Consider the following 137694-nt stretch of genomic DNA (forward strand, 5'->3'; position numbering starts at 1 on the left):
GCACCCATGCAGACTCCATCGCTGCCTGCTCAACCTTTTGTAAATTGGAATTTCATCCCAATGTCAAGTTGTTCCAAATCAATATGCACAGAGCAGACACCTCGGTAGACACAGATAACTGCTGCTCGCAGGCTGTATCTCCAGGCTTTAGAGACTGTCACCCTGTCATAATCTGATCAATAAGCAGAATATGCCCTGGCTCACTCTGTTATAACACACGGGGGCTTGGCTCCCCCCACCCCACCCCCAGCAGCAGGGGAAAGACTGCCCAGCAACTCCCCAAGGTGGAGATGTTACATATGAACTGGCTGTCAAAATGATTTTGTCATTTTCTCTTCTTCCCAGTGTTTAAAGATGCTGACACACTGTGTTTTGGGTACCAATGTCTTGTTCAAACTGATGGAGGCTTTTAGCTTTTTTTAGACTCCTTTCATCCATTTAAGTGTTCGCTCAAGTGTTACAATTTCTATGTCACCTGCCACAGATGTCTCCTGGCACTTCCTGTCCACTCGCTGCTTCCTGTCAGACCATCTGATCCGCAATATTCTTGTACTTCCTTTTCTGCTAGGTCAATAAACAGTAGATATTTATTTGGTGAGTTTGATAAATGAATAAACCTACATTCTCCTCAGGCTGACTCGGCGTATTCTCTGTGTTCATCTAGATGGCATTAATTGAGTTTGTAGACAGTTCAGACGGAAGGTAAAATCCAGAGTAAAGGAGGCCAGATCAGATTCAGCTTGAGCTCATTAAAGTTTCAAAGGATGCCAGAGGGAGAATAGAGGAGTCACTGCACTGCCAGGATCCATTTCCTTTCACTGTGGCTTTGTCATTTTTGATCAATCCAATCAGACACAGGCCTGTTGTTGACTGGCTTGTCTTTAATGGAGTGATTGGCAACTTATTGGAACTTGATATGAAGAAGAGAAACTGGGCTGGCTTGATGCTTTCATCTGAACGGACCTGGACTCCACTGCAGAATCATGGTTAATGACATTAAAATTAATGTGTGATTTGAATTGAAAACTTTCCTATATTAAATAATAAAAATAATATTATTAATAATAATAATAATAATCCTGCTACCCTGAAAGGATAAGCGGATATAATATCAGTAGTAGTAGGAGTATGATTATTGTTGTTAATTGTTAGTTTTGCTAATAGTAGTATTGGAAATGAAATATTGTTATATTTTTGCAATAGACGATAAAAATAAGGAGAGTTGAAGTAAGTAATAAAATATGATTTAATATAAAGATAAAAATAGGCCATTACAAAATGTACTCGCACTCGTACTCGTCGTCTTCCGCTTTATCCGGGACCGGGTTGCGGGGGCAGCAGACTCAGCAGAGACACCCAGACGTCTCTCTCTCCAGACACCTCCTCCAGCTCCTCCAGGGGGAGCCCAAGGCGTTCCCAGGCCAGCCGAGAGACATAGTCCCTCCAGCCTCATTTCAGCCACTTTATATCTGGGATCTCGTTCTTTCGGTCATGACCCAAAGTTCATGGCCATAGGTGAGGGTAGGAACGTAGACCGACCGGTAAATCGAGAGCTTCGCTTTTGGCTCAGCTCTCTCTTCACCACAACGGACCGGCACAGTGCCCCCATTACTGTGGGAGCCGCACCGATCCGTCTGTCGATCTCTCGCTCCAATCTTCCCTCACTCGTGAACAAGACCCCGAGATACTTAAACTCCTCCACTTGAGGCAGGAACTCCCCTCCAACCTGAAGCCTCCCTTTTCCGGTCGAGAACCATGGCCTCGGACTTGGAGGAGCTGATCTTCATCCCAGCCGCTTCACACTCGGCTGCGAACCGCCACAGCGCATGTTGTAGGTCTTGGATAGAGGGGGCCAGCAGGACCACATCATCCGCAAAAAGAAGAGACGAAATCCACTGGTCCCCAAACCAGACCCCCTCCGGCCCTTGGCTGCACCTAGAAATCCTGTCCCTAAAAGTTATGAACAGAACCAGTGACAAAGGGCAGCCCTGCCAGAGTCCAACATGCACTGGGAACAGGTCCGACTTAGTGCCGGCAATGTGGACCAAACTCCTGCTCCGCTCGTACAGGGACCGGATGGCCCCTAATAAAGGGTTCCCGATTCCATACTCCTGGAGTACCCCCCACAGGGCATCACGAGGGACACAGTCGAATGCCTTCTCCAGGTCCACAAAACACATGTGAACCGGTTGGGCAAACTCCCATGAACCCTCGAGTACCCTGTAGAGGGTATAGAGCTGGTCCAGTGTTCCACGGCCGGGAGGAAAACCACACTGTTCCTCCTGAAGCTGAGGTTCGACTATCGGCCGGACTCTCCTCTCCAATACCCTGGCATAGACTTACCAGGGAGGCTGAGGAGTGTGATCCCCCTGTAGTTGGAACACACCCTCCGGTCACCCTTACAAAATGTATTATTAAATAATTAGAATAAAAATATTAATAGTAATCACTCCAGATAAAAAATGTCCCTCTTGAGTTGGAAAAGGGATCAATGCTTTGAATGTCCCTATATATGTCGACACAGTTACACTATAACTATTGGATTAATAGAATTATAAATTATTATTATTATTTCTAGTGAGATTTTGTAACTTTCACTAAAAAGTGAAAGTGTACGTGCTGTTATTAAAGACATTCCTAATGTCCATTATTGTCACATTTGTTTCTCTTGTGTCCTTTTTTATTTGCTTGTTCTGTTAGCAGCCTGAATCATATGGTGAATGATTTCTTTACTTTTGTACATGAATCTGTCTATAGAGGTTGTTCCTTTAGCTGCAGAGCAACATGAAATAAATTCCCTTCACTCACAATCTAAAAGATAATCTCCTTAATGCTGTTTTATAGTTTGTTTTCTGTTTTATATTTGTAATCTCATGCACATTGCTCTAGATAATGATCATAAGAATAATGGACATTCCCAACATACATGAGATTTTTGAAGTCCTGTAATCTCACTTTTTCTCCAGTCATAGTCCAGTGCAGACCTCTGGGGCTGCAGAGGTACTTACCGTCCACTCCTCTGTGCTCTGATCCCCGCAGTGCTTTGATCCTGCTGCAGTTTGACACATGACCACATAGAGCCCTGGATGGGCATTAGAGCAGGCTTCAGCACATCCAACATCTGTGCCTCCCAGCACTGCTACTGCTCAAATCATTCATTAAAATCAGAACACAAAAAGTAACTTTACTTGAATGCCTCAGCATAAATATTTGATCAAGGCTGAGAATAAATCTTTGCCGTTTTGTAGCTTTTTCCCGGCTGCGGGCTCCTCTTGTAGACCTTCCTCGCCCGTTTTTCTCTCTCTGCTGTTTAGATACAGACATATGCTTGGCTTGGTCATTTGTGAAATGGATCTTATGAATTTTTTAGAAAGATTCATAGCTACAATCAGACCTGGTTAGGTCACAGAGTTATATCTCACAATGCTGTACTCACAAATCTTTGGTCCATTTTGCATAGATAATATGGGCAGAAAGAGGTTTTTTGTGTTATTTTGACGGAAACATTAAACCTTACAGTATCATAACACATGTTCCTACATAGCTGACATTTTGGCTACACAATACTGGCTCATTGTTTCTGAACTGAGTCTAATATAGTCTAATATTGTTCTGTTTTTGACATGGGTCCACTTAAAAATCAGGTTAGGGTCAGTACCTTAGTGTGGGCCATGATAGCACCAAGATGTCATGAAGTTCTTGTTTAACTGGCTTATTAACAATATCTCTGTATTTCTGTCAGTTCTAGCTGGCGGCACAAACTTTTGCCGCGATTATTTAGCAAGTCAGAAGTGGAAAGGTGTGGGAAACTTCAGTCTGGCAGGTGTCAGACGAAATGTCGCACATACTGCACATGAACATGTGGACACGTTTTACTGTTAGATTGTGAAGAGCTGAATGCTGTAAAGGATCCCAGCGTGATCACTTCAAGGTACTGATTTCTTTTAATCGCTTCTTATTTAAAGAATATTGCGTGCAGAAGAAACCAATGTCCAGACTAAAATAATTTCAATTAAATTAAAAAATTAATCCGTCATTCCTACATAAAGGATTCATCATCATTAATTAGATCATCATCCAAAGCTGATATATTTTTGTAATTCAAATAAAAAGTAATACTAAATTGAAGGGTTGAACAAAAAAAAGAAAAAGCCTGAAAATTCCAGTATAACATAAAACCAATAAAAAAATGAATAGAGAGATTTTATCTCCACATTGTGGCCTAGACAATCATGTGGAGGACTGCTGGCTTGACAGCAGACAGTCACTGACATCCTCCACAAGGAGGAAAAGGAGCCCAGTAAAGAGTTTGGGGGGAGTTTCAGATTGCAGCTCGAGTCAGAGCCTCAGAAGCCTCCACACCAAGATGTTTTTACGACATGGGCTACAACTTAATACACCTTTCCTTTCGTTTAGCCACTCCTGATCCATAGACATAAAGAGTCTCACCCAGGCTAAGGACGAAAGAGACTAGACTGTTGCTCAGCTCCTCTTTTCAGATAAAACTAAATTTTGCTTTTCATTTAGACATCCAGCTGCTTGAAGTCCAGTGTGAAGTTGCCATGATCAGTGATGGTTTGTGTAGCCATGTCACCTGCTGTTATTGGTCTGCTGTGTTTCAATAAGTTCAAAATCAGCGCAGCCATCTACTAGTAAATCCTTAGAGCAATCTTTGCTTCCCTCTGCCAACAAGCTTCATGGAGATGCTGATTATATTCTTCAGCAGGACTTGGTTCTTGTCCATATGGCCAGAAGTACCAACACCTTCTCTAAAGACCATGGTATTACTGTACATTATTGGGTAGGAAACTGGCCTGACCTGAACGCCATAGTGCATCAATGGAGTAGACCCAACAATGGCAATGAGCCTAAAGGTCGATATCAAACCAACCTGGGCTTTGATTACACTTCAGCTGAACCAGAAGTTGATCACCTCCATGCCACGCCACACTTATGCAGTAATTCATGCAAACATTGTTCAGTGGACCCACATTTCTGTCTTAAAAATCCTTTACTTTACTGTTCTGGGGAAATATTAAAATTTTCTGAAAAACTGAATCTTGTGTTTTATATCATCTGTTACCTGCAATTATTAAAATTAATTCAATTCAATTCAGTTTTATTTATATAGTGCCAATTCACAACACATGTCGTCTCAAGGCACTTCACAAAGGGTTTGGAATGGTATAGGGTTGTTGGGGAGGTTAGATTAAACTACTGAGTGTTAGTTTGGCCATTTTAGAATGGGCTATGTGTAGGGGTACTAAGTAAAATAATACACTGATAAAGTTTGTCCATCTAAAGCCCACTGATCGCCATTGTTATACTAAAAACCACAAGGATCGGGATACCTCTCTCTGTCAGACTGATTATAACCATTGGAAAAGAGAAAGGGTCATACAGTTAGCAGCTCAACCATAACTGAGCCGGTTTAGGCTAAACCTGACTCCCCCTTACTCCATCCAACAGGGAGGGAGGAAGCCAGAGGTAAAAATACTGGGAGAGTGTTGTTTCCTGCTGCATTGTGTGAAAGGTGGGTAACTTTAAAATGGGCTATGTCAATTCACTCGAATCATATAGATTTAAAAAAAATTAACAGCATTGCATCACAACAATAATATGAAATATATAGTAAAATAAAATCTGTTCAATGAGGGAGCTAATTTCCATCCCTTTCACACCTCAACATCTTTATGGATCCTGTCAAAAAGAGCTTTCTAAACTCAAACAGTAACAAGTTTGTCTAGAACCAAAGGTTGGTACAGTCCATGAAGATACTAAAGCAAAACCTCCTCTATTGTGTGACAACTCTTGCCATTTTAATAGTATTACAATTTAATTTTTCTTTCTCATTTAGCACCCAGTTATCATATTATTGAATGATAGCTAGATATTCATGGTATCTAAGTACAAATATTTTTAAAAATACTTTTGATTTTGAGATGAGCCACACTTGAACAGTGAAAAAGCAAGCATTTCTTGGTTTGCTTTTTGACTGTAAGCTTTGGTGGCTGTTTTCACAGTGAAGATGGCCTGCATTAGAAACACACTGTCATACCAAGTCACCTTCTTGCATTCTGTTCCTTTCCTCATCTCAAACTCTCATCAGTCTCTGAGTGAACAAGACCATCTTCAGCTTGCTAAAAGGCTGCACAGCTTTTATATTTGTCACTTTCATCTGCAGGATTTCCTGTCTCCGTGACCAAAAAAAAAAAAAAATGATTCAAGAACCTCTTGTAATGGAGCCTTTAACCTGAAGAACCTTTTAATGCCACCTACAGGAATCATATGCTATTAGACTTGCTCAGATAGAAGACAAAACCCGGCCAGCGAAGTAAAAGCAGCTGAAGTCTGAGAAGCGAGGACATGTTTCTGTGCAGAAGGTGGAATCAGCTCTGAGAGGGGAGGGGGTGGGGAGGGGTTCCGTAACAGTACTACAGTAGTGCAATAATATTTTTGGTTCCTGAGTGACAGCTCACATCCAAATAGTGAAGTGATATGTGATGCTAAATGAAGCGGCTAAACATGTCTTTAAATTAGCGGACAGCCTTGTGGACCCTTCTGCCCTTTCCTCAAACCTGTATGCCCCCTCTCCAGCCCACCCCTTCCAGTCCCCCCTGAGTGAACACACGCTGTTCAGGGCCTTCGGACCCTCAAAACAGGGCCCAGCTAATGGAAAGCTTTCAAGGAAAACCGCTAGAGAAAGATGTCAGCTCTCGTTTGGCCCCCGCCACACAAAAACCTTGAGACATGTCACCCTAACGAGGGCAAGAAACTGAAAATAACACCGTCCACACCCTCTACGCACCCTCCCACTGGTCGCTGTGTATCTGCGGTGGCATCCTCATACCAAAATCTTTTGGTAAAGATTTTTATGACTATAAAACCGGTAGTGAAAATAATACTTGTGGTAATAATCAAAGCAAAAGTGGGCAGAATAAGGAGACACTTCATTTTTGAATAACAGACAATGAATGTGTTTTAAGGTTTCATGTGTTTCTACCTTTATCTGTAATATCAATGAATGAATGAATAGTCTTTATTTCAGATACACAAATACACCTCTGGACAAATACACCTCTGAGGAATAGACGCTTTACAAGTCGCTTTACAATCAGTATCTGAAAATGGAATAGGCTGAAGCACCCGGCTTGTTAATGTCCATCCCATAAAAACCAAGAGGAACCAACAATATCATTACTAAAAGAAAAAATAAATATCACAATTATTTAAATAACTTATAATCCTTAATAATGTTACATTTAATTGATTATCAAAGAACTGATTAGTTGGGTCCTTATATCCAGCATTATTAATTATTCTTATGGTTCTTTTCTGATGTTTGACTATTGGGTCAGAATTAGTTTTATATGTTCATTCTTTCATTTATTCATTCATCTTCTATACCACTTATTACATAGTGGGTCATGGGGGAGTTGGTGCCTATCTCTAGCAGTCTACGGGCAATTTGAAAAATAGGGGGTTTTATTTTAACCCAAATAGGTATATGTGAAAAAATGAATACTGAGTTCATAAAAGAGGTCAAAGAAACAAAACTTACCTCATGCAAAAAAAGTATATCTAACCCAACAAAGAAATGACACACAAGGGCATACACACATGGACAAAATTGTTGGTACCCCTCAGTTAATGAAAGAAAAACCCACCATGGTCACAGAAATAAATGGAATCTGACAATGGTAATAATGAATAAAAATTCTATGAAAATGAACAAACAAAAGTCAGACATTGCTTTTCAAACATACTTCAACAGAATTATTTAAATAAATAAACTCATGAAACAGGCTTGTACAAAAATGATGGTACCCCTGAAAATAATGTGACCAGAGGGACGTGTTAAATCAAGGTGTGTCCATTAATTAGCATCACAGGTGTCTACATTCTTATAATCAGTCAGTGGGCCTATATATAGGGCTACAGGTAGTCACTGTGCTGTTTGGTGACATGGTACCACACTCAACATGGACCAGAGGAAGCGAAGAAAAGAGTTGTCTCAGGAGATTAGAAAGAAAATTATAGACAAGCATGTTAAAGGTAAAGGTTATAAGACCATCTCCAAGAAGCTTCATGTTCCTGTGACTACAGTTGCACATATTATTCAGAAATTTAAGATCCATGGGGCTGTATCTAACCTCCCTGGACGTGGCTGCAGGAGGAAAATTGATGACAAAACAAAGAGACGGATAATACGAACGGTAACAAAAGAGCCCAGAAAAACTTCTAAAGAGATTAAAGGTGAACTTCAACCTCAAGGAACATCAGTGTCAGATCGTACCATCCGATGTTGTTTGAGGCAAAGTGGACTTAATGGGAGACGACCCAGAACCAGAACCAAACATGGAGAAGCCGCTTTTAGTTCTTATGCTCCACTAATCTGGAATAAACTCCCAGAAAACTGTAAAAGTGCCGAAACCCTAAGTTGCTTTAAATCAAGATTAAAAACTTATTTGTTTAGAGTGGCCTTTGACTATGCTATCTAAACATTATTAGTTACGTTTTCAGTCCAATTTTCTTTTCATTTTCTTATCCATCATTCTATTCTCTCTTTTTTTTAAATTACCTCTATTGTTTGATTTTCTGTATCATTGTAATGTTTTTCCTTATGTACAGCGCCTTCAGTGCCTTGTTGCTGAAAAGCGCTTTATAAATAAACTTGACTTGACTTGACTTGACCAAGGAGACCATTGTTGAAAACAAATCATAAAAAAGCCAGACTTGAGTTTGCCAAACTACATGTTGAAAAGCCACAAAGCTTCTAGGAGAATGTTCTTTGGACAGATGAGACAAAAATGGAACTTTTTGGCAAGGCACATCAGCTCTATGCTTGCAGACGTAAAAATGAAGCATATGAAGAAAAGAACACTGTTCCTGCTGTGAAACATGGAGGAGGCTCTGTTATGTTCTGGGGCTGCTTTGCTGCATCTGGCACAGGGTGTCTTAAATCTGTGCAGGGTATAATGAAATCTCAAGACTATCAAGGGATTCTAGAGAGAATTGTGCTGCCCAGTGTCAGAAAGCTTGGTGTCAGTCGCAGGTCATGGGTCTTACAACAGGATAATGACCCAAAACACACAGCTAAAAACACCCAAGAATGCCTAAGAGGAAAACATTGGACTATTCTGAAGTAGCCTTCTATGAGCCCTGACCTAAATCCTATTAAGCATCTTTGGAAGGAGCTGAAACATGCCATCTGGAAAAGGCACCCTTCAAACCTGAGACAACTGGAGCAGTTTGCTCATGAGGAGTGGTCCAGAATACCTGCTGAGAGGTGCAGAAGTCTCATTGACACTTATAAGAATCGTTTGATTGCAGTGATTGCCTCAAAAGGTTATGCAACAAAATATTAACTTAAGGGTACCACCATTTTTGTCCAGGCCTGTTTCATGAGTTTATGTTTTTTTATAATTCTGTTGAAGCATGTTTGAAAAGCAATGTCTGACTTTCATTTGTTCACTTTCATAGAATTTTTATTCATTATTACCTTTGTCAGATTCAAGTTATTTCTGTGACCATTTTGGGTTCTTCTTTCATTAACCGAGGGGTACCAACAATTTTGTCCACGTGTGAATATAATGGCTGATCAACACATTGAGGGAACTAAGCAATACAATCACCAACTACAAGAAACAACACAGTACAGTTAAGTTTGTTGATAAATTAATTACAAAGGAATCAAAAATATTAAACTTTAAATATAGATCTTTAGTTAAATACAAAAAGCTACTTGAACTGAAGGAAATACAAATCCCACCTCTCCAGTAGGAGCTGATGGTGCAGTCCTATTATCTCCTCCATGTATTTAGGTCCTCTGAGCCCTGGCCACCATCTTTTTTCTGGACCAACTCGCAGGGATCATTGAAGGTAAGAGACCGGTAACAGAAACAAGAATTAGTAATAATCACAAACCAAAGGTGAGGCATGAGTTGATAAAAGTACATAAGTGTACATATGTGTGTGTTTACAAAAAGAACCAATGTATCTAAACCAATCAATACACTAAAGTGAGTTTGGATGAATGAAGAATAAATGAAGGTCCATGGGAGTTTCTGTCTTTACTGGAGTGAAACCATGAGTTTGGCAGTCACAACCAACAACATGTCTAGTATAACTGTGAAGTGAAAGAAAAAGGTTAATATGATGCCTTAAAATTAGACCGTTGCTACAACCCCCATTCCGCTGTCTCGAGTCATTCACAACCTCTTAACGTTTCTTCCTGGATTGTCCTTACTTTGCTCCCATCATCTTATCCTCCCATCTAGTCAGACCAGCTAGTCAGATTTGTGGTCTGCATGACTAATTGTTTCTCCTACCTGAGCTCTTGGCATCTTGCCTGATTAATGATGCCGTTGCAGGAGGACTGCCATGTCTCAATAAGTATGCAGATGATGGATTGAACAGTGCTCTTGTTTATTAACCTGACCTTGCATTAAACTTTTCCACAACTTCTTCCCTGACCTTCCTGCTGTGTTTCTTGGTCTTTATGATGGTGTTTGTTCTCTAATGTTCTCTAACAAACATTAGAGAACAACAAAACAAACAGACTAAAGGGGTCTGAAAACAAATACATACCACACTTTTAAGACTTAAATGTGTTAAACATGTGGTCCATGTGTTTTCCTTCCACTTCACAATATTGTTCTTCTTTATGTCGATGTGTCACATAAAACCCCGATAAAATACATTAAAGTTTGTGGTTGTAGTTTAATGAAATGGGAAAAGGTTTGATGAAAATGGATGGCTCTCTTTTAGGTTTGATGCCATCTTGTTGCAGAGTCAGAATTCTTGGGGAAGAACCATTTTTCCCGATTTTCTGGTGGAATGATTTCATTTTATGTGTTACTTTGAATTGTAACATAAAATATGTTTTAAAGCCTTAATGGTCTCCAGGAAGAACACTTCTCAGCCCAGAGAGGTGGACTGTTCTCTCTCCCGTGTTCAGCCTGTCAGTTGCTTCGCTCACGTCTCTTGTTATTATTTTCCTCTCTCTCATCCTGCTGCCGTGTCTTTGCTGCATCATGAATAATTTGTGTCTGCGCCTTGTTGCTTGATGACAGCTGTGCAGTTGGTTTGCAGTCTGTTTTTCAGATCAGGTGAATAATGAATAAGGCCATGCAACAAAAGAGCTGTGTCCTATATGAGCCCTGGCTTCTCGCAGCTCGGTTGTCGTGTCAACCAACCAACCTGCGGGGGGAGGAATGGGGTGTGGGGGGTCTATGGGCAGGCGAGCAGAAAAGTCTGTTTGATGCAGCAACTTTTTCCAGATAGAAAACATAAACAGAGGGTGTGAAAACAGTCTACTTGTCCATCTGCTGCCTCATCTTTGCTTGCTGTTATTAATCAGTGCTTCTGCTCTAAAGCCTGCTGTCAGTAATCCTGCATCTCTATCAGGTTATCTCATTCTGGAGCCTGTCAGACCTGTGTGAAATCTGCTGAACAGAGCGTGAGAGTAAATACCGCGTTATTATTACAGTACACACAGCGGGTGAGCTCACCCTCAGGGGAAATAATCACATTATCTCTCTCTGTCTCCTCTCACACAAACTACAACATCAATCACTAAGTATTTTCTAGATATCAGCACACACATTAACGATGCCTGGGAGGAATCTTGATCTTCATTTTTTAAATCAAAGAGATATGTGGCAATCATCTTTTCTGCTTCACTGTGTGAATTACAGATGCAGATCTGCTAAAAGCAGTTTTTTTTACCTGCCAAGAGGTTTAATATTTTTTGTTTAAGGTATTATTTTAAACTTTTCATGAACAAATACATACTGAGAAAACACAGTTGGGTTTTCAGGGGAGTGAAGTTTTTAAAAAGTGCACCGAATAATTTTTTTCATTCTGCCTTGTTTGATTGATGACATCACAAGAGGCAAAAGAATCAAGTTGTAACAGTAAACTTTATAATGGATGAGCAACTTCTGACAGATTTTAGCATAAATTCAGAAGCTTTTAACATGCTTTCAAATAGCATGAGGTTTAACCTTAGGTCACATGAGAACTACTGTCTTGAATGTTGTAGCTGAAGCAAATGCTGGTGAGGAATTTGATCATCTTCAGGACTTCACTTGGTATGAATCTGTTTAAATCCTAGTTTCTGTGCAGATTCACCTTTTGTAAAATGATTATTATACATGCAGCGTTCTGATTGTATCACTTTAAATAGCAATGTGATTTGCCAGCACGGTGATACTGCACGTAGTCTGAACTGCTCCTCTGGTTCTGACTGTCGAATTATGAAATTTATCTCTTATCGTAGCCTAGAACCGAACCAAGACTGTGTGTGGCCCATTTCCATCTCCCACCCCGCAGCAAGACAATCTGAAAATGCTAAATATATACCAGACCAGCTTAATTGCAGGTTTTTTTATTTATTTATTTATTTATTTATTAATGCACATGTCATTTATTTGCTTCTCACAGCTAATTTTGAATATCCACTCCCCTAAATATGACAGAGCCTAACAAAACTGTTGAAATGATGCCATGGCTTTTAGTTTCAGTGCACCCTCGAGGTCCAGTTTTTCAATACAGACTTGACCGAGTTGGGAAGTAATAATTAATAAATAATTAACGTAGAGACCAATTAAGGCATTAATTGGTCTCTACATTAATTAGACTAAAGTCATGCAGATAAAGAGGGGTTAAAAAATAACAGAAATACGTACAAATAGATAAACTCAAAAAAGCTCTAATCAGCTGCCCTATGTGATGTCACCAGAGGCAAGTGGTGCAGAGCTTGCTATTGTAGGCCAAATTTTATCTTGATTAAACCTATCGAATTTAAAACAAAAAAGCAAAATTGATGGAAAATTGGACCAGGAGATGTTGCTCTGTATGTAACAAATTATATCTAAAGTGAGTTTATAAAAAAATTGATTTTATAAAAAGGGTCTTAAGAATTATTTTTCCTTTATTTTTTGTGTCACATGGTCTCACCAAAATGATAAAGAAAAAGGTCCCTTTAAATAAGTTATTTTCAACTTCTTTCAATGACAGAAAAAAATCCAACAACAAAAAGGTTCTCTAAAAATCTCTCTTTTATCATTCATGTTTAATTCCAGGTTAATAATAGATCACCCAAAACCACCCACACCCTGACCTTGATCTTTCTAATTGCACAAATATGTCTGTCAGAAGAAATTAAACCATTCATACCTCTCCATGTACAGCAGCCTATGCGTGTGTGATTGTGTGCGTGGATGAAGCGACGCCGTGCATGCACTTATGGGCCTGCACATGCAGGCCTCGTTGTCAACCCTCAGACTGCACTGTTCTGATTACTCGGCCTCTCCGATCAATCCAGCCGTTTTCTATTCATATTTGATATGCCTCGGGGCAGCGGAGGGGGGTGCTTTAAAGGAAAGAAAACCCACCTGTGCCCTTGGAGGAAATCTGGTCAGCCTAATGGCTTGTTTGAAGAATTTTTCTTGAAGCGGGTTCTCTCTGAAATTTCACTGGAGGATCTCCATCCTCAGAAGCAGAAGACAGAAAAAACTGGCTTTGCAAATAACAACACTGGTCAGCATAGTTAAACAGAGTAATGAGAGGAGTTCTATGCCACAGCTGAAGGCAACCAGCTCTGCTTGGCAGTAAAACGTCAGGCTTACTTATTTCATAGCCTTGTGGTCAACCAGCGGCTCAATGCGGCCTCAGAGCGCAAAAAGCACCTAATGACAAAACTAAAAATTCCCCTTCAGAACGTCGTTGAGTCTGTTCACCTTGTTCATTCTTTTTTTTAGCTCAAACACAGAACTGAAAGCTCCTTGTTATTTAAAGATAATCAATAATGATGTGGCTAGCACTGGTACCTCAAGCTCCAGTAAATCAAGCTCCAAATCAAAAGGACTTTTTTTGTCCTCCTTCGGTCGGCTCGGCTCGGGCTTTAAAATATTCAGTATGTTCGCAGGCCTGGATCTTGTATGATGCGGGGAGGAAGTGAAGCATTAAAAAAAGAAATCCTTGTGAGTCACTGATTTCAATCAATGTTGAGTAAGAAAGACGTTGCCTCTCTTGGTTTTTCTTTGTTTTAGTCTTCTGAGGTGTTCATCAGCTTATCAACAGCATGACTGTTATATCAATTAGGAGCTTTTAATGCGCCATGCAGTAGATCCTTTGTTTTTCCAGGGTGAAATAATGATGCAGCTTCAATGAATTTCAAAAACAAGACCTGGGAAGACAGGTTTGAATGCATCTCTGATTTTCTCTCAACAAAACGGGTTCGGAAATATACATACATAACTGCCTTTTGTAACCATCTGCTGGCATAATTCTGGCTGGATATTTGGCCACTGTTTCTATCAGAAATGGCAGACCTCATTTAAACGCGTAGGTCCCATGCTGAAGAACGCTACTTTTAAGCATAGAACAGTTCATGACATTCTGAAAGCTTCATGTTAGCCCGCTTCATCCCTTACAAACCGGATGTGAGAGGTATTTGGGATAATCTGTTGTGTCAAAGTTTCAAAAGTTAACGAATTTGGACATGCCGTTATTTCTTCATTATTTCATCAACTTTTGCAAATGCAAGTAAAAATGATACAAAGGAGTCCCTCAGCATGATGCAGCCACCACCATGCTTCACAGTTGGTAGGCTGTATTTAGTGAAAGCCTCACCTTGACTCGTCTAAGTCTTATTTTTCTTATTGTGGCTAAACATTTCAATCTTTGCCTCATCTGACCATAAACCCTTTCTCCAGGAGCCCTTTGGCTTGTTCAAGCAGAAAGCTGCATGTTTCAGTTGAGCTAGACGTTGTCTATGTGTTTCTTTCCTGGTCGACACCATCTCAGTTCTGGGTTGTTCCTAAACATCCAGCCCGATTTCCTTTAGTCTTAGGGTGACAGTTTGGTTCGGATGTTTGAAACTTTGACAGAGACTGTTTTCCCACAGAACGACAATCCTAAACATACAAGAATGGTACGATCGTATTATTAAAAGCTCCAGATCAATACTACATTTGCACCAATGTGTGTGTAACCCTGTAAATGGGACTGTAATCAGTCAGCCATGCAGAATGTTACCACTTTTTGTTAAGTATTTTATCTTAAACAGATGCACCAGGAATCATCTGTTTTGTTCTGAGTTTTTCAGTTTTGACAGATAAAATCCAGAGTGTGCTTTGTGAAAACAATCCCATCCCAGTGCCCCCCAAGGAAGAAAAAGAAAACGGTAATGAGGGCAAAGGGTATTTGGTTAACAGTTAGATCTGTTCAGACTGTTGAAGGTGCAAACACACGGCTACAGTGGTCAAAACAAACAGGAGCCTCTGGGCAATCACAGCAGCAGGGTGGTGCAACGTTAAGTGCCTCCGCCCCACCTGCCCCCCTCTGTACATTAATTAAATCAGTTAAAACTAAATGATAATAATAATAATAAAAATAATCATAATAATACTTTTGTGTAAAATGGCTTTTAATGTTCTGCAGTTTTAAATTTAAAAGAGAATAAAATAAACCAAAACCTTATACCTTCTTTAACAAAATTTTATTTAAGGTCATTTTAGCATTGAAGGCACATTTATTGACAGCAGGATGTGATTTATAAGGAGCTGGTCCCTGCAGCTGGGGCAGTGAGGCAGTTAAATCACACAGACAGACAGACAGACAGACAGACAGACAGACAGACAGACAGACAGACAGAGAAACAGCAGCTTGTTTTGCCCACATCACCGCCAGCTGAAAACAACACCAGCCTCTGCAGAAAGCGCAGATTTTTATCAGGTGCCTTTATTGTCCGTTTTACATAGTTATTAAAATCATGCTTTCTCTGAACACATCTGCGACTTTTCTTTCTATTTTCCCTCCACAGACCACAGCTTATTTCTGGCTTTTGTAACTTTTTTTTTTTTTTTCAATAAAATGCGCGGAAGGATGCTGTCATTAGTGTTCCTCGTGTCTTTTCACGGCAGCCATAAATAATACAAATTCTAATAATAAAAGAAAATTCGTCAACGGGGCTTAAACGGTCTTTCTGGTTATTTTTAAGAGTTAAAACAATTGAACAAAGTGTATCTTGATCCAAACATATGTATATTTGTTTTCCTCCTCTGTTATGGTCCAGATCGGCCTCCTTCGTTTCCAGAATGAAGATCGGTGATTCAGAAAGCTGCTTCCAGTGCCTGCAGCTGTTTTCTGTCTCATTTCAGTCCGTGCAGCATCTCTGTGTGTCTCCTCAGGTCCACCTTCCTCTGGAAGCCTTTCCCGCACAGGTCGCAGCCGAACGGTTTATATCCGGTGTGCTTCCTGCTATGCGTGATCAGGTTGGAGCTCTGGCTGAACGCCTTCCCGCAAACCTGGCATTTGTGTGGCTTCTCGCCTAGAGAGTGAGAAAAAAAAAAAAACAGTTGATTTGTTAATTTCAGTTAAAACTGCTTTGGATGGGCGTCTAGATAAATTCTTGCCAGGGGTTGGAAAGATGGGGGCCACTGATTATCTTGGGACTGAGTTTTGCTATCCTGCTGCCGTGGAGTGGTGTAGATGATAGTTTTAAAAATTACACGCTATGAAAAAAAGACAAAGGGAATAAAGAAATAAATGAATATTGGGACTCTTAGAAGCTAAACCCTTTAGACTGTCCTGTCAGAGGGCCTGAACAAGTTGAAACTGGTGGCCATTGCCGCCCAGTAGAGGCGCTACTGGATGTTTGACGCGCTTTGGGTTTACTCGCCTGTGTGGATGAAGGTGTGTTTCTTCATGTCGGACTTCTGGTGGAACCTCTTCCCGCAGTACTGGCACGGGTAGGGCCGAGTATCCGAGTGGATGAGCAGATGCGTGGATAGCGTGGAGGAGCGCTTAAAACTTTTGCCGCAAATTTTGCAGTCGAAGCTTCTCTCCTGAAAAGTGCGCAAAAATAAATGGAGATTTAGGCGTATTTGTCCCCACTGTGTGCATCCATCCTGACAGAAAGAGGAGATGCTGCAGGATGTGGTTTCAGTGAGGTTATACCTGAGAGTGCACGGCTTTGTGTTGCTCCAGACTCACGGCGTGGCCGAACGTTTTGCCGCAAATTTCGCACGCGAAAGGCCTCGTGCCGCTGTGCGATCTGCGGACGTGGACCTCCAACCCGTGCGGGGTTGAAAAAACCTGATCAGCAGAAATGAAAATGAGAAGACAATAAAGGAGATGATGTGCAACGTCTTGCAGAAAGGCCACTAATCGTTCAGAACTGCAGGTTTTATTGGTAAAATAATTTAACCTAAAAGGTGATTCCAAATTATTTATGATTTACCCTAAATGTTATATAGCATTTCTGACTGCACTGTGCGATTCTTACCTTACCGCACTTGATACACTTGTAAGCCCCGTTGAGTATGAGGCTGGGACAGAGCAGGTCAGGCCGGGCCTTCCCATCCGGCGTCTTCCGGTGTAGGCCCGCCTCTGGGAAGAGCAAAGCGGCAGCGTGCCTCTTGTAGTCTCCGTAAGGTTTCCCTGCTAGAGCCCGCTCTGCAAACACTGCCGGCTGGCCGCTTCTGTCCGCGTAGAGCGCCATCATTGCCGGGCTTGTGTCCACCTCTAGGCCGCGATGGAGGCTCTGCTGCGCCAGGGGCCTCTGCAGCTCCAGCTCCGGCACCGGGTAGCCGCTCCAGGCATACGGCCGGAAAGGAACGGTGAAGGGCTGCGATTCATCCACCAAAGGAGACAGCAACTCCTCAGAGTCAACTGGAGGGCAACAGAAGACATTTTATTAATGGCTGGATGGGAGCCCTACCTGAGAGCTCCAGTAATAAGAGGAGTGAAGAGAATTCACCTGCTGAGGATTGTTGTGAAACCAGAAATCACTTGGAAATCAAATGTGCTTCATGGTCAATCAAGGAAAATGTTCCTTCATTTTCATTTTTCCATAAAATGTGATAGGTTTACTCTCAATGTTTTGATCGGATAAAAAAAACATCATGAGTATGTTTGACTGTAATAGAAGATGAGCAATTTCTAAAGAAAGAAATTCAGAAAAAAAATTCAGTAGCCGCATATGACAGCCGGCGTGCTAGATCATAATGAGCTGTGTGTAATAGTGGAGACTGCAGATTACTTTGTTTTCACTAATGAGTCAGATGCATTAAACAGCAGCTGCGCGCGCGTGCGCGCGCGTGTGTGTGTGTGTGTGTGTGTGTGTGTGTGTTGAGGTGGTGGCTGTACCAGGCGACGCAGATGGGGACGGAGGCCGCCAGAAGTCATCGTAGTCCGGGGAGCGAGGGCACAAACTGTCGGCGCTGCTCAGCGGAGAGCTGGGGGAGAAGTCAGCAGCGTCGCCCGGGTGGGAGTCCGGAGAGAGGCCGTACCTGTCCGCCGATAGGTCGACCTCCTCTTCCGGGAGCTTATCCGTATCTGATGGGGGCACAGAGGAAGGACAGACAGCATCTTAACGAGGGACCACTTATGTAAGGCAATTTTTAGCATAAAAATCACTTATAGTAAAGATAAATATTAAAGGTAAAAAGAAGGATTCAACAGTCTTAGTAGGAATAATTTCGAATAGATTTCAGCTCATAATGAAAATATAATTTTTCTTCCAATAACATTAATTACAGTTGATTATACAGTATTTTTTAAAATTTGATTTCCCCTTAACTAAAATGCAAATATTCTTAAATCGTTGCTTAGTTAAGCTCTGTTTTTTTTTTTATTATTATTATTTATCCTTTTTTTCCAATTCAGAATGAACTTTTTTTTTATTGCACTGCTTTTTTTTTTTTTTTTTTTTTTTAATTAGGGGCGCGTTTTCCGATAATTCAGCTCCTAATTAGATTCCATTGTTTACATAGGCCCAGTTCACAGCAAAGCCAAAATACTTAATACAAAATACAGAGGTCCAACTAGTATCCAATTGTGTGAATATAATGAAATCAAGCAATACAACCATTTTATACAGATCCGCGTTTAAGACATAAAGTCCACTTGAACTATGATTACAAACTGATCCAATGAGCTGTAGTTTTCATTAAAGTCATACCTGAGCATATGTGCGCCAGTATAGTGTCCAACTTGCTGTAATCATCTTCTAAAGTCCGTGGCTGGTGGTAGCTGTGCGCCTTCTTACTCTTCACCAGGAAGGAGCGAGGCATCTTTGGGGGGCAGAGCGCACAGGTTGAGGACAGGGTTCCAGCTGCTGAGGAGAAGGAGGAGACCTGGTCGGTACTGTCCTGTCTACAGATTTGATCTCAAACAGTGACATCCCGAGCGCTTTAAGAATTTTCCACACGACAACAGAGCATGCGCGCAGAGTCCATCACGTCTACCAGGTGTCGCTCGGACAGGTGTCACCGAGGCTGCAGGGAGCAGCTGCCCTATCCGCCCGCTGGGCGGCGGCAGGTAAAAAGCAGACAACCGCAGCGGGGGCAGCTTCTTGTCACGACGCTCTTTTTCTCCACTTTACTCGGCAACATGACGGAATGTTTCACCTCTGCCCCGCTTTGATGATGAGAAACAGTCTTGAATAAGCCGCTGATGACTGGATTTAAAAGTTCAAACTCTCTTTTCTCCTTTCAGTGGTCTATCCAAGTCCCGGAGCTGCGGATTCCCTATGGATCAGTTCATTAGTGAAGATGGGGCGATACAATCTTTATCAACCTCTCAATCAGTGAAGGGGAGGAGGGCGGGGGCAGAGGAAACGCGGAGGCGCGCCCCAGGCTGCACAGAGCTTCAATTAGAACATACTGATAGACCTAAGAGGTGGGGGGAAATCTCAAAGGACTGCTTTTTCTCTATCATAACTGATGTAAATTACAGTGTTTGTAGGACAGTTTCAGAAAGTTTAGTCATGATGTGAGGATAGACATAGGTGCACATCATGGACCTGAAACTGCGCTGAAGAGGGCCACAGGGCCGCTCTGCTGATCATCTGTCTGTTAGCGCGCAGCGGCGCCCCTGTTGCCTTCTGTTTGCCCCGGACACAGATCAGAGCACCGCCACAGCGTCATGACGCACAGAGGAACAAATGACGGCTGGGTCAGGCTGTAAGGCGCAGGGCTATTTAAGGGAAAGTTGGAAAAAGCATTCTGCTTTTAGGAAGATCGGATGGAATTAAAGATAATAAACAATCCCACTCCTTAATATTTTCATTCTCTTCTAGTATACATTTTCAAGGAAAGAAAGAGTAAAAACGTTCATTCATCTTGTCCGATCTGAGCTGCAGTCAAATCTTTACCGACAAAATGAGGGACAGGAAATCAAATTGCAACGATTAGAGCAACCCGGACAGTGTCAGTGTAGATATGAAGCGCTTAAAGATGGAGCAATAGCAGCAGCAGGGCCCCGCAGGCAGCTGACGCCTGGTGGGAGGACGGCAGAAACTTAAGGGGTGACAAGATAGGGGCAGCTAATAATCTCTGGATGGCACCAAAACAGAAGGTCAGGAGTTGCACTTAGGTCAGAGGCGGTTCAAGAATAAATGGCACCCGATTCTGCGCCAGATAACGTCATTCTCTCACGAACAGAATAAAGTTTCCATAAAGCAAAAGCAGGGTTTAAAACAATCTGTGATCAGTGTAGTGTATTTCCATCCAGGTTTGAGCTGCATATATGGTCCGGTTTTCATGTTTGCAAAATACACAAAAACGGAACACTCTTTTTAGGTGTTTTAACAAATATAATAAAGATTTAATAACTATTAAAGAATCTATGGTCTGTAAATAATCCACTTCTGTATTCTGACTTTCCACTTTATATTCTGGACCAGTCCAGATTATTGTTATTTTTTTTTATCATTTATTTATTTATACAGGAACTTTATTTCCAGGATCACAGGAAACGACCTGTTACATACATTGAAATTGTAAAATAGTATTTACATTTTCAGCAATCTACAAACCAGATCGCAACTTCCGCTATGGTAGCCTTCAGTGGTTTGAGGCCATAGGTAACCAATAGAAAACGTGCTGGGGAAACAATTGGTCAGTTTTTTTCCTGCCACCCTCTGACGGATTGCCCCCTGGGCAGCGGGCCATATCTGCCCATATTCAAGCCTGCCTTTGATTTGTTGCCATGTTAAGGTTGACCAAAAAGCTTCTGGTTCCTGACAGCCTATCTGTTGCAGCCATAATTCCAGATTGGGGGTTACATGCACTGGGGACCCCCGGGACCTCTCAGGCCCCGAATCTCCAAAACGTCTTTATTTCAGCTCATGCTTTTTGTCGATTTTATTCTTGCTCGTTTTACGTTTATGCATAAGACATGTAGCAATTATGTACATATGAAGATCTAACGGGATGGGGTTCCCCTCCCTCCTCCTCCTCCCCCTTGGTGGCGCCGCTGCAGGACGGACGGTTTGGGTCAGGAAATGCCATCCCACGACGGAAACACAGGCTTAATGCAATAATATCCACATAAACGTGTTATTACCTGTATGCAACAAGAATAATAATTTTAAAATCCGCAAGTTAAGTATTTTCCTGCTGAAGAATTGTTTCTGTTGTGATTTATGCCTAATTTCAGATTCTGTTCCCTCTTCAAATAAATCCAGCCTTCAAAGTCTTAAATGAGAAGAAACACCAAATGATTCATGCCTCCCACACTGCGTTCTAGTAGATGCCAGGACAAGAACAAATTACAAAAATGCAGCAGTATCGGGATAATAATTTCTTTCATTTTTCAGATATAAAGTAAAACTTCGCTTCATGTAAAACGAATTAAAACCGGTCATTGAATTGACTTGAATCCAAAACGCGCATTGTTTTAATTTTGTCTACATTAACGATTCTATCACGCCTTCTCTGCGTCTTTAAATGAAATGATCTAATGATGCGTTCAGGGGCTCTTCCGCCCCGAATGGCCTTCATTTGAGCCAAAAATCGCAACTTCAAAAGGATTTGATAATAATACAGACCTGGGTTTTTTCGCGGTGCCTGAGAAGAGTTGCTTTAAAAATGCGGTTTTGTGCATGAAAAAATTAGAGACTGAGGATCAGCTCTGGAAACCGCGACAAATCACTTCCTGAAAGCAGACAATCTAAGCGAAACTCTTGAGAGGAAAAGACGCTTTGAGATTCAAAGGCTTTTAAAAAAAATTCTAATGTAACCATTAAGAGACACATCAGACTGAAGAATTGATGAAACATTTTATTATGAACTCATTACTTTTCTCACATGTACAACAATCTCATGTAGTGCTTCATAGTGTTGCCATGTGTTCTTATACTGCAAAGTGCCATGAGGTGTTCCTTCTCCCATTAAAAATAAGTAATCAGAGATTATGATCATCACAGACCCAAAGTGGGTTCTGAACAGTTTCCTGGGTATAAAGGTTGCATTCGTTCCACCTGAAGTTAGTGTTCAGTGAACACTTTCAGCTGCTCACATGGTGCTCACTTTGGGAAAATGTTGCCGCTCCTGAAACGACTCCAGATTGTAGATTTCACTTAATCTCCTTTGTCGTCCATTTCTGTGCAAAGCTATATCACACAAGACAGATTTGACTCATGTTTGACTCATCTGCAGATGCACCGCCTGCAGTCAACCATGCTTTCAGAGAAATTAGCTGAGAGTAAAAGCTGACCCCTGTCTGTACTTGTTTTTTATGTTTCCTTCTCAGAACACAAGCTGAAGGGTTTTATGATGCATCGCCCTCTGACAAGAATTCGTCTTTTTTATCATATATAACTTATGTCCCTTCTTTATTATTTGTACAACATATCTAAACATCAGATATGTAATATTAAACATATTTCAAGTTCAAAATGAATAAGGAAAAATAAACACATTTACATATCTACATGTTCGCAGATGTCACACTGACCAAGTTGTGCAGGGTGTGACATAAGGCTAAGGCCAAAACATTATTTGGTCAGTGCTGGTTGATAGAAGCAGCTTTGATACCAGGCTCTGACCAACATCATCCAAACTATATACTGTACATACATATACACTCACACTCACACACAACACTCATACAATTCTGCCCCTGCATGATAGAAGTAAGGGTAGCAACAGCAACAACAGTCTTTATAAAATCCTTTAAAAATATAAAACCATGTTGGATGAAGTGTGGAATATAGGATAAAATGTTTTATTGCACAGTCTTTCTTTCTGTCGTACCCACAGGAGGGTCCCGGTCCCCCTCCTCTGTGTCGAGTTTGATAAGATCTATGTCGATTCTCTGCTGAGGTCCAAATTGACCTCGGCTTTGTCAGTGGTGCCCAAAACGAAACAAAAACCACAAAACTCCAAAAAAGCAGTAAGTGTGATTCACAAGATAAGAAATGATGGATCGGCTTTTTGAAATTCAGAACTCCGGATCCAGGCCTCTCCTCTGAAATGGCTGTTAAAAACATCCTCTCCTCCTCAGTGACCACTGCCAGCCTCTGTCTCCACCATGCTCACACGGTGGTGGACTTGCTCTGAGGCACAGAGAGCCGCAGGGCTTCCCCATCGTCATCGTCACTGTCTGTGTCCTCCAGCTTGGGGTGCAGTTTGATACGTCTGCCGCTCCTCTGCTGGGGGTTCTGGAGGTTGGGGTCCTTCACTCCATCATCGTCGGAGGACTGGTAAGACTCACTGACCCCCATCATAAAGTGATTGACAATGTGGATCCCATCAAAGGTGGGCTGACTGACCAAGCCCCTCTGTCCTTTCAAGCAACAAATCTGCAAGAGGAAGAACAGTGAATGTTAACAGCATTCGTTAAAGATGAATGGGGTACGGTAAGACTGGTTCAAGCAAGACTTATAAAACAAGAAATACTGACAGTTTCAAAAACTTGATAAAATGTCTAATGGGTGAAAAATGGATAAAACACTTAAAAAAATGAAATGACTTGAATCAACTCTGTACTCCATCACCTGGTTCAGACTCTATTCTGATTTGACTACACAGGAAATCAGTAGTGCCGGTCAGATGTTCACATCCCCTCTTTGGCATGAATGCGATATTAATTTGGGGGTTTTAATGATTTATTGTAATCATTCTTTGACCAGTGTGATCTGATTATGCAACTAATAACTGCAGTGCTTTCTAACACCAAGGACTAGATACACATTTGACTTCATTGTTGATTTAAAAAAATTCACACAGTGAAAATAATGCAATACAGACTCATATAGATGAACACCCCTATGAGGGGTCAAAATAACAAAAATGAACTTGAAATGAATAGAAGGTGAGAAATACTGAACATGGTAAAATTGAGTGCCATAAAAACCAACTTGTAATTAATATCGCCACTGTGAAAATAAGAATCTGTAAATTTGGAGGCCATTTAAATGATAAAATGGTACATATGGACGTTATAAATATTAATGTTATCAAATTTAACATTGCCCGTTTTCATTCACTGCCTTGATTTTAGCGCCTCCATTTTGACCACTTCAGTTTTATCATTCATCGCGTTCACAGTGTAATTTTTGTTACTTCCAGTAGATCGGACTCTTCGTAAATTTTAATGTTTACACTGAGACTAAACAATTAGCCTACCTTGTTTAATTCCTGTCAAGCTTATGAGTCAAGTGTAAATAACTTTATAACCCTCCCAGATTAATGAGCAGCAACAGTTGTTTCTACATTCTTACTGCTGATGTCTAAACACACACACACATGTTGACGAGTGCCTGGCGGCCCAGTTACTTCTCAAAGGACCCGGCTGAGCCGAGCCTAAACGAGAGACGCGAGGCCATCACCCAGTGGGCCCACCACATGTAGGGGGAACCATAAGGGACCGGTGCAAAGAGGATCATACAGCAGACAAAGGTGGACACCTCAACAACTCAATCTCCAGATTCTAAAACTGGCTCTAGGGACGTGGAATGTCACCTTGCTGAGGGGGAAGGAGCCTGAGCTCGTGCAGGGGGTTGATGGATATCGGCTAGAAATAGTCGGGCTCACCTCCACGCACAGCGTGGGCTCTAGAACCCAGCTCCTCGAGAGAAGTTGGACTCTCTTCTACTCTGGAGTGGCCCGTGGGGAGAGACGGTGGGCTGGGGTGGGTTTGCTTGTCAACACCCAGCTCAGCAGTCTCGTGGGGAGAGGTCTCTGCCTGTTGTTTCGGCCTACGGGCCAAGCAGTGGTGCAGAGTACCCGGCCCTCTTGGCTGCTCTGTCGGGGGTGTTGGACAGTGCCCCTCTTGGGGACACCATCATTCTGCTGGGGGACTTCAAGGCCCACGTGGGAAATGTGGAGGGGGGTGATTGAGAGGAATGGCCTCCCCAGGCTGAACTGCAGTGGTGTTTCATTATTGGATTTCTGTGCCAGTCACAGATTGTCCATAATGAACACAATGTTCAAGCATAAGGGTGTAAATCAGTGCACCAGGACACCCTAGGCAGGAGGTTGATGGTCGACTTTGTAGTCATGTCTTCGGACCTTCGGGCATATATCTTGGACACTCGTGTGAAGAGAGGGGCTGAGCTGTCCACAGATCACCACCTGGTGGCAAGTTGGATCCGCTGAAGGAGGAGGAATCCGGACAGACTTGGCAGGCCCAAGCGCATAGTGAGGATCTGCTGGGAACGTCTGGCGGAGCCCTCAGCCAGAGATGTATTCAACTCCCACCTCCGGGAGAGCTTTGACCAGATCCCGGGGGATGTTGGAGACATAAAGTCCGAGTGGACTATGTTCTACGCATCAATTGTCCATGCTGCCGCCCATAATGGAGGCTGTAAGGTCTGCGGTGCCTGTCGCGGCGGCAATCCCCAGACCGGATGGTGGACACCGGGAGTAAGGGCTGCTGTCAAGCGGAAGAAGTAGTCCTGTCAGCTGTGGTTGGCTTGTGGGACTCCTGAGGCACCTGAAGGGTTCCACAGCCAGGGCTGTGGCAGCAGCAAAAACTCAGCCCCGGGAGGAGTTCGGTGAGGCCATGGAGAAGGACTACCGGTTGGCCTCGAAGTGATTCTGGCAAACCTTCCGCACCTCAGGACAGTGAGGGTGGGGAGTTGCTGACCTCGACTGGTGACATTATTGGGCAGTGGAAGGAGTACTTCGAGGATCTCCTCAATCCTGCCCAACTCAACTTTGTTAATGTGGGACAAATGGTTGCATGGGAGATGGTCCATGAGGCTTTTTTTTATTCATTTAGAGAAGTGACCGTTCATTGGTAATAAATTTAAATAGATATATTGAATACAAATGTAACTTAAATAACATTTCTTCATGTTTCTTCATTCGCACATCAAATACAGAAAAATACATGGGATAACATATGATGTCATATAAATGTCATAAAGCAGAGTCTATGCTTCATGGTTAAAGTCCATATAAAGCAGCTTCAAGATACTCTGAGCTACAGAAGCATTTTGGACTGTCTGCAACACCAACAGTTTCAAACTGAATCAATGAGGTGAGGGGCAGCAAGGGCTTTACACAATGTGGACCACAGAACACATCTAGAACCACTTACCCTGGTCAGCCCACCATGCAACAGACAGACATGTAGGAAGAAATGCATTCAGAGACCAGTTTAGAGCATAGTAAGCAACATGAAAACAAGCCTATGTTAAGAGCATCTGCAGAAGGAAGTTGTGATGCCGGTGACTGTGGTCACAATTTCCAGAAATAAAATGTAGATTTGAATTAAAATTAAGAGAGGGGGAAGATGGTGGGACATGCTACTGAGATTATCTACTTTCAGCTTTTTTTACTGCAGATGCCAAAGTTAACTCGATTCCTGCTACGTTGTAACAGTGCTAAAACTGCAGGAGGTCCACTACCTCCATCATCCAAACATTTTAAATCCCCATTTCACATTTAACACTAGATCAATTATTCATATGCCCATGAAATCATCTGCCTGAACAAGTGCAATCCAATTTAGGTAGCACTATTAAACACATTTTGAATGGGACAGTCGAGCTGGGTCTGTACATCTTGGTATTACAGTTCTGCTCTCCTTGTTGTGCTTATGGCAGGCATGGTAATTTGCTTAACCTTTTCCTTAAGTTGTTCTCCTTCTTTTCCATCTAAAAGTGTTTCTGTCACAGCTTCAATGCACTCTTTGATCATTTCCCAGTCAGTAAATGGCTTTTTTTCTCCAAAAATCCAATGCACTCGCATTGAACACTGGTATGCTCTCTGTTGTGCAGTAAGAGACTGTGTTATCAGCCGTGTAGTTTGCTCATTTTGTCCCCTCACTTTATCTATTCTCCTTGTCCTACTGTCAGACCCAGGGGGATGGCTTTGGCTGAAGTTCTTATGTTTGGTTTCATGTCTCTTTAGATTTCCACTCTTTATAAGTACAACTGATTCAGAACATATACGGCAGACTGGCCTCACACCCTATGGAAGTTAATACTTCTGTCCATTCCAGCTGCCGGCAGGAATAAAATCTCTATATCTACACAGTAAATGGGAAAATGCTTTGCGGTCCAGACAAAAAGCTCACTGGGTCTGGATTTGGAACAGGGTCCGGGGTTTGGTGACCCGTGGTCTAGAAGAAAAACAAGACTAAATGGAGAAAAAAGGCCAAATTAGGAATGAAGTGAGACTACTATGGAGTTAAATTTGTCTCAATATTATTCAATCAAACAAAAAACTAATCTCAATCCAAAAAAAACTAATCTCAATAAAAAAAAAAACTAATCTCAATCAAAAAATATTAAGTTGTGATCAAAACTTTCAGAGTTTTTTCTCACAAAGAGAAAAAAGTTATTTGCAAAACATAAACTTTTATTTGCGCAGGTCAAAAATCTTTGGTTACGAGTCTCGCTTTTTTGGTTTTAATGCTCTCTGTTTTTGGTTGAACTCAACGAATTTTGAGTTCTGGAAACATGAACATCCTGGGCGGGGCCTAAAGACGAACGATGTAAGACGTTTCCCTATTGGTTAGCGCTGACTAAAGCAGCAGACTCTGATCCCCCGCATCTCTGAACTTCTGCTCGAACTGCAGAGCTTGCAGCGTCGCTTCAGTGAGGAGACATCAACTATACAGAAGAAAACTGCGGTCAAGTGAGCCGACAGTCAGAAATACGCGGTCACGCCAGCCGACACCAGCTCTCTCTTAAAGATTAGCGTCGCGCATACAAGGTGCATTGTATATACTACACTTGGGGTAGTTGTGTATTTCTCCAAACCTTTACAGTGAAATTATGAAATACTAATTCTGGTTATAATATAGATGACCCTCTAATATAATCTGAAGAGATTGTGTTGTCACCTCTCATGGTTTTGGAGAAATAAATTCCTGAAAGTGGGACAAATGCATATAATGGTTGAGCATTTTGAGGTATTTTGACAAGATATTTCTCCAAAACTGTACAGTTAAATATTAAATATTTATTCTTTTACATAAAACATGAATGTGAAAGTTGTAAAAATGTAATCAATATAAATGTTCTGTAGGTTACTTTTCTGTTTTCCTCTTATTTTCTCAACCGTTGCCAGGATCGGGTCCTTTCTGCTCCATTACCGTAATGAACCTTGTATGCGTGACGCTAATCTTTAAGAGAGAGCTAGTGTCGGCTGGCGTGACCGCGTATTTCTGACTGTCGGCTCATTTGACCGCAGTTTTCTTCTGTACAGTTGATGTCTCATCACTGAAGCGACGCTGCAAGCCCTGCAGTTCGAGCAGAAGTTCAGAGATGCGGGGGATCAGAGTCTGCTGCTTTAGTCAGCGCTAACCAATAGGGAAACGTCTTACATCGTTCGTCTTTAGGCCCCGCTCAGGATGTTCATGTTTCCAGAACTTAAAATTCATTGGGTTCAACCAAAAACAGAGAGCGTCAAAACCAAAAAAGCGAGACTCGTAACCAAAGATTTTTGACCTGCGCAAATAAAAGTTTATGTTTTGCAAATAACTTTTTTCTCTTTGTGAGAAAAAACTCTGAAAGTTTTGATCACAACTTAATATTTTTTGATTGAGATTAGTTTTTTTTGATTGAATATAATTTTTTTGATTGAGATTAGTTTTTTGTTTGATTGAATAATATTGAGACAAATTTAACTCCATAGACTACAAGAAATCACTTTCACATCTCAGAATCATTTTAATACACCTATAATTTTTTCATGTAACAACAACAAATGTCAGTGTATTTCACTAGGATTTCGATGGTGTTTTACGTGCAAAACGCTATGCAAAACAGTCCACATTCTAAAAAATGGTGGCGGCAGCATCATGCTGTGGGAATATTGTTTCGCAGCAGGGATACTTCAGCTGGTCAGAGTTGATGGGAAGTTGCTTGGAGCTAAATAAAGGGCATGTCTGGAAGAAAACCTGTTAGAAACTAAAAGACTTAAGATTGGGACAGAGGAGAGAACAACCCTAAACATACAACCAGACCTTAACTGGAATGGTTTACATCTCAGCATATTCATATGTTAGAATGGCCCAGTCAAAGTCCAGACCCAATTCAGAATCTGTGGCAAGATTCAAAGATTGATGTTCACAGATGTTCTCCAAGCAGCCTTCTCCAAAGAAGGCTGGGCAAAAACTTTGGTGCAGTTTAGAGTTGAGTTAGATGTGCTACACTAAAAAGATATAACCCCAAAGATTTTCACCTGTGACTGCAGCAAAAGCCTGAACACACAGCACTTTGGCTGTAAAATTGTTTTCCTTCCACTTCAGAATCGTTCACTGTTTTCAGTTGCTCTGACCTCTTGTACTTCTTCACATTTCCTCAGAAATGTTAAGAAGTACAAGAGGTATGATTCCTTTTGCAAGGCGCTGTAAATGAACCTCAGAATTTTAACATTCTAAATGTATGTCCTTTGTCCGCTGTGATAATTTTGGTGTAGAGTTTCAGAGTAAACATGTTGTGATGTGTCTGATGTGCAGGGCACATTTCTGATGGTGTCTGTGAGAGGTGTGTAATGTGGATTCCACACAGGAAGTCTCTGGGTGTAGTTAACACTTCTACTAATCTGTAAGGCTCTAAGAAAAAGATGAGGAAATGTGTAATGCTACATCAAAGAGCTGGAATCAACACCCCACTTGATCATCACCCCAACCATAAAGACATGCTAGGTAAAACAGCTTGATTAGTGCTGGAGTTGTCGCTTGTAACACTTACCTCTTGTTTCAGCTCAGCTATCTGGTCTTTGAGGTCTCTGATGTACTGGCTGGAGTCTGTGTGGTTCAGCTGCCCTTGAACCTTTCTTTCTTCTTTCTGTTGGGGGATGAGATGTTATACTAAAACACTGAAAAGTACTGATCAAAGTAAAAGATTTTAGCTCAAGCTAAGAATCTATGCACAGGGCCCAACTGGCACGTAAAAAAAAAAAAAAAAAAATCAAGAGCGCAGGGAAATTCTGCATGCTTGTTTTGTTATTGTAATGGTTCTGAACTACTGCACAAGCAGGACAGAACTCCTGCCACAAACACAGCATTCTAAAGCATAAAGTGCAGACTTGTGTAGCGGGTAACCAGAGTCACAGATGTCCGGGGAAAATGCCCAACGGTGTCATTTGAGCTTGATTTCCTCCCGAGGCCCTAGGGATGAGGCCGACTGTAGGCCCCAACAGTTGAACAGCACATGTGATGTTTACCTTCCTCGCTAAAAAACACCTGCAACCACTGGGGCCAAACATGTACTCTGTTTCAAACCTCAACATTCCATCCACTTTTAGTTTTACAGCTAGCTCAGTGGGGTGCACAGAGGAGTTCATGCCAGCCTGCAGCTCTGAGCTAAAATAGAAAGGAGAGGAGGTAGAGAGAGGAGGCTGGCCAACACCCCAAACTACAGATAGGATTCTCAACTCCTGTGGTGAGGTGGAGCCAAGTTTTGCGTGTCCCAGTAGGCTTTTTTTTTGTCTAAACAAGTGAGTTTATTCCAAGAATCAGTTGTTTTTGAGGTTTAGCAGCTCCAAAACACTACAACGAAAATGGCAGGCAGTTAATAAGACTTCCTCCTGTTCAGCAGTGTGCATCAGCAGCTGGCAGGTCGAGGCCAGGGGTCTCCAAACACGCTCTTCAACACTCTGTTCAGCTCCATTTTAAAACACGAGCAACTTCTAAACAAACTTCATTTGTATTTGCTTACAACCCAGGCAGCTCTGGACTGAACTGAACATCCTGTCAACATCACATCCTTTATTTGAGTATTTCCAATAAGCCCACTGCTGGTATTCAGACTCTTTTCTTCCATTGTTGTAGCAGTGATGATGTTTAGATTATTTTAAAATGTGCAAATGACATTTAAAAGAAATGTGTGAAAATTCACCGCTCTGGTGTTGAACTGCAGGTTTCTTTGTTTTGCTGAGATCAAACCTTCCGTCATCAATTATCAGACAAACAAAACAATATGATCAATAAGTAATAATTGCATCATTGCTATAGATCCACTTGGAGCATCAACAAAACCAATGCAGAAACAACACAAAGAATGTCTAAAAACATTTTGCACAAATCTCTGAGTATGTTATAGAAACCTCAAAATAAACCATGCATGCCACCTCCAGTAGAGTATCTGCTTCAAGATGAGAAACCACTTCCTATCAGACCAGAAGACAGAGAAGCTGTGGCGTGCAGAGGCTATGACTGTAAGAGAGAAGAAGCAGTACACCTTTAAACCTGTAAACTTTTGGATGCATCCAAGTTTCCCTTACAATGTTTTCCACCATCCCTATTTGCCCTCTTTTTATGAAATCTCTGCAGGATGATGCTATTTGGATGAACATGATGTTCAAAGCGACAACAGTGCTGCTGCTCTGAAGGCCCCTCTGATCTTAACCTGAACCCTCACATGAAAACTGAGCTGGAAACTCATCATCAGAGAGCTCAACCTACCCTGACATGGAAACACACCTTTTTTTCTTTTTAAATTCCCTTCAGATTAAAACCATGATCCCCCCACAAGTTAAAGAGCAGGTAACCAAACCACAGAAGCCAAAACTGCCACACTGATTTAAATCCCTGCTCAGTACAGAGGGAAAAAAACACTACACCAACAAGTATCATCTGATTTCTAGTTTCTGTTTATAAAATAGAGAAGAAGCAAGGTGCAAATAAAGTTAAAAGGCTTCTTCGTGTTATTGAAACAGTCCACTAAGAGTTCTTCACGTAGATTCTGTCAAGTATGAGGGCAGGAGTGAGTTTTCTGTGTGGGGTGTTTTTTTGCTCTATCACATAGTAACCAAACCTCAGACCACACGATTGTGTGCAAGCCTGAGAAGGTGAAGAGTGGGAGGCTGTCTTTTGTCGCAGTGATGCGTATAAATAGCTTTCTTTTCTAGTTTAAAACGAAAAAATAACTAAACACCGGAACGCATGTACAGCTGGCCTTTAAAATAATTTCTTTTTAGTCATAACTGTTTTCACCTTGGCTGATTATATAATCAAAAAGGTTTAAACTCTGTAAAATAGAGGTTAAACCATTTGAACTCTCCCCCCACTGTTCCTCATACAGTGCTGTAATAACCTCACTGTTCTTCTGTTTTTGCTTTTTAGTCAATCAGTTTTCAACATCACACAAAAATGACCTGGGTAAATGCAAAATGCAGGTTTTAAATGACAATTTCTATTTACTGTTCTATCCTATTGATAAATAATAGCTATCGCAACAGTTATTTTTAAGGTGTTGAGACATCGACAACTCATAAAAGGAGCTCAGGAAAGAGCCCACATAACTAAATATAACACATCTAACACACAGCAGGCCTCAGAGTTCATGATTCAACAGTAAGTTGCTGTTAAGGGTCTCACATATTCCTGTGCATTGGCCTGGAATTATTTTGTTGCTAAAGAACTTGCTTTAATAGATGGAGCCAGGTATTCTGCACTGTAGCAAAAAATAATGTCTGGCCACCAGTTTATGATGTTTATGACTTTAAGTTCAAGCACACTTGGGTTATGCAACAAGACAATGATCTGAAGCATATTCTGCATTGCTGAAAAAATGTCCAAACTTTAATCTGAATAAGATCCAGGTGAATTGCCATAAACTGGTGGTTTGTGCAAAAACCCTCGAATTTGGCAGAATTCAAACATTTCTGCAAAGAAAAGTGGCCTTAGTTCCTTCACAGCGAGGTAAACGACTCATTGCCGGTTATCGTGCACTCTTGATATCAGTTGTTCCTGTTAAGAGCAGCAAAACCAGCTTTTAGTTTTACAGGGCAATTACGTTTTTGTAGAGGCCCAGGCTGGTTTGGATAGCTTTTTTCCTCTTTATTGGTGAGCAAATTGTAAATACATTTCCACAACAACCAACGTATGCTGCAAAGGAGCTACAGGAAGAGTTATCTGACGGCAGTGCTGCTGCAGCACTCCTCTGTGCAGCAGTAATGTAACAGGGTTTCACCGCAGACTTTTCAGAAGCTTCATCATACGGGACAAAGAGCAAACTGGATGAAGAGTTTAGAAGAAAGAGAGGTGGATTTAATGTGGAGTTCTTTGGCCACAAAGATCAGAGCTGAAACCAAAACTATACTCATTTCTACAACAAAAAATAGCATCAAACTCTACAATCAACCTATTTATGAGAATCAGTGAGAGTATAAAGAGATCTCACCGGTGCACAAAGACTATATAAATATAAAAGAACTACAAGTAGAAAGTACAGTTTATTTATAAAGCGCCCATCACAGACACAAAGTCACAAAGCGCTGTACAATATAAAACACATTAAGTTAAACTTAGTATGATGACAAGAATATTTAATGTACAATAAAATCATGACATAAAAGCCTGGTGAAAAACAAAGTTTCCAGTTGGTTTTTTAAAAATGTCCACACAGTCAGTCAGTAAACCGGGTCAGGCTGTTCCACAGTTTAGGAGCTACAGACTGAAAGGCCCGGTCTAGCCTCGTATGAGGAGCGGCCAGGAGTAATGAGCAGAGTGGGAGTAAAGCCTTCATCATTTAGTTTAACTTCCGACAGGTTTCGGGTCTCGGATCATTACAAATTCTTTTTGTCCTAACAAGTTTAAACATTATTACGTTTTTATACCTGCAGAACAACCAGTGTCATCATATTTTAATTCTGCTTTGTCTCTTAGTTTTCAAGATTTATGGACCTTAGTCACTCTTCCTAAATAAATGAACTGAGCGCTGTGCTTTGAGCTTTTAAAGGAGAAAAATAGTACATTTCTTTTGGGTTCTCAACGTCTGTCTGACATGTTATCTAGTAAAGTATGGGAGGTAAAAACAAGATCAAAACAAATAGAAGCCATCCTTAACGTCTTGATCTCTTGAGTAATAGAATTACGAAAATGAAAAGAAGTTACTGCTTTAGCCAGCTTAATTCAGCCTAGTGCACAGGTTGCATGGGACAGAAAGTAGGTAAAGGACACCAACCTTTTTCCCCATTCAGGCCATCAACAACAGATATCTGCAACATTAAGTAATCCACACATACAAACAAACCTAAACAAATTAGTCAACAAATGAAGTTATGGATAGTAAAAATTTGGAATGGCACAGAGAATAGGTATAGAAAGCCAAGAAACCAGCTGAAATATGTCAGTATTTAGAAAGCCTCTTGCTGCTTTGTGCAAATCAAGGTCACCTACTAACGAAAGTAGTTCCAGCTGCATCTCCAAAACTCTGAATGTTGCAGCGAGTGCCGTTGGAGCAATAATCCAGACGAGGAAAGAAAATATTTTCTTCCTAAACCACCGGGGTTCACTCTCGGTTTAATGATTAGCCATTGTGGCTAATTGTCAGCAATTTCAGTTAGCCTCATACAAAGCTGATTAGCCACAACTCAATTATAGCATAGGTAATAAAAATAACCGTACATGGTTTAAACTGAAAACAAATGCAATTTATTAGAGGCTTAGACAAAGAACTTCAAATATAAATTCTGCAGAATAAAACAAGCAGTGCAGCGTTATGCTAATTGTAAAAATAAAGTAACTCCTTATATTTTAGGCATAACAAAGCTTTCTCCCTTTTAAATTTCTTATCTTGCAAGATTTTCATCAGCTGCTATGTTTTAACCAGCCACTGCTCACCAATGGGCTAAATGGTGTATGTGGTTGTTGAAAGAAAAACTGAGCTCTGACACAAAGATCAGAGAGAGAACGCTCATCTAATCTGCGGCAGCTCCACCTGACAACGATGCAATCTGCTGCAAACAATAAAACATACAGTCTCTCTCTTCCTGCAGCGCTGCTAGCTGAAGTCACTTACATGAGCAAATAATAGCGCACGGATTAGCAGAGTAAAGTTTACAACTAATTGCAATGTTAACATACGCTATTTATGCTAAATGAAGCTAAAACAAGAAATGGAAGGAAGAGACTAAAATTTTGAAGCAGACAATTTATTAACAACGATTTCACTGAAATAGGTTATTCATCAGCTGATCAAATGTTTAAGACCAGTGTTTCCATCAAGAGGTTCTGACAGTGTGAATGACATGGAATCCCGAGTTTTCAGCCAATTTCAGCTTTTAAAAGCTAAGGTCCTAAACGTTTGATCAGCTGACAAAAGCATGTTGGAGTTTAAATACAGTTGTCAATAAAATATTTTGTCTCTTGCTCCCATTTCTTCTTTCAGCATTGTGAAGGTCTACATTGAAACTTCTTAAGATCCAACAGGGCAAAATGCTAATTCCTGTGATTTTTTAACTTGTCTTAAGATTTTGATCACGAGCGTATCTCTAACTCACAACTAACTTCCTGCAGTGTTTTAGGTAGATGACGGACTTGCATTGGTAACAGTTGTTCTAACAAAATCCCCAACCAGACCGATACATTTAGCTTGTTAAGATGCACCATGGTAGGAAAATTTAACGAGGTAGCCCAGTTTGTCAGAAATCTGACCTGATCTCCAACAGCCTCCGTAATTCATGCTACTCTGTGAGCAGCGGTTCATTACACATGAATCCCACTGAAATTTTAACATAAAGCTATGTCGCCAGCAATGATTTGCCACTGTGGCAAACTGCAGCCAAACTGAGCGCTTTTATTCGCCATGTGCGATGTGGTAAGCGGCCGAGAGATCCCGAACCTGGCCACAGCCAGGTGTCCCTCTTAAGAATTTAACAGATGAGTCAAAATAACATTCAACTGAGTTGTCCAAGAACCAAGGAGCACACAGAGAAACAGTCAGAAGCACCTGGAAGTAAAAAGGAAGATTCTTTTTCCCCATGAAAACAATAAGTCATGCAAGTCAACTGCAATGGCGTGCAGCAATAGAAAACCCTTTATTGATCGACCTCTACTTGTAAGTGATTCGTGTTCTTTCAGTCCACTAATCGTCAGTGCTCAGCAACAGGTGGTGGAGTGGCAGTGCTGTATTACCAAATGCTATTTATAGTTGGAGAAAACTCCTGACACTTTCTCTGGCTTGTTAAAAAAATATGGTACCGTGCACGTTAGTCTGCCTAATACTAACAAAAGGTCACAAACAATCCTCTGATCAGAACTGACTGGAAGAAAAGCACCGTTTCTTTACTACAGACTCATCTTCTGGAATTATGTCTACTGATGCTCAATACAGGAGATTATTTCCACTGATTAAATCTGGTGAGTCAACAAGTTTAACAAGCTTCTAAAATCCTTTATAATTTCAAACTACTGATACATAATAAGGCTACATGTGGGCTAAATGCCAAGAAAAACAGCGACAGACACTTACTCATTTGTGACAAACGAAAAACACCTTTTTGTGAACTTGGGGAAAAATATTATGTATCCTTTCTGTTTGCAACAAACTCCCAATAAAGCCATGTAATATAAAATGCAAAGCTACTTTTAAAGAACATAAAAACTATAAAGAATCTGAATGAAACTGTCAAAGTGAACCCCTTGTACAATCACCCTGGCTAACACAATGACGTCAAGGGAGGTTCTATAGCTGTAGACCTCTGACGGCCTGGAAGTCAGAGCAGACAGAAAGATACCCGGCCCAGAGAATTTAAAACACTGAAAGGACTAACTTCCTCTCTAAAACATAATTGGCTGCCACACTACCTGCACATCAAGCAACAAAATAGCTGTGGGTTAAAAGGTGTTGAACACGCAATCATGTCTAAGCTTAACTAGGCTTGGTTTTTAGATCGCCATCTGTCCAAAGCTACTGGACAGAGCGGTGATCAGAACGGACCTGTGTTGACGTGTTTGTTGTCGTCAGTCTTGTTGTTGTTTAGTAGTATATTACATTTGTTTGGGGATAAATACTAGCTCCTTCCCTGCTGTTTGTTTACAGACGACATAATGCGGATTCAGTTTAGCTAAATCTGCCTTAATCTTCAGAGTCTGCTCTTAAATATCACAGATTTTTAAACATACCTCAATTGTTAAGAAACATGCGACTCAAACTGGTCATCAAAGAATATTGTGATCAAAACTGTAATTGTGGTGAAACAGAATAAAAGAATATCTGATGACATGTTAACAGTCTTAAAAAAGTATTCATACTCTGAACGTTTTGACATTTTGTCACATTACAATGAAACTTCAATCTGTTTATTACTATTTATATGCGATAGACCAACACTGTGTAGTGTGTGATTGTAAAGTGAAAGAAAAATGTTAAATGTTTTAGTTTGTTTTAAACAAGTGTGACTAACTTTCTCCCTGCTGTGTCTCCTGTGTTCGTGACATAGTTTCGTGACTAATACACCTCTGAGGTCATCACAGAACAGCTGGATTTAAACTGAGATTAAATTACACACAGACTCTGTTCACTAAATATGTAGAACAAAATATTGACTCAGGGGCTGAATCCAAATGTATGCCACACTTCAGATCTTTACTTGTAAACAATTTTAAAAACCATGTATCTGTTCCATCCACTTTGAAATTAGGCACCAATCATAATATACATTGAAGTTTGTGGTTGCACTGTGACTAAATCTGACAAACTTCATCCTTCGCCTCACCTATTCCTTCTGAAACTGGATTAAAGTTAATCAGATATGGTTTGCTAATTACGTCTCTATGGCAACAAAAGCAAACAACACATCAACTAAATCTGATTCAGATGGCAACAAATGCCAATACTGAACAGTGAATGTGAAATTCTGACCCTAAATCCCCCTAATCAGATCTGTGGATATTTCAAATCACAGAAAAAGTCTAAAACCCACAGCATCAAAGAGTAATATTAAGAAACAAGTTTGTGCCTAACTTCTCTTCCGCATTTAAATAAAATACAAATTTGCTTTGGCACCCATGTATTATACTAGAATATAAATTTCCCTGTGTGGCTGAAAATGATATGTGTGATGTGGTTTTGTGAGGGAGTTGAGGAAATCCAATGCTTGATGCAGAGCTGGGACTTCACCTGAATCTCCAGCTCAGAGATCTGTTGCTGAAGCTCCGCCATAGCAGCAATGTTGTCAGCTTCCCTCAACCTCACAGCCATCACATCTTCCTTACTCTGCAAAAAACGTTAGCTCTTTAGTTTAACATGTCACATGTATTTTTTTTTCCCGGGTTCACGGGTTGAACTTCACAGTTTACACCACAACTGAGCTGTGGTGGCTTGCCCCAGCAGATGCAGAACTAAAAGATGGTTTGTACCTTGCATTCAATCTCAGCTTGCCTCCTCTTGATTGCTTGCAGCTGCACATGCAGATCCTTGTTTTGGGTTGTCAGTGTCTGCACACGGTCCTGGAGGCAGCGGCTCTCCTGTTCAGCCCGTCGTAGCTGGTTACTATGAATCTGATTCTGGAGCAGCAGACAGGAAAAAAATACATTACGAATAATTTTACAGACCTACTTTTTGAGTTCAACGAGACATTCAACTAATTCTGGATTAGAAAAGTGCAGACCATCAATCAAAGTTCAACGAAGAAGAAAACTGCTGCCCTCTTAAGGTGACTGTTTAACATTACAACCTGTGGCTTTTCAAACGAGCTATAACAGGGCACATGTTAGTTATTATACCTTGCTTAAATTACAGTAAATAAAAGTAAGCAAAGAAGAAAACAAATGGATAAAGAAGGGGATAAAAAGTGTGGACAGAAAGATGTAAGCTCTGACCTGAGTCTCCATCTCCAGCAGCCTATGTCGAGTTTCTCTTAGCTCTGCCTGGACCTCAGCTTCCCGCAGCCTCACGCTCATAAGCTCGTCCTGCAGTTCACTCAGCGTGTTCTTTTTGGGGGTGTCCTTCCAGCGACTAGCTGTGCGTGCCAGGTGGCGCTGAGGAAACGGGTCACAGTCAGTCTTTTTTAGCAACACCACACAGGGTTTCTAGATAAAATACACTGCTTCTCCAGACCAGCTGGAGTTCACACCAGAGATTTCAGTCCATTTTTAATAAAATTATAAAGCATCAATAAAAAAGTTTTCCAGCTTGAGATATAAAACCAGTAAAAACCAGAGACTGGAGGGATGGATGGATAAAATTAATGAATAAAAGGATGGATTCAACTTTAAGACTACGGAATTGGGAATAATCAATATCAATATTTTTCCAAACTGCATTTTTATAATTATCCAGACCTGGAAATTACTTAAATTCCAGACTTTTCCAGATGGCAAGAAACCCTTACCTGATAAACTAAAGCACATTCAACTGTGCAATATGATGTGCATGTCCATGTATTGATTACATTGTAAATGAGCAGCTACTAGAATTCTGGACTTTTTAAATCAGTTTTGTTTTGCCCAGCTGTACTCTAGGCTCTTACACAACTGCTCACCTGCCAGTGCTCTTCCAGATCTCTAACTTGTTGTCTCAGTTCTTTCAATCCAGTCAGAGCCTCTGCTTCCCTCAGCTTTACTCCGATTAGCTCCTCTTGGAGTCGCGCCACATTAGTGTCATCTGGCAGTGAGGAGTTCCTCTAGAAAATGTTTAGACGTTCATGTTCCAAATACGAATGAAACAAGGGAAAGCGAGTTCGGTAATGAATAAGAATGTGTGCGCCTACACCACCACACATGCAACAACTTACCTTCTCCATATCAAGGATCTTATCTTGCATGTCTTTGAGCGCACACTGGGACTCTGCCTCCTTTAGCCGGGCCCGGACTAGCTCTTTCTCCAGCTGCAGAACGGACTCCTCAGAGAACCGAGGGGGTCCCTTCTACAACCAAACAGGACAACAGTAAGAACAAACAGCAAAGTGTCGCTGAAAGACGTTTATACTCGTGAGTACTCACTGCAGACAAAATGAAATACCCTCATGCCCCCCCCCCAAAAAAAATAAACCTAGTTTATTAAATAGCATCAGTCCAATCAATACATTTACTCTCAATGCCTGTTCAGTGTTTTGCCTTTCAAATCACATTATTAATTCATGTCCATTCATTGTTAAACATGACAGAAAATTATGTAAAACAGTGTAATGCCAGCACATAATCGTGTGGAATCCAAACATGAATAATTAACGACGTTAGCCCAACAGATATGAGCAGAGAGGGTTCTGAGAGCAGGGGCCTGTGTGGAACCCCCCAGCTTCAGAGAAAGCTGCTTACAAATTCATGAACACAACAGTAAATGGTGACAAAATGTGTAGACCTGTCTGTACCCATCTGAATTCATGCATGCCAAAGCAGACCACTGCCTAAAACCACAGGGCAAGGTGAGAAGAGAAAAGCCCTAATTGGCCGCAGCCTGGGATTAGTCCAGGGCTGACATATAGTAACCTCGAAACTGAATACAGATGTGCGCCACCCTTTTAAAATGTCTATTTCTAGAAAAAAAAAAGGATAACGATGTATCATTTTCCTTTGGCCACTTTGTGTTGGTCAATCACATAAAAATGCATTGAAGTTTATGGTTGGAATGTGACCAACTGTAAAACGTTTATAGGGTGTGAATACTTTTGTAAAGCATCATATGCTTGTTTGGGATAAAGAGAAAACTCTAGCAGCCAAATCAGGGTTTCTAAATGAGTAGACTGATTAAGTAACTACGTGTGCTTTGTTTAATAGACAAGGTACAATTAAGAACATCGTCAGGAAGAAAAACCCCAAGCAGACATTAAAAAAATACATAATCAGTGTTTCTGGAGATCTGAAGAGCCCTTATTGATGATTGATAACTGTGTAGAAGAGGCAATATGTAGAAAAGCTTGTTGAACCTTTATTGCCAGGTGGACATGCCATATATTGTTGTATGAACCTTTAATTGTTCTGAAATGTGCTAATTATGATGCATCACATTCATCTAAGAGAAAAGATCAGCGCAGGCCTAAAGCCACACCTCACACACAGTTTTGAGCTGTTTCCTACACCTAACGCTATGGATCCTGTCACATACTCAGCGGGACCTGTGCCACTAGCGACCTGCCAGCGAGGTTATCCGTCCCCCTCCTTACCGCTTGTGGCTGCTGCTGCTGCTGAAGCTGCCCGATGGTTTTCTTGGCCTGCTCCAGCTGAGCAGTGGCCTCCTCGCACTGCTGTTTGACTGTGGCCAGCTCCCGCTTGACCAGGTAGTTTTCCTCTGCCTCTTGGGCTCGAGTCACTTGTCCCTTTGGACATAAGCAACCGAGGAGGAGTGGAATGAGTACGAGAAGAAGTGAAACCAAAAGGTGGAATGGGTGGGCAAATCAGACAAGAAGTAGGAACGGCCTTTCATGCTTGTTTTAACACTAGCAACTATAATTGTTGTTAACTCTGTTTGTTAGCTTTGCTCAGATTGATTTGTAATTGTTTTGTTTGGTCCAACATGCCATAATGTGGAGTTTCATGCACTGAATGAACAATGTTATCAGATGCAATGTGATATATTTCTTCATTCATTAGATGCTGATCGGTAACTGTCCATAATTTAGCTGAAGGTATGCATGCGGTGCAAAACAAAAAGAGGGAAAGACAAAGGAAAGCTATGAAGAGAAAATAAGGAGTATACCTGAATCAATCTATCTGCCAAGGAAGCACTTTCCTACAAAACAGAAATATCAACAGAGACAACAGAGAGAGACAATCCAAAGGACAGTTAAAGCACACAAAAGAACAACTGATTGTTTCAAAGAAGAAATGCAATGTTCACTTTCTCCCAGGAACCATTGTTTAGTGACAAAACGATAAGGCTTAAACATCAAGGTAGAAAAGGAACATTGCATGCAGGTTCGGTGAAAAAAAGTAGAACTAAGCTTGTGACAAAGTGAAGAAATGAGTGGTTCTGCAAACAAACGTTTTTAATGTGGTTAAAGGTGAAAGGGAAGAATGCTACAAAACCTACAGCAAATATTAGAGTAGGTTCAACTGAGCAGAAGCACTGCGTATCATCCAAGTTTAGATTTATTTTGGCTTCTGTTAGTGACAAGTAGAAACAAATAGTCCAGTGTTGCATGTCATGTCAGAGACAAGTCAAAGAGCAGCAGCTTTGTGCTGATCTCCGTGTAGGTCCCTGCAGGAAGCAGCAGCCTAGCACACACCAGTTATTCACATCAGACCTCATGCATGGTATAGCGTTAGTGCCTGTTCAGACATTGTGGTGAGGAACAATACAACAGTGACACCTGGCAGGCAGTGCTTTGAGTCACCTTCAACATCAAGCGGCGTCATTCACATTCCACATGAGCCTTATACAGTCTCTGTTTCAGTTAGTAATGTCAGGGGAGACTTTCAAGATTATATCTATGGAAAAACCTGAGCTTTAAAGATGGTTGCCATGACAACCCGAAGAGGAAATTCAATATTCTCAATTGATTTACAGATGAGCAAATCCACAGTTCATCTCAACATGGTACCATAAAAACAAGCCTCCACTGTGTGTGTAACACAGCCACGTTAGTGCAAGAACAGGCTCCATTATAAAGAGGGATGCATGATGTATGAACAAAGGTAGATGGATTAAAGCAAAACTAAAGAGAAAGGAGAAGTGTGTGTTTTGTCTGGAGACGAAGCACCGTGATGTGCTGTGATGAACTCACTTTTTCCAGTGTGTCTATCCTCTGTTTCAGGAGTCTGTTCTCTGTCCGCAGTCTCTGAAAATCAATTTAGAAACCACATCAGACAGAAATACAACTGATACAACCATTAACCACAACAAGGGACTGACAGGTGAAATGAATCAGAGCGCCTCTACCCCTTTACAATTACAATATTATTACATTACAACCAAAAAGTCCAATGTATTCAACAGACTGGTCCTTTAAGTCAGATTACCAAGAAGAAAGCCGTTGTTGAAAGTGCCATAAGAAGTCCTGTTTACAGTTTGCCGTGTAGGGGACACAGTAAGCAGGTGAAAGAAGGTGCCCTGGTCAGATGAGGCCAAAACTGAACTTTATGGCCAACCTGCAGACGTGTGGCAGAAAACGAACACTTCACAATACACTGAATGTCATGGTAAAACATGGTGGTGGCCGAATCATGCTGTGGGCAAAACGTTTTTTCAGCAGGGACAGGGAAGCTGATCAGAGTTGATGGAAAGGTGGATGGAGATAAATACAGGGCAATTCTGGTATAGGCTGCAAAAGTCTTGATATTGGGGTGAATCTTCACCTTCCAGCAGGACAACAATCCAAGACATACAGCAACTGCTTTGTATCGATGTTTTTCTAACATTGCAGTGGCAACTATTGGCTGCTTTGTGCAAAATAACACAGGAGAAACGGTGTACATGTAGGCTGTCAGAGGTGCGCAGTGCCCAGCCTCGTGCTCTGGATCGTTTGCTAGCGACATCCTACACACGTGTATTTAAAGGAAAATTCCTGACTGGCGCAGTCATGTATTTGGAAAACAATTGTATTCAGACGGGATCGTGTTAAGAGGATCCACTGTACAGTAAAAATACACACACACACACTTGTTTTGCTAAATGTAGTGAGGACCATGTGTTGACTCCCATTGATTTTCAGTCATTTTCAACCCTTTTTATGCCCTAACCCAGACAATAACCCTAAACCTAACCATTACCAGTGCATGCCTAACCCTAACCTTAACCAAAGTCAAGTCACACCTTAGTCCTAAACCTAAGCGTTAGCAAAATAGGTCGTGAGGACCAGCAAAATGTCCTCACTTTGGTACAAATGGTCCTCAAATTGATGGTGAAATCGGGGAAATGGTTCTCACTGTGATGCCAAGACAGGAACACACACACACACCTTTATCTCTACTTGTTCTTCCATCTCCTTTGTTTTGATTGTAGTGTAATCCTTCTCTAACCTGGAAAGGAATAGACAAAATACATCATTATTTATCAAATGTGTGGACTGCTCTATTGAGACAATACACAGTGAGGCATTTCTTTAATAACAGAAATATAGACATATAGCATAATGTTTTTCATTGACAGCCTGTAGTTTTTCAAGCATTTACCTAAATATTGCTGCTCTGCGCAGCTTATAGTTTAACATGTTGTGTTATTGATAATTAGAGATCTGTAAACAGAAAGTTAAACTAATCTGATCAGAACAGTTTAAAAGATGACAGCAGTGCTTACTTTTTCATTTTCTTGGCGTTGTATTTAACTTGATAGGCAGCCTGGATGACCTTATCTGGTCCACTGTCAAACTGATGTGGGATGACCCTTTGGAAGTGCTGAAACAGAAAAAAGAAAGAGAGGCAGGGTGACTGTGCTGCCTGTTGTTTGGTACACCAGTGCTTAACTTCCTTGCATTTCATCCACAGTTGGCATATCCACACTTAGGACACATGTATCAATTAACTGGGTGTGGTGGAACTTCCTTCTGGGAACGAAGTGTAAAAAGCAATTGAAATCTGAGCCAACTGAGTCAGGAGTGACACTATGACAATATACCTGTAACATTCCCTCCATATCGAGCTGGATGAGTTCAGCCTGGTTCATCTGAAGGATGGCCAGCCCCACACGGAAAACAATCTCCAAACCCTGAAAACAGATCAGCTAGAATCAGATGGGAAAGCTCTGCATGCTGTGAACTGAATTATATAGAGACTGAGCCTTAAACTGTTCAAGTGGCCATGGTAAGTCTATTGTGATGTTACAGTTCTCCAGCAGGTGGCAGTAAAGCATTACTCTTCTTCTAACATTAACCTTACTTAACATGTTTTTTATGAGATTGTCTTTAAACTCGTCCAAAATTTCTGTTTTAATGCAAAACAACACTTGGATCTAAGTCAAAAAGTCAAAGTGCTGTGAGAATTATTTTCTCAAACATTGAAGTAGAATGAAACTCCAGTACACTGAATACCAGAAGCCATTAATTAACTGGCACCATATCTTACTGAAGGTGGGTAGTCGCTGGTTTTAACTGACCTCACACATAAAGATATCAAAAATCCTTGTGGCTACAGGCAAGGGAAAGGAGGTGAGGAAGATGGTGAGGAACCAGGATGAGGCATACATAGAAGTGTGAAAGCTCTGAGCCTGGAAATGCACATGCAGCTCTGGGAGTTGCTCCTGGAAATTCACAAAATTTTAAAACATTAAATCCGAACAATAGTTTTTGGACGGATTGTTCTCTCTTTAACAGTGTGTTCTAGACGACGTGTCTACCTGGATCATGCTCTCAAACTGGTACATGCACAGTCCCAGCTCAGCCATACTGGGTTTGAAGAGCTCTCGTAACCTGTAGTCCTGCATGAGCTTCACAAACACACAGAATGCTTCTTCTTCTGGCATCTAGAAGAAATGAGACACATAAATCAACATCTGAGGAATCTTTGCTAACAGGTGAGCTGCAAGGCTACTTCAAGCATAGAGTATTTTTAGCAGTGGTATTACCTGCATGAGCAGCAAACCGACAATGAATGCGCTTCCTTGACAGTAGCCAACCTCACGATCCACCAGAGAATAGGCCTAAGGTAAGAAAGATAAATCTTAGATTAAACAAATATCAACAGAATAACTTTTTTGTACAAACGTTTTTTTATTTATTCTAACTACGGCTTTCTGTACAAGTTACCCAAATAACTGGTTCCTCAGGCATACCTTCATGACATTGAAGAGCACCTCCTGACCCAGGCTGTCCTTCTCCTTGAAGAACTCATGTTCAGGATAAGTGCGAGCGATGTCTCTGCGTATTAGCTTCTCGCACGGCGATGTCATCTTAAGGAGTTCTGAGTACTGATCTTTGATGGGCATATTCTGGGCATTACACAACAACTGCCACACAATTGCCCGAAAGTGGTGGGGAATCCCTTTTCTAACCAGATCCTGCACAATGACAAAAAAAGAAAATTGCAGAATTTCATTACTGTGGAATTTCAAAATGTGGGTGGCAGGTGAGGTTGATGTATCCATTTTATCTAAATATGCACCAAGAAATCAGCTGGTGACCAAAATCTGACAATTTTCAGCTCGACTGGCCCAGACCAGTGACTAGCTGGTCAGTAAATCCTAAAAACTAGTCCAAAGTTCTACCGGGTTGCTCAGACAACAACCCTCTTCAGTGTGGAAGTTGTTACTGAAGAAAAAAGACATTTTAGTATCAGTAAGTCTGTTCAAAATAAAGTCAGAGGAAGCACATGAAAGGAAAATCATAATCTACTACATGTTGGGACATTTCTGAGGTTTTATTTAGACTGAGAGGGAAACTTTCAGCAGGTACCAGGAAGGCTGAACAGAGTACACCAAAGCTGCTTTTTTATCCTTTTGAGTATTCATGTCATGTCATGGAACATGCTGAGTTTTGGGCATGTCAGCAAATTCTTAGAAATCACGAATATAGGGCAAGAATTTACATTCTCCTGAATATACACAGAGACAGCTGTTATATGGCATGTTATATGACATGGCTAGTCTCTCTAACTGCTAATATACGTTGCTAAAGATATTTTAAAATATCAACCCTAAATCATTTTATATTTGTTTCAAAACATTGTTAAAACGATGTTTTACAGCACACTGCCACAGATACAGCGACGATGCTTCTGCTCTGGATATAAACAGCTAGTGCCCACTAGGGCTAGAGGGCCAGAAAATGTGTTTTAATGCTGTCCCTATGCTATCTTAGAATATAGAGAATATACATTCAGAAAAATCTAAATCTACCTCAATAGATATGGGCAGCTCAAAGCTTCACAAAAAGCAGACATTGAAAACTGGCCACAAACTGTTTTTTTTTGTTTTATGGGATTTTCACCAGTAACGTAGTGTTAAAACAACAAATATAAGAACATTTAAGACATTTCACTGAAATAAAGCAGGTTTATGTTTCTGAACAAAGAGAGCTGAATCTGTTTCTCCCAAGAAAGCTCCCCTGAAAGGAATCTATGTGACCCAACACCAGCAGCGGGCGCTTTGAACCCTGAAAAAGTTTTGTTTTCCTGCTGCACTGTTTATTATTCCAACTGTAGTAGAGTGCTGAGGACTCAGCTCTGTTGGCTGAGGCATGTACTTTTCAAAATGTTTCCTACAGGAAACCCATGACTCATGTAAAACTGCTGTTAGTTTAGCTTGATTTGAATATGTTAAGAAGGTGGTTAAATGCACATTTGGGAGCCATATTTTCACATCTGGATGTACATGAGAGGAATTGTGATAGAGAGCAAGGTAATCCAAGAGCCAGTGGAGAAAAGACTGCTGTCATTTCTTATAACAGTCACGGGTTTGCTCATACTATTTCAGTTTGTGTCGGTATCTTATAACACAGTATCCACTACGAAATACTACCTTTTCAATGAGGCACTCTAAAGTAATTTGTTTCCATTTATTACTGCTGATACAAGTGAATTAAGCCATTTCCTGTGCTGACAGGGAACACTGGTCTTTCCTGCTGTGATGACAGCGTATAATGGTCAAGTGTGTGTGTGTGTGTGTCTGCATGCATCTGGTGAGCCCAGGGTGCATCTGGAGCAGAGGTCCGTCCACCCGCCCAGGCTTTCAGCAGGGGGATCGCTGTCCCCTCAGCAGAGGCTGGATAAGACAGTCTGTGCTTTGTTCTGTGATGGAACAAGGAGCCGTCTCATATCAACAAAAGCTGCTTTCTGGGACACAAACTTCACGCTTGCTTTCTCTGTAGCCTCAATAATATGCAAAACTTAAACCGATGAATAAAATGTAATCAATATTTCAGAACTGGGCTGATATGAGAGTATAATACTGCGACCAAACTAAGAAATTGAAACAAAAATGCATAACATGATCCAATTGTTTTTATTTGAAAACGTAAATGCAATAATTAATCAAAGTACTGTAACAGTGATTATTAAATGTTAAACAGTATCAATCAATGTATTTCTTGTGTTTGATTGATACATAGACTTAGGGTAAAATGTAGAACAACCAACTAAATGTTGTTGTATTGTTTATTTCACAAAATACAGACATTTCAGCTGTTCTTAGAGTGACACAGAGAGTGTAAGTAGTTGATAACAGCAGTAGCAACAAGCTTCTCTTTAAACAGCACTACCTTCCACGTTAAACATAAAAGGGTGCTGAGAACATGACCAAATTTCAAATTTTGCTGACCAGCACAGAATAACCAAAGTTTCTTGCATCACACAACAACTGCCACATGTTTGTGTAAGCCAAGAGGAAGAAAGCTGTCGCTCTGAAATCAGCAAGTCTGAATAATATCCCTGCCTCGCATCACCAGTCTGTTGATTGCTGCTTTATGGAATTGCATAACAATACAACTAATGCTAACAGGACCTTCTTGTTACTTCCTCATTTATATGCAACGTGAACAAAACAAGAAATACCTACTCCTGCAAAGGACATTGGTGTCTCAGTCTGTTTTACACAAACATCTTAAAACTACAGAAGTCCAACTCCCCACATGATCTGTCTTTTGATGAGCTGCTGCAACATCAAGCAGTTTAGATGTATGTCAAACTTATGACCTGTTATGGAAAATGATGTTGGTCAACATCTACATTGAAGCGTACTCCGTTTGTTCATTGTAAATCAGAGCACTAATGACAGTCACGTGGAATATGATTATCACAGGGCTGGGGAGAGTACTTTAAAAACAAGCACACTAAAATTAGCATCAAAATGTCAAGAACTGAAATAACAAGTTCAGGGGCAACGATGCAGGGTCACCAAGGACAAAGATAGTCTGACAAATTATCCCTGACTGTAGCAAACACTGTAACAGTTAGAGCTTTTGTGGTGTTTGGCACAGAGTGTGGTGGTAATGTCAGCAAGAATGCTTGTGCATCACAAGGGAGACCACACAGCCTAGATCTAAAATGTGCTGTGGAGTTTAGAGCACCAAAAATACATCAGGAGTTTCTTTCTCTGCAGCATACTGGGGAAGAGTATGTTTATTATCAAAACCTTGAAGTTTTATTTTTTTTACATTAGGTAATTTTACAACCACTCTATAATCCATTGATTTGATTTTTGTGAAATGTAATTCCAGAAAAGCTGATGGCACTGGAGCTGATGCTGGCAGTGTACATCATAAAAGCAGCTCGTAGTTTAGATGGAAGGATGGGGATCGTGTTTTAATTACTCACACATTCTGCTAAATAGATGAGCAGACCTCTTTACTAAGGATTGGTACCTCTCACATTTAAACCGATATGGTACCGATACCCGGTACCTGGGAATCGGCTTGCTGGCGGAACCGAATGCAGGAGTTGTAGCCGTAGATCTGAGGCTGACGGAAATTGTTCACTCTTCAGCCTTGAGAAAAATCTTGTGCTTAACCAGGTGCTTCCTCAGATTAGATGTATTCCCGCCGCTGGCCTTGTACTTCGCGTCACATTTTGCAGCGAGCGTAATCTGCATTTAATTTTGAAAGTGGAGTTATACTTTACAGCACTTTCTATTAGCTATGCTTTGTTGACTGTAGCAGAAGCTACTGACGTTATTACGCTCTTGTGCGTGCAATGATGTGTTCAGGTCCAGCATGGAAATTGCCCACTCTTCCACTCCCGCAGTGTCACAATGATGCATTTAGGTACCGACACATGGTACCATTTGATTTTACGTGACTCGGTACTCGGTAGTACTGACGGAATTCAGTCGGTACCAATAAAAGTATCAAATTTGGTACCAATCCCTACTCTTTACATTGAGCCTCACTAATACATCATGTCTATGTTAGTCCTACCCAATAACATCTCCTGTGTGATGCCCTCTGTATGAACTGGGTAAAGCAAACATGAGCTAAAAACTAGCTAAGAGCATTTCTACGACAGAAAAAAATGATACTAAATTTATTTGTAAAAAATACTTGCAAGTTAAATAAAATGAACCGCCATCCTGAATTTTAAATCTCTGTATCGGAATCAGCAACAGAAAATTGGTATCCATAAAGCTCCAGCAGACATTCACCTTCTCCTGTCCTGCTGGAAGGTGGTTACATAAAGCCACAGTTGAGAATCTGTGGAAAGGCTTAATACTTGCTGCTCACAGATGCTCTCCATCTAATCTGGCAGAGGTTGACTTATTTTACAGAGAAGAATGGGAAAATACAGTGTCCAAATGTGCAAAGCTGGTAGAGATATTCAGCAATGTATCTGCAGCAAAAGGTAGTTCTTTAGACCATTTACTTGGAGGGATTGAATAAAAATGTACACCGCACTTTTCAGATTTTCATTTGTGTAAAAATATGAAAACCATGTATAAGTTTTCTCTCACCTTATGATTATGTAATATTTTGTGTTGTTCTCTGACATGAAATCCCAGATAAAGTGCAAAAAAATGGGACAAAATGCAAAAAAGGCTCAACTGATATGAAGACTTAGGCAAAGCACTGCAGGTGTGTAAGCCTGTAATGCAGTGGCCATGCAGTAAGCTCTTAAGCACGGATGCACGAAAACTCACCATCACCTCATAGGTGGTTACAAGCACCAGCCTCACCTTAAGCTGCTTCTCCTTCTTCTTGCGCACCTCCTCCCACTCATTGACAATCCGACCCCACAGAATCCAGGTGTCCTCCTCCAGATGGGAGAGGTTGGAGGAGGCGGATGAGCTGGACACCAGGGAGGAGCCGCTGTTTCTCCTGGAGCCGTTCATGGAGCGCAGAGACTTGCTGTCCGTCTCCAGAAGTCTAAAATCAACGCAGGAGTGTGTTGTTAAATCATTCAACAGCTATCTAAAACATGGACAGATTCTGAATGTGAGGATTTATCCATTAAATCCCTTTTAAATGTAATTTAATTAAATGTTAGCTAAGTTAAATATCATCAAGGCACATCAGCAATAAGTGCATCAAACTGCTTTTTGATGTGTGAAGCTACAAATACAGCTAAACTGATTAGGTATTTTGCATTTCTTTCCCCAACATTAGATCTCCAGCCCTCCCCCAAGAAAAACCAGACACTACAAGGAGCAGCTAGATTCTGACATGTCTAAAATTAGTCCCAGATCACTGGCAGAGTGAACAGCAGGGAACAACAGAGACTGGATCTGGTGTTCATCTCAAAGATGGCTGCATTTTTAGGTCAGTACTGACAAAAAAAGGATTTATTTACAAGCCGCTTTGTGTTTAGCAGGGTAGCTCCGGAGGTTCTAAATAAGTTCACACAATGTGCTTGACTGCATGAGCTGCAAAAATATAAAGAAATTAGTAATTAGTGATGTTTTTCAAGAGAAGCCCAAATGCAATGAGTCAATGAGAGGGAACGCAATACAACGGCCTTGCAGGGTATGATCATCTGAAGCTGTTGCAATGATAAATAAGAATTAACCAAGAGCTCGAATCACACAAACCATTTTCTTACTTTATGTAAACAACAATCAGCAACACATTTCAGTAAGCAAGGAAGTTTAAAGCCATTAGGAGACCACTGAGAGCTTGATCTGTGTCTTCAGATCATTACTGGTGCACAGCCTCATTTTAATGTTTACTCTAGGAGTTACTGACAGAGTGAAGAACAGGAGACCTAACTTCCAACCTGTGTAGCAGTGAGGAACCATGACACAGAAACAAAGACTGAGACACCTGATCTTGGAAAAACAAAGTCTGAGGCATTTCCAGTGGAGCCTGTGACAACGTTGGGTGCTCTCCCAGAATGGTTGGGGGTTCCAGTTAAATCTGGGTCATTTGAGCTTTGATACAGAGTGAAAAAGAATATCCAAGTCCCAGATAGCAGGTGTTTCATTTTCTAGAACATTTCACAAACAAGCTTTCACACTTAAACCTGAATATGCTGTGAGCTCTGCCAATATTTCACTACAAGTCAAACAGTCAAAAGATTTGTAAAAACAAAATACAAAATGAGTAATGTGAACAAATAATTAAGTTTAGGCAACATCTGCAGTGAAATGACTGCTATTTTCTACTAAATGTGTATCCCACAATAAATAAGATCTCCCATATAAGAGACTTTTGTTTAACTTCTATTTCCTGTATTTTCCATTAGTACTGCAACATGAGGTACCTTACCAAGATAAACTCATGATACTCTCCACATGGCTCTGATCTTTAGGTCTTCTTTAACGCTGGCACATCTTGACTTGGAGACAGCAGACGTCAAAGCAGGACCTTGTTGTTCGTGTGGCAGGACAGGACGAAGCTCATACCCTTTATCTGCTCTGCAGGGTCCAAAGGCCTCACCAAACACACAAACCCTTGGTAAGCAACTGCAGTATCTCTGATTTAAAACAAGAATACCAAAGTCCTCCCTCTAGTTGTTGTTGCTGCTGCTCTGTCTGTACCTTGATGACAAAATGATTACATTGTTTTACTGTCAGTGTGTGGCTACAGGTTAGCTCAGAAAGCTGGATGCAGGGACAAGCCACAGGTGAACAGTTTAAAACGCTTATTTTTCACCTGATGAGATGCTATGCCATCAGAATCAGACAAGCAATAATCTGTCCAGCCAGACGGAGAAACACATCTCAAAAAAAATTACAGAGCAGAGAAAGAAACTCTCAACACTACACACACACATTGCTCAGTCATGGATAAAAGACTCAGCAGGAAATGAATTCCCAAAGCTGGCAACAGAAGACTATTGCATCATCCTGTAACAGAGCATTAATTCAATGTGAACAATGACCACATCGACAGTGCACATCAGTGTTCTCAATTTACAACACACCCTCAATGATTCAATGCATCTACCACTTGGCATGCTGTAATGAGGCCTCTTGAAAGTGACTTGCTGCAAAAACCAAACTACCTGATGATCTGACCAGGAATCAGTTCAACTGCAAGACAGGACAGTGTTGCTGAAGTGATAGCAACATTTGCTTTTTATCCTCACTACTATCTCCCACTGCAAAGCATATTCAGTGTATAGTTAGCTGAACGCCAGTTGTCAGATAAGAAATACAAACTATTTAGTTTATGAGGTCTGAACATTCTCCTTATTAAAACTGGTCAAGCCAAGATTTAAATCAAAAGCACCATGATGCAACAAGCTAACAGTAAACCGAAGACTGACTGACTGACTGACTAACTAACTAACTAACTAACTAACTAACTAACCCCCAGCTCTGCAGTTGAACAACATGACAAAAAGACTCTCAACCTGCTAAAATCTTAGATCGTGAGAATTCTTATAAAACAAAAAAAAGAAAATGCAGTGAAAAACCTCCCAGTCAGTCTCCAGTTAGCAAGTCACAGCCTGCTAGATGTCATTCAGGTGTCTGTAGATAAGAGGGGGGATGGTAAGGACTCCAAAGTGACTGTATGAGGTATCCTGAGCACAAAGCCGATGCACAACGCAGCAATATTTAAGAAATGAGGCCAGTGTTTGCATATTCACTTTACCATTTCAAAAAAATGTGCACCACATTTATAGGAAACATGTCATCAAGGTAATGAATTTTAGCAAGATGAAAATGTTTCATTAAAAATGTTTTAACCTCGCTAAAACATGTCAACTGGAATGTCGGCTGAACGTTGGAAAGTTGAGAGGATATCAGTCAGTTGTTTTAATTAGAAACCACACACACACACACACACACACACACACATCCGGTAGTGTGCTCCATTTAAAGTTCAAATCAGTGATGATCAATAATACTGTGGAGTTGTGATTGTTTTAATCTGTATCTCAGAACATCCTAACATTACAGCTTAAATCTCTTACAAAGGCTTTGATGAATTACTCTCTCTCCGTCTCCGTGGAGACAGCAAAAGGCAAACTTCTGCGTTTCCTTTCATTCAAAATTTCCACGAGGGCTGCCACTTTTTATCACTGTATTTGAATGCAAACTATAAAAACTGTGAGAGTGAGCATGGCAGGCTTGGTTTCAATGTTCTGTTTTCAAACAACAGTACTGAAATAATTTTCTGTAATATAAAGTTAACAGAAAAAATATGAACTGCAGAGAAATATAAATTAGGAGATAAATGTTGCTGGGAAGCTGGGAATAGCCAACAAGTAAGAAATGTTAGGCATCCTCCCACTACAAAGCTCCACCTTTAGTTCAGGGTCCATCCTACCTAACCTACCAGGGTTGCTTTCTGAGGTGGATTATAAGTCTGGTTCTCTTATTTGGCTCCGATTCTTGCAGTGGAAATTATGTGGATAGAAAAACAGCCACAGAAAACTACCGTGGACTTTGTACAGGTCCTTCTCAAAATATTAGCATATTGTGATAAAGTTCATTATTTTCCATAATGTCATGATGAAAATTTAACATTCATATATTTTAGATTCATTGCACACTAACTGAAATATTTCAGGTCTTTTATTGTCTTAATACGGATGATTTTGGCATACAGCTCATGAAAACCCAAAATTCCTATCTCACAAAATTAGCATATTTCATCCGACCAATAAAAGAAAAGTGTTTTTAATACAAAAAACATCAACCTTCAAATAATCATGTACAGTTATGCACTCAATACTTGGTCGGGAATCCTTTGGCAGAAATGACTGCTTCAATGCGGCGTGGCATGGAGGCAATCAGCCTGTGGCACTGCTGAGGTTTATGGAGGCCCAGGATGCTTCGATAGCGGCCTTTAGCTCATCCAGAGTGTTGGATCTTGAGTCTCTCAACGTTCTCTTCACAATATCCCACAGATTCTCTATGGGGTTCAGGTCAGGAGAGTTGGCAGGCCAATTGAGCACAGTGATACCATGGTCAGTAAACCATTTACCAGTGGTTTTGGCACTGTGAGCAGGTGCCAGGTCGTGCTGAAAAATGAAATCTTCATCTCCATAAAGCTTTTCAGCAGATGGAAGCATGAAGTGCTCCAAAATCTCCTGATAGCTAGCTGCATTGACCCTGCCCTTGATAAAACACAGTGGACCAACACCAGCAGCTGACACGGCACCCCAGACCATCACTGACTGTGGGTACTTGACACTGGACTTCTGGCATTTTAGCATTTCCTTCTCCCCAGTCTTCCTCCAGACTCTGGCACCTTGATTTCCGAATGACATGCAGAATTTGCTTTCATCCGAAAAAAGTACTTTGGACCACTGAGCAACAGTCCAGTGCTGCTTCTCTGTAGCCCAGGTCAGGCGCTTCTGTCGCTGTTTCTGGTTCAAAAGTAGCTTGACCTGGGGAATGCGGCACCTGTAGCCCATTTCCTGCACACGCCTGTGCACGGTGGCTCTGGATGTTTCTACTCCAGACTCAGTCCACTGCTTCCGCAGGTCCCCCAAGGTCTGGAATCGGCCCTTCTCCACAATCTTCCTCAGGGTCCGGTCACCTCTTCTCGTTGTGCAGCGTTTTCTGCCACACTTTTTCCTTCCCACAGACTTCCCACTGAGGTGCCTTGATACAGCACTCTGGGAACAGCCTATTCGTTCAGAAATTTCTTTCTGTGTCTTTCTTTTTACAAAGCTAGAATGTTTAGCGGTTAAACGGGAAGATTTAATGTCTTATCTGTAGATTCTTTTGAACACAAAATACAACATCTGAATTAACAGTGATTCCATCATTTTCCTGGAGGTCAAAAATCCAATTTGTAAACTGATAACCTCAAACAGAAAATTATTAATTGACCAAATCGCTTCACAAATTCTCCAACACTTTGTGTCTGAATAATATGAACACTGACAAGAAATGTTTTCACAGGAGAGGCTTTCATGAGAAATAAATGATGTAAATGAAATTCCAAAAACCTATCTACCCAAGTAGTCTACTCTAATCTAACAGTAATCACATGCTTCAAAAATAGAAAAACCCAACTCCTGTAAAGAAAAAGAGAATAAATGCTCAATGTGGTGCCACTGTTTGACAAAAAGCCCATGTTGCATCATGCAACCTTAATTCAATCACTTCTAGACTGACATGCCAGAAGAAGCAGCAGCCAGACTACTGACCTGTTTTGCTCCTCAAGCTTGGCCAGCAGCTCCACATCATCAGGGCTGAGCTGCGCTGGAGACGATGGCGAGAGGGCAGGCGAGGACAGAGATGTGGAGGAGGACGTGGCAGGGGTCTGTAGAGATGTGGGCGTGGCCACCTGGCTAGCCATCTGACTGACAGTGTGGGAGACCGAGTTCTTCACCCATGAGAGAGTAGAACTCAGCTTTCCAGCAACCTTGTCTGTCGCCACCTGCAGAGGAAGGAGAAGGATCACAAATCAGAAAAATCGTATCCTCATGTTTAATATGATAAGCTAGCATTAAATTCACATAGAAAATGCATTCATGCCAGCACCTCCAAGTGAGAACCAGACAGCATCCAGTTGGTGTAGAATGGATCGATGCAGCTACTTAGCTTTCATTCTGCTTTAGCAAATTAGTTTGTCCCTTTCTGATATCCCAATCAATACTTCAAACTGCTTGGTACTAAACGTTTGATGAGTCAGGACTGAATCGTGAAAGTCAGGAATGGATGTTGAGTTCGTTTCCTGTTGCATCACGCAGCTTAAACACATTTGACCCGTTTTTTTAACAGATTAACAGTGAAACGTCCTGGTATCGATAAAGAGAATCTTTTACAGAAATAGACGCAGCAGAACAATGATTAACATTGACATTTCCTCTCGTGGAAACAAATGTCGACTATGACATGAACACTGACGTGATCTACACAAGCTGTCATACATGGGAAATATAGTAGAAGGAAGTTTCCTTTTTATCACCAGCATGAAAACAACAGTAGGAACTCACAAAAAGTGACTTTAGGACAGTTTCCTACCTGCTTTTCTCTCCCAACAATCTAAGCCTTTAGCTGCTTTCCATGACCAAACCGCTTTTCAAATAACCATATCCATTAAAAGAAGGACTGTACACTCTTCTAAACCTTCGACTGACCTAAAAAATCCTTGCAGTCATATGCTGATCATGCTTGCAGGACGGGTCAAAGTGCTACAGTCAAGATAGTACTTCCAGTCTCTTGTTGGAATCAGGCTACACAGGGAAGAGTGCTGCTATCCTTAGCAGGAAATAAAAATCACTTCACAACTGAAACAGAAAGTGTCCATGTCTTCATTTTCAATCAAAATAAGTTATTGGCAATGCCTGGCAGTCATGACACCAAACAAATCTGTGATCTATAATGGAAACAGGTGGAAAAAAGAAGAGAAAGAAGAAAAACAATAGACAAAGGAGGGATGGTTTGTTGTAAATAAGCTGATAAGAATGAGCTGTGGTGCAGAGTCTTTATGTTTTATACTGTACGCATTAATAAAACTCACTAAATAACTGAAATTCTTCCCCACGTCTTTAATTAGACCTCTAGTTAAATCACACTTTGAAGCAAATGCATCATTTTTAAAACAGACTAAAGGCAGCGGTATGCCTTGCTAGGTGGAGCTAGAAAAGCTCATTCAGTTCATGGACTACAGAGAAAAGATGAAGAATCAGAAACAAAGAGCCAGACAGAGATCATCCTTACTTGCTTTTCCAGGGAACTCAAAGTGACGGTTTCACGCACTCATGATGCCGGACCATGCAAAAATAATAATACTCCTTAAACTTTCTCACATGTTGCCACCTTAAAACCACAAACTTCAATGTAATGAGGATCATTAATGATTTTCAACATTTTTTACAAATAAAATTTAATGGTGGTCATGTGTAATTTAATCTCGGGGATATGGTTGCAAAGGTGTATGAAACGGGGTTAGGTCTTAGAACAACATCCGAAGGTTTACACATCTAAAAGAACACTATTAAGTCCGTCTTCTGAAAAAGAAAAGGTTGTGGAAAACTGCAAACTGTTGTCCACCCAAACTAACAGGACAGGCAAGCACTGCATTAATCAGAGGAGCCAAGAGGTTCAGGGTAACTGAAGACGCTGCAGAGAACCACAGCTCAGGTGGGACAAGTTGTAAACAGGACAACTATTTCTCATGGACTTCATACATTTATCCTTTCTGCAACAACGGCCAATACTGAAAGAAAGCCAGAAGAAGTCATGTTTTCAGTTTGTTCTCCGAACAGATAAGAAACAAACTTAATCATTCTTACCTAAATACAAAACAATCTGCATGGAGGAGAACTATCACTAGCAAATCCCCTTGAACACACCCAACCATGAACCATGGCGGCGAGAGCATCACGGTGTAGGGAGCATGGTACAGAGAAGCTGGTCAGAGTTAATGGGAAGATGGATAGAGCTAAACACGGGGCAACCCTGGAAGAAACCTGTTGCAGACTGAATAAAATTGCAAAAATCAAAAAACGCTGAATTTTTAATTTTGTGGTCTTGAAGTGACAAAATCCATAAAAGTTCAAGGAGCAGGAATACTCTTCCAGACCTTTTAATTGATTCCCAGGACTTAAAAACAAGTGTTTATTGTAGTATGTATAAGTACGCTCAATCCTTCCTATCAGTTAGTAAATAACCAGGATGCATCTAAATAAAGTGTGGTATTTTCATAGTCGCTGAAGTGAATATTCAACAGTTTCAACGGAGATAGGCATCTTTTGTCCTACGACAAATCAGAAGAAAGTTAATGTTCACTATTAAAGAACGATTGGATAGTTCTGTCAACAGTATAACTTCAGCACTCACAAATCCCACTGAGAGTTGTTAGTCTTCCAGTCTAAGGAAGCGCTGGTTCAAGTGTTTGTGTGTAAAGTGATTCCTTTTAATTGTGCTGTGTGTAATCTTATAGATTATGGTTTTATATTTTAAGTCTATTTTTAGGTTTACAAAAACGTTCAGCAGGCTGGTTGTTGTTGTTCAGCTGACCGCCGAATGTGTGATTCAGTCCATACGTTTATTTGCGTTAAAGAGCAGATAAGTGATTGGTCGCCCAGGAAGCATGTAGACGTGTAAACATGTGGTGCTGACAGCCAACGCCAGGTGTTCAGCTGGGATCAGCTCAACCATGATTGCATGTTACCAACAGGTTCAGACAGAATCTGAGGAACTGGATCTGCAAAGGATCCAAGCCGGTCCTGAATGTGGTCACATCTAGATTCTATAAATGTCCATTTCTGGTTACTTAATATAATTAATAAAAGTACTAAAAATGGCCTCAGTCACATGAACAGTAAACTACATATATATTAAACTGTATTAAGAGCTCAATTGATTAAAAAACTAAATGGTTACAGTTTAAAATGATATAAAAGTGAATAAAGCAGCGTTTCTATTCCCAAAGAAAACCCTGTGCCACAAAATAAAGAAAAACAGTTGATAGTTAAAAGCTGAACTCTAAAATGTGTGTTTGTCTATTTTCTCCCCACCCAGAGCTCTGTTCAGCGCTGAGTCAGACTAGTATTGTCTGTGGACTGTTTCCCTTTCAAAGCAAAATGCCCCATGGTTTCTTCTGCGACTGATGACCAACAACAGCATTGAGTCAGAATGCACTATAAACAACAGCTCTTCTAGTCTCACCTACATGTGCCCCTTCAGACCTGATATCTGTAAAGCTCCAGTGTCTTTTATTGTAGAAGGACTTAAAACGAGCGGGTAACAACTCTGAACAAATTTACTTTGATTCTATTCAGGCCCGGAGAAGGTTGCTCTGTTAGATGCCGGCATCCAGGTGGCCTTACAAGATATTCTGTCTGGTGAGCCGAGCCATTGAAAGCAGGGCTTCCCCATAAATCCTGATACAAGGTTTGTTGTTGCTTTTGTTGGCCAAAAAACTGAGAGGGGCCCTGAACTGCTGGGAGCATAGCTAATGAGGCTTAGGGCGAGGCAACAGAACTTCAAGGCAATTGAGGAAGTGAAAAATACCAGAAGAAGAAGTGAGGAGTATTTCTCTTATCACAGCTGAAAATGGATGTAACAGAAACACAACACCAGTCTAAAAAACAGAGCAGGTAAATGACTAGAAATGTATATAGATATGAATGTAAACCTTCTAGCCTACAGCTTAGTATTGTATTTCTCTCTCTGAATAACATTCTGAGGCTCAGCAGCGGACACCATGGTGTGAGAGCACTGAAACCCAGGCTTGGCTCACAATAACACACGTCTTTCACTTCACACACACAGCGAAGCTCATACTTTCCTAGTGTACAATCAACACTTCAATAGCTTGACTGAAGGCTACTCCTCAACAAGCAGAAAAACGCAGGGAGCGCTGCTAGCCTTCTGGTGGGATAGGAAATTACGTGTCTGGACTGTGGCTTATGATTTAACTTAATCAAACCCCATGCACAAATATTTTATTGTGTGGGAACAACAGCTGGAGTCAAATGTTTAACTTTAACCATTACATTACTTCCAGATTCAACAATCAATTTACTTCCTCAGGAGCCACCAACAGCATTCTGAGTGACTGAACGTATAATTTTGTTGACACCTGGATAGAAATCTATCTTATGAAGAGACTGTTCTCTAAGAATAAAACTTTTCGTTTTTTTCTATGCAGAGAAACAGCTGAAATAAAATGAATAATGGCTGTGATTACAATGCTGAGAATGTTTGAGCATTCATTGGTCACAGCTAATAAAACTAGACGACAGGCGGTGTTGGTCACACTGTACAGCAGTTAGTCTGTCATACCTCATGGTTAAAATGCATCCCTGCAGGAAAAAAAAAAATACATCTTTATTGTGTTTTTTTTTTTTTGTATACAGTGCTTTTCAAAAGTATTCACACCCACTGAATTATTTCTAACATTTTACCACATTACAACCATAAGCTTCGGGGGATTTTAGTGGGAATTAGGGTGACAGACCAACACAAAGTAGTGCATAACTATGAGATGGAAGGACATGCTTTTTCTGAGATCTGAAAAGTGTGGCCAGCATTTGTATTGCCCCGCCCCAAAACTCCAAACCTACCAAGACATGGTCGCCCATCTAAGCTCACAGGCTAGGAACAGATTGCAATAATAAAACACAGCCAAGGGGTAGACGTGCAGATGCTGCAAAGAACTACAACTCAGGATGGAGAATATGTTAACTAGACAACTATCAGTGGTGCCCTCCCCATATTTGTCTTTAATGGAAGAGTTGCAAGAAGTAAGCCATAAGAAGTCCAGTAGGAAGTTGGTCAGAAGCCATGAAGGCAACACAGCAAGCATGTGAAGGAAGGTGCTATGGTCAAATGAAACTTAAATTTAAATTAATGGCCTACATCAAAAACTAATCCTGAAGATTACCCTGAACAAACCATACCACAGATACAGAACATGGCAGCAGCATCATGCTGTGGGGGTGTTCTTCTTTAGCAGGGACAGGGACAGTGTTAATAGGAAGTTGGATTGAGACAAACAGAGGACCATCTGGATATAAACAGCATTAAACCAGATGCTTTCAATCCAGTCAGACTAAGCTTGAGGTATTTTACAAAGAAGAATAGGCAACAATAGTAAAATCTAAATGTGCAAAGCTGGTAGAAACATACAGTACAAATGAAAGGTGGTTCTGAATAGTACTGACTTATAGGAATGCACATAAATATACAGCACATTTATTTCAGATATATATTTATAAAACATTTTGGAAACAATGTACCATTTTCCTTTCACTTCACAATTATGCACAAAAACTTTGAGTTGGTCCATCACATAAAATCCCAATAAAATTGAAGTTTGGGGCAGTTGCATGACAAAATGTGGAAAGCTCAAGGATTCTAAGAACTTTGCGAGAACACTGATAATGTAATATATTGCTTTCAGGGTCAAGGCTGAGTGTTGTCATGTCTAAGGAAGAAAAGTTAGACCGTCAAATTAGTTCTTAATGCACATCAATGTCATCTCACTACAGTTATATAACCTGGATTTAAATATAATATCACTCATGTTTCTCAATAAAAAAAAAGCAAAAGCTAGCTTATAGCTGAATCCCACTAACCCTAATAAACATTCTGTTTAAAAACGTGAGATTTTATCCCATGTTTACTGAGATAGAATCTAATTTTTAAAGTCATGCCTGATAAAATATGCACAACATTTCATAGATTGTAGCAAGTCAATTAGACTGTCTAGATCAGGCTACGGTGTCAGAAAGTATTGACACACTGAATGCTAAATCCCAAACCGCATTGGCAAAAACTGACAATCTAGGGCCCCTAAATAAAACAAGACAAGAGAGTAACACCTTTGGTTTAATTAACGGTGTAATTAACAGACTGGCTCCCCCCATCAGGTCACATGTTCACCATCTACCAGCATAACACACTGCTAGTACTATAGTGATAAGGCATAACAGACCAGTAGCTGGAGGAGCATTAAAGACCTGTGATGTACAATTACTAAGGATTTACCCTTGTTTTGATAGCAAGTGTCATGGTGTTTATTTATCAACAGCAAATAAAAAGGTTTCATGTTGGTTTTTAAAACTGTTATTTTCATTATAATAATGTTTGTTATGAAATAAACAGAACAAGAGGTGTTATTACTGCATTTCATCACAGCACACTATTAACCCAACAAATTGCAACAACACAGTTAGCCGGAGAACTTCACATAAAGCAAACTGTCCAGGCGAAGCCTGTGCAGCTTCTTGTCACAGAAGATTTAATGCTCCTCTTTAATGTATAGCCCTTAGCATCTCTAATCCACCCTGAAGGCCAGGGCCACAGCCAAACATGGAAGCCTTCGGTCCAGCAAGCAAGTACTGACAAATACAGCCTCACAACTCACCAGCCCTGCCCTCAATGCTCCAACTGACTCTCCCAAAGACAGTAGTAAGAAGTAGTCTTAGTAATCACAGAAGCATCTGGCCATGACCAGTCGGAAAACAGCAAAATAGAAACTCGAGTGTTAACAAAGCAACTAGTTCAGGCACTGTGACTGAATACAAAGAACAGAAACTAGTGTTTCAGCAGATGCTTCTCCACCTGCAGTGGGACTGAAACTTTAATATCTGAGACTGATAACAGGCTAAATAAAGAAGCACTAAACCTTCACTTGAGTGTTTCTACCAGGGGAATGTAACCTTACATTAATAACATTATATAATAAAATTAAATATATTATAAGTGGACTATCCTTGGACATTAGTTTACATGCAATACTCAGACATAGAAAGGTCAATATACTGGCCTACTGATATTTAAAAGCCTGTTTGTTAAACCTTTGTCACACCTAGACATACAGGGGTTGGACAATGAAACTGAAACACCTATCATTTTAGTGTGGGAGGTTTCATGGCTAAATTGGACCAGCCTGGTAGCCAGTCTTCATTGATTGCACATTGCACCAGTAAGAGCAGAATGTGAAGGTTCAATTAACAGGGTAAGAGCACAGTTTTGCTCAAAATATTGAAATGCACACAACATTATGGGTGACATACCAGAGTTCAAAAGAGGACAAATTGTTGGTGCACGTCTTGCTGGCGCATCTGTGACCAAGACAGCAAGTCTTTGTGATGTATCAAGAGCCACGGTATCCAGGGTAACGTCAGCATACCACCAAGAAGGATGAACCACATCCAACAGGATTAAATGTGGACGTAAGAGGAAGCTGTCTGAAAGGGATGTTCTGGTGCTAACCCGGATTGTATCCAAAAAACATAAAACCACGGCTGCCCAAATCACGACAGAATTAAATGTGCACCTCAACTCTCCTGTTTCCACCAGAACTGTCTGTCGGGAGCTCCACAGGGTCAATATACACGGCCGGGCTGCTATAGCCAAACCTTTGGTCAATCATGCCAATGCTAAACGTCAGTTTCAAAGGTGCAAGGAGTGCAAATCTTGGGCTGTGGACAATGTGAAACATGTATTGTTCTCTGATGAGTCCACCTTTACTGTTTTCCCCACATCCGGGAGAGTTACGGTGTGGAGAAGCCCCAAAGAAGTGTACCACCCACACTGTTGCATGCCCAGAGTGAAGCATGGGGGTGGATCAGTGATGGTTTGGGCTGCCATATCATGGCATTCCCTTGGCCCAATACTTGTACTAGATGGGCGCGTCACTGCCAAGGACTACCGAACCATTCTTTAGGACCATGTGCATCCAATGGTTCAAACATTGCATCAGGATGACAATGCATTAATGCACACAGCAAGACTGGTGAAAGATTGGTTTGATGAACATGAAAATGAAGTTGAACATCTTCCATGGCCTGCACAGTCACCAGATCTAAATATTATTGAGCCACTTTGGGGTGTTTTGGAAGAGCGAGTCAGGAAACGTTTTCCTCCACCAGTATCACGTAGTGACCTGGCCACTATCCTGCAAGAAGAATGGCTTAAAATCCCTCTGACCACTGTGCAGGACTTGTATATGTCATTCCCAAGACGAATTGACGCTGTATTGGCCGCAAAAGGAGGCCCTACACCATACTAATAAATTATTGTGGTCTAAAACCAGATGTTTCAGTTTCATTGTCCAACCCCTGTATATTCAGAGAATAACCAAGGATAACCCTTCATCTGTGATTGGCAGGGTTGCTGTGGCTGTATAGAAAGTTCTCTGGAGCCACATTTCACCCTTTGCCTTTCCATAATTTAGAAACAAAAACTACTTCCTTGACATCACTGGCCTTACACTGTGATTCTCCAATATCCCATTCTTACTAATCAGCCTGTCTGCAGTCTGAGTTTGAGACACAGGCAGCAAAACAGCTGAGCGGGCTAAAGCCTCTGCTTGTTCTATATATCATGTTCCTATCTCTGGGAAAACATCCCCAAACAGCAAACACAGGAGCGGTACTTTAGCCTCTGAAGCCTGGGTTCCTTTTATGGCTCGACGGAGCTGTGCGCTGAAATGGGGATCTAGCATCAAATTCAACAGTAGTCTCTCTCTTCCAGAAAGCTCCACAAGTTATACGGCATTATTAAGACGAGAAACTGCTTAAGATAAACTAAGATAACATTTAAACCCTTTTCAGCTAAAACGGTGACTTGTACTTTATTTTATTTTACGGTTTTGTTTAAAAAGCCAGTCATTTATCGAGTCCAGCTGCAAACATTTAAACACCAGCGACACCACTGATAAGCTGCAGTTCGAAGTAATACTGTGACAAACCGAGTGTTAGAGTTAAGTAAAAACAATATATATTGCTTGAGTGCAATGTCACAACATTCACTCCAACAAACAATAGGATAAACTTTGAGTCCATTTGTGACTGGGAGTCAACTCCAGTAATTAGACCGAGCCCGAAAAATGCAAGAACATCCTTTACCTTGAAGCGTTTTCAGCCAGCAGCAGCAAATGTCTCCTGTTTCCCATGCACGAGGAAAAAGCTCCGTAGTCAGAGAAAAAGTCCCGCTCAGAAGCCCTTCATGTACCCACATCAAAATAAGACAAGCCAGTGCAGCTAGGTTTCTTCTTGAAAAGCTAGCCTGCATTAAGTTAGCCTGCTCCCATTGACTCCTCGGTCCAGCCCATGCAGCCGTAATACGTGTACACAAATGTCTGCAAAGCACCGGCCCACAGACACGGCCTCAACTGTTTACATCGTAACAGAGCATGCGCCAACCTGGAGTAATACTGCCTCCAAGTGGTCTAAGAAAGTAACTGCAATATAGAGGCTTAATGCGTTGTGTTGTCATCCAGTCATAAAGAGAAAATACAAAGTTCTATAATAAAACACAAAACCACATTTTGTTTAAGGGATATCACTGGTGATTAAATGGTGGTTAAAATATAAGCCTGGATCAGTTACAAGAAGAGAATAGGTAATTCTACCTGAAATGGGCCAAATAAAGTTAGGGCACATATTTAAAATTTTGCATTCAATCACAATAACTGATGTTTCATATCTGTTACAACTCTGATACACATTTCACTATAGTTTGTAAGGCTTTAATGTTTTCTTGTGGGTGAACCACAACAGCACCAACACAACTCACGAAGGCTTATCAAACTTTGCTGTTGGCAAATTAAAGTGAGAAATAAAAATTTTGAATGCTTTGTCATTTTTCAGCTAAACAAGTTGCACCCTTTAGAACAAAGTTCTGTTTCCCTTACCCACTTTGGTCTGTTTAGGGTCACAGGGGGCCAAGAGTCTATCTTAACAGTAACTGGGTAAAAAGCAGAATGCAGGCTGAACAGAAAGCTCCAAAAATGTCACAGACGCTCCAAGGAGCAATTTATGGTAATTAATCAGTTTGACATGAATGTTTTTGGACTGTGAGAGGAAAATGGAGTACCTGGAAAAAATTCATGAATGATGGACAACTTCTAAACCCAACACACAAAGGCTTTAGCCAAGATCTGAAACTAGGGCCTTCACCTGTGAGATCACACAGCTCCACCTTTCCAACTTTCTTATACAACTGCTAATTTGAAAGTTTCTATACAAAACCAAGGCAGCCAAATGCAGATCGGAAGTCTTAACTGTTGTTTACATTGTTAACCCTCTTATGATCCATTAAAAACAATATGCACTGTGGATGACTCAAAGGGCATCTAAGAATGAATGCTGTCAGGCCACTCTGTGCCACGTTGAGACGTTATTGATGAAGATTAGCCCACAGCAATAACTACTGATGAGTATTGTTATGCTATGCTATTTTTAAATAAGCTCAATTTGTTTTCCAAGATAAATGATTGCTGACACAAGCAGGCACCTATATCACAGTTTGCACGCTTCCACACAAACACATCTACACTGTGAACCTTTCCGTGGTTCACATTACAACCTCAGTCTCCAGTGTATATTATTGTGATTTTATGCTATTAAAGCAGTCCATGTAAACTGACTGACTGGACAAGGATAGCACTTATCTGAGAAGCAGCCAAGAGTCCCATGGTAATTCTGGAGGACCTGTAGAGATCAACTGCTCAGGTTCTACAAATGTAGCTTTTGTAAAGGAATGGCAAGAAGAAAGCCATTGTTGACAGAAAGCCTTAAGAAGTCCGTCCCATCTGCATTTCACTGCAAGTAATGTAGGGGACACAGTGAACATGTGGGAGAAGGTGCCCCGGACAGGTAAGACCAAACTGGAACATGTTGGCCTATGGGAAACATACTATGTGTGGAAAAGCCTGACACTAACCAAACTAACACTGCACACATCACCATGAGCACAACAACCCCACAATGAAAATGGTGATGGCAGTATTATGCTCAGGGGATTGTGTTCCTCAGCTGGGACAGGGAGCCTCATCTGAGTTGTAGAGTTGATGGGAAGAAAACATGTCAGAGGTGGCAAAATACTTAATACTTTCCCAAAATGTGGCCCAAATTTACAGAATTTATTCAATTAGATGTGGTAAAGTTATTTAACTGTAAATAATGTAAAACTACTATCTCATCAAGTCCTTTTTATAGACCCTAGACATATTTTTAGTGAATGAAATATGTTATGTTTGCTAAAAACGACAATGTAATCGTTTTTTGTTTTTTTTTCAAAACAAATCTTTAATAAATTAATGAACTGATCTGGTTCTATTTATTCTAGAGAGTAAAATCTAAATATGTTAAGGAAACACAATAGAACGGATCAAAGAATCTGACTAATGAACAGAACAAAATATTTATTTCTTGTATGCCTTTAATATCCATTTTTATGGCTTTATGCTTATGTTTTGTTGTTTTCTTTCTGTCTTTCCTCCGATGCCCCGTAAATCCCTTTGGATTGCCTTGTGTATGAATGGTGCTCTATAAAATCCTTGCAATTAAAATACATTTACACAAAACCCAACTTAAGCTGCTTTATTTTAGTAGGTTTATGATTAAATACCATCTCGGTTTGTAACTGTGTTATTAAATCGTTCAGAATGATACATTGTAATGTCATGTAATGTAATATCTTACCTGAAGTACATTACTCAGAGGAAAATACTTCTGTTGGAGCAGCGAGAGAGATCTTTTCGTTCTTCATTGAAAACATCCTGTCTTCATTTTAAAAGCAGCAATTGCCCTATATTGGTGCAGAAAAAATGAATAGCTCCTTAAAAGAACCCTTTAAAGCTAATTCAATGTGGGAACATTTTTAATGAAAATCATTTCTAATCAAACTGACTTAAAGTGTCCTCACAACAACCTCACCAATGTCCAACAATGTGAACAGAAACTCAGGGTGAAGGAACCTGGTGGGGATAAAGGTAAAAATCTGTCTGTGCGACTGTCTCGATTCACATACCGAACAGTCCTCAAACCTACTTTTCAGGTTTTACGTGAGAGCAAGCAGTGACGCATGTCTTTTGTTGGCTGCTTGGACACTCCTCTGTTCATAGAAGGAGCTGACGTTGTGGGCTCATCATGACCGAACGCAGCCCCGTAAATCTGACACGTCATTGTACCTATCACGTCTCATCACGGCCCGTCAATGATAATGTTACATAAACATAAACACAGAAAAATAAAAGAATAAACCAACGCTGAGTAAAAAAGAGGAAACAACATACAAACGAGAGGACCTAAACACTTTCTAATGCAGATTTGCTTCGTGATCTCATAGTTCTTGACATTTAGTTCTCGTGAGTAATATGAAGCCAAAAAGCAGGTTGAATTTGCAGTTCACTACATTGTCTGCTGCCACAACCATAACAAAATGCTGATATAATGGAACATGATCCCCATTCAGAAACATTGCTCAATCAACTCAGCTGAAACCTTTTTATATCTTTCTTCTTGTTTTAGATTAAATCAGTTTGCCCTGAGATCGGATACATAAAGTACAGTGTTGGTCAGAAGCTTACATACACTAGTCATTATTTCGGCTTTTTAATGATTTATTTAAGCCATTTTAAGGCTGTAATGATAATGCAAGGTACAGCTTCAATGTCATTTTTTGTGATTCACAATTGTTTTGTGATTTTCTCTAATAAGTACATAAAGGCCAAGATATATATATACACTCCCACTAACATTTGGTTCAATACCACTTGGTAAAATGTGAAAAAACATGTTTTCTTGTGGCTATCAGTAAACCTGTGGCATTATTCAGGATATCAACTGTTATTAGAAAATAGTGGAGTTCATCCAAATTGCTTCCAGCTTGTATGCATAGTCCACACACTTTCAATAGGTTGAGGTCATGGTCACTCCAGGAGTTTACTGTTAGCCTGCTTTTAATCTCAGCACCTGTTTTAGTGTGTTTTGGGATCATTGTCCTTTTTGAAGACCTAACTGTTTCCATCTTACTGTTGACTCAAAGTGAATTGTAAGAATTTGCAGGCATTTCTCCATCGTTACCCACTTTTAAACATCCACCAGTACCACTGGCAGCAAAATGGAACCTCAGCATGATGGTGCAACTGTCATGCTTGATGGAAGATACACAGTTTAAAAGTCTCTTCTCATTGTTGTGACCAAGTAGCTCAGGATTTGTAACATCTCACCAGAAAGATTTTCATTCAGAAAGATTTTCGCTTGTTCATGTGGGCAGCTTTAGTTGTGCTTGGAGACGTTGATTTTGGAGCAGGTCATTTTTTCTTGGCGTGAACCTCCATCCAGAGTAAAAACAACTGCCGGTACTTCCACTTCCACCTGGTGCTCCACCATCTTCCATCCAGTGTGACTGAACTTGAGCTATTATCAAAAATGTATGGATAAAGACTTTAGTCTTTACAGTTCTGCCAAATATATTTCATATCCTTATATATAAATGCTTGGTTGTGGACCCTAATACCGATAAAAAAGGAGATTGTTTTATACAGATAAAAGAAGTTGAAAATAAGGACACTACACACTAAATAAGACTAAACATCCATATTGTAGGTCAGTTATCAGTTATAATAATGATTTCTATTTGCTGAATATACATGTCAGAATAGTAAGAGAAAGACTTTTGTAGAGAATTTTTTTTTTGTTCTTCAAAAAGGGACAGATAAACTTCACAAAAAAGATGGCATCATGAGTAAAAAAAAATATGTGGAAACATAAAAACAACATTAGCCAGGAAGTTAATGCTTTGGTACAAATGGGTCTTCCAAATAGACAATGATCCTGAGCATACTGCCAAATTGGTGACAAGGTGGTCAACAAAATCGAAGGTTTGAAGTGGCCATCACAAAGCCTCGATCACATTTCCATTGAAAATTTGTGAGCAAACTTGGAAAGGTGTGTGTGTGAGCACTGCAGCCGGCAAACCTGACTCAGTTGCAGCAGTCCTGTCAGGAGGAATGGGCTGAAATTCCAGCAAACTATTGTTAGAAGCTTGTGGAAGGATTGCCAAAACCTTTGACCCAGTTTAAACCACAATTCTACCAAATACTCAAATGTATGTACATTTGAGAATTTGAAGATATATAAAATTCTTATTTTGGTGATCTTAATTGAACTAAAACAGAAACAGTTTTGACTTAATAACATCATACATGGAGGAAAAAATTGGTTATTTGTCTTTTTACACAGTGTATGTATGCGATTAAACATTATATACAAGAGAACAGGGCCAGGCACCAAACAGTGTGGTACTCCATAAGAAACTCTGGTGCAAGAGGAAGATTGATCAACCACAGGAATGAACTGAAATCTTTCAGAGAAATCTAAACCAGCCTAGTCCTGTTTCCTTGATCCCTGCAGCACGATTAAGCTCTGTAAGACAATATTGTATCAACATCAAATTCATTACTGGGATCTAACAGAACAGCTATAGACATGCCCATTATGTAAGGCTATGATAATCTCATTACTGACCATCAGCAGGGCTGTTTTAATGTTATGATGGGCTCTGAAACTTGGCTGAAACTCTTTGAACTGATCATTACTGCGTAAATGTTAACAGAGTTGTCTAGCAACTAAATTTCACAAAAAATTATATAAAAAAGTATGGAGTAAAATTTGTCTCAATATTATTCAATCAAACAAAAAACTAATCTCAATCAAAAAATATTAAGTTGTGATCAAAACTTTCAGAGTTTTTTCTCACAAAGAGAAAAAAGTTATTTGCAAAACATAAACTTTTATTTGCGCAGGTCAAAAATCTTTGGTTACAAGTCTCGCTTTTTTGGTTTTGACGCTCTCTGTTTTTGGTTGAACTCAACGAATTTTGAGTTCTGGAAACATGAACATCCTGGGCGGGGCCTAAAGACGAACGATGTAAGACGTTTCCCTATTGGTTAGCGCTGACTAAAGCAGCAGACTCTGATCCCCCGCATCTCTGAACTTCTGCTCGAACTGCAGGGCTTGCAGCGTCGCTTCAGTGAGGAGACATCAACTCTACAGAAGAAAACTGCGGTCAAGTGAGCCGACAGTCAGAAATACGCGGTCACGCCAGCCGACACCAGCTCTCTCTTAAAGATTAGCGTCACGCATACAAGGTGCATTACGGTAATGGAGCAGAAAGGACCCGATCCTGGCAACGGTTGAGAAAATAAGAGGAAAACAGAAAGGTAACCTACAGAACATTTATATTAATTACATTTTTACAACTTTCACATTCATGTTTTATGTAAAAGAATAAATATTTTATATTTTACTGTACAGTTTTGGAGAAATATCTTGTCAAAATACCTCAAAATGCTCAACCATTATATGCATTTGTCCCACTTTCAGGAATTTATTTCTCCAAAACCATGAGAGGTGACAACACAATCTCTTCAGATTATATTAGAGGGTCATCTATATTATAACCAGAATTAGTATTTCATAATTTTACTGTAAAGGTTTGGAGAAATACACAACTACCCCAAGTGTAGTATAAAACAGAGTCCATGACTCCATGACAGACGGCATCCCATAATCTTGTGTGTTGTCCTCACAACCCGTGATACTTCCTCTCCTGTGCAGTTCCCACACCACACTGTCATGCTGAGACACAGAGTGCTTTCCACCATGGCCCTGTAGATATCTGTAAGCAGCTGAGGAGATGAAGAAGAGCTGTTGTTGTACCTTCTTCAACAGGCGAGGGGCGTTTCCAGTCCAGGAGAGGTCAGAGGAGATCTGGATGCTCTTGAACTTTAACCTGTCCAGACCACTTCCCACAGGACCTCATCGACCTCACCAAAAAGAAGCGTTTGTTGGGGTAGTTGTGTATTTCTCCAGAAACCTACAGTAAAATTATGAAATACTAATTCTGGTTATAATATAGATAACTCTCTAATATAATTGAAGAGATTGTGTTGTCACCTCTCATGGTTTTGGAGAAATAAATTCCTGAAAGTGGGACAAATGCATATAATGGTTGAGCATTTTGAGGTATTTTGACAAGATATTTCTCCAAAACTGTACAGTAAAATATAAAATATTTATTCTTTTACATAAAACATGAATGTGAAAGTTGTAAAAATGTAATTAATATAAATGTTCTGTAGGTTACTTTTCTGTTTTCCTCTTATTTATTCAACCGTTGCCAGGATCGGCGTCCTTTGTGCTCCATTACCGTAATGAACCTTGTATGCGTGACGCTAATCTTTAAGAGAAAGCTGGTGTCGGCTGGCGTGACCGCGTATTTCTGACTGTCGGCTCACTTGACCGCAGTTTTCTTCTGTAGAGTTGATGTCTCCTCACTGAAGCGACGCCGCAAGCCCTGCAGTTGGAGCAGAAGTTCAGAGATGCGGGGGATCAGAGTCTGCTGCTTTAGTCAGCGCTAACCAATAGGGAAACGTCTTACATCGTTCGTCTTTAGGCCCCGCCCAGGATGTTCATGTTTCCAGAACTCAAAATTCGTTGAGTTCAACCAAAAACAGAGAGCATTAAAACCAAAAAAGCGAGACTCGTAACCAAAGATTTTTGACCTGCGCAAATAAAAGTTTATGTTTTGCAAATAACTTTTTTCTCTTTGTGAGAAAAAACTCTGAAAGTTTTGATCACAACTTAATATTTTTTGATTGAGATTAGTTTTTTTTTTTTATTGAGATTAGTTTTTTTTTTGATTGAGATTAGTTTTTTTTTTGATTGAGATTAGTTTTTTTTGATTGAGATTAGTTTTTTTTTGATTGAAATTAGTTTTTTTTTTGATTAAGATTAGTTTTTTTTTTTTGATTGAGATTAGTTTTCTTTTTGATTGAGATTAGTTTTTTTTGATAGAATATTATTTTTTTGATCGAGATTAGTTTTTTTTTGATTGAGATTAGTTTTTTTTTTTGATTGAGATTAGTTTTTTTTGATAGAATATTATTTTTTTGATCGAGATTAGTTTTTTTTTTATTGAGATTAGTTTTTTGTTTGATTGAATAATATTGAGACAAATTTAACTCCATAAAAAAGGGGGATTGGATATAGATCTGTATTTGATTAGGCTGTCTTGATCAAAAGCAACCTTCTGTAGAACCTGATGGCCCACTGATGAGGTAGAGCAATCATTTAAACACTGCTCGATACCTCACCAAACTAAACAAGAATGTGATTGATTTTGGCATTAAGTCTTGTTTTAGCTCTGATTTAAAAAAAACATGTTGAAAGTTCCACTTTTTTTCAAAAATAACAAAACAAAACCTTATATGTCTAAACTTGTGGTAATACATAACTTGTGTGTAAATAGTGGCCTATACATTAAAAAACAAGTATTTTGCAGAAAAGGTTCAAACAAATAAGATCTAACCCCCTCAAATTGTTGTGAAGTTATCGCTCCGGCTCGATAGGGGGCAGAGTTGTGAATCCACCACAGAATGGCTTTTCTGCGTTCTAGGCCCGTGACGCAGTATTTAGCGAGCATGCGCACGACAATCTTTCTTTTTCCAGTGCAGCGGAGTCCAGCCCCTGTCTTTGGCTCCGGGCTCCTTCATAAGGAGACTTAAAGACTGCAAAATGGTTTGTAGTTTGGCCTCATATGAGTCTACATGCATTCCCTATACGTCCATGCGTTGTCTTCTGCTTTCAGATGGTTGAAAACATATTTATAGTGTCCAGATGAAGATGGATTTAGTCCAGCTAATGCCTAACCGGTGTTGCTTAAACGTGGCCTACCCGTTCCTCTCCGCAGTAGCTGCTTCCTGTTGTTTAGGAGTTGCCTTTCTGCGGACTCTTCTTGAGTTATAACTGTGTTACTCTTTCAGGTTTCTGCCACCCTGATTTCAGAACCAATCCAGTTTATTAGTGCCCCTTAGCCGACGTGTTAGCTTAGCTACTATGGTTTCTGTGCAGTGGCTACTCAGGCTTGGCGATGTTAGCATGGCGTAATGCTGCTTTCTGACAGACAATTGTGTTAATGTAGACACATTGATCCTGCACCCTGTCACATTCTGTCACCCTTTTAACATGCTAACCGATTGCCTCTGCTTGCAGGGTTTTGTTAAGGTGGTGAAGAACAAGGCCTACTTTAAGAGGTACCAGGTCAAATTCAGGAGGAGGAGAGGTAAAAACACCCCTAACAGGCCCAAACAAGCATGATCACAACTGTCATTCTGTGTCTGAGCTCATTTTCTTATATCCAGAGGGAAAGACTGACTTCTTTGCTCGCAAGCGCCTGGTCATCCAAGATAAGAACAAGTACAACACACCAAAGTATCGCATGATTGTCCGTTTCACCAACAGGGACATCATCTGTCAGGTGAGCACCTGGGATCCTGCTTTCATCTAAAAATAGATTAGTATTCCCGCAAAATGTGTTTACCATGTTGTGATTGCAGATCGCCTATGCCAAGATCGAGGGAGACATGATCGTGTGTGCCGCTTACTCGCACGAACTGCCAAAGTACGGGGTTACCGTGGGCTTGACGAACTACGCAGCAGCCTACAGCACTGGTCTGCTGCTGGCCCGCAGAGTGCGTATAGGTTTTTTTCCTCATGTACAATGAGTCTTATGGTCAATTTAACAACATTTGAAAACCTTAATTAAGAATATTTGTCTAAATTGGGTTACAATATATCAGATTTGCCTCTTGCATAAAAACAAAAAGGGCTGAGCAGTATGGTGTATTCACAATAAAACTGTTTATTTCCCAGCTTCTGAACAAGTTTGGCCTGGATAAGGTGTATGAGGGCCAGGTGGAGGTGACGGGGGATGAGTTCAACGTGGAGAGCATTGATGGTCAGCCAGGAGCTTTCACCTGCTACTTGGATGCTGGGCTAGCTAGAACCACCACAGGCAACAAGGTGTTTGGTGCTCTGAAGGGGGCTGTGGATGGAGGCCTGTCCATCCCACACAGGTAAGCTGTTCGACATCTTGCCCACAGGTTTAGGTGTGATGACATCACAGTAACGTTGGTAACCAGTGCAGAGTAATTTGTCACCTATTTGTGGCAGTTTTCAAATAGAATCAACTTTAAGGTGGTTGTAATGTCACTGCAGCTATATAAAAAGCCCTTCCTGTTTTCACAATTAAAGATTCCACAGTTCCAAGATTATATTTTAAGGATTTTTTTTATTTTATTGTTTATTTTAATGCTTAGTCTACAGGGTTCCACAGTCTTAAAAAGTGGGCAAAAGTACGATAGTGGCTTTTCTAAATTCAAATAACTTTGGCGTAAGAATGATGAGAAACGTTGTTTCCAGAATTTATTCCTTGTTCCACGGTCTATAGGATAAAAATGGCAATATCTGATCAAATTACAGGCTTTATTATTATAATATTTGTTTACAATTAGTTGCATTTCCACTGCAGGAACCTTCTAAGGAACCTGGGTAGTTTTCTGGGGTGGTTGTTCTCCCCCGTTTCCACTGCTGGAACCAGATCCAAATCAGACAGAAATCTAGCTAGGAAACGGCCCTGGTCGCGAGCTTCTGGGTGGGAGAACGCTAAACATCATTTGCTGGTTGAATATCGCCAGCATTTTATTTCAGTAACTTCAGTAACACGTGGCAGGAATTCAATGTTTTTTTGGTTTTTTTTTTTTTTTTTGCAAACACAACATTTACACCCAGCCACCCATTTTGAATATCAGTGTTGTCCAGAGTTTGCATTAAAAACATGGATAAAGTACACTCTAGTGGAGATAATACAGGAACCACAGACCAAAACTTTAAGCGTCTCCACGGATACGAAGACGGGGTTACTCCATCCGCGAAGCATTTTTAAAAGATTGTAATTGATAAAAGTTACAACATATTTTAGCATTTTTTGTTCTGTGATGACTAAGTTTGTTGATCATTGAGTTTAACTCTAAATACATTTCAACTTCAAATGGAGTAGACGTTCTGCAGCATCTGTGTGGTTAAAGGTTGTCTTACAAACCTTTTAGTCATCCATCAGAGTTCAACCACTATATTGTCATAAGATGTTTTCAGATGTCAGGTTTTAATCCTAGTCAGAGCTCGTTTTCCTGTGTGCGGCAGTCGGAAATCGAGTAATTTTAATTTTAATGTAGGGCTGCAACTAAGGCTTGTTTTGCTAATGGATTAATCTGACGATGGCAAATATTGTACAGAATTTGAACCAGATGAAGCTAAAGCTACGCCACTTGTGAAGCATATTTACAGACATAGAAGATCTTTCATCCTGAATGTAAAAATAATATATTTTTGTAAAATTTTGGCCTGATTACTGTTCTGAGTGGGTTCTGTCAGCAAATTGCATGTTTTAGTCTGTATACTCCAGTTAACGATTATTTTATTACTAAATAAGTTGATGATTATTTCAATAATCGATTAATCCTATTAATTGTTTCAGCCCTACCTGAATACTAATATATTGGGTAGCTGCAGCCCCAGAATACATTTTCCTCTTTGTCACATCACAAGTAGTTCAGCTCACTGATTGCTTTGGTTTTTATAGAGCTGCACAATAAGTCAAATTACAGTCAGTGTTTGCAGTATCATGGTTGCAAAGGACTGTTTGGATGCAATCTTTAATTAGAAACCAGGTTTCAAGCATCAGGCTATCACACTCTGCATATCTAAGTGATATATTTGGCCTTCATTTCAGGTTGACTAATTTATGCCATTATTTGTGCTTCTTCAGGGATAAAAGTATTTAACTAAGTCTCAGACTGTTCTCTGCAGTTAAATTCCCCAATCAGCTTCTTATATGACAGTTCTTACATAAAGGGTGACACTAAATGCAAAGTTTTGGCCTTCTATGATGGTGCGTTCCATTAACCTGGGAAGTCAGAGTTACGTCGTGTCCGAGTTACAGCATTCCAGTTTCCTGCTTGTTTTTGTTAACGATAATGATGACAATAAACACTGTCCTAAGTGGCATTTCATGCACACAAACACCGATGAAACATCATGTCTTATAAACACTGTAAAGTATTACAAGTATTAGTGTGCAACCAGCAGAAATTGTCCCACTCAAATCTTTTCTTTTATTCCTCCCTTTCCATCATCGGTTCGCTCAAGGAGGGTGATGTAACATGTTTGGTTATTACGTCATGAAGAGCTGAACCCGAACTAAACGCTGGTATGAGGTTGTGTGTGGTTTTTAAATACAGAAGCTGGTTGAAATGTTTATTTCCCACCCTCTTCCAGCACCAAGCGCTTCCCTGGGTATGATGCAGAGAGCAAGGAGTTCAACGCTGAGGTCCACCGCAAGCACATCATGGGCCTGAACGTGTCTGAATACATGAGCTACCTGATTGAGGAGGATGAGGAAGCCTACAAGAGGCAGTTCTCCCGCTTCATCAAGAATGGAGTCACCCCAGATTCGGCAAGTTGTCCTCGTGGATTCTCTACTTTGCTAATTTGCTTTGGGTTGTTTTTACATCAATCCAGGACGTTTATGCAGGAAAGGAATGGTTATAAAGATTAGAGATCTATTAGACTTTAGTTCCAGCTTTCTATACCATAGATCACAAGCTACTAAGTCTTGGTGCCCCACTAAGTGATAAGACTTGAAGTTGGGCATTTTATTTATTTTTTGCAGTAGATTTTGGAAAAATCAGATCTGATTATATGTTGGGGCTAAATTTTTACCCAAATGAGAAGATGAATGGCATGACAGTGCAGGTATCTCTTAGGTAACCCCTAACATTGCAGAGTGTACTCACTGCAGGTTTGGAGATTTTCACCAGTTCTTCATACTATCTTCTGGCATAAATGGCTTGTAACTTCATGGATCCATTTTTGCAAGTCAGTTTAGATCTTTCATCGTTTACAGCCTGGAAATCAAGCTGAGTATTTTTTTTTTTTTTTTTTTGGGTTTTGATGTTTAAGTTTCTTTGATTGCAAATAAGTGGCTATTATGGAAGCCAGACGTTCTGGCCAATGAAAGGGTTAAAGTGTTGAAACTAGTTTTAGCCCAGCTTAGAAGGGTTACTGCTTGCAGCTCCTTGACTAGTCTGTACACTAAACAGCTGCCGTCCGTAACCTTTCTATGTAAGGTGCAACAGAGTTAAATACTGCAAAGCAATCTGTTTAGCTCTTGAGAATAGTGGAAGGCCAGAGACCAGATTTTCTTCCTTTCTCAAAGAGTTCTTAAGATTCACCCAGAGATCTGTCATTTAATGGCGGTGATTGATAAATAATCATAGAAATGGTTACAAATTAGCTAATGAAAGAGGCCCATAATAGTGCGTCCTTATAAACATTCAGGGCACTATTCAGATTTTTATTGGATACTGGAAAATCTTTAGTGTTGAGGTTAGAGACGCACCAATCAGGCTTTTCCTGGCTGATTTTCTTTGTCTGACTTACTGATTCAGATTTTTTTATTCTAAGGACCAACATGTAAAAGTAATGCAGGTTTTTGATTGAGGAATTGGTTCTGAATCCAACAGAACATTAGGAGTTACAGGGTTATCATCAAATTTCCATCAAAGCATATCCAGAACATTTATCTGGTCTTTTTTTAAAGTCAGAAAAGTATGTCAAGAAACATTCTGTTGGTTGATGTGTTTAGAGGCCAGAAGTATTGGGAATTCTAGGTTCTGACCCTTTTATTAAATAGGAAAATTCAGGTTATTCAGTATTTGGCAGCCAATCAGCACCGGTCCAGTGAAAATTGGTTGATTTTGAACTGATCGGAAAGCTTGCTTATAAAATGGCAGAAAATGTAAGAGTTGAATGGAAATCTGGCTTTTAGGAGCTCAGTTGCATTTGGTGCTGAGAATGTTGGTACCCTGGATAACTTGAGCAGGAAAAGCTGAATGTATTTTCTATGCAATAGAAATCATAAGAATGCCCTGCAGGAATTGTGGGATCTGACTTTCTGCTAATGTTTCTTTCAGATTGAGGAAATGTACAAAAAGGCTCATGCTACTATTCGTGAGAACCCGGTTCATGAAAAGAAGCCTCCCAAGGAGGTCAAGAAGAAGAGGTAAGAAGTGCTTTGTGTTGATTGTGTTTTGTTTGTTGCAGGTTTTTTTCTAAGATCTCTGGCAGAAAGATGTCTAAAGACTTACCAGATCTAGCTCCAAACTACTATCAGAGAAAATGTGGTTACTTTGTAGAGACTTGCAGTACAAGTTTTCTTTTAATGCCCGACACTAACAAAAGAGCAAGTGTTAATGCTTTTTTTTTTTCCTGGGTCAAAGGTGGAATCGTGCCAAGCTCTCTCTGGCTCAGAGGAAAGACCGCGTGGCCCAGAAGAAGGCCAGCTTCCTCCGGGCTCAGGATCAGGAGGAAGCAGATTGAAGCATCAGTCTGCTGCGTTCCAAATACAGAAATTTGTTGTAATAAATATGGAAAGACGTCAGTGCTCCTGTGTGCTTTTTCACATACAGTGGGGAGAACAACTAGATGAGACATTGCAGATTTTGCAGGTTTTCCCACTTCCAAAGCATGTAGAAGTCTTCATTTTTTAACATCGATACTCTTCAACTCAGTGACGGAATCTGAAACAAAAATCCAGATGATCACATTCTGTGATTTTTAAGTAATTAAATTTGCATTTTAGTGCCTGACATAAGTATTTGATCACCTAACAACCAGTAAGAATCCCAACTCACAGGCCTGTTAGTTCGTCTTTAAGAGCCCTCCTGTTCTCCACTCATTACCTGTATTAACTGCACCTGCTTGTTTTGCAAGTGGGAAAACCTGCAAAATCAGCAGTGTATCAAATACTTGTTCTCCCCAATGTAGATTTCATTTAGGTAAAAGTATGAGCCAACTTGTTAAGGGTTAACCCTAACCCCTAGTTTTCAGTTGTGCTGTGAATTCGGGCTACTGCAGACATGCAGGTCAGCAGTTCTGGTGGCTACATATGAAAACTGTTAGTTTTCTTAAGTTACTCCAGAACCAGATCCATCTTATTTGGGTTGAGAAGGGAAAAAATGAGTGGACCACTGAACAACAGTCGAATTGTCCACAGTCCTCTTTTAGGAAGACAATCAATTTTGCATTTTAGTTGGAAATGAAGGTCGAAGACTGGAGGGGTACAAAATCCAAGCTGCTTAAGGCCCAGTGTGAAGTTTCCAGTTGGTGATGACTTGTGCTGGTGTTATTTCAGAGTTATTAGGTCCAAGGTCACAGAAGCTGTGTCTGGGACTGGGTCCTTTGGAGTGTGCTGCCTCACTCGCGGTGGCTGTTTGCCAGGGCCCTGGGCCTCCTGGCTCTGTCGGGCCTCTGCTTGGGGGATGATGTGCCCCGGGGTCTCCGGTCTCTGGGTCCATGGCTGGATCTGTTCCGGCATAGACGGCTGCTGGCGGGGCCTGTGGGCTCATCGCTGCAGCTCCCTGGGGCTTCACTGAAGCTCTTCTCTGGGGGAGTTGCGATAGTCCTGGCAGTGGTCTCCAGACACTGGGACCTTGATTTCAAAATGAAATGCAGAATTTTCTTTCATCTGGAAACAGAACTTTGGACAATTGAGCAACAGTCAAGTTCCTTTGCTCATTAGCCCAGGTAAGACCCTTCTGACGTTGGCTGTGGTTCAGGAGTGGCTTGACAAGAGTAATGCGACATTTGTAGCCCATGTCTAGTGTTCGTCTGTGTGTGGTGGCTCTTGATACACCAACTCCAGCCTCAGTCCACTTGATGAGAAGCTCCATCAAATTTTTGAATGGATTTCAATTGACAATCCTCTCAAGTTTGCTGTTCTCCCTGTTGCACCTTTTCCTACCACACTTCTTCCTTCCATTAAATTTTCTGTTGATATGCTTGGATACAGAACTCTGTGAACAACCAGCTTCTTCAGCAATAACCTTTTGTGGCTTACCCTCCTTGAGAAGGGTGTTGATCCTCATGATTGTGTCGCCTGCTGACCCAAACTGAGAGACTATTTAAAGGCTCAGGAAACCTTTGCATGTATGTTGAGTTGATTAGCTGATTAGGGTGTGACACCATGAGTGTCCAGTAATGAACTTTTTCAAAATTACAAGAAACAAAAGCTTGGAATAAATCACTGTGTAATGATTCTATAAATGAGATGACTGCTGAAAAATGTTGCACCTTTATGCAATATTCTAACGAAGTACATCTCAATAAAACTGAGATGTACCTGTATTTCCAGCAGGACGTGGCTCCTGCCTACACTCCACAGCACCTGCTTTGACCATGGTACTGGCAAACTGGCCTGATCTACACCACACAGAAAATAGATGAATGATCTAGAGGAAGATGAGACACCAGACAGACTGAAAGCCAAAAAAAGCAACCTGGGCTTCCTTAACACCTTAGCAGTGCCACAGGCCGATTACCTCCATGCCACGCAGCACTGATTCATGCAAAAGGAGGCCTGGTCAAGTATTGAGTTCAGATACTGTACATTACATGAACATACTTTTCAGTTGGCCCACATTTCTGTAATACATTTTTTTTTTATTGGTCTGACGTAATCTATTAATTTTCTGTGAACCTACATTTTGGGGTTTCTGCAGCTGTAAACCATAATCATCAAAATTAAAACAATGAAATCGTTAAAAGATAGTCATTGGCCTCTTTGTTAACATAAATACATAACATAAAGCATGGATCCGCTCTGCATTGGATCAATGGTTCAGCCTTGCGGTGGTATAATGGTGTGGGAAATGCTTTCTTGTGATACTTTAGACCTCTTAGTACCAAATAATCATTGTTTAAACACCACAGTCTACCTGACTGTTGTTGCTGACTGTGTCCATCCTTTTACAATCACTGAGGGCTCATCTTCTGGTGGATACTTGCAGCAGATACTGCACCATATCACAAAGACCCAAACATCTCAAATTGGTTTCTGGAACATGACAATGAGTTCACTGTACTCCAATGCCTCAACAGTCACCAGATCGCAATCCAATAGAAGATTTTTGGGGTGATGTAACCAATGAAATGGCTAGTAGGTGTATGTCGCTCTGTGTGTAATGAATGTACAGTACTAAAAAAAATTAAGAGAACACTTAAACAACTCAATATAACTCCAAGTAAATCAAACTTCTGTGAAATCAAACTGTCCACTTAGGAAGCAACACTGATTGATAATCAATTTCACATGATGTTGTTCAAATGGAATAAACAACAGGGGGAAATCTTTGGCGATAATAAATGAGTGGTTCTGCAAGTGGGGACCACAGACCACTTCTCAGTACCTATGCTTTCTGGCTGATGTTTTGGTCCTTTTTGAATGTTGGTGGTGCTTTCACACTTGTGGTAGCATGAGACGGACTCTACAACCCACACAAGTGGCTCAGGTAGTGCAGCTCATCCAGGATGGCACATCAATGCCAGCTGTGGCAAGAAGGTTTGCTGTGTCTGTCAGCGTAGTGTCCAGAGCCTGGAGGCGCTACCAGGAGACGTGGAGGAGGCCGTAGGAGGGCAACAACCCAGCAGCAGGACCACTACCTCCACCTTTGTGCAAGGAGGAACAGGAGGAGCACTGCCAGAGCCCTGCAAAATGACCTCCAGCAGGCCACAAATGTGCATGTGTCTGCACAAACGGTTAGAAACCAACTCCATGAGGATGGTATGAGGGCCTGACGTCCACAAATGGGGGTTGTGCTCACAGCCCAACACCGTGCAGGATTCTTGGCATTTGCCAGAGAACACCAGGATTGGCAAATTCACCACTGGTGCCCTGTGCTCTTCACAGATGAAAGCAGGTTCACACTGAGCACATGTGACAGATGTGACAGAGTCTGGAGACACCATGGAGAGTGATCTGCTGCCTGCAACATCCTTCAGCATGACTGGTTTGGCAGTGGGTCAGTAATGGTGTGGAGTGGCATTTCTTTGCAGGGCCGCTGGGCCCTCCATGTGCTCGCCAGAGGTAGCCTGACTGCCACTAGGTACCGAGATGAGATCCTCAGACCCCTTGTGAGACCATATGCTGGTGCGGTTGGCCCTGGGTTTCTCCTAATGCAGGACAATGCTAGACCTCATGTGGCTGGAGTGTGTCAGCAGTTCCTGCAAGATGAAGACATTGAAGCTATGGACTGGCCCGCCTGTTCCCCAGACCTGAATCCGATTGAGCACATCTGGGACATCATGTCTCGCTCCATCCACCAACGTCACGTTGCACCACAGACTGTCCAGGAGTTGGCGGATGCTTTAGTCCAGGTCTGGGAGGAGATCCCTCAGGAGACCATCCGCCGTCTCATCAGGAGCATGTCCAGGCGTTGTAGGGAGGTCATACAGACACGTGGAGGTCACACAATACTGAGCCTCATTTTGACTTGTTTTAAGGACATTACATCAAAGTTGGATCAGCCTGTAGTGGGTTTTTCCACTTTAATTTTGTGTCTGACTCCAAATCCAGACCTCCATTGGTTAATAAATTTGATTTCCATTGATGATTTTTGCGTGATTTTGTTGTCAGCACATTCAACTTTGTACAGAACAAAGTATTCAATGAGAATTTCATTCATTCAGATCTAGGATGTGTTATTTGAGTGTTCCTTTATTTTTTTGAGCAGTGTTTATAATAAGATACACTTTTTGAACTGAATCACTGAAAGAAATCAACTTTTCTATGATACTCTAATATATTGAGATGTCCCTTAATACTGGTAACTGTCCGATGTTTAGTCCTTTGAATAATTAGTACATGATATTAAAATGACTGAGCAGACGGCTTAAAATTAAAATTTATACAGATAGTGCTAAATATAAGCGAAATGTTGCCACTATGAAACTGATTGTCCATTTACAGGAAGCAGGAAGCTTAGGGGTCCTGTTTAGGAATCTTTTGTATGGGAGATCTTCTTCCATAGCAAAGTCTTAAGATTGTTCAGGATGAGGGAGTGCTCAATCTCCATCTGTTCTGCTGAGCCTTTTAGTGCAATACAAGCATAGAGCTGTTTCTCAAGCTCATCGCTCAGATCAGATGGTGCTCCTCTCAGGATGTAATTCTTAAGGGTGTCACAGGCTTTTGCCAAGTTTGGTCTGGTGACCTCAGTTGTGCAGCGATGTTTGGTAAGGTCGCAGCTAGTTAGGCAGTCCGTCCCATAGAGACAATCCATGTCTACGTCGCAGCGTTGCTGTCTAATTCTTTCCTGGAAGGTGGCTTCAGGAATGATGTAGCGGGCGTCCATGACCTTAAAATCATACCGCTCGTTGTAGCCGAAGGTGGTAGTCCTCACATCACACATGAGGAAGCTGCCGTAAGGGCCGTGGAAAATGTCCTCCACCAGTTCCAGCAGGCCAATGGAGATCTTGGCCTTGTGTGGCCATGAGGGGGTGAACCATTGTTCCATGCTGCGCCGCAGACCAGCAGGAATCCACAGCTCAGTGATCCAAGGCAGGCTGATCCCATACAGTGGAGAGTATGACACCTTTTCCATCATGTACAGATCTCCACAGAAGCCAAGTAGCTTGGGTGTGTGATCTCGTTCCTGCAAGACCAGCGCCAGCAAGAACTCATTGAGCTGCAGCAAGGCCCAGGTGGAGCGAGCCTCTGGCAGTGAGATGTGGCCATCTTTATTGGAATCTGTGAAGGACAATACTTGTGTTGCCAGGTCTGCGAGATTGGCTTGATCCCCCACTTTAGCCTGCAAAGAAATGAATGAGCTTTAGAACATACTGAGGCTTTGAATCTAGAGTTTACCAAAGCCTTCCTGACCTCTAGGTGGCTGATTATCATCTCTCTAAACATTTCCACTGAGGTTCCTTTGGTGGGCTTGTTGAAAGCAGCAGGAACAGCTTCCTTTCTTGGCTCCATCTCACCTCCAAGATCATAATGGGGGGCCTCCTCCATCTGGCACTTAATGACTCCCTGTAAATCTCCCCAGTTTCCTGAGTAAACCTGAAAAGACCAACACGGTGCTGAGAAGCAGTTGGATTTCTAAAAAGCAGACAGCAGAGAAGGCTTGGTATTTCCACCCTAACCTGGCTGTTCGGTTTGGCAGTAAAGCACTTTTCCAGGTAAAGTGTTTCCTTCTCACACAGGCTGCTGCAGGCTGAGCCATCAATGACTCCTTTCCTGTATTTGTCACACTGATAAAGACAAATAGAGCCACATCTCAATAGACATATCACTTTCATCGATTGGATTGGTTAGTACCAATAGGGAATGAAAGTACTCACAATAGAATTTTTGCAGTCATGCCCTCTACATAGCTCTGTGTATGATGAGTACTCCACGTACACTATCCAGCTTCCCACGAACACTGCCAGCCAGGAGAAGAACAGGTACTTCATATGTAGGTAGGAGAATCTGGACTGTGGGATACATGTTTCCAAGATTTAAAATGCTGTTATTTTGATTATCAGCTTTAAAATCTATTGTAGTTAAACCGACTAAATTGATATAACATTTTCCTATTCATACTGACCACTAAAAGTGCTTTACACTAGAGCCACTTTCACCAAACCACACACTAATGTATTTACTGATTGGTTTGTAACTTGGAGTTAAATGTCATGCCCAGGAAAACATTGGCATGTGATAGCATGGAAACTGAAATCTTTGGATTTCCTAGCAATTACAGTGCTTACACTAAATTTACTGGACATGCAAATAAGTAATAGAAAACTCCCTCAGCATGCAATTGACAGAAATGTTTTAATATTCTTATTATGGTACTCTCGAGGCAATGCCTCCCTGGTTAAAGAGCCATATTACTGTTATTAGAAATTGTCAAATAGTGCACCTCCCTATGAATCTAAAGTTTAAATAAATAAGACATCATTTTGCAAAACTGGATAACCTAGATAAACAACCACACAATACTTTACACTGTCATTAGAAGCTGGGATACCAACCTCACTGCTTCCATACAAAAACTGACTTTATCAGACATTTACTGTTAATAATACCCAATAATAATTTATCATTATAGAGTTTTCCCACCTCTATAGAAGTAGGCATTTTACCAGTTTGTTAGTGTGTGTATTTTCTTATAGAGTTTTTATGAATGGGAAAACATTTCAGACAAGTATCGATTACCAAGGAGTGGAATTTCCCAATAAATGCACTGCATTGTGGATTGGACAAAGAAATAAAAAAAGGCTGAACTATAACAGCATTTTCTCTGGTGGATGACAGCTGATGATCTTGACTTGTTTTGTAGCTGCAGGGCCTGGACACCTTGTGGTCACTAAGCTGACCATGAACTCTTCTGTATACCAAAATATTCTGCAGTCAAATGTGAGGCCATTTGCCTGAAAGCTAAAGCTTTGAGTAAACTGGGTCATCAACTGGCCAGTGACCCCAAAAACCTCCCCAAATCTACAGATGCAGATGGATATCTGCTGTAGATTTGCAGCAGAGGTGGTTCGTGTTCTCTGTCTTAGCTTTCATCTGATAACTAGTAGAGTATTTGCTGCTGTTCATCTGAGGAGGTTGTTACCTAATTTTAAACCCTGGAAGGACCTAACATATGATACATACAATATATAGCCATGCTGTAGCTTTAGGAAAGGTTTGTAAGTCTCTTCCTTTAAGTGATTAAAGCCCCTCTGCTGCCAGGTCATTTGTATTTGTGTTATTGATCTAAGAAGCAGTGATCTTTGTCATTAACATAAAGATTATTAGAGATAGTGGAACACATGACCAGGACATGGATTATCATATCTGCAGCAGAGTAACCAGTTTTCAAATGAGGCTGAATATATAGGCCTGTTATTATAAGCATGTTATGCCTATCTGCTTGGTCCCAAATTTTACTTTATTAATTCAGTTTCTTTTGGGTTGAATTTTACAGTCCCTTTACATAACAAACAGGCAGCCCAAAAAAGATGTTATAAATGGGATAGAATACTCCAGATGGTCCCCCATCATAATATTAGCTTCTAAGAACCTCTAATCACAGTTCAAGCTTAATATATGTGCTTGATCTGAGTGGCAGTAAAATGTAGTATTTTTTTAAGTAAACGTTACCATTTTCTTTTTCACCCACTTGGTGGCAGTAGAAAAACTTCCAAACACATAAATCTGTATAAAATGCCAATACAATATTGAGCTTGTGCACACAAACAAGGAATTCTACTTTGCTCTCATTAAAGACATTTGGAATATAAATATATAAGAAGGGAAATAGAACTAAATGTTTTTTTGTAAATCTGTACATATGCAGTGATGGGATTTGTTTTGAACTTTCTCTAATTCACAGAGTCAACATAATACGTACAGAGTCAAAAATATGCCTACACCCCCACACTAATATTAGGTTAAATGTTCTTTGCCAAGTTACAGAAGAACTATATGATTTTGAAACCATCAGAAAGCTTCTGGCATCATTCCCAACCTCTTCTTCGTTTGTTTCTTGGCATAGACCTGTATTTAAGCATAGGGTTAGGGTGGGCTCACAAACACCAAATTGTTATTATTTTTAATACCCAGTAATTTGAACAATAAGGTTCCACGGTGAAGCAGTTGTTAACACAGTTGCCATTGCAACAAGACGGTCCTGTGTTTGAATCCTGACATAGGGTCTTTCTACGTGTTCTCTCCGTACATGTATGGGTTTTCACTGGGTACTATAGCTTCCTCTCACAGTCCAAAAACAAGACTTTCAGGCGAATTAGTCTCGGTAAATTTCCCGTTAAGTGTGAATGTGTGTGCATGCCTGTGTGCTCTCCTTCCCCCAGCAGTCCTGCAAAAATAATCAAGAATGGAAAATAGATGGATGGATGATTTGGTACAGCTCAAGCTCCAGGTCGATCAGAAACTAGGAGATTATGAAACAACAGTGGCAATATCCGGTGAGAATCAGGTTTAGGTCAACACTGACTAAGAGTATGCATTTGAAAAAAGAAGCTCCTTCTCAAAGTCAACACCTTCAAGCTATAAAGAAATTTGCAGCTGCTGTTATGCTCAGATGAGACAAAAATTGCTTTTGCCACAATGAAGAAGTATCAGAAGCAGCTAGATGGTTTGAAACGTGGACATAAATTGTGACGATGATCCCAAGCATACTTTAAAGGTGTTTCTGGAATGGATACATAAGGCTAACATTAGGCTTATGTAATGGCCCCAACTTCAATCCTGTCTAAGATAGATGGACCACTTAAACACCAATAGTAAATAGGGCAGATCCGTAAAATCCAGGAAAACAAAGGTGTGATTGACTCAGAAATGTAATTATAAGTCATGTTAACCAAATCACTGAGCTAAGGTTCCCTAAAGGTGTCAAAGAGGAGTGATTCATTTTACAGTTCATAAACTGTCAAACAGAAGATGAAAACTATGTAAACAGCTGAATATTAAAAGAAAGACTCACCGACCTGCACTAAGATGCAGATTAGCAAAGCACATCAATACGCATTCGTACCCCTTGAACTCTTGTTGTTTCACAGCACCACTACAAACCTGGATGTATTTTATTAGGATTTTATATAATGAGCAACGCAAAGTAGTGCATTGTTGTGAAGTGGATGGTTAAATGATTTGTGGTGCTTAACGTTTTTGTTAAAAAACATCTGAAAAGTGTGTCGTGCATTGTTATTCAGTCCTATATACTAGGACACCCCTAAAATAAAATCCTATGCAACTAGTTGAAACGCTGGTAGAGACATGCCCTAACGGATGCGCAGCTGTACTTGCTGCAAAAGGTGGTTTAAGAAACTACTGACTCAGGGAGTACTTCTGAAAAGTGCACACCAGACCTTTCAGATTTTTATTTGTTAAAAACTGTATACAATTTTCATTCTGTCACACAGTTGTGCCTTACTGCATCTGTCTATCAATGCGGTTCTGATGCTGCGGTACATTTACCACTGGTGGCACTTGGGCTACCAGCAGTAGTAGCTGCAGTAGTAGCTGCAGTGGTAGCTGCAGTGGTAGCCCAAGTAGTAAATGGGACAATTATTGAAAGGCAGACTGATTTATTATGAAGTTACAATAGACAACACTGAACCAGGAACACATGGTGATGGCTAATGATGCTGCATTCCAATGACCTCTAAAGTTCTTCCTTGGATCAGGAACGACATCCAACCAAGCTTGACCATGTTGCGGTTCCAACTTTGAAAGCCAGTGGGATTTACTGAATAACATGCTCAAAGACCAGGCTAACTGCAATAAAAGCTTATATCAGAGTATTTTCCTGCAGTTTGTAGCAGAATGTTGTCTAAAGGGGGGCTAGATATTATTGTGGGAGTGGCTTAATGAGATGAAAACCTTCAAAAATGCAAAAGAAGAGTTTTATTAAACTACTTTTATCTGCATTGAGGCCATTTTGAGATTTGTGTTGGCGATCTACTCAGACATTCCCACTAGAACTTTTGACTTCAGGGGATCTTTCTGTTAATTTTTTTTGACACAAAACTTGCAGATTTCTACTACTGAGAAAAAAAAATGAACAAATAATTAAAGTAAATTGATTTATCATGAAGTTACAGTAGATAAAAGCTCTTTTTCTTTTTCCTGTTTTTGTGATCTAACAGTCATAGTACTTTCACACAAGCACTAAAATACTGTTACTTGGTGGACGTGGTGTTTAAAGTGGTGGTACTTGTTGTAAAAAGTTGGGGAAACACTGTTCTACTAATTCAACTTCAAATAAAGACGTTGACGTTTGTGGATGTAAGGTGACAAAATGTGAAAAAGTTCCAAGGATATGAATACTTTTTCAAGGGACTGCATATAAGAAGCACAAGTTGACTAAAGTCTGTGAGAACATAATTCAGGTCTTTTGGATTGTTAGAGGTCTGTAAGAGGCACAGTGCTGAATTAGACTGTACACCTTTGTTAGGTGTTTCATAATTCACTGTAAGTCTTGTTTACAGCTAGAACACTGGAAGTGACTCGAGAGTCATCTTGTCTTTTTGGTTCTATTTATCCAAATCCGGTCTGCCTGATCCATGTGGCATTGGTCCAAATGGAGAACATTAGAGGGACACTTTTTCAGAGCCCTGCCTTCTTGCCTATTGACAAGTGCTGCACTCAGTGCATGACAGTGATGGATTTCCCCTGTCCACTCGCCACAGCTTTTACTTCCACTTTAGTTTCTGACACGTCATACGTCTCTTTATTCTGCTCTCTCCTTTCTTTAATGCATGTTCATTCTTTTTAAACCAAGTTCCATTTTCCTATTTGGCCTGCCAACGGTTTAGACTGTTTAACAGAAAAAAAAAAAAAAATTTGGTCATTTTCAACACTGAAACACAGATTCAATTATGCTGTTATATGAGTCTCTTTCCAAATGGAACCTGCATCCACTTACTGCCGTTAACACTACAGATAATGAAGACCTCTGCTTTCCAGCAATCTCTATATGTCACTCACTAATCTAATTTCTCTCTGTGAAGTGGCCTCTAATCACAAATTCTCTTCTGTGATCATCCAGTTTTAAGGATTAAGTTTTCTATGGTCATGGCACTGAAACATCTGAGCATTTTCAGTTGGATTTACCCTAGATCTGGACTTTGACTAAACCATTCTAACACATGAATTGCTTTGATCTATACCATTCTTTTGTAGCTCTTGCTGTATGTTTAGGGTTGTTATTGTGCTGGAAGGTGAACCTCCTCCTCCTTTCAAGTATTTTATAGCCTCAAGCAGCTTTTACTCCAGGAATTGTCCTTTATTTAGAACTATCCCTCCTCCTATAAACGCTGACCGGCTTCCCAGTCAATGTTGAACAAAAGCATCCCCACAGTATGATGCTGCCACCACCATGTTTCACAGAAGGAATGGTGTGTTGTGTTTTGCCTGTAGACCAAAAGGTTTGCTTTTCTGGCCTCATTTGAACAGAGCATCTTTTTCCACATGTTTACTGTGTTCACTACATGGCTTGCAACAAACTACAAATATGAATTATTCTGGCTTTCTTCCTGTCAGTCTTTTAAAAAAGTCCTGTTTTGTGGAATGCAGAACTTAACAAATTGTGAGACGTTTAATTGGAGAGTATAGAACAACTACCTATTGTAGCTGAAAATAACAGAGATATCTAGATCCAAGAACAAAAGCGATGTCATAAAAAAAAGCAGTAAAACTAAGTAGAGGAAACCACACGTCCCAGAGTGTTCATCACATGAGTTAATTGACATTCTGCACATTTAGCAAAGCCAGTGCTTAATTGTATTTTACATTTTTACTCCAACATCGAAACACTGAACCTTCCTCTATCCGTGCCTCAACTGGAGCTATGACTTCTGTGAATAGATCCAGTCATTTTCTGTACACTGACAACGCTGAACAAGCGAGAGGCAGGGTGCACCCTGGACATGGCCAACACAGAGAAAGACATGGCAAAAAAGGTGAACAAATGAACTTTAACCTAAGGACAATTTAAAGTAACCAAACAACCTAACATGCACGTTTTTCTACTGTAGGAGGAATCCAGAGTACCCAGAGAAAACCCACCCATGCAAAGGGAGAACATACAAACAAATCACTGACCGAGGTGATGGTTCTAACTATTAAGCACATACATTGAGACATAAAAAATATCTAGATGTACATCAGTTAACCTCTATAATACAGTTTGTAATAAAGCAAAGTTGCACCGGTGAGTCTGCTTGAGTCCACAGTCTTCTCTTGGTGGGTTGATGGTTAGGTCCATGTTGTGGCCACAACCCTCAGCCAGTTTCTGCACTTCAAACATTTTTGTTGATGCATCAGTATTGGCGATGAGGCCAAGCATAGTGGTGACATGCTAATTTAATGGAAGTTGGAGGAGTAAGAGCTGGATCAGCAAAGTGGGGCTGCTACTTTACATCAATTTTTTTTTAAACTAAACTCAACTAAACTAAATCAAGGGGTGCATGGTGGAACAGTTGTTAAAGCTTACACTTGGGCAGAACCTGGGTTCAAAGTGGATTCTTTTTGTATGTGTGGGTTTTCTTCTGTGTACTCTAGTTTCCTTTGATAGTGCAAAAACAAGCAAGTTAGGTAAACTGATAACTCTAAATTACCCTTAGTTGTGGATGTGGGCATGCATAGATGTTGGTCTTGTCTGTTTGTGAGGTCCTGTGGTGGTCTGGCGAACTGTCCAGGGTGTAACCTGCCTCTCATTCATTGATCACTGGAGACAGGAACCAGGCCTCCGTGACCCTGCAAGCACTACGTTTACGAAACAAAAATATATTGCAAAATATGGCCTGATGGGGCATGGCGCTGATGGTGTAGGGGCGAAAGCGCGCAACCATATGCAGAGGCTATAGTCCTCAAAGCGGCTGTCCAGGGTTTGAGTCCTGGACCCGGCGACATTTGTCAAATGTCTCCCCCTCTCTCTACCCCTCTTTCCTGTCTGCCTACTGTCAAAAAATAAAAAATAAAATAAAGCCCACTAGTGCTAAAAAATAAAATAAAAATATGGCCTAATATTTTTCCGTATATGGGAAACTAGTGCCTGTATTTTTCTATATACAGGTCCTTCTCAAAATATTAGCATATTGTGATAAAGTTCGTTATTTTCCATAATGTCATGATGAAAATTTAACATTCATATATTTTAGATTCATTGCACACTAACTGAAATATTTCAGGTCTTCCAGAGTGTTGGGTCTTGAGTCTCTCAACGTTCTCTTCACAATATCCCACAGATTCTCTATGGGGTTCAGGTCAGGAGAGTTGGCAGGCCAATTGAGCACAGTGATACCATGGTCAGTAAACCATTTACCAGTGGTTTTGGCACTGTGAGCAGGTGCCAGGTCATGCTGAAAAATGAAATCTTCATCTCCATAAAGCTTTTCAGCAGATGGAAGCATGAAGTGCTCCAAAATCTCCTGATAGCCAGTTGCATTGACCCTGCCCTTGATAAAACACAGTGGACCAACACCAGCAGCTGACACGGCACCCCAGACCATCACTGACTGTGGGTACTTGACACTGGACTTCTGGCATTTTGGCATTTCCTTCTCCCCAGTCTTCCTCCAGACTCTGGCACGTTGATTTCCGAATGACATGCAGAATTTGCTTTCATCGGAAAAAAGTACTTTGGACCACTGAGCAGCAGTCCAGTGCTGCTTCTCTGTAGCCCAGGTCAGGCGCTTCTGCCACTGTTTCTGGTTCAAAAGTGGCTTGACCTGGGGAATGCGGCACCTGTAGCCCATTTCCTGCACACGCCTGTGCACGGTGGCTCTGGATGTTTCTACTCCAGACTCAGTCCACTGCTTCCGCAGGTCCCCCAAGGTCTGGAATCGGCCCTTCTCCACAATCTTCCTCAGGGTCCGGTCACCTCTTCTCGTTGTGCAGCGTTTTCTGCCACACTTTTTCCTTCCCACAGACTTCCCACTGAGGTGCCTTGATACAGCACTCTGGGAACAGCCTATTCGTTCAGAAATTTCTTTCTGTGTCTTACCCTCTTGCTTGAGGGTGTCAATAGTGGCCTTCTGGACAGCAGTCAGGTCGGCAGTCTTACCCATGATTGGGGTTTTGAGTGATGAACCAGGCTGGGAGTTTTAAAGGCCTCAGGAATCTTTTGCAGGTGTTTAGAGTTAACTCGTTGATTCAGATGATTAGGTTCATAGCTCGTTTAGAGACTCTTTTAATGATATGCTAATTTTGTGAGATAGGAATTTTGGGTTTTCATGAGCTGTATGCCAAAATCATCCGTATTAAGACAATAAAAGACCTGAAATATTTCAGTTAGTGTGCAATGAATCTAAAATATATGAATGTTAAATTTTCATCATGACATTATGGAAAATAATGAACTTTATCACAATATGCTAATATTTTGAGAAGGACCTGTATGTCACAATCTGTAGACCTTTGGGGTTTATTAACCGCATTTTTTTATTAGTAGTTTTGAGACTTGCCTATGATCATTATTGTTTATGTTCTCCAGGTGGTACTTTATTGTTCATGGTGAACTTTTAGTTCTGTTATATCTGTAAGACATTTCCCTTGGTTATATTGTGTCATTGTATTTCTGTTTAGTTCCAGTCGTGTTTTAGTTCGACTCTCAGCCTTTGTCAGCCTTTGCCACCATAATTAGCTTCACTCAGTCCAACTGCGACATGCTAATCAGTCTCCCTGTCTCACCTGTGTGTGGCACTGTCTATACTCTTCAGTTCTGTTTGCTCCTCGCTGGTTAATTCTGCTCTGTTCATGCCAAGTCTGTTCATGTCCATGCTTGCTTTTGTTGCCTCATGCCAAGCTGTAAGTTTTTACTTTTCATCATATTTTCAACTCACCATGCTGCTTCTGCCTGCCTGTCTGCATTTGGGTCCTACTCCAGGAGCTCTCCTGACAATACACTGCAATATATGCACCTTGTATGACTATATTAATAAAATAAATATTGCAATGGAGACAGTGTCCATGCTGCATTTTTACAGCAATAGTTTTATTTAAACAGTAATTCACTGCATTGTTTTATGAGTTAACATGATTGGTCATCTCACAATATTTTTACAGTTACACATCTCAAAAATCAAAATCAAATCTATCACAAAATATACTGAAAAATATATTTTTTCATTATATTGCAATATATTGAATACTGTTGGAGTCATCCATTTTGGTCGCACAGTTTGACATGCGCAGCTCAACAGACATCGCAGCTCTGACGTCAACAGGATTATAAATCCGCCGAAAGAAAAGTTTCGTTGCCATTTCCAGCATGTCTCACGGGACGACGCAACGGAGGCGCATATCTGGAGAGACAAAAGCTCGCAGGCGAACTTTTGCTCCACAAGGCCGTTCCCGGAAGAGCTTGAAAGCTGGAAATCTGTCTGATACAAGAAAGTCAGATGATTCAAATAACGATCAAAGACCACGCCGACACCCGGCGCTGGTGAAAACCCACAGAGGTTTTATTTCTAAGGAGATGAGTTTCCTCCTTGTTGATTCAATCGACTAAACGGTTCTTCATCTTTTTCCCTCCTGGATGGATGAGAAGTTTACCATTTTTTTTTCTTGAGTTGATCACAGGCGCGTGATCCCCCCCCACCCCCTCTCGTTTTTCTTCAGACTAGACCCATCCTCAACTGGTGGAGAGCAGAAATCAAGGTCAGCATAATTTCGTTCTTTTCATATTAAACCGGATAGGTGCATTTAGAGGTCTGGGCAGGATGAGGCATAGTGAAGGTGATTTTAGAATCACCAGTAGTTAATCTAAGGTATTAACTTGTTGCATGCAATACTGACTGAATTATGTTATGCTGAGCTGTGTTTTGATTTGCTGCGCAAGCGCTGCTGAATTGTTAATGGTTAATGTTTTGTCCAGCTGATCCCAAATCAACCAGGAGTTAGAAGTTGGACTTTTAAAAGTTTTTCATTCAAAGCAACTGCGGTCTGGGCCTCGCCTGACCACTCTTTGTTCCAATTTTATTGCTGGAGATTTTCCACTGAGTTCCCGCCTCAGAGTTTTATGACTCTTTGTTCAATATTTGGTGCGATCAGCTGGTTGTGGCTAAAGGGGTGTGGCCTCACTGTTTCATCAGCTGATCGCTGCGATTTCTCTTTTTCCATTTAACCCAAATTGCACATTTTGTCCATAAAACTGCTGGTTTGATCTTCATAGACACTAAATAAGCATATATTTTTATTTTATTATTATTGTTAGGTAGCCATTTTTATTCCCTTTGTGTAGAATAGTGCTTGTTAGTTAGGTGAAGGTTTTTGGACCAGAATAATGGTATATCAGGATTATTTGGCTTCAATAAATCTTCACATATATATTTAAGAGAAGCGTTTCTGTTTATTTCGTGCAAGAGTGATTTATCTGTTAAAACAAGGTCAAAGTTCCCCCACCTTCGGTGAAGCGGTTGAATAAACAGTGAGATTTTAACAGCGCAAACCTCTCAAATGAACTCCCCAAATACAGACAACATATTATGTGTCCTACCAGAGACAAAAACCCACTGGACCATTGTTACACAGCTTTAAAGGACTCATATCATGCTGTTACCAGGGCTGCTCTGGGTTTTTCAGATCATTATCTAATCCACCTCATCCCAACCTACAGACAGAGACTAAGAGCTTCCAAACCCAAGGTTCTCACTGTTAAGAAGTGGACTGAGGAATCAAAGCAGATGCTACAGGCCTGCTTTGAATGCACAGACTGGACTGTTTTTGAAACCTCAGCCACTGACTTAAACCAACTAACTGATGTGGTGACATACATCAGTTTCTGTGAGGACATGTGTGTGCAGACCAAGAACTTCTGCACCTTTGGGAACAATAAGCCATGGTTTACGCCACACCTCAGGAATCTGCGCAGGGAAAAGGAAGAAGCTCACAGCAGTGGAGATTGGGCGCGGTACAGGCAGGCCAGGAACAAACTAACAAAAGAGATCAAAGCAGCCAAGAGAAGCTACAGTGAGAAGCTTAAGAAGAGCCTTTCTACTGGTGATGCTTCGGCTGTATGGACTGGTCTGAGAAACCTGACTGCCTACAAGAGCCCCTCCACCCATCCTGAACAGAGTCGTCTCCTGGCCAACCGTCTGAATGGCTTCTACTGCAGACATGACAAGAAGCCATTCACACCTCAAATCATCCCCTCTACATCCCATTCAGGAACAAATTCCTCCCATAAAGCAACCAACCCCCCACCATCAGATCCTCTGCCTGCACTAAAGATCTCAGAGGAAGAGGTAAACAGGCTCTTTCAGTGCATGAAAACAAAGAAAGCTGGAGGACCTGATAACGTCTCCCCATCATGTCTGAAAGCCTGCGCACATCAACTTGCTCCGATCTTCACAAGGATCTTCAACAAGTCACTGGAGAAATGTGAGGTCCCCTCCTGCCTCAAACGATCCACCATCATCCCGGTTCCCAAGAAACCCACCATCCTAGAATTAAATGACTACAGGCCTGCAGCCCTGACGTCTGTGGTCATGAAATCCTTTGAGCGGCTGGTGTTGAAGCACCTGAAAGACATCACAGGCCCCCTGCTGGACCCCTGCAATTTGCTTACCGAGCAAACAGGTCGGCAGATGATGCTGTTAACTTAGGTCTACACTTCATCCTGCAACACCTCGACCGTCCAGGGACGTACGCCAGGATCCTGTTTGTAGACTTCAGCTCGGCCTTCAACACCATCATACCAGACATCCTCCACCAGAAGCTCACCCAGCTCAACGTCCCAGCCTCCACCAGTCAGTGGATCAACAGCTTCCTGACGGACCGACAGCAGCAGGTGAGACTGGGGAGCATCTTCTCCCTATCCAGATCAATACGTACTGGTGCCCCCCAGGGGTGTGTTCTATCCCCACTCCTCTTCTCTCTGTACACAAATGACTGCACCTCATCGGACTCGTCCGTGAAACTCCTTAAGTTTGCAGATGACACCACTGTCATTGGACTGATCCAGGACGGTGATGAGTCTGCATACAGACAGCAGGTGGATCGGCTGGTCCACTGGTGCGGTCAGAACTACCTTGAACTGAACCCACTCAAGACTGTGGAAATGGTGGTGGACTTTTGGAGAACACCACCCCCATACACCCCCCTCACCATCCTCAACAACACTGTATCGGCCGTGGACCACTTCAGGTTCTTAGGAACCACCATCTCTGAGGACCTGAGATGGTCTTCACACATAGACACTGTTCGAAAGAAGGCCCAGCAGAGACTGTACTTCCTGAGGCAACTCAAGAAGTTCAACCTTCCACAGGAGCTGTTGGTCATCTTCTACATTGCCATCATTCAATCTGTCCTGTCTTCATCCATCTCAGTGTGGTTTGGCTCATCCACAAAACAGGACAGGTCCAGACTGCAACTGAATAATCAGGAATGCAGAGAGAATAATCAAGGCTGACCTTCCCTCCATCCAGGACTTATACAGGTCTAGGGTCAGGAAAAGAGCTGCTAAAATCTCTGCAGACCCCACACACTCTGCACATAAACTGTTTAGAGTTTTACCTTCAGGCCGCCGCTACAGAGCACTGTTTACTAAAACCAGCCGCCACAAAGACAGTTTCTTCCCCCGGCTGTTTCTCTGATGAACATTCAATATAGTACAAAACAACAGCATACAGATGTTGCAAATGCACCTTTTCTATTAGATATGTGTATATTGTACATTGTAAATTTGTATATTCTGTAATGCAAAAACAGAACAAAAGAGCAAAGTGTACCGGAGTCAAATTCCTTGTTTGTATGCACAAACTTGGCAATAAAGCTGATTCTGATTTTGTGGTTTTGGTTAATAATTTATCAATTATTAATGATGAATAGCTAATTGTAATTATTAAAGAGCTTTGAGCCCTTAGTCACAACACCAGAGGACATCTCTGATTTCTATTCGTAAGTAATGATTTTTGGTTAAGAAATTAATTTTTTTCAAATTAGGATTTTAAATTATAATTCTTGATGAATATTAATTAATCAATAATCATAATTCTTACAATACCTAATGCCGCTTTTCCTATATTGTATAATATATGAAACATGCATACGAGCTATATTTGGTTATATCTTATAATTTTATATTCAATAATACACTTCATAATATATGTAAATTAGAGCAATCTATGTAACCAAATAGAAACAAATAGTTGTGAAAAAATGCAGTAAACAAAGAATGCTTCCTAAAATGGAAGTTTTAGTCATTTATTTTTATCCATCAACAAAATGCAGTAAAGAACAAAAGAAAGCAATCTTTGTTTACAGGATTTTTTCATACCTGCCTAAAACATTTGCACAGTACTGTATATGTATGTATATGTATGGCAATATATTCATAAAGAATATCAGGATATAGAGCTGAGGTCTATTTTGAGATCCTTATGCAGGCTTTTCAATTAAATTCAGTGCTGTGTGCAATGTGGACTCCTGCTTCCATGTGTGGACCTTTCAGCTGATAGCAAGGCATCAAGAACACATATACATCCCAGAACGACAGGATGACCTGAAAGGGGCTTCTGCCTTAAACTGATATCCCTGCTTTTTGCCAATTCCTGTGGCCGACCCAGTGCTGCTTGAACTGTACATGTTGAGAGCAATTAACAGTGGCTTACCATTTGTGAAGACATCCCCAAGGCTCACTCAAATGATTCTGTGCCAGAATTTCCTCAGTATTTCAGCTGAGGAGATGAGGGTCGGCCGAGGAACCAGCTGCCCTCTTGTAATCCCACAGAATGTGGGATCTCTTATGGTAATGGCCAGAGTGAGAGTGAAGGTGCACGTGATGGAACTGAACTTCTTTTTGTCTTCAGCTACAGTTAGGCCCAAAATTATTCATACTTCCTATAGATTTAGAATTACTTTGATTCAACCAAGGAGTTTGTTTCTGATAGAAAATGAGAAGGCATCTCTGACAAAGATAATTGAACTTTGTGAGAGGAGTTTCAACTAAAACAATTCTTTGTTACATTTTATCAGAAAAAAAACCCACATTGTCAAAATGATTGTCAAAATGATTTATACCCATCTCAATGATCAATGGAACAATCTTTATTGGCATTACAGCAGTCAAACCCTTCTTATGATTGCTGAGCAGCTTTTTTCATGTTTCCACTGGTATGTTGATTATTTATCTTTGGTGATGAGCTACACATCCTTGAGGTTGGAAGGCCTTCTTGCCATCATCCTAATCTTTAGCTCCCTCTAAAGATTTATGTCAGGCCTCTTGCTGAGCATGTTAATAACTTCCAGTGAGAAAAAACATGTTGGTAAAATGAAAAGATTAATTTGAACCTAAACCTGCCAGAAGGGGTATGAATCATTCTGGGCTTAACTGCAGTCAAATGTAGACAAAAAACAGGAGACCCCTTTCTTCTCAAGGTCAATGAAAATCCAATAAGCTCCAAGAACCCTGAGAGCTTAATAGGTTTACTCAAACTTCATTCATTATTTTCCATTTACCATTTAGTTAGAGAAGGTATTTTCTTTCTTTCTATATTTTTCTTTATTCATGGTTATATGTGTCCGTTAGTTGTTACTTATGATCCTAGCACATAACAGAAATAAATTAAACTCTAAATCAAAATTTTTTTAAATGTATAATATAAAAAGTTCCCTGGGATAGCAAAATAACTCATGTCAGATTGATACACTGAACACACTGACGGATTGACTGATACACATATGAGACTTATCAATTATACAATAGTATAATTTTTGTGCTACATGATAAATCTGCAAATTCAGTAATTTATGATCTGTTGAACAAACAAGCATATCTAACTTATGGCATGATTTAAAATTAAAATAAAATCCACTTAGCTCTGTAGATTCCTTCTGATGTTTCTATTGATTGGCTTACTTACAAATCTGACCATGACCACTCACTGCATATTTAACTGCACTGGCCACATGATTGAGGTCTACCCGTACCTTGTATCAGTTTTTCCATAGGTGGAACACATCCACAGCCAAAGGGGTGGTGGAAATAGCCCTCTGTGGGGAAAACAAATACACAGCTCGGCTTTTTCTAATTGATGCTTTGTGGCTTTCATTTCAGCTCACACTGATGCATTTCCATCCATGGGATCCTGTATTGACCAATTGTGAGAGAAGAGACTTACACAAACATGGCTAATGAGGCAATATTGATTGTGGCTTCAGTGACAGCTATTAATTAGAGACTGACTGTGGCCATAAGCTGAGATGGGTGGGAAAAAAGCTGCCTGTCTTTATCTGGATGATCTCCCTCCTCCACACCAACGCACAGTGCCCTGTTGGGGAGCTTTCTCATTCAGCTCCTATCAGCCCTGAAGCTTCAGATAAACTGCATGCAAAGAATTGAGGACATGTACTTTTCTAAAGCCTTACCTGGTGTTGAACTACTGAGGCAGAGAGGAGATTAAAGCTGATCACGAGCAGCACATTACTGTTCTAATGCTTGTTTTTTGCAGCAAACCCACCGTTCATCCATTATGTATGATTATAAAGCTTTTCCTCAGAGCTGCTGTTTAATGGGCTGCTGTGCAGACGAGAGGAGGCTCTGATACAAAAGATGGAGATGGCTGGAGGAAAACATTTTGTCAAATATTACTGACAGATTAGACAGCCATTGTAAATTATGCTGATGAAGCGTGAGCCAGATGAAACATCTGGGAAAGGACGGCCTTTTCCGCTCCTCCCTTCAGACTGATGGGAAAACTATAGTTTTGAACACTATCTCCAATAAACCCGCTGACCTGACTCTTTCTCTGCTCTGACAACATACATGCAACTTGATGTGTAACACTCAATGAATACTAAAACATGTTCTGACCTCAGGCTATGAATTTCACAAGAGATTTCTTGAGCTGCTTAGCTGAATAATTTTGGACTAATGGGCAGAATTAATCAAAAAGGGCTGTTTGTGGAGCTTATTTTGCAGATTCTAGATAACCTCAATTATGGAGAAAAGAAATCATTCGTTGTAGATTTAACAGTAGGAGGATCACACCGCTCAAACATCACACCCACACACTGTTTGTGTGTTTTATGGTCATTTTATGTGACAGACAAACACAAAGTATAATTGTGAAGTGGAATAAAACAGATACATAGTTTTCCCTCTGAGCCAATACTTCATAAAACGACCTTTCTGCCACAGCTGCAGGTCTTTAGGGTAGGTCTCTCCCAGTTTTGATTATAAACGGACTAAATGTTTTGCCCATTTTTATTTGCAAAATAGCTCAAGTACAGTCAGATTGGATGGACAATTCTCATGAATATCAACTCTCAAGTCTTGCCTCAGATTCTCCCTTGAATTTAGCCCTGGAGTTTGGGCCATTCCAACACATCAATATGCTTTTATCTAAAAAATTCCATTGTAGATGAACCACCACCCTAGGCTCCAGTCTTTTGCAGCCTCCAGGAGATTTTCTTCTTGGTTTAACCTAAATATAGCTCCATTCATCTCCTCACTAACTCTGACCAACTTGTACCTTCTGAAAAAAAGCATCCCCACAGCATGATGCTGCCACGACCATGTTTCACCATGGGACTTGTGTGTTCAGGGTATTATGAAGTCTTAGTTTTCTTACCCGGCCTGTCACTATAGCTGGACAGCCATGTCTTCGTTGATCTGATGCTGTGCCATACTCTTTCCATTTTCTAATGATGGATTGAGCAGATATCTTTGAGATGTGCAAAGCTTAGAATATGGTTTTATAAGCTACCCCTGCTTTAGACCTGTAACCTGCCCGCTACATCGCTTGAGCTTCATGATAGTGCTTGTTCATTAATGTTCTCTATGAAATGTCTGAGGCCTTCACAGCTGGATTGATGCTGATACAAAATGAAGCACATATGGACTCTGGTTATTAGTTGGATGACATCTGATATTTGAATACAAAAATTACTGAATACAAAAATGTTTTTCACTTTTAGGACTACTTGTAATACTGCCACAATCCTAGAAACTGTGTTTGAAGCATCTCTATATTGTGAGGAGATGGTTAAATTACATGTTCTTAAAAACGTTTTTACAATTTAATTGGAATAAAAATCTTTACAGGAGCAAAATTTCCTGTATCTTTAGCAGTTCGTTTTTTTATTTTTAGTGGAAATAGTTCCCCTCAGAGTGTCCCTGAACGACACCTCCTAAGCTGTCACTGGAAGGCTGTGGTGGCCTAGAAAACGGAGCGATGCTTGGAGCTGTCCCTTGTGAGCGTCTCTCTCCTTCTTTTACTGCTCTTGACAGTGTTTGTCTCTAACATGTAAGTGCACACAGACAGGAGGTGTACGGCAGCTGAGATAAAATACAAAAAACAAGTGGCTTCAGCTAAATGTCTTTAACAAGAAAAAAAGGCAAATTAGTTACTGTAGATTGAATAATAGGTGTCATTCTCTGAGCTTTTACTTTAGATTTAAATGCTGCATTAGGGTGGCTAAGACCTCCACATGTCGTTGAGATGATACCAAGCAGTTTAACACTGTTAGGTTCATCCTAATTTCACATGCATCACTGTGGCTTTCTGTGGAGTAGTATGAAAACGCTCAGCACAGTTTCAGCTTCAGCAAACTCCAGATCAGATTTACAGACTATTGGTACCTCTGGTAAAGATGTGCCAAAATCCTTAAAATAAATTTGCCTTTGAACACAGTAGCATTATCTGATATTGAATAATAATAATAATAAACCTTTGCTTTAGTTAATTAATTCAGAAGGAAAAAAGCTATATTGAGAGGTAATATTTGTTTAACAAAATCACCAGTGGACATGTTTTTAGTTCTCCAAAATAAATGCAATCCATGTCTTTAATTTATACTTTATGTTTTTAGGTTAACTATTAAAGCTATTCATGACTTTCTGTTTGTATTGGGGTTAAATATGATGTTATATAGTTTCTCTTTTCTTGTATCCTCAAACCATTTAGCTGGACGAGGACCCATAGTTATCTTGTCATCACACCCAGTAAGCAGGATGGTAAGAAAGGTAAACAATCTCTAAAGCTCAGAGTTAGAAGAGATGAAACTAGGGGCATCTTCAGCTCAACAAGTCTTCATAACAACCACTAGACACTATCTATATGCCAACTCAATATTTGGGAGTAATGCCAAGAAAAGGCCTATTCTGTCATACAGCCACAATCTTAAACATGTGGAGTTTGCTGATCTCTACTTGAACCTTAACTGGAACAGCATGCTTGTTAACATTTTGGCAACAAACACTTCAGGTGGGTCTTGTATGAAACAAAGGATGTTGAAAAGCACTTGAAGCCCGATATTAAGTATGGTGGAGGATCTGTGATGCTGTGGGCCTACTCTTCCTCCAAAGGCTCTGAACCTTTTCAGAGTGTGTGGCATCAGAATCTCTTGCAACTACCAAGATATTTTACATAAAAACCTGATGTGCTTTACAACTAAGGTAAAAATGGATGTTCAGCGTCTTTCAGCAGGAACCACGATAAATTAATATGCATGCCCAGTGCATTAATATGCACTGGGCTGGACTTCATTAAGGGCAATGGCATTGATTTTACCAGGTAAATGGCCTGGACCCCCGAGATTTTATTGGCCCCAAAATAAGTTAAAATGTTTTGTTTTGGAAACTTATAAAACACCTTAAGGTATTTGAAAATAATTTTGTCATAACCTCACCTTTAACCTAACCCTTGACCTCAGACATGCAAGACGTAACAAAAGCAACCTTTAGCACACGCTTTATGACTTCAATGTTTTTGGTGTATTTAAGTGACTGGGCGTCATCAGCACATACAGAGCATGGTTATTATAATGTATTGGCTATGTTTTTGTATGGATGAATATGTGTCTAAAAATGATCCTGTGTCCTTGCAACGTTTTGGAAAGGGCAAATGCAAAAAATTGTTTTTAAATCAAACACGAACAAATGTGACAACAGGCCTAAAAACCTAGAAGTTGATCCAAATTTAACTTCCCTAAAAGTCTTGTTTGGGTAGGGCAACAGAACTGGATCAGTTCCCTCCAAAGCTAGCCGTAACTATGGAAAACCTGTGGAACGGGCCACAGAGAAGAAAGCATTGAAGAGGACCCTCTGTCTGCCTCTGCATGCCCCATACTTGTGAAATGTTACAGAAGAAGTATTAATAAGTAGAAAGTGTGCCATACATGAATATGTTACAAACTGTTTTTTTTTTTTTTAATCAGATTGTTCCCTAGTTAATAAATATACTCAAACCAACGATTTAATTTTTCTTTAACATCCACAAGGGCTGCAGGATCATGCGGCTCCAATAAACTCTGCATTTTTTGGACGGTATTGTGCATCTTTACCAGAGGTGGCAACAAATGTGTCTAAAGGACTGGTGTCCTGTAGTGTGATTTTACAACTTTTGCTGCTGTGAGAGCAGCCTCGCTTGAATGTGTGATGTACCAGCTGCACCGAGAGGTTGCCACAGCAACCGGGCTCACGATGACGGCTGATCCCGGTCGAGCATCAAGTGACTTTATGAGTCATTCGGAGAAACCTTCAGATGATTCTGCAGATTTGCAGCCATTCACAATCAAAATGTGACGAGCAAACGTGCCATGAATGTAACATTGATCAGTTGCATCGTTTCCTGTTTCCATGTAACGGCAGACTGATCGCACACACAGGTTTTCATAGAATGAGCCGAATTAGAAGAGAGGGTTTTCCCGAGAGCTTACCTGGACGTACAGAGGCTTTCTGAGGACCCCCCATGGAAATTGACTTTTGGCCATGGCGAAGGCAGAGCATCTCACATCTGCTGCGGACTGAATCAGTTCGGCACACACTCCACATTTGCATCAGACGGCACTATGTGCGCTAACCGTGGAAAACATCCTGAGATAAAGCATGATCGTTCCTGGATATGAGCTGGAACGCAGCGAGGAAGCAAACTGAGCCGCGCCGCCGACTGCCGCCGAGGCTCCCTCATATGGGGCCATGATCTTTGCTAGGGGGCGTTTTGGACCAATTACAGAGCGAGGACTGCTACCTGTTATAAAGCTGTTACGTTTTCTAGAAGAATACTGAGTTGTGGCTGTGGGCTTTTATTTTTATTTTCAGTCAGACCTGTTATTCGTGTGATTATTTTTATTCATATGAAATGAATAATCTTATATTATCTTGAAAGTAGGACATTTAAGTAGATGCATGCAATGGGTATTTTCTCATCTGAAAACAATTTTATGAAAAAAAAGCCAACAACACAAAAATGTCAATGTCTCAATGACGTATCATGTGCCCTTGAGCATCAGTTACAGCTTGACATTGACTACCATGCTGTTCACTAGATGCATTGCATCCCACCCTTCTTAAAGGGTGGCCGTGGGCCATTGAGGTTCTGGGGTACAGAGTTACAAGCATCTAGACAACGACTCCGCTGATCCTATAGGTTTTCTGTGGGATTCAAGTCTAGATAAAGTGCAGGCTACTCTATTGGAGGTACCTCAGTCTCCAGCAGCCGTTCCTTAATGATGCAACCTTGATAAGCTGGAGCGTTGTTGTCCATGAAGATGAAATTAATCCTGTGTTGTTCACGCAGGGAGACCGTGACTAGGTTAATGATGTTATTTAGGTAATATGGTCTGGTCACTGTACCATTAACAAATTGTAGGACAGTTCTGTCCAAACCGCCCACACCACCAAAGACTCCTTTGACAACAGTGGCTGATGCATAGCGCTCTCCTCGACATCTCCAACATCGCTGGCGGCCATCATATCAGCTCAACGTGAATCAAATTTCATCAGAGAACGACACTGAGGCCCTCTCTATCTGTGCTGCAACCTGATGACACTCTAAGCTCAGTGGCAAACACCTTCTGAGGACATCCTGTTTGAAGCCTCGAAATGCAGTACAAGTCAGAAATATACCTATATACATACAGTACAGACCAAAAGTTTGGACACACCTTCTCATTCAAAGAGTTTTCTTTATTTTCATGACTATGAATATTGTAGCTTCACACTGAAGGCATCAAAACTATGAATTAACACATGTGGAATTATATACTGAACAAAAAAGTGTGAAACAACTGAAAATATGTCTTATATTCTAGGTTCTTCAAAGTAGCCACCTTTTGCTTTGATTACTGCTCCGTACACTCTTGGCATTCTGTTGATGAGCTTCAAGAGGTAGTCATCGAAATGGTTTTCCAACAGTCTTGAATGAGTTCCCAGAGATGCTTAGCACTTGTTGGCCCTTTTGCCTTCACTTTGTGGTCCAGCTCACCCCAAACCATCTCGATTGGGTTCAGGTCTGGTGACTGTGGAGGCTACGTCATCTGGCGCAGCACCCCATCACTCTCCTTCTTGGTCAAATAGCCCTTACACAGCCTGGAGGTGTGTTTGGGGTCATTGTCCTGTTGAAAAATAAATGATGGTCCAACTAAACGCAAACCGGATGGAATAGCATGCCGCTGCAAGATGCTGTGGTAGCCATGCTGGTTCAATATGCCTTCAATTTTGAATAAATCCCCAACAGTGTCACCAGCAAAGCACCCCCACACCATCACACCTCCTCCTCCATGCTTCACGGTGGGAACCAGGCATGTAGAGTCCATCCGTTCACCTCTTCTGCGCCGCACAAAGACGCGGTGGTTGGAACCAAAGATCTCAAACTTGCACTCATCAGACCAAAGCACAGATTTCCACTGGTCTAATGTCCATTCCTTGTGTTCTTTAGCCCAAACAAGTTTCTTCTGCTTGTTGCCTGTCCTCAGCAGAGGTTTCCTAGCAGCTATTTTACCATGAAGGCCTGATTCACACAGTCTCCTCTTAACAGTTGTTCTAGAGATGTGTCTGCTGCTAGAACTCTGTTTGGGATTGACCTGTTCTCTAATCTGAGCTGCTGTTAACCTGCGATTTCTGAGGCTGGTGACTCGGATAAACTTATCGTCCGCAGCAGAGGTGACCCTTGGTCTTCCTTTCCTGGGGCGGTCCTCATGTGAGCCAGTTTCTTTGTAGCGCTTGATGGTTTTTGCAACTGCACTTGGGGACACTTTCAAAGTTTTCCCAATTGTTCGGACTGACTGACCTTCATTTCTTAAAGTAATAATGGCCACTTGTTTTTCTTTACTTAGCTGCTTTTTTCTTGCCATAATGCAAATTCTAAGTCTATTCAGTAGGACTATCAGCTGTGTACTGTATCCACCTCCTGCACAACACAACTGATGGTCCCAACCCCATTTATAAGGCTGGAAATCCCACTTATTAAACCTGACAGGGCACATCTGTGAAGTGAAAACCATTTCAGGTGACTACCTCTTGAAGCTCATCAACAGAATGCCAAGGGTGTGCGGAGCAGTAATCAAAGCAAAAGGTGGCTGCTTTGAAGAACCTAGAATATAAGACATATTTTCAGTTGTTTCACACTTTTTTGTTCAGTATATAATTCCACATGTGCCCCCCCTCCCCCACATGGGGGGGAGGGGGGGCATAACTATTCGCGCAGATAGGATTTCGTCATTCATGTTGAACAATGGTTGGAGTTAAGAGAGTTTTTCATCAAAATGGAGAGAAAAGCAAGGTGTGCCAAGATGATGAACAACCATCTACATCATCTATTTCCTCGTCTGAGATACCTATCGGAATTCCTATCGTAACATACTCTTCAGATGATGATTAAACTTCACCAACAACAATGGATGAAAAACAGGCCTCAGGTCAGCTAAGACGTACGTCTCTTCTGTGTGAAACCCCAGTAACCGTCTACAGGCATACGCGCCATAAATTGGATGCCCCGAAGAAATCAACATATTATCTATGCAAGATACAAAGGCCTCCGTTCTACACTCTGCAGGAAGAGTGGTCTTTGGAACCATATGGACTGAGCGGTAGCTGGGGGTATATTTTCATGTACGAAATAGGAGAGCTCTGCCTGTATCAATTGAATCAAGATGGAATATTTAATGGATCATTGGCTCTGTGTACTCTCACCCACAACGACTGGGCTGTGTTACGGCTGGCAATCCCACACCTTAACGATAACCCTGAATCAGTCTCAGTGTACGAAAGGTAGGATGAAGATGAAAGCTCTCCTCAACCAGCAAAAAGGATGAAAATGTGTCCTTCCGATGTTGAAATAGCTGCGAGAGAACCTCTCTTTAGTGCAGTGTGGGGGTCGAAAACCACAGCAAATGGCTGCTGGTCTTTTCAGGCAAGCAAACGCAAGAATAACCAGACGACCCCCTCAGATCTGTTTGTGTTGGAGGCATTCAATCAGAACTGCGGTGTATTCAAGACTGTGCTGGCTCTACCATATGATGCTTGGGTTGAGAAGATGAATGAAATTGGATAGCGTCTTTCCAACCTTTTCGAAAACTCACGCTGCTGGATTGATGTTATCTCAGTGAAAAGAATCCTGACGTTCCCTGTTGTGGATCTAAAGTCCACCCTCTTTTGAGGACCCACCCTCTTTTGAGGAACCACTCCCCTTCTTGAGGACCCTCCCACCTTCCTGCGCTATATATCAGGGTCTAACTGCGAGCTCACAGACTCTTCTTCATAACGGCGGGCGGCAGACCTTGAGAATGTATGGAGCGTACGGGAAAACACCATACTGGGACCTCTACAAACAGCAAGAAGAGACCGTCTTCTCTCCCGATCATGATGATGAAAGCTTCAACACCGGGCCGTATCATCCACCTTCTCCAGACCTCTACTCACCAGCCACCTCATCGTCGCAGCTCTTTGAGTCCCTATTCAGTCCAGGGACACCGACAGGATACAACCTCAGATCGTATCATCCACCTTCTCCCGACCTCTATTCACCGCTATGCATGGCTGAGTCTGTACACACAGATATCCAACCTGAAGACAAGAGAGTGATTGTGGAGGACGAGGCAACCATCAGCTACTCACCCTCCCCACAAACTCCAGACCCGATACCTGCCCCTCAGCCTTCACCAGAGGAGGAGGAGAGTAATCAGGGTGACGAAATGGACGGCTGGATCTCAAGCGCTCTCATCAATACGGTGAAAACAGCAATACTTAATTTATTCAACATAACCTGTTTGAACTATGTCAAAGAAACCTGTTACGGGTGCATAACAAACCATCCGAGCCAACGACAGCATCAGTGCCTGGAGATATTGGAGGAGGAGTATTACCAAATCAACTTTCAACGCATCGTGCGACGACTCGTAAACCCCAAGCTCCTTCCTGCTATTCGGAAACTTCTGACACTTCGACGCATACAGGCAGATGACTTCAGAGTGAAAACGATTGCAGAGACAGTTTTATATGAACTGAAATCGGTACAAGGCTTCCATAGTGCAATCACTGATATGTACGAGAAGATGAGCGGTAATGACTGTCTCAAGCAGCTTAACTCTGTTTCAGAGTGCTACGATCCGATCTCAGATGATTGATGACTTGTTTTGTCTTTTCTGTATTCTCTCTCGGGTTTCTACTGGTATACATATAAATAACAGTTTTGTTTTTTAAAGATTGCAGTGTTTGAATTGATCTTTATTATCTGAATGTGTTTTTTTTTCTGTTTCTCTATTAAATACGGGTACAAAATAAAAAAAGAAGTATAAATATACCCTCAGGTGTTTTTTTTTTTCCATTATTTAACAAGTAGTCGTCAGAGTGAGCATAAGACTGGGATGTCTGAAAGAAGGATCATGAAAAATGTACATTACAACCCATCAAATCCGGGAAGTTTAGGGGGTTTAGAAAGGTTGAGGAGGGTTATACAAGATGAAACGGGGAAGAAGGTAGCGGTTGAAAAAGTTAAAGATTTTTTATCGGGAGAAGATACCTATACTCTACATAAACCTGCAAGAATAAAGTTCCCGAGAAACAGAGTTTTTGTCACCAGACCATTGAGACAGTTCCAAGCCGATCTCTGTGACATGCAAGCTCTGGCCAAGGAAAATGACGGTTACAATTATTTATTAACAGTCATTGACATCTTTTCAAAGAGGGCGTATGTACGTGTTTTGAAGAGGAAAACTGCTGCAGAGGTGCTAAAGGCTTTTGAATCAGTTTTTAAAGAAAGTCCGGTCCCAAAAAAACTTCAGACCGATGCAGGGAAATAATTTTTTAACAAGAAATTTAAGCTTCTAATGGAGGAACACGGTATTGAACATTTTGCCACAGCAAGTGAAGCAAAAGCCTTTGTGGTTGAGAGGTTTAACCGTACGTTAAAAACAAGGATGTGGAGATATTTTACTGCTAACAACAACCGGCGGTACATTGACGTCCTGCAAAATTTAACTAGAAGCTAGAACCACAGCTACCACACCAGCATTAAGATGAGCCCAATGGAAGTGACCTCAGAAAATGCCTTTCAAGTGTTTCAGAATCTGTACGATATTACCTCCAACAGATATTGCAGGGCCTCAGTGACAATGTTTAAACAGGGGGATCTTGTCAGAATATCCAAGGTACGTGGAGTGTTTGACAAAAAATACAAACAGAGTTTTACAGATGAAGTGTTTACAGTGTATGAGCAGATACACCGATCTCCTCCTGTATACAAACTCAAAGATTTGGATGGAGAACCTATTGAGGGTTCTTTTTATGCTGAGAAACTTCAAAAAGTAAAAATATTTAAGGACAAGATGTATCAAGTGGAGAAAATATTAAATCGACGCACCATCAAGGGCGTCAAACAGGTTTTTGTACGCTGGAAAAATTGGCAAGGAAGTGTTTAAAAATAATACCAGTTCGAGTTTCCGTGTAAATTTAGCTCAACATATTGATTTAGAAGGCCAATGGATGGTTGCATTAGCCGAGATTTCATATCCTCATACATGGCATAATTTACCGGATTATGATGCCTACTTTGAATGGAGGAAGGTTGGCGATGTGGAGATCAATACGCAAAGGATCAGAAGTGGCTACTATAACAGCGTTATTCAACTCGAGACAGAGATGGAACTGTTTTTCAAAAAAATGAACTCGGGTATCCGCATTAAATTCAGCAAAGTTCAAAAGAGATTTACATTTCAAGCAAGCGGTCCGTGTGAAATACGCTTCTTCAACACTCTAGCTTATATGATGAGCGTGAAACCAGGGGAATGGATTCATGTATCTGAACCAAAACTGGCTCCTTTTCCGGCAGATATAAAGGCTGGTTTCTATCACCTATACTGTTACAGCGACGTGGTCAGCCCGCAAATAGTAGGCGACACTTTTGCACCTTTACTGCGGACCGTTAAAGTACAAGGCGACTTCAGTGATATGGATTACTCTGACGTTTAACCCCGCCTACTACCTTCCAGTTTCCAGAAGACATATTGAAAATATCCATATAGAAATTAAATCGGACCAAAATGTTCCTGTAAATTTCGTCTATGGTAAGACCATCGTAAGACTACACTTCAAACCGGTGATATCACAACGTAGCCTGAGATAAATTTTATTTGCATAAACAGAAATATATATAACCTCTAAGACTGATTGATTATCATTCATATTACCCTGGTCCTTCAACACTGCATCAAGTAGGCAAGAGTGAACATGGCACATCTAAGTCTGAGACGTGATCCAAATTGCTTTGTAAATTACTATGTAAGTCAATCAGGCGGTAATCTGCCAGGGTTTTATGTTGCCCCGGTCATGTACGGACGCGGAATTGGATCATTATTTTCAAAATTATTCCGCTTCGTATCCCCTCTGGTTGAAACAGGATTTGCTATTGCAAAACCCCATCTTAAAACGGCTGCATCAAATATCGCTTCGGATGTCATCGGTAGAGCCGTGAGTAAAATGAGTGGTTCTACAAGCACCGAAGGTCAAGAAGGTTCAGGAATTATGGTTTTATCCAAAAGACCCAGAACAAGACCCCCTGGTAATCGTTTAAGGACGGTTAAAAAACAACGACAAACGCGAAAAAGGAGATCAGTCGCAGCTGACAAACGAAGAGGAAGGAAGTCATCAGCAAGTTTTGATATATTTAAATAATGGCTCTTTTACATAACAAATCATCAGAGTGCACGCTGGCAGAGTTGGACTTATTTTCTGCCCCGATGACACAGCTATCGATTGAAGATAAAATTTACACCGAGATCCAGCCTTTATCAGCAATCACCAATGGAAGCCCGATCGAGTTTTTCATTCCGGGAGATGGAGAAAAGTATCTAGATCTCAACGATACGCTGTTGCATCTCAGAGTGAAAATTACTAACGAGGATGAAACAAACCTGCCGGATGATGCACCTGTAGGGCTCATCAACTACCCGTTAAACACCATCTTCAGTCAGTGTGACGTCACTCTCGGAGATCGATTGATTTCACAATCCAGCGCTACACATCCATATAGAGCCATGATTGAGACATTGTTAAACTTTTCTGAGGATTCTTTAAAAAGCCAGTTTAGCTCTGGTCTTTTTTATAAAGAAACTGCAGGTGCTCTGAACTCTATTGTTACAACTAACAGCCCTAACCAAGGTCTTAACAGCAGAGCAGGCTTTACGGAAAATTCCAGGGAGGTACATCTCCTAGGCCCCCTGCATGCAGACATATTTTTCTGCGAGAGACTTCTTTTAAACTCTGTTGACCTCAAAATTAAACTTACAAGAGCCAACGATTCTTTTTGTCTCATGGCCGCAAGAGACTCCACTTTCAAACTCAGGATATTAGGAGCATCTCTTTTCATCAAAAAAGTTACCGTCTCTCCAGCTGTACGACTGGGTCACACTACAGCTTTAATGAAAGCAAATGCTCTGTATCCACTTTCACATGTGAATGTAAAAACATATTCCATCCCTGAAAATTCAAGGGTATGCAACCAAGATAATCTTTTCTTAGGTATCTTTCCCAAGTATGTGGTGATCGCATTACTGGATCATGACGCTTTTACAGGAACACGCGATCTCAATCCGTTTGACTTTAATAATTTTGATATGGAATATTTAGCTTTGTGTAAGGATGGCAGACAAATTCCAGCTAAGGCCTTCCAGCCCAATTTTAACCACGGTCGTTCAGTGAGAGAGTATTACAACTTGTTTACGGCTACAGGACGACATCTAAAAGATCTTCCACTGAGTATAACACGTCAGGAATTTAATCAAGGATACTCTCTATTCACATTTAATCTTAACCCGGGTGAGGACACAGATGCTCTATCTCCAGTTTCCAGTGGGAATTTAAGACTGGAAATGCGTTTCAGAAACCCGTTGCCTCATACCACCACGCTGATCATCTACGCTTGTTATGACTTTATTTTAGAGATTGATTCAAAGAGGCGTGTGCTGGTGGATTATTATTAATCTAATTAGACATGAATAATCATGAAATTGAGAACCTGCTGCATCATCTGCTGGGAGATTTGTTTTTGGTGTATGGCCGTGCGACCAGCTGCCGCTGCTAGCTGACAAATTCCCAGGGCCGGCCTACTTTTTTGTGAACACACATCCTTCACACATGCTTGGAGAACACTGGCTAGCTCTGACTTTGGATGAAAATGGTCAATCCATCTTTTTTGACTCTTATGGATTCTCTCCGGATTTCGAGTTCTACCCGTCAAGCATCGTAACATTTTTAGAAGACAGATCCTCAAAAATATTGTATCATAATAATCAGCTTCAAAACACTCTGTCCACTGTGTGCGGTCACCATTGCATTTTTTATCTATGTCATAGAGCGTGCGGATTATCACTGCAGCAAGTGTTGTCAAAATACACTGGAGATGTGGTTCAGAATGATTTAATGGTATCTAACTTTGTGAAAAAATATCAGAAATGTGTCATTAATCAAAGTTGTACATTTTATACTCACAGAACATGCTCTTTGGAGATGTTTCTGGATTGTTATGGAATTTAAATTGTCTTTTTTTTTTCATTGTTTTTCTTATGATTTAATATTTGTGTAATGACATCATATGTTAGTGTGTGAAGTAGAGAACGAAGCTAGACTTGAAAATATAATCAATAAATATTTTATTGAATAAAAGAAATAGACTACATGTTTCATTTTCTTATAACGGTTTATGGTGAAAATGTAATCCATAGTGTCGTCTTACGAAGAGACTTTTTTGACTTCCCATCAGCATTTTTTGGATCTTCCAGCTCGGTTCTCGACCAATGGGGAGAATGAGTTATCTGCCTTCTTCTTCTAGTTCTTCTCTGCTTAACGCTGGTTGGTGTACCCCCATTTTCAATAGATGTACCCTCTGTTTTGAACCGTCTATATTCATCACGAGCATAAGGGTTAATGACTGAAGATATGGGGATGTTTACCTCTGACAAGGTATGTAGAAAGTCTGACCACCCTTGGGGTAGCCATGCTCCAGATTTTTTAAACGGAAGGATGAGATTTTTCAACAAGTCAATCGTGTGGGACCCCTTTACAACATTCCCTTTATATACAAATTCACCTTGCGAAGTCCAACTCTCACTTCTTTCGGATAATTTCATCAAAATGTACTCAGCATTTTTACGGTTATGCTTCGGTAGACTTTTCAGTACATCCGTAACAACCTGATCCTTAGGGGCCTCGTACTGCCCCGGGCCTTATTTTTCTTGGGACTGCTCATGCTCAGGAACCTCTGTGTCACGCTGCAGCGTCAAACTCACCCGCTGTTGTTCTTTCACACCTTGCTTGAGTAGAGTCAGATACCTCTGCAAAAACGCATCGTATTTCTTGATTTTTACATAAGAAGTCAAACCGGGCTCGTTTATTATCGCTCTCATTTCAGCATCCAAATTCTCCTCCGCCGTCTGTCTGATGGACGTGTCTGACTGGGTCAGACGCTTGAATTGATGAGGGGAAATGAGAAGCATCTTCTGCGATTTTCTGAGAGACATTATCTCCTGATTATACCACCCACTAGATCACCGATCAAGGGAGCAAGAGCCGTTAAGATGGGGAGAATAAAACCACCTCCTTGACTTTTGAGTGCCAGCTGTTTCCGCTTGATACCAGTTCTTTTATCAAACAACAATCTGATGATTTTTCTTTGCTTCTTCAATTTCCGGTGTTGAGAGGGCGATAGTTTAATGTTACCTTTTAAAATATTCAGAGCAATCTCACACAGAGCCTGAAGAAAGTCGGGTGAGCAGTGTGCGAGAATATCTTTGCGGTTCTGCGGAGTAGCCTGGTACAATGCTCTGAATAATGGGACATTCCTTTTTATACGTGCAGACATGATGACTTACTTTGTTTTGGGCACGTACAAAGCAGGCCACTGGTAAGGAAGTATGCCCGTTCTCAGTCTGAAATGTTCTGGGCAGGTAGGCGTGAAATCGATGATTAAATAACCATGAGCTTCTCTCGTTGCGTCTTCAAAACTCTCCAGGAAGACACCCTTTTGCGATGGAAACATTTGGCGCGCTAGTATATTCAACTGCAGTTTATCTCTGGGGTTTTTAAACAACACCATATAATTACAGTTCAAACTAATAATGCGACTGAACTTTCCCTGGTGAAAAACATTCTGAGTCAGCATCATGACGCTCATATTACGATGGTGACGAAACTGGGTAAAGACCTTCATTACGTTTTCATCATCTGAGGCTTCAGGAATAACATCGTCTAGAATGATCAGATGATTCTGATCAGGAGGAAACAGGTTTTCATCTTCAAAAGAATGAGGCAATCCTTCCACAAATTTAATATTTTTATTCATCTTCTGCAATTCAGCATACATCAGCTGAAAAGATGTGTAAATCCACACAATATTTTCTGGAACAACATCCATGACATGGTTACAGTTCTGCAAAACACAAGGTTTTTCCACAACCACTGGGTCCTATTATTATACATGAGAAAGGCGCTCTAAATCTAGGATCAAAATCAACCTCCTGTAAATTGGCAGAATGCAACATTTTTATATACTTTTTAATTTTATCTTTCTTCTTCTTCTTCTTCTTCTTCTTGTTATGCTCTAATAACCAAAAGGCAGAGTTGTCCCGTCAAAAAAAAGGCATCTCTTGTCATACACCAACCAAAACCTTTTAACAAATGCAGCATTTCTTAAGAGGAATCTCTTTTTATCCCTCCTGATTGTGTGCTGAGGAATTTCAATGACACTCTCACCTGGTTTCCGGGCTTTGTTAACCAGGCTGGTGGCAGATGGGAAAAAACTGTTCTTGTGGCGTGAGGTTTTGGTCCGGATGGACCGCAGCCTCCTGCCAGAGGGGAGAGACAGTAGACTGCAGCCAATCACCTTCTCAGCAGACCGAATGACACGCTGCAGCCTGCCCTTATCCTTGGCTGTAGCAGCGGCGTACCAGATGGTGATGGAGGAGGTGAGGATGGACTCAATGATGGCTGTGTAGAAGTGCACCATCATAGTCTTTGGCAGGTTGAATTTCTTCAGCTGCGGCAGGAAGAACATCCTCTGCTGGGCTTTCTTGATGAGGGAGCTGATGTTTGGCTCCCACTTGAGATCCTGGGAGATGATGGTTCCCAGGAAGCGGAAAGATTCCACAGTGTCAATTGTGGAGTCACAGAGGGTGATGGGGGCAGGTGGGGCTGGGTTCTGCCTGAAGTCCACAACCATCTCCACTGTCTTTAGAGCGTTGAGCTCAAGGTTGTTCTGGCTGCACCAGTCCAACAGATGGTCCACGTCCCATCTGTACGCGGACTCGTCACCATCAGAGATGAGTCCGATCAGGGTGGTGTCGTCCGCAAACTTCAGAAGCTTGACAGACTGGTGACTGGAGGAGCAGCTGTTGGTGTACAGGGAAAAGAGCAGAGGAGAGAGAACACAGCCTTGGGGGGAACCGGTGCTGATGGTCAGGGAGTCAGAGATGTGCTTCCCCAGCCTCACGCGCTGCTTCCTGTCAGACAATAAGTCAGTGATCCACCTGCAGGTGGAGTCGGGCACACTCAGCTGGGAGAGCTTCTCCTGGAGCAGAGCTGGGACGATGGTGTTGAAGGCAGAGCTGAAATCCACAAACAGGATCCTGGCGTAGGTTCCTGTGGAGTTCGTGGGTGAGATTACTTTTGTTAAAGTCGCCAACGACAATTACTAAGGAGTCCGGGTTGGTCCGCTCCACACTCAGTATCTGGTCGGCAAGCATGCGCTGTGCGACCTGCACGTTAGCTTGCGGCGGGATGTAAACACCGACCAGGATGAACGAAGCGAACTCACGGGGGGAATAGAAAGGCTTACAGTTTATGATGAAGGCTTCCAGGTCTGGAGAACAGTGCTGCTGAATCACTGTCACGTCGTTGCACCAACCACTGTTGAGGTAAAAACAGATTCCTCCACCTTTCGCTTTGCCGGAGAGTTCCGTGTCTCTGTCCGCTCTGTAGAGCTGGAATCCTGCCAGCTGCAGCGCAGAGTCCGGTATTAATCCACACAGCCACGTCTCCGTGAAGCACAAAACTGCCAATGAATAAAAGTCCCTGTTTTTCCCCAACAGCAGTTGTAGTTCCTCAATTTTGTTGGGAAGTGAGCGCACGTTAGAGAGAAATATTCCAGGTAACGGTGTTCGTAGTCCACGCTGGCGAAGACGTACCAACACCCCAGCCCGTTTCCCTCTCTTCCGGCGTTTCACCGCGTGAACAAAGGTGAGCGCACCTTTGACCAGAATGTCCAAAAATTTCAGAGCAGTAGGCAGAAAAGTGGGAAATAACTCCTCTGGTGTAGTAGCCCTGATGTTCATGAGTTCTTCTCTGGTGAGAGAGCTCCGGGTACCCCATGTTTAATGCATGTTCGATGTCAATTTTTCTGCTGTCTGAAATCCAGCCAAGCCAATGAATGGATGTGCTGGAAAACATCTTACTACTACGCCTGTAGTCCAGAGGTGAGGGGATGGCCAAGGTTTTAGGAGGAAGGAAATTGGTTACAAAAACCTTCAAGCTGGCTGAGGCTATCGTGACACATTTAAGCGGATCCACACTTGTCTCCTTAAAGAACTCATCCCTGAATTTAACACAACCTTAAAATAGAATGTCCACATCATTTCTACAATAGCGAAGAGCTTCCTTCTCAAAGTCAAAGACCCCTTTGCTCGCTTCTCTGTACCAGCTGTTAAATGCCTGTTGTTCTTGAAGGCTCATGCGTTCTACAGCGTAGGAGGATGGAGGAGGAAAAGACCCCACATACTGGAGATGTTGCTCAGACGAGAATTGGTGGGGGAAAAAACATTTGGTCTTATCACTAAAACCTAATGCTTTCGGCATCCCACTAAGCTTCATACACATGAAGGACAGGCTATCAATGAATTCTAACCTGTAATCAGGGTCGGTTAAACAGAGAACTTTACTTCCCTGCATGATGAGATGAGGTTTAATGCCTAACTGCAGCATAGCTGTGAGAATCAGGTAGCTGTCATATCCACGTGCGTTGTGTGCTATTAAGGTAAAGCCTCTGTACAACGGTCTCCTGAAATGGAGAAGTAATTTTTGGGTGCAATTCAATCCATAAGCATGCCATTCCTCACCTTTCAGCATTTGAACACAGACCAGATAGAGGATGTGCACACCGTTCTCGTCAATGAAGCATTCAAAATCATAAAAAAACAGTTTATCATCTAACTGCTTACAGGCTTGGGCGGTTTGAATGTAACACAGATGACCATCGCACGTCACATCTAAATCAGGAGGTATATTCTCACCACAAATACGGCATTTTACATTACACACGTGTGGTTTATCCTGCTTGCTGATTGGAATAACGTATATCCTTTTGCACACCTTGCACAGTTTTACCAACTCACAGTCACTCATAGGCCTGTCAGCACTAGGTCTTTTGCGGGGTTCCCTGTGTCTACTGAAACAAGAAGAGTTACGACAGATTCTGTGACAACCTGCACAGGCGACAGGTTCGTTAATTTCACGCATACACTGGTATGAGTGACACACCGGACAATAGCCTTCACAATAGTGTGTGTCTGGCTTTTCATAGCTCCCGTAACAATATGCACAGATGTATCTCGATCCTATAAAACCCTTGAGATTTTTTATCCCATGGTAGTGACCTTGAAATAACAGCAGAAAGAGAGGGTTTGATCGATCAGGGAAACTGGTCTCAAATTTACAAGGAGCTGCAGGGCCTGTAACGGTTCTGTGAAACACTACAATTTTTCTCTTTAGAATGTTTTCAAATTTACCAATGTCGCTGAAAGTTACTGCGGGGGTGGGGTGGGGGGGGGGGGGTTCTGGTTTGGGGACCAGTGGATTTCGTCTCTTCTTTTTGCGGATGACGTGGTCCTGCTGGCCCCCTCTAGCCAAGACCTACAGCATGCGCTGTGGCGGTTCGCAGCCGAGTGTGAAGCGGCTGGGATGAGGATCAGCTCCTCCAAGTCAGAGGCCATGGTACTCGACCGGAAAAGGGTGGCTTGTCCTCTTCAGGTTGGAGGGGAGTTCCGGCCTCAAGTGGAGGAGTTTAAGTATCTCGGGGTCTTGTTCACGAGTGAGGGAAGAATGGAGCGGGAGATCGACTGACGGATTGGTGCGGCTGCCACAGTAATGGGGGCGCTGTGCCGGTCCGTTGTGGTGAAGAGAGAGCTGAACCGAAAAGCAAAGCTCTCAATTTACCGGTTGGTCTACGTTCCTACCCTCACCTATGGCCATGAACTTTGGGTCATGACCGAAAGAACGAGATCCCGGATACAAGCGGCTGAAATGAGCTTCCTCCGTAGGGTGGCCGGGCACTCCCTTAGAGATAGGGTGAGGAGCTCGGCCATCCGGGAGGGGTTCAGAGTAGAGCCGCTGCTCCTCCACATCGAGAGGAGCCAGTTGAGGTGGCTTGGGCATCTATACCGGATGCCTCCTGGACGCCTTCTTCGGGAGGGGTTCCAGGCACGTCCCACCGGGAGGAGGCCCAGGGAACGGCCCAGGACACGCTGGAGGGACTATGTCTCTCGGCTGGCCTGGGAATGCCTTGGGCTCCCCCTGGAGGAACTGGAGGAGGTGTCTGGAGAGAGGGACGTCTGGGCGTCTCTGCTGAGTCTGCTACCCCCGCGACCCGGTCCTAGATAAGCGGAAGACGACGAGTACGATGACTGTACTAACTCATCTAAAAAATCCTTAAAAGCAGGCAGAATCATATTCCCATCATCGTTAATGGTAAACGTGACGTTATGGTTCAGATTTTCCCCGACTAATTATAGCTGCAAAACATCGTTACGTCTGGCTAAAGATCTTGCAGTATCGGCTAATTCCCTGAGAATACGCATGATGTTTATATATACTGCAGCGAGATCAAGGACATTCCCAGGGCAGGGAGGCGGGATGGTAAAAGGTCTCCTTATTTCAATGTTATTAAAACGTTCACGTTCAACAGTCGCAGGATGATCTCCCTCAATCTGATCAGGGTTGACTGCAACCTCTGGATTGAAATTGCCACCATGCTGCCCAGTATGATCAGCGGCGTGTGACGTTGAAGGAATTTGTAAGTCAGCTGATTCATTTTGCTGAATGCTGGGTGGAGACGGTGTTCTATTTAAATCTTCAACAGCCTGTTCTAGCGAGCTTAAAAAGTCACCGTACAGATTTTGATTTATTACATTTTCACTGTTAGCAGGAGATGCATTTAACCCGATGTTATCTGCTACATCAGCATTAACAAGAATTTCATTAAGTTGAGCAACAACATTCCTTATCTCATTCAGCGCATGTGTGATCTGGCTATCCATATTAACATGAGCATCAGAAGAAGAAGAATAAGACCCAGGGATCAGTTTAAATTACCTTGATATCAGCGCAATGTTTCAGTAACAGTGTCTGACATGCAGCCAGAAGCGTTAAACATGATGCTTTATTACAACGGTCACGTAAGGATAGGGGAACTCTCTGTCTGCGCTGTTGCTGTCCAGGTCTCAATGAAATCTGCTCCACCATCAACGTTGCCTCTGGAAAGATAAAGAAAAAATAAATTAATGAAATAAACGAATTAATTCAGTAGGTAAATGAGTATAAGAAGAATTAAACTTACCATTCAATAAACCTTTAACAAGCCTCGCCCTGGTATACAGAGCACAGAATCGCCGTCTTTTCCTCAATTTAAGATATTCTGTGAAACATAATAAAGTTACCTTACAATGCAGGTCTTTTGAAAAAAAAAAAAATCTTGTTTCCATGAAGATTTGGATAGAACAGAATTTGAATATAACTATAACTTACTCCATACACGGGGTATTTGAACGGTTCCAGGCGGTTCCAACTCTTCCTGCACTGAACTGGTACAGTTCTGCTGAATGTTATCCAGGCTTGGATTCTGGATTAAATCATTTGATATATCTGTAAAATATTTTATCAGGGGTTAAAACAAGTCTGCAATATCGCATAGACCTGTGAAAACATATGCTTAGAAATATATATATATATATATATATATATATATATATATATATATATATATATATATATATATATATTTTTTTTTTTTTTTTTTTTTTTGACTTACTCTCCTCTTCCGGAGCTGTTGATTTCAGGGGGTCAGGGGACTGTGGCGCATGAATGGCTTCGCCCTCTATTTCATGTTTAGCTGGGATCGGATTGTCTTTTTTAAAGACAAGTTTCCGTGTCAACTTTGATTTTTTCGGAGGCAGACGGTTACAAACGCTAACCTCTCCAACGTTCAGGAATACGTCTCAATAATTACCATAGTCAGACTGTGTAAAAACGATACCATCCAGCTCGTCACTCGTGGGTTCTAAAGAATATAAGTTAAACATTATTATTGTCCAACGAGCATTCACAAGCACTTAAAGAATTCTTAAAGATGAATACTTACTACTGAAGATTGCGTTGTATCTTTCGAAAGAAGCAGAATGCTCACCACCTTCTTCGTTTCCTGAAATATTTTCCGACATTTTTTTTTTCTGCTTCTCCTTACAAGTGTTCTAAAAATATTTCAGTGTAATTGGTTAAAAATAAACTTTTAGCTAGCAGATTTGAAGCCGATCTCCCAGTAAAGATTGCGCTGTATCTCTCGTTAGAACCAGGTTGACTGACTACGCTACCTTCAGCGCGCATAGATACGCCCCTTGGCCACACCCCCCCGAGTCACCTCAGCAACAGCACAGACGTGTTAATTCAATAAACAGGGAATGGGAATTGTCAGACAATGCTCCAGACTTATAGCCAGGAAAAGAGCACATTCATCTTAATTACTTTGACTACAGTTGGTGTGAAGACTTTTGTCTGAGACAATACGCAAGAAATAGTTGCGGATGTCTGAGGTCTGGTCACCTATTCATTAAACAGTGGATGTGTATTGACTGAGACAATGCTCCAGACTTTGGGCCACGAAAAGAGCACTGTCAGTGTGAAGACTGTGTCTGAGATAATACACAAGAAACAGCTGTGGATGCCTTAATTCAATAAACAGTGACTGAGGATTTCATAACCTTTATTTTTTATTTTTTCAGTTCATTTATTTCTCTGTTTTATATCATCTCTACAAGTTACTGGAGCAGATTAGATTGCTCAAACATTTGAGCAGAGGAAGAAAGGTTCTGTATCTACTTTTTGTCTCCTTGTTTTTTAGATGTAAAAACATCCATCTAAATGACCCCTGTGTTAAAACAAAATTAATTTACAATTCTGTCAGGTTCTCTCTTTTTATCAGAATTTCGTGTGATGTGCCTGCATTAACCTGAGTGACATTTTAAAGTGGATAAACTACATGTTTTTTTTTTTTTTTTCAGTTCATCTCTACAACAAAAGCCAATTTATCCTTCTTTTCTAAATAACATCTAAATAACCCCTGTGTTAAAACAAAATGAATTTACAATTCTGTCAGGTTCTCTCTTTTTATCAGAATTTTATGTGATGTGCCTGCATTAACCTGAGTTACCTTTTAAAGTGGATATACTACATGTTTTGTTTTTAGATGTAAAAAACATCTAAAAACATACAATTAGAAAGATTCGCTTCCTTGTAATGACAACATCCGTCTAATGACAACATCCGGTTAATGACAACATCCGGCTAATGACAACATCCGGTTAATGACAACATCCGGCTAATGACAACATCCGGCTAATGACAACATCCGATTAATGATGATATCCGGTTACGTCACAGGAAGGCCCAGCCACCGGAAGTCCCACCCTAGGATGTCCCAGCCACCGGAAGTCCCGCCCACCTGTCAAAATTTTAACACCTCGTTTGATTGAAGGATGTACATTTAGTCTCTCTGACCTACTGACACAAAATCTATCTGAAATTGTTCTGCTACACTGGATAGATGAGGCACACCCTTTTTTTATTCCATTTTAAGCATTTTTATATTTTCTAGAAATTGTTTGGGTCAAAAATTAGCATTTTTCTTCAATAGCTTCCAGGTCATGTGACCTATTGACATAAAATCTGTCTGAAATTGTTACTAGACTGCTACTAGACTGGATAGATGAGACACACTCTTTTTTTAATCTGATTTGAATGCATTTTCTATTTTTTATAAATTTCTTTAATCACAAATCATGCTTTTTTCAATAGCTTTTAGGTCACATGACCCAATGATAATGTGAAATCATTCTACTAGACAGAATAGATGAGACACAATTCTTTTTAAATAATTTTTGTAATCACAATTGATCATTTTGATTAAACTTGGTATTATAGTACATACTGTGATCAGTTGCAAGGTAATTCTCAAAGCTTGCAAGCTACGGTCAAATGTAAAACATTCATTTTAGCAGATCACACCTGCTTTTTTGAAACTGTCCAGCTTTACTGTATAAGTCTTCAATGCATGAACCAGTTTCTTGGTATATCTGCTTGTGACTTAACCTTACCTTGGAAGAAGAGGGGTCCAGATGTTGTCCCTTTACAAATCAAGAGTTGAAGCGTTCGTCCATCATTCAGAGCTATGCTCCTTTTGTCCACATCAGCAGTTGACAGGAGAGGAATGTGTGTGATTGTATTTTTTAAATTCATGTTTCACATCTTTCACTTGAAACTGATATAAACAAATGTTCAGATTTGCTGGCAAAGACAGTTTTAGCCACTTTAAATATTTATAAATTATTATGTTGCTTATGCAGAATATTGCAGGCCTGTTTAATGTGGCTGCCCATGCATCGGGAGACGCCAATTTCCTAAATCCCTCCACAGCTGGTGTGATTCTGTTTGGTGACAGACAGAATCACACCAGTTAACCAAAGGGAATATATGTTTGTTTATTGTGATATTGTACCAATGTAAGAAGTAGAACTCACACATCAGCACTGAGTTAAACATGACTGGAAATCAACAAATCTGCAATATAAACCAGTAATCCATAAGTGAAGAGTTTTAATAATACCTCTCTTTTAGAAGGTGTACTTGTCAATAAAATAAATGACATACAGTGCATCCGCAAAGTATTCACAGCGCTGCACTTTTTACACATTTAGTTGTTACAGCCTTATTCTAAATGGTATCAATTTAATATCTTTCATCCAAATTCTACACACAACACCCCATTATGACAATCTGAAAGAAGTTTGTTTGAGATTGTTGCAAATTTATTAAATATAGAAAATAAATCACATTTCCGTAAGTATTCACGGCCTTTGCTTAACACTTTATGATCCACCTTTGGCAGCAGTTAAAGCCTCAAGCCTTTTGAATGTGACACCAAAAGCTTAGCTCACCAGTTTGGCCCATTCTTTTTTGCAGAACATCTCAAGCTCCATCAGGTTGGATGAGAGAGGTGTGTGCACAGCTATTTTCAGATCTCTTTGTTCCATCAGATTCAAGTCTGGACACTGGATGGGCCACTTCAGGACATTTATAGGGTGGTTCTGAGATCTTGGCTGTGGGCTTCGGGTCGTTGTCCTGCTGAAAAATGAACCGTCGCTCGCTCCAGTCTGAGGTCAAAAATGCTCTGGAGAAGGTTTTCATCCAGGATGTCTATGTACATTGCTGCATTCATCTTTCCCTCTATCCTGACTACTCTGCCAGTTTCTGCTTTGAAAAATATCCCCGTAGAATGATGCTGCCACCACCATGCTTTACTGTAGGGATGGTATTGGCCTTTGATAAGCGGTGCCTGGTCTCCTCCAAACGTGACGAATCTTTGTGTAATCAGACCAGAGAATTCTGTTTCTCATGGTCTGAGAATCCTTGAGGTGCCTTTTGGCAAACTCCAGACAGGCTGCCATGTGCATTTTATTAAGGAGTGGCTTTCATCTGGCTACTCTACCATACAGGGCTGATTGGTGGGTTGCTGCAGAGATGGTTGTTCTTCTGGAAGGTTCTCCTCTCTCCACAGAGGAATGCTGGACCTTTGACAGAGTGACCATTGGGTTCTTGGTCACCTCCCTGACTAATAGCTCAGTTTAGATAACCGTCCAGTTCTAGGAAGAGTCCTGGTGGTTTCAAATGTCTCCCATTTACTAATGTTGGTGGCTGCTGATTGTGGTGACTCATCCTTAAAATGTGGAAACCTCTAAGTGGTTTGAAAACATATTTTAAGAATGTTTTACCACACTTTTTAGTCTAGTTGTCATTCTTAAAACACTGGTAGAAGTATTCATACCTCATAGGTCGTTCCACAAGTGATGCTGTACAACTACATATTTCAATATATTTTCTCTTTATTAAGCAACACAACTTGCACTGAAAAAAACTATTTATACTCATACATGTTTATCTGCCTTAGTGCTGTGAAACCACAAATTACAATGCATTTTAGTGGAGTTTTATGTGATGACCTAAACAAAGTACAACAATAAAAACACTTTGTTTGCTGCTATTAAACTAAGCAAAACCTGAAAAGTGTGGCCTGCATGTGTGTTTAGCTCCCACCAGTCAACACTTATAGAACTACTGGGTCCTTTATAGCTGCAAATGTTTTGTCAATATGTTTCTTTCAGTTTGAGGATGTAATAATTGCTCAAACCAACCTTATGGATTGTCCACATAAAGACTTGTCCTTTCTAAAACATGAATATGGTTTGATATAAACCTGAAGGACCTGCTTAACGAGGAAAAAGGAGCCTTCAGAGAGGAAGACTGGGAATTATTGAGGAGTATACAGAAGCAACTTAACGTCAGGATAAGAGACAGCAAGGAGGTGTACAAGATGAAGAACAATATCAGAGATGTGTGATCAGCGATGAAAAAGATCACAGGCTTCAAGCAGAACTAAGATCGGACCAATGGATATCTGGACAGAACCAATGAACTAAACTCATTCTTCAATAAGTTCAGTTCAGAAAGAAGCTCAGCATCCTCCTCTCCTGCTCACAGCCAAACACACACCCCACCCTCCTTTGACCCACAGCTTTTCTGTCACACTTCAAATGTTTTATCTACTACCTCAGTCATGGACCCTTCTGCTTCTACATGTTTCTCTTCAACCAAATCAGAAGATGCTGATTCTCCTTTGCTTTATTGCCAAGTTCATGCATACAAACAAGGAATTTGACTCCGGTACACTTTGCTCTTTTGTTCTGTTTTTGCATTACAGAATATACAAATTTACAATTTACAATGTACAATATACACATATCTAATAAAAAAAGGTGCATTTGCAACATCTGTATGCTGTTGTTCTGTACTCTATTGAATGTTCATCAGAGAAACAGCCCGGGGGAAAAAACTGTCTCTGTGGTGGCTGGTTTTAGTAAACAGTGCTCTGTAGCGGTGGCCTGAAGGTAAAACTCTAAACAGTTTATGTGCAGGGTGTGTGGGGTCTGCAGAGATTTTAGCAGCTCTTTTCTTGACCCTAGACCTGTATAAGTCCTGGATGGAGGGAAGGTCAGCTCTGATTATTTTCTCTGCAGTCCTGATTATTCGTTGTAGTCTGGACCTGTCCTGTTTTGTGGATGAGCCAAACCACACTGAGATGGATGAAGACAGGACAGACTGAATGATGGCAGTGTAGAAGATGACCAGCAGCTCCTGTGGAAGGTTGAACTTCTTGAGTTGCCTCAGGAAGTACAGTTTCTGCTGGGTCTTCTTTCGAACAGTGTCTATGTGTGAAGACCATCTCAGGTCCTCAGAGATGGTGGTTCCTAAGAACCTGAAGTGGTCCACGGCCGATACAGTGTTGTTGAGGATGGTGAGGGGGGTGTATGGGGGTGGTGTTCTCCAAAAGTCCACCACCATTTCCACAGTCTTGAGTGGGTTCAGTTCAAGGTAGTTCTGACCGCACCAGTGGACCAGCCGATCCACCTGCTGTCTGTATGCAGACTCATCACCGTCCTGGATCAGTCCAATGACAGTGGTGTCATCTGCAAACTTAAGGAGTTTCACGGACAAGTCCGATGAGGTGCAGTCATTTGTGTACAGAGAGAAGAGGAGTGGGGATAGAACACACCCCTGGGGGGCACCAGTACTTATTGATCTGGATCGGGAGAAGATGCTACCCAGTCTCACCTGCTGCTGTCGGTCCGTCAGGAAGCTGTTGATCCACTGACAGGTGGAGGCTGGGACGTTGAGCTGTGTGAGCTTCTGGTGGAGGATGTCTGGTATGATGGTGTTGAAGGCCGAGTTGAAGTCTACAAACAGGATCCTGGCGTACGTCCCTGGACGGTCGAGGTGTTGCAGGATGAAGTGTAGACCTAAGTTAACAGCATCATCTGCCGACCTGTTTGCTCGGTAAGCAAATTGCAGGGGTCCAGCAGGGGGCCTGTGATGTCTTTCAGGTGCTTCAACACCAGCCGCTCAAAGGATTTCATGACCACAGACGTCAGGGCTACAGGCCTGTAGTCATTTAATTCTAGGATGGTGGGTTTCTTGGGAACCGGGATGATGGTGGATCGTTTGAGGCAGGAGGGGACCTCACATTTCTCCAGTGACTTGTTGAAGATCCTTGTGAAGATTGGAGCAAGTTGATGTGCGCAGGCTTTCAGACATGATGGGGAGACGTTATCAGGTCCTCCAGCTTTCTTTGTTTTCATGCGCTGAAAGAGCCTGTTTACCTCTTCCTCTGAGATCTTTAGTGCAGGCAGAGGATCTGATGGTGGGGGGTTGGTTGCTTTATGGGAGGAATTTGTTCGAAACAGGAAGAATAAAATATAAAACCCCTCTAGTTTTCCCCTGTTACAGTTAGAGGTCTAAAACGTCTCACAATGTTGTGAATTTGACGTCAGGGCTACAGGCCTGTAGTCATTTAATCCTACGATGGTGGGTTTCTTGGGAACCGGGATGATGGTGCGGGGTTGGTTGCTTTATGGGAGGAATTTGTTCCTGAATGAGATGTAGAGGGGATGATTTGAGGTGTGAATGGCTTCTTGTCATGTCTGCAGTAGAAGCCATTCAGACGGTTGGCCAGGAGACGACTCTGTTCAGGATGGGTGGAGGGGCTCTTGTAGGCAGTCAGGTTTATCAGACCGGTCCATACAGCTGAAGTGTTACCAGTAGAAAGGCTGTTCTTAAGCTTCTCACTGTAGCTTCTCTTGGCTGCTTTGATCTCTTTTGTTAGTTTGTTCCTGGCCTGCCTGTACCGCGCCCAATCTCCACTGCTGTGAGCTTCTTCCTTTTCCCTGCGCAGATTCCTGAGGTGTGGAGTAAACCATGGCTTGTTATTCCCAAAGGTACAGAAGGTCTTGGTCTGCACACACATGTCCTCACAGAAACTGATGTATGATGTCACCACATCAGTTAGTTGGTTTAGGTCAGTGGCTGAGGTTTCAAAAACAGTCCAGTCTGTGCATTCAAAGCAGGCCTGTAGCATCTGCTTTGATTCCTCAGTCCACTTCTTAACAGTGAGAACCTTGGGTTTGGAAGCTCTTAGTCTCTGTCTGTAGGTTGGGATGAGGTGGATTAGATAATGATCCAAAAAACCCAGAGCAGCCCTGGTAACAGCATGATATGAGTCCTTTAAAGCTGTGTAACAATGGTCCAGTGTGTTTTTGTCTCTGGTGGGACACTTTATATGCTGTCTGTATTTGGGGAGTTCATTTGAGAGGTTTGCGCTATTAAAATCTCCCAGTATTATGATGAAAGAGTCCGTGTGTTTTTTCTCCACGTCTGTAATCAGCTCAGCAAGATGTTTTTCCGCGGCAGAAGTGCAGCCATGTGGTGGAAAATAAGCCGATTATTATAAACGAGGAAAACTCTCTCGGTGAATAAAACGGTTTACAGATTATGGAAAATGACTCCAGATCCGGGCTACATGTTTTTCCCAGCACTTTTACGTCTCTGCACCAACTTTCATTTATATAAAAGCAGATTCCGCCTCCTCGCTTCTTCCCCGATAGCTCCGCGCTGCGATCCGCTCTGATCAGCTGGAAGTCCGGCAACAGCAGTGCGCGGTCCGGGATGTTTTCACTCAGCCATGTCTCGGTGAAGCAGAGAACCGCTGATCCGCGGAGGTCCGTGTTTTTACCGGTGAGAAGAAGCAGCTCGTCCATCTTGTTGTTGAGAGAGCGGACATTTGCCAGGTGGATTGAAGGCAGTGGTGTGTGAAGTCCTCTTTTGCGGAGCTTTACCAGCGCGCCAGCACGCTTTCCCCTCCGCCGTTTTCGGCGCAGAATCCCATATAGAGCCGCAGCTCCACTTGCCAGGAGCTCAGTGAACCTCGGATCAATGAAAGATGGTGAAAAAAACCCAAGAGAGGACTCTCTGATGTTGAGAAGTTCCTCTCTACTGAATGAGACCACAGGATTGTGGCCCGACACCACAGAACTGTGGCTCGAAAAACATAAAAACACACAAAATACAAAAACAAAAAGAGAGCGAAGCTCCGAGGCTGCCATCGTCGGCGCCATCTTTGCACTAAAAGATGGCTCCATGTCTAGTGCCTCAACACAAACAGCACAGAAAATGACAAGGCAAAGAAAGGATGGAAATGTCCATCATGCAAGTAAGGTGCAGAGTGTGAAGTTTGTCCAATAATGTTAGAAATAAATAATGTTGGAAATAAAACTGTAGATCTGTTAGATTGCTTTAAGAGTGTCTCATCTGTCATGTTTAGTAGAATGATTTAACATTAGTTTTGTGAAAGGCACATTACCTCAAAGCTATTGACAAAGTATAGAAAATGAAATGAAATCAGATAAAAAAGAAATGTGTCTCATTTATTCAGTCTAATATAATTATTTAACAGTAGTTCTGTACCACTGGGTCACGTGACCTAAAAACGATTGAAAAAAAAAAACATGATTTGTGATGAAAGTATAAAAAATAGAAAATACTTGAAATGGAACAAAAATGAGTGTGCCTCATCTATGCAGTGTAGCAGAACAATTTCAGACAGATTTTGTGTCAGTAGGTCACATGACCTGGAAGCTATTGAAGAAAAATGCTAATTTTAAACTAAAAATAATCTTAAAATATGTAAAAAGGCTTAAAATGGAATAAAAAAGGGTGTGCCTCATCTATCCAATGTAGTAGAACAATTTCGCATAGATGGCGCCGCAGATGGTCGCCTCGGCGTGTTGGTGCGCATTGTTTTGTTTTGTTTTTTGCTTTAAAACGGTCTTCTGTGATGATACCCGGAACTCTCTCACCAGAGAAGAACTCGTGAACATCAGGGCTACTACACCAGAGGAGTTATTTCCCACTTTTCTGCCTACTGCTCTGGAATTTTTGGACATTCTGGTCAAAGGTGCGCTCACCTTTGTTCACGCGGTGAAACGCCGGAAGAGAGGGAAACGGGCTGGGGTGCTGGTACGTCTTCGCCAGCGTGGACTACGAACACCGTTACCTGGAATATTTCTCTCTAACGTGCGCTCACGTCCTAACAAAGTTGACAAACTACAACTGCTGTTGGGAAAAAACAGGGACTTTTATTCATCGGCAGTTTTGTGCTTCACGGAGACGTGGCTGTGTGGATTAATACCGGACTCTGCGCTGCAGCTGGCAGGATTCCAGCTCTACAGAGCGGACAGAGACACGGAACTCTCCGGCAAAGCGAAAGGTGGAGGAATCTGTTTTTACCTCAACAGTGGTTGGTGCAACGACGTGACAGTGATTCAGCAGCACTGTTCTCCAGACCTGGAAGCCTTCATCATAAACTGTAAGCCTTTCTATTCCCCCGTGAGTTCGCTTCGTTCATCCTGGTCAATGTTTACATCCCGCTGCAAGCTAACGTGCAGGTCGCACAGCGCATGCTCGCCGACCAGATACTGAGTGTGGAGCGGACCAACCCGGACTCCTTGGTAATTGTCGTTGGTGACTTTAACAAAGGTAATCTGACCCACGAACTCCCCAAATACAGACAGTTTATAAAATGTCCGACCAGAGAGGACAACATTCTGGATCACTGTTACACCACCATCAGAGACGCTTATCATGCCGTCCCACGTGCTGCACTGGGCCAATCCGACCACATCATGGTCCACCTGATTCCTGCATACAGGCAGAAACTAAAGCTCTGCAAACCTGTTGTGAGGACGACAAGGAAGTGGAGCAGTGAGGCTGTGGAGAATCTCCAGGCGTGTTTAGGCTGTACAGACTGGGATGTGTTCAGGACTACTACCAACAGTCTGGACGAGTACACAGAGGCTGTGACTTCCTACATCAGCTTCTGTGAGGACAGCTGTGTACCATCATGCACCAGGGTGAGTTACAACAACGACAAACCCTGGTTCACAGCTAAACTCAGAAGGTTAAGACTGGATAAGGAAGAGGCCTTCAGGAGTGGGGACAAAGACATATACAGAGAGGCAAAGTACAAGTTTGGCAAGGCAGTGAAAGAGGCCAAACGACTGTACTCTGAGAAGCTCCAAAACCAGTTCTCAGCCAATGACTCTGCGTCTGTCTGGAAAGGGCTCAAGCAAATCACCAACTACAAGCCGAAAGCCCCCCACTCCATCAACGACCGACGCCTCGCCAACGACCTGAACGAGTTCTACTGCCTTTGAAAGACAAAGGGACAGTCCTGCAACCATCCCCCACGACGCCCCCCAACAGTTGCAGCCACAATCCACCACCCCCACCTCCCCAACCTCAAGAGGGGCCTTGGCACCTCCAACCCCCACCCTGAAGTTCCCCCCAACCAGCCCCCTACCCACGCCAAGGACGACTCTTTCCATCCAGGAGAGGGACGTCAACAAACTCTTCAGGAGACAGAACCCCCGGAAAGCTGCTGGTCCGGATTCTGTCTCACCAGCCAGCCTGAAGCACTGCGCTGATCAGCTGTCTCCAGTCTTCACAGACATTTTTAACACCTCACTGGAGACATGTCATGTGCCAGCCTGCTTCAAGTCCTCCACCATCGTCCCTGTTCCCAAGAAGCCAAGGACCACAGGGCTTAATGACTTCAGACCCGTCGCCCTGACCTCTGTGGTGATGAAGTCCTTTGAGCGCCTTGTGCTCTCACACCTAAAAGACATCACTGACCCCCTCCTGGACCCCCTGCAGTTTGCCTACAGAGCCAACAGGTCTGTAGATGATGCAGTCAACCTAGCCCTTCACTTCATCCTCCGGCACCTGGACTCCACAGGAACCTACGCCAGGATCATGTTTGTGGATTTCAGCTCTGCCTTCACCAACATCGTCCCACTTCTGCTACAGGAGAAGCTCTCCCAGCTGAGTGTGCCCGACTCCACCTGCAGGTGGATCACTGACTTCCTGTCTGACAGGAAGCAGCGCGTGAGGCTGGGGAAGCACGTCTCTGACTCCCTGACCATCAGCACTGGTTCCCCCCAAGGCTGTGTTCTCTCTCCTCTGCTCTTCTCCCTGTACACCAACAGCTGCTCCTCCAGTCACCAGTCTGTCAAGCTTCTGAAGTTTGCGGACGACACCACCCTGATCGGACTCATCTCTGATGGTGACGAGTCCGCGTACAGATGGGAGGTGGACCATCTGTTGGACTGGTGCAGCCAGAACAACCTTGAACTCAACGCTCTAAAGACAGTGGAGATGGTTGTGGACTTCAGGCAGAACCCAGCCCCACCTGCCCCCATCTCCCTCTGTGACTCCACAATTGACACTGTGGAATCTTTCCGCTTCCTGGGAACCATCATCTCCCAGGATCTCAAGTGGGAGCCAAACATCAGCTCCCTCATCAAGAAAGCCCAACAGAGGATGTTCTTCCTGCGCCAGCTGAAGAAATTCAACCTGCCAAAGACTATGATGGTGCACTTCTACACAGCCATCATTGAGTCCATCCTCACCTCCTCCATCACCATCTGGTTCGCTGCTGCTACAGCCAAGGATAAGGGCAGGCTGCAGCGTGTCATTCGGTCTGCTGAGAAGGTGATTGGCTGCAGTCTACTGTCGCTCCAGGAACTGTACACCTCCAGGACCCTGAAGCGGGCAGGGAAGATTCTGGCTGATCCCTCCCACCCCGGTCACAGACTCTTTGAAACTCTCCCCTCTGGCAGGAGGCTGCGGTCCATCCGGACCAAAACCTCACGCCACAAGAACAGTTTTTTCCCATCTGCCACCAGCCTTGTTAACAAAGCCCGGAAACCACCCTGACCCTCTCCCCCCCCCCCCTTTTTTTTTTTTGCTGACAGGACACTTGTAACCCGTAACTCTATGCGTTACATTAACGTTCAGCATGGACTCCTGCTTTACTTGCACTGCTTTACTTGCACAATGATCACCTGCACTGTTGTATTGCTCTTGCATCTTATACTGCTCTATATTACTCTCACTCACTTAAAACTGTGCACATATATTTATATTATATTGTAGATATGTTTATACTGTTTAATTTGTATTGTATTGCACCGACTACGCCAAAACAAATTCCTTGTATGTCCAAAAACGTACTTGGCAATAAAGCTTTTCTGATTCTGATTCTGATTCTGATTCTGACCTGGAAGCTATTGAAGAAAAATGCTAATTTTAAACTAAAAATAATCTTAAAATATGTAAAAAGGCTTAAAATGGAATAAAAAAGGGTGTGCCTCATCTATCCAATGTAGTAGAACAATTTCGCATAGATTTTGTGTGAATTGGTCACATGACCTGCAAGCTATTGAAGAAAAATGCTAATTTTTTACCCAACAAATTCCTACAAAATATAGAAATGCTTGAAATGGAATAAAAAAGGGTGTGCCACATCTATGCAGTGTAGCAAAACAATTTCAGACAGCTTTTGTGTCAGTGGGTCACATGGCCTGGAAGCTATTGAAGAAAAACGGTGAATTTTAATGTAAACAATTCATAAAAAATAGGAAATGCATCTAAATGAGAAAATAATGGGTGTGCCTCCTTCTCCCAGTCTGGTAGGATGATTTAAGAGTGATTTTGTGTGAACTGGTCCCATAATCTCAAAACTATTGAAGAAAAATGGCAAATTGTAATGTTAAAAATTCATTAAAAATAGAAAATGCACTTAAATTCAAAATAAATTATGTGTGCCACATCTTTCTCGTCTAATATGATGATTTGACATTAATTTTGTGTCACTCGGTTACAAGACATGAAAGTTATTAATTTTTGTTTCTCCCAAGTGTTTGGTTCGGACATTTATCGACGGTCCCTAAACGAACCACCGTGTGTAGGAGGAGCGAGACAGCAGAGAGCAGTTGGCCGGAATCAGCCAGCTTTTGTCGGCCGAAACAGGAAGCTGACGCCGCTGAATCCGCGGAGCTTCAATATCCAACTTCAAACTAACTTCACCGCGGTTGCAGACCGTGAGGACGCAGCATCCAGAGGAGCTGGATTCCAGAGTCGGAGGTCAGACTGTTCACTGTGTGATAATCAGGCCTCTGTTCTCTTTCTTGGTGCCTTTTGTCTAGTGTAACCTGAGTCGTGTCCTCTCTTTCCAGGATGCTCTCCCAGTCGTTCTCTGAGGATCCAACGAAGCAGGGTGAGGTATCACTCACCTCAAGCCTCCCTCCCTCGCTCCTCACTGTTCGTCTCCTCTCAGCTCCTTCAAGCCTCCTCCTAGAATTTAGTCCAAGCTGCCATTCGCCATCGATCACCTACCTGTCCGCCCTCTACCCGCTCCGCTGGATGCTCTCTCATGGATCCACGTCTGCCGCCTGCAGACACACACACCTGCCGGTCTCTTGCTCATTCCTCCGCTCATCTTTAGTAGAATTGATTACTGCAACGGTGTCTTCACCTGTCTGCCTAAAAGGTCGATCAGACAGCTACACTTGATCCAGAACGCTGCTCCCCGCGTCCTCACTAGAACTAAGAAAGTGGAGCACATCAGCCCGGTTCTAAAGTCCCTACACTGGCTCCCTGTAGCTCAGAGAATAGAATTTAAAATACTTCTGTTAGTCTATAAATCACTGAACGGATTAGCACCTAAAATATATTACAGACTTGTTGTCAGTGTATCAACCAGCCAGACCTCTCAGGTCTTCTGGCTCAAATCTACTCTGCAGAACCAGAACCAGAACCAAACATGGTAAAGCAGCTTTTAGTTCTTATGCTCCACTAACCTGGAAAAAACTCCCAGAAATCTGTAAAAGCGCTGAAACCCTAGTGCTTCAAATCAAGACTAAAAACGTATTTGTTTAGAGTGGCCTTTGACTGGGCCATCTAAACATTATTAGTTACGTTTTCAGTCCAACTTTCCTTTCATTTTCTTATCCATCATTTAATGTTTCATTCTTTTTTAAATCTTTTTTTTATTGTGTTTAATCTTATGCCACTGTAATGTACTTTTTTCCTATTATGTCTCTTTTTTTCATGTACAGCACTTTGAATTGTCCTGCTACTGAAATGTGTTTATTTATATAAACTTGCCTGGCCTCCCGGACCTAACGGTAAGCTCTCAACTCTCTTCTCATCACATTCCCCTGAACTCTACACTTATCTCTCTACCCTCAGACCGGAGTCCGACACAGAATCCCAGAAGAAGCAACTCTAGCTGTTTACGCATTAAAAATTCGCCTTGCTTGTTAAACTTCTTCTCCTGTGCCTATGTTTGTTGCTCGCATAGAGTCTGTTATGACAATTTAAACAAATCTGGTATCATTGTCAGGAAAACCACATTTGACAAGGAAGCAATTTGGAATCTGGAGAACATGTAAAGAATGCTATGAAGAAATGCTGTAATGCAGAGTACCCTGAAGCTGTGAGTGAGCAGATAAAAAAAAATGTTTCAGTAAGAGAACTAACAAACAGCAAGGTTTGGTGCAGAAGAAACAGAATGATTGGGCTACACTGTCTGCCGTGATTAGATTTAATCATCTAGTTAAATCCAATAATATATAAAAAGATTTCTGACACTTGAGGTGCAATTCTGCCTGGAAACCATCTACATTTCTTCTCCTAAATTTGATTCATGGGGAAAATGATTTCTGTTTTACAGCCTTTTATGCTCAGTATCGTATTTAAGAAAATATATGCTTGGATATGGATTGGGAACACTGAAAGTACTTACTGAAAAATTTCAGGTCCAGTTTTCATCCTGTCAAAAGGGGCATCTGCAGTCAAGCCCAGAATTATTTTTACCTCAACAGGATTTAAGTTTAAAATACTGCAATATTACCAACATGTTTCTTCTGACTGGAAGTAAAATTAACATTTTGGACTGACCCAGCCAGAGTCCTGACTTGAAGCTGTTAGATAATCTGTGGAGGGATCTAAGCATTAAGGTGATGGTGAGGAGGCCTTCCATCATCAAAGACTTTGACTTCATTTCCTTGGGAAAATCATCAAAAAGCTGCTCAGCAATTATTAGAAGGGTTTGAGTGCTGTTTTTCATTGAGAAGGTTATAAATAATTTTGGACATTTTTTTATGAAATAAAAGCAGATAAATTGTTCTTTTAGACATTCTAATTTTATATTATGTTTTGAGAGATGCCTGTCTCATTTTGTAGTAGAAACACACTTCTTGGAACTCTAAACATTTTTTGAAATGAAAAGGCTACACAAGCTTGAATTTATTGTGGGATATCTGTGATTCATATGGGGTCGAAACTGCAGTGAACTGTTAAGTTGCTGTGTACTTCAGCCAACACAAGGTTGGGGGGCTGAAGTACACAGCGGCCTGTTAGTAACAGACATCCATGCAGTGAGTGAACTGCCTGGGCTGAATTAGTTTATCCTCTAGAACATGTTGATTAATCTCTTTTTGTGATGTTTGATGGGAAAAATCTCCATGCTGGTGCATTGTGACATGCAGATAACCAGTACATTTGATTCCCTTACTGTATAAACCAGAACAGTCTGGTATTACTGGCTTACTCAGCAAACAGCTCAGCTCTCCTCTCTGAATGACATGATTTGGGAACGTCCTACAGATGGTGAAGTCCCTTGATGTTTCTCTCTCAGAGAACTATCTTATTCCCCGTAGAGTGAACCGCACTTACTGTGGAGCATTTCTGAAAATCCACAGTGCAGGCTCAATACTGCATCACAGATGGTGTGATAGCATGGCTTTCATTGCATTTATGTTGATGTGATGACTAATGTTTTCTCGATGCCTTTGTAGAGTTAAATACTATCAAGGACGACCCACTCGTATTTCTGGTTTACTACCAAGAAGCATTTTGGAGAGAAAGACCTGCAATAAACAGAATGATTTAGACCACAGTCGGGTGAACAAACATGTCATTAGAAACTAGACTCTTTTCAATAGCAGCGCCAGTTTTCCAACTCAGTTTAAATTTGGGAATAAATAACTTGTAAAGTGGTGAGGATGTGGATTTAGTGCACCACGTGCAGTTTGTTTGTAGGACAAATGAGGTCCATGTAGCTCCAAAGAAGAAATTCTGCAGCTGATGGCCACATAAACCAGATGGATGCATTTAGTTGCAGGAACATTGTACAATGTGCTCAGTCAGTTTTCTATTTTCCTCTGGATATATTAAGACTTTGGAAAAAAATATTGATAACATAATGGTTTTATATGGAATCTTTTTGTTTTAGAAACTGAGACGCCTGCTTTAAAAT

The 137694-nt window shown here is 41.4% G+C and overlaps 4 protein-coding genes across 9 annotated transcripts; 1 reads left to right on the forward strand and 3 right to left on the reverse strand.

Annotated features, from left to right (window-relative positions):
• Positions 1 to 15491: 15491 nt before the first annotated feature.
• On the reverse strand, positions 15492 to 21897 carry gfi1ab (growth factor independent 1A transcription repressor b). Its single transcript, XM_047375392.1, has 7 exons — positions 21845 to 21897; positions 18974 to 19126; positions 18160 to 18348; positions 17297 to 17682; positions 16969 to 17106; positions 16691 to 16856; positions 15492 to 16339 (listed from the first exon to the last, which is right to left on the reverse strand). The coding sequence occupies exons 2-7, from the start codon at positions 19083 to 19085 to the stop codon at positions 16161 to 16163; spliced, it is 1170 nt and encodes a 389-aa protein (XP_047231348.1). The 5' UTR covers positions 19086 to 19126; positions 21845 to 21897; the 3' UTR covers positions 15492 to 16160.
• A 164-nt stretch (positions 21898 to 22061) lies between these two features.
• Positions 22062 to 67715, reverse strand: evi5b (ecotropic viral integration site 5b). 6 transcript variants are annotated; one of them, XM_047375065.1, is made up of 20 exons: positions 67576 to 67715; positions 55831 to 56063; positions 50459 to 50648; positions 45632 to 45856; positions 45425 to 45499; positions 45197 to 45322; positions 44957 to 45100; positions 44480 to 44569; positions 44162 to 44259; positions 43824 to 43884; positions 42651 to 42704; positions 41624 to 41656; positions 41091 to 41243; positions 39723 to 39854; positions 39471 to 39611; positions 38809 to 38967; positions 38347 to 38493; positions 38108 to 38203; positions 29951 to 30046; positions 22062 to 23599 (listed from the first exon to the last, which is right to left on the reverse strand). In XM_047375065.1, exons 2-20 carry the CDS (start codon positions 55980 to 55982, stop codon positions 23333 to 23335), a joined length of 2439 nt encoding a protein of 812 aa, XP_047231021.1. In that variant the 5' UTR covers positions 55983 to 56063; positions 67576 to 67715; the 3' UTR covers positions 22062 to 23332. The 6 variants fall into 6 exon arrangements, with proteins under 6 accessions (XP_047231021.1, XP_047231019.1, XP_047231020.1 ...); XM_047375063.1 differs by lacking the exon at positions 67576 to 67715 and adding an exon at positions 64996 to 65233; XM_047375064.1 differs by lacking the exon at positions 67576 to 67715 and adding an exon at positions 56651 to 56764.
• A 5648-nt stretch (positions 67716 to 73363) lies between these two features.
• Positions 73364 to 79219, forward strand: LOC124874156 (60S ribosomal protein L5). The gene is made up of 8 exons (XM_047375396.1): positions 73364 to 73458; positions 73933 to 74002; positions 74082 to 74197; positions 74277 to 74411; positions 74593 to 74795; positions 77056 to 77233; positions 78753 to 78841; positions 79059 to 79219. The coding sequence occupies exons 1-8, from the start codon at positions 73456 to 73458 to the stop codon at positions 79156 to 79158; spliced, it is 894 nt and encodes a 297-aa protein (XP_047231352.1). The 5' UTR covers positions 73364 to 73455; the 3' UTR covers positions 79159 to 79219.
• A 4037-nt stretch (positions 79220 to 83256) lies between these two features.
• Positions 83257 to 105184, reverse strand: LOC124874193 (divergent protein kinase domain 1A-like). Its single transcript, XM_047375452.1, has 5 exons — positions 104777 to 105184; positions 84958 to 85092; positions 84760 to 84867; positions 84494 to 84676; positions 83257 to 84422 (listed from the first exon to the last, which is right to left on the reverse strand). Exons 1-5 carry the CDS (start codon positions 104828 to 104830, stop codon positions 83610 to 83612), a joined length of 1293 nt encoding a protein of 430 aa, XP_047231408.1. The 5' UTR covers positions 104831 to 105184; the 3' UTR covers positions 83257 to 83609.
• Positions 105185 to 137694: the final 32510 nt, after the last annotated feature.

This window comes from Girardinichthys multiradiatus, chromosome 9, assembly GCF_021462225.1.
Source record: "Girardinichthys multiradiatus isolate DD_20200921_A chromosome 9, DD_fGirMul_XY1, whole genome shotgun sequence".
Lineage (NCBI taxonomy): Eukaryota > Metazoa > Chordata > Actinopteri > Cyprinodontiformes > Goodeidae > Girardinichthys > Girardinichthys multiradiatus.

Coding starts and splice junctions, on each gene's coding strand:
- gfi1ab (XM_047375392.1), bottom strand. CDS start 19,085: ATGCCTCGCTCCTTCCTGGTGAAGAGTAAGAAGGCGCACAGCTACCAC. Junction 17,683..18,159: donor GTCCCCATCTGCGTCGCCTG/GTACAGCCACCA, acceptor GTTGCCCTCCAG/TTGACTCTGAGGAGTTGCTG. Junction 17,107..17,296: donor AGTGTATCAAGTGCGGTAAG/GTAAGAATCGCA, acceptor TCTGCTGATCAG/GTTTTTTCAACCCCGCACGG.
- evi5b (XM_047375065.1), bottom strand. CDS start 55,982: ATGGCTAGCCAGGTGGCCACGCCCACATCTCTACAGACCCCTGCCACG. Junction 50,649..55,830: donor AAGCTTGAGGAGCAAAACAG/GTCAGTAGTCTG, acceptor CGTTGATTTTAG/ACTTCTGGAGACGGACAGCA. Junction 45,500..45,631: donor TGCTCTTCAATGTCATGAAG/GTATGCCTGAGG, acceptor TTCTTACCTTAG/GCCTATTCTCTGGTGGATCG.
- LOC124874156 (XM_047375396.1), top strand. Junction 74,412..74,592: donor GTCTGCTGCTGGCCCGCAGA/GTGCGTATAGGT, acceptor TTTATTTCCCAG/CTTCTGAACAAGTTTGGCCT. Junction 74,796..77,055: donor GGCCTGTCCATCCCACACAG/GTAAGCTGTTCG, acceptor ACCCTCTTCCAG/CACCAAGCGCTTCCCTGGGT.
- LOC124874193 (XM_047375452.1), bottom strand. CDS start 104,830: ATGGCCAAAAGTCAATTTCCATGGGGGGTCCTCAGAAAGCCTCTGTAC. Junction 85,093..104,776: donor GAAAGCCTCTGTACGTCCAG/GTAAGCTCTCGG, acceptor TGTATCCCACAG/TCCAGATTCTCCTACCTACA. Junction 84,677..84,759: donor CTGCCAAACCGAACAGCCAG/GTTAGGGTGGAA, acceptor TGGTCTTTTCAG/GTTTACTCAGGAAACTGGGG.